Source organism: Phyllobates terribilis, unplaced genomic scaffold (assembly GCF_046119375.1).
Source record: "Phyllobates terribilis strain yellow unplaced genomic scaffold, ASM4611937v1 Scaffold_1__5_contigs__length_1240528914, whole genome shotgun sequence".
NCBI classification, from domain to species: Eukaryota; Metazoa; Chordata; class Amphibia; order Anura; family Dendrobatidae; genus Phyllobates; species Phyllobates terribilis.
Genome location: NW_027362761.1, coordinates 468,623,885 through 468,768,063, shown reverse-complemented (window position 1 = coordinate 468,768,063; position 144,179 = coordinate 468,623,885). Strand labels below are relative to the sequence as shown.

The 144,179-nt window shown below is 44.5% G+C and overlaps 1 long non-coding RNA gene across 1 annotated transcript; it reads left to right on the top strand.

The window, feature by feature from the left end:
* Positions 1 to 71,743: 71,743 nt before the first annotated feature.
* On the top strand, positions 71,744 to 72,302 carry LOC141167854 (uncharacterized). The gene is made up of 3 exons (XR_012251645.1): positions 71,744 to 71,866; positions 71,941 to 72,047; positions 72,167 to 72,302. It is a non-coding gene; the product is annotated as an uncharacterized lncRNA (long non-coding RNA).
* Positions 72,303 to 144,179: the final 71,877 nt, after the last annotated feature.

The window sequence follows — 144,179 nt, the reverse complement described above, 5'->3', positions numbered from 1 at the left end:
AAAAAACAATCCAGAGTACACCATTTTTCTGCTCCATTTGCTTGTTCTCACTGCAGAATAAAGCTAGATCTGTTCCATTTTTCAGCTATAAAAATCCATAAATTTGAAATGAACGTGGAAATTATTGGCCTTCTTTTCCATTCTGTTGCAGTGTGTTGGTCAAGCTATTCACACTAGGTCTCTGTGAAGAATAGTATTAGTAAATTGCAGGCCTGCTATTTAAAATCGTGGTTCTCTATCAGACACATCACCTATAAGAGTGTTCCAAAATCAGCCATTTCTTCCATTTTCATTCCGTTTCAGTGTGTCGGTCAAGCTATTCACACTAGATCTTTGTGTAGAATAATATTGGCAAATTACAGGCCTGTTATTTAAAACAGTGGTTCTCTGTCAGACGAATCACCGATAAGATTGTTCCAAAATCAGCCATTTCTTCCATTTTCATTTTGTTGCAGTGTGTCGGTGAAGTTATTCACACTAGGTCTCTGTGTAGAAAAATATTAGTAAATTACAGGCCTGCTATTTAAAACCGTGGTTCTCTGTCAGACGTATCACATATAACTGTGGTTCAAATCCAGCCATTTGTAGTGAACGTGGTGTAAATACTTGCCAAAAATGACAAAAGTTTTCTCGGTGTGATTAGTGTTGAGCCACCCCCGTAGTGTTCGAGTTCGGTTCGGTTCGTCGAACACCCGTGTGTTCGCCGAACTGTTCGTCGAACTGTTCGTCGAACACCTTCGAACACCGTTAAAACCAATGGCAGGCAAACAAAAACACATAGAAACACATAGAAAACACCTTCAAAGGTGTCCAAAAGCTGACAAACTGCTCAGAAGACACAACTAACACATGGAAAAGTGACAAGTACATATAGTCATGCGAAAAGAAAAGAGGTGGAGGAGTTAAAGGAGGGGGAGACACAGATATAGGCATGTCATGCCCTTCTAAAATCCAAAAAGTGAGAAGCCGACACGTTCAGTCCGCTCCTGCCCGTGCCACCTCCGCGTCGCCGGGTTTGTGCCAGAGCCGCGGTGAACCCTGACGGCCAGCCCCCCTCTCCCAATACTGGTGCCTGTCCGCTGGTGGGTTGAGCGAGCCCCCCTGTGGTGGAGGCAGCTCTAAGCTTTTTAGTTTAAATTGTCTCTCTAATTTGAATGAATACACTTTAAATCCATTTACAAGGATCTATTGGAGGGCAAGTCTCATGCCAGCAGTCGCGTAATTCCAGCTCCAGTAGCGTCCACTAAAGCTGCTGCAGTTAAAAAGCTTTTATAAGGATCGAGCTTGGCTGTCCACCGCAAGGCATCCTACTGCCAGTCCCAGCCCCTATGCCTTGGGGTGCCTCCTGATGCTCTTCACTGAGTATCCCGTGGTCCCGAAGCATTTCCTTTGAAAAAATTAAGTGTCCAAACTACAGGTGGTGTAGCTTGCTTAACAGACGGGATAATCCGCTGACTAGCAGACACTGCTACTAGGCACAAAGTATTTCCTGGGCTAGATGCAGTTAAAAATTTGTAATTAGATACTCTCGTTGGATGCTGAGAAAGCATTCCATAGAGTCTCCTGGCACGCCATATATGATTCTCTTAAAAAGCTTGGGGTAGGGGTCTAGGGGACCCTTTTATAGCCAAAATCACGGCCCTGTATCGCAATACGTCACCTAGGCTGAAGATAAATGGAACTGTAGCACCCTGAGGGCTCGGTTGCTACAGAGGTATTGCACCTCACCCAGAGGTGTGATATCTCACTCTCAGGTAAGGATGTAGTGTGGATCAGGACCCGACACCTGCATGCATTACACCACATTGCTGTGGGGCAGGGCGACCAATATGCCCCTGAGATGGGCACGACAGTCCCTGTCCCTGGCTGGAGTGGGGGGAGGGAACACTGAGGAAGGGGAACCCTGTAGTGCAGTAGCAGGGAGGAAGCAGTTCCTGGGTGCATTGAGAAGGGAGTATAAAAGGTGGGCACCATCTTAGTTCAGTGCAGAGAAGTCTGAGCAGAAGTGGCAGGGAGCAGGGGCTCTGCATGAGCTCTGCTCCGGAGGCGGGCCTAGTAACAGAGGCCCAGGCCTGGAAGAGGGAGAAGGAAGGAAGAGGAGCGGAGAAGGCTCCAGGAACGAGGAACGAAGGGATCCCAGGGGTGCGGACGGGCGAGTCGCCACCGCACGCCCTAATCCACCTGCGTGGAGGGGTCAGGCCAAAGGGGGAGACCGGTCCCCGAAACTAGTGGAGGCAGGAAACGACTCTCAGCTAGAAACAGGAGGCTGTGACATTTTATGTGGCGCAGCCCCTCGCTACACCCGCTAGGAAGGCACCACATAGGGTCAGGGAAACTGGCGCCAAGTTTACCAAGAGGAGGCCCGAGGCAGCCGGACAGAAGGGTTAGTAAGAAAGGCCAGACAAAGGACACACAAAGGGGGTCCTGTGAAGCGCTCCAAAGTTATCTGGGAGTTGTCTGAGCCCCTCACCTGGTGAGCACAGTACGACGTGGGCAGCCGTTACCTGCAGACGTGGTCTGGATAATAAGAACTGTGAGTAAAGGCCCTGGACTGCATCACTGACTCCGTGTCTTTACTGCTGCTGCCCTGCACCATCACCCCCATCCTCCGCATACACTGCCCTGAGGCTATACTCCTCCCGTGGGGAGTTATGCTACGCTCTGCTGCACCCACAACACCAGCCTCAGCTGTCTGCCCTGGAGCGGCGGTTCACTCTGACCGCAATCCACGGGTGGCGTAGTCGGACATTTAAACATCATAACCACATAAATAGTTCCGCCACTGGTTTGACAGTCCTGAGCCACGGAACCGGCTCGCCGCCACGGAGACTACAACCACCAGCATCCACCAAAAAGGGTCCGGCTCCGGGTGTCCCAAGGCCCAGGGGGCGCGTCAGAACATTTTCATCACCTTTCACAATCACCAATGGGACAAGGCAGGGATGTTCTCTGTCCCCTCTCTTATACATCCTAGTGACGGAGCACCTGCTCTCATCAATTCGCCATAACCCCAATATTAGGTGGATTGAGGTGGGAGGCACCGAGTACAAGTGCTCTCTATTTGCTGATGATGTCCTAGTATATATCACTCAATCACATATATCCATCCATGCTGTTATGGCTGAAATAGATCACTTTGTTACATGGTCAAATTTTAAAATCAATGCAGCGAAGTCTGAGGCCCTCGATGTCTCCCTCCCCAAATCCATATAGGATTCCATCCAGTCCAACTTTCCCTTTGCCTGGCCCTCACAGGGTATCAAATACTTAGGAATTCCTATTCATAGAGACCTCTCCCATCTATGTTATCTTAATTTTGGGCCCTTTATTGAACAACTCCATACAGACCACGGTTGGCAAGTTAGAACTGTAAGATTCACTACGTGAACCACTGGTGTTTTGTGGAAAAGCACATGTACACTGTGTTCCAAATTATTATGCAAAAAGTGTTTAGGAGTGATAAGGGAAGAATTTGTTTGTTTGTCAGTTAAACTCATTGATGGTGATGTGTGTCAGGGCTCTTTATATCACTGTAAGCAATTGCAGACACCTGTGCTAATTAGTTTGGCAGGTGTGTCCAATGAATGGCAAGACTACTTAAGAAGGCTGTCTCACATTATTAAGCAGCCTACATTTTCTGCCAAAATGGGAAAGAAAAAGGATGTGTCGGCTGCTGAGAAGCAACAAATTGTGGAGTGTTTAGGTCAAGGCATGACTACAATCAACATTGTGCGATGATCAGGATGAAGTGTCTTGGCAATCAAGAAGTATGTAGCTGATTCACAGTACACACGTGTGCGTGCTGATAAGGGCAAATTGAGGACTCTTTCCTACAGGCAATTACGTCAGGTTGAAAGAGCAGCGGCAAAAAAGCCTTGTCATAGCAGCAGACAAGTTTTTGAAGCTGCTGGTTAGTGTTGAGCCACCCCCGTAGTGTTCGGGTTCGGTTCGGTTCGTCGAACACCGGGATGTTCGAGGAACTGTTCGTCGAACTGTTCGTCGAACACCTTAGAACACCGTCGAACACCGTTAAAACCAATGGCAGGCAAACAAAAACACATAGAAACACATAGAAAACACCTGCAAAGGTATCCAAAAGCTGACAAACTGCTCAGAAGACACTCTCTTTAAAAAAGCCGGCCGGCAAATTCAGCAGCGGCATACACCGGTACCCGACAATTTAGACAAGAAGGAATAGAGCATCACACATAGATTAGATAGATAGAAACATATCAGTCACACATATAAGAAGCACAGTGACAGTGTTGGTTACTGCACTTGTCATTTAGTGTAAAGGATTTATTAAAAAAAATATTAGTGTTTTCATGCACCGTCTCTTTAAAAAAGCCGGCCGGCAATTCAGCATCTGTACCCGACAATTTAGAACAGAAAGAATAGAGCTTCACACATAGATTAGATAGATAGAAACATGTCAGTCACATATATAATAAGTACAGTGATAGTGTTGCTTACTATACTTGTCATTTAGTGTAAAGGATTTATTTAAAAAAATAATAGTGTTTTCATGCACTGTCTCTTTAAAAAAGCCGGCCGGCAATTCAGCAGCGGTACCCGACAATTTAGAACAGAAAGATAGAGCATCACACATAGATTAGATAGATAGAAACATGTCAGTCACATATATATGAAGTACAGTGATAGTGTTGGTTACTGTACTTGTCATTTAGTATTAAAATAAAGGATTTATTATTAAAAAAATTGGCGTGGGGTTCCCCTTAATTTTAGGCTCTAGCGGAGGTTAAGCAGACGGCTGGGGCAGATGTTTGAAGCCTGGGAAGGGGGTAATACCCACGGAGCTTCCCAGGCTACTAATATCAGCCCCCAGCTGAATACATAGCCTTTACTAGCTATTAAAATGGGGGACCCCCCCAAAAAAATGACGTGGGGTCCCCCCTAATTTAATAGCTAGCAAAGGCTAGGCAGACAGCTGGGGGCTGATATTAATAGCCCAGGAAGGGAGCCATGAATATTGGCCCCCTCCCAGGCTAGAAACACCAGCCGTCAGCCGCCCCAGAAATGGCGCATTCATAGGATGCGCCAATTCTGGCACTTAGCCTCGCTCTTCCACGTTGCCCTGGTGCGGTGGCAGGGGGTAATAGGGTTGGGGTTGATGTCAGCTTATAATGCCAGCTGACATCAAGCCCAGGTTAGTAATGGAGAGGCGTCTATAAGACACCCCCATTACTAACCCCATAGTCAAAGTTAAAAAAGACACAAACACCCAGAATAAAGTCCTTTAATTGAAATAAAGACACAATCCTTTATTGTTCTAAATTAAACTCTACTTACCATCACACCCATTCCAGCTGAAGCCAACGATCTCCTGCAATAAAAGAAAAATAATAAAGCAACCTCATCCTTACCTTTCCAAGGTTCCCACGACAGCTTCAGCTCTGCTACATCGAGATGACAGGCTGGACCGCAGCAGAACGCTGCCATCCAGCCTGTCATCCCGCAGACACTGAGAAGCGCAGGCTTGCTTGCGCTGCTCAGCGTCTCTCTGTGACGACATCCAGATGAGCCGAGTTCATGTCCAATGAACTCGGCTCACTTCATGCACGTCACTGACAGCGTGGGAAAATTCTCATGCTGAAGCGCTGATTGCAGGAGAATTTTCCCACGCTGTCAGTGACGTGCAGGAGGTGAGCTGAGTTCATTGGACATGAGCTCACCTCATGAACATCACTGACAGCGTGGGAGAATTCTCCTGCACTCAGCACTTCAGCGTGAGAATTTTCCCACGCTGTCAGTGACGTGCATGAGGTGAGCCGAGTTCATTGGACATGACCTCGGCTCATCTGGATGCCGTCACAGCGAGACAGTGAGGAGCGCAAGCATGCCTGCGCTTCTCAGTGTCTGCGGGATGACAGACTGGATGGCAGCGTTCTGCTGCGGTCCAGCCAGTCATCTCGATGTAGCAGAGCTGAAGCTGTCGTGGGAACCATGGAAAGGTAAGGATGAGGTTGGTTTATTATTTTTCTTTTATTGCAGGAGATCGTTGGCTTCAGCTGGAATGGGTGTGATGGTAAGTATGGTTTAATTTAGAACAATAAAGAATTGTGTCTTTATTTCAATTAAAGGACTTTATTCTGGGTGTTGTGTTTTTTTTAAATACTTTACTAGAAATTCATGGCGGTCATGTCTAATACTGGCGTGACCCCATGAATTTTGGGCTTGGGGCCAGCTGATAATACCAAGCTGGCCCTAACCCCTTTATTACCCAGTGAGCCACCGCACCAGGGCCCTGGATGAGTTGGGTACAGCGCCAGAAGATGGCGCTTCTATGAACGCGCCATTTTCCGGGGTGGCTGCGGACTGCAATTTGTAGCGGGGGGGGGGCCCAGAAAGCTTGGGCCTCCCTGCGCTGCAGATTCCAGCCCCCAGCTGCCTAGTTGTACCTGGCTGGACACAAAAATAGGGCGAAGCCCCACGTACTTTTTTTTTAATTATTTCATGAAATTCATGAAATAATTAAGAAAAAAAGGCCTTCCCTATATTGTTGTGTCCGGCCAGGTACAAATAGGCAGCTGGTGGATGGGGGCAGCCCGTTCCTGCCTGCTGTACCTGGCTGGACACAAATATAGTGCGAAGCCCCACTTCAATTTTTTTAAATTATTTCAGGAAATTCATGAAATAATTTAAAAAAAATTGACGTGGGGCTTCGCACTATATTTGTGTCCAGCCACGTACAGCAGGCAGGAACGGGCTGCCCTCAACCACCAGCTGCCTATTTGTACCTGGCCGGACACAACAATATAGGGAAGCCCTTTTTTTCTTAATTATTTCATGAAATAATTTAAAGAAAATTGACGTGGGGCTTCGCCCTGTTTTTGTGTCCAGCCAGGTACAACTAGACAGCTGGGGGCTGGAATCCGCAGCGCAGGGAGGCCCAAGCTTTCTGGGCCACCCCCGCTGCAAATTGCAGTCCGCAGCCACCCCGGAAAATGGCGCGTTCATAGAAGCGCCATCTTCTGGCGCTGTACCCAACTCATCCAGGGCCCTGATGCGGTGGCTCACTGGGTAATAAAGGGGTTAGGGCCAGCTTGGCATTATCAGCTGGCCCTAAGCCCGAAATTCATGGGGTCACGCCAATATTAGACATGACCACCATGAATTTCTAGTAAAGTATTTAAAAAAAACACAACACCCAGAAAAAAGTCCTTTAATTGAAATAAACACACAATTCTTTATTGTTCTAAATTAAACCATACTTACCATCACGCCCATTCCAGCTGAAGCCAACGATCTCCTGAAATAAAAGAAAAATAATAAAGCAACATCATCCTTACCTTTCCATGGTTCCCATGACAGCTTCAGCTCTGCTACATCGAGATGACAGGCTGGACCGCAGCAGAACGCTGCCATCCAGCCTGTCATCCCGCAGACACTGAGAAGCGCAGGCTTGCTTGCGCTCCACAGTGTCTCTCTGTGAGGGCATCCAGATGAGCCGAGTTAATGTCCAATGAACTCGGCTCACCTCATGCACGTCACTGACAGCGTGGGAAAATTCTCCTGCACTCAGCGCTTCAGCGTGGGAGAATTCTCACACTGAAGCGCTGAGTGCAGGAGAATTCTCCCACGCTGTCAGTGACGTGCAGGAGGTGAGCTGAGTTCATTGGACATGAGCTCACCTTATGCACGTCACTGACAGCGTGGGAAAATTCTCCTGCACTCAGCGCTTCAGCGTGGGAGAATTCTCACGCTGAAGCGCTGAGTGCAGGAGAATTCTCCCACGCTGTCAGTGACGTGCAGGAGGTGAGCTGAGTTCATTGGACATGAGCTCACCTTATGCACGTCACTGACAGCGTGGGAGAATTCTCCTGCACTCACCGCTTCAGCGTGAGAATTTTCCCACGCTGTCAGTGACGTGCATGAGGTGAGCCGAGTTCATTGGACATGAACTCGGCTCATCTGGATGTCGTCACGGAGAGACGTTGAGCAGCGCAAGCAAGCCTGCGCTTCTCAGTGTCTGCGGGATGAGAGGCTGGATGGCAGCGTTCTGCTGCGGTCCAGCCTGTCATCTCGATGTAGCAGAGCTGAAGCTGTCGTGGGAACCATGGAAAGGTAAGGATGAGGTTGCTTTATTATTTTTCTTTTATTGCAGGAGATCGTTGGCTTCAGCTGGAATGGGCGTGACGGTAAGTATGGTTTAATTTAGAACAATAAAGGATTGTGTCTTTATTTCAATTAAAGGACTTTATTCTGGGTGTTTGTGTTTTTTTTAACTTTGACTATGGGGTTAGTAATGGGGGTGTCTTATAGACGCCTCTCCATTACTAACCTGGGCTTGATGTCAGCTGGCATTATAAGCTGACATCAACCCCAACCCTATTACCCCCTGCCACCGCACCAGGGCAGCGTGGAAGAGCGAGGCTAAGTGCCAGAATTGGCGCATCCTATGAATGCGCCATTTCTGGGGCGGCTGACGGCTGGTGTTTCTAGCCTGGGAGGGGGCCAATATTCATGGCTCCCTTCCTGGGCTATTAATATCAGCCCCCAGCTGTCTGCCTAGCCTTTGCTAGCTATTAAATTAGGGGGGACCCACGTCATTTTTTTGGGGGGGTCCCCCATTTTAATAGCTAGTAAAGGCTATGTATTCAGCTGGGGGCTGATATTAGTAGCCTGGGAAGCTCCGTGGGTATTACCCCCTTCCCAGGCTTCAAACATCTGCCCCAGCCGTCTGCTTAACCTCCGCTAGAGACTAAAATTAAGGGGAACCCCACGCCAATTTTTTTAATAATAAATCCTTTATTTTAATACTAAATGACAAGTACAGTAACCAACACTATCACTGTACTTCATATATATGTGACTGACATGTTTCTATCTATCTAATCTATGTGTGAAGCTCTATTCTGTCTGTTATAAATTGTCGGGTACCGCTGCTGAATTGCCGGCCGGCTTTCTTAAAGAGACGGTGCATGAAAACACTATTATTTTTTTTGATAAATCCTTTACGCTAAATGACAAGTACAGTAAGCAACACTGTCACTGTACTTCGTATATATGTGGCTGACATGTTTCTATCTATCTAATCTATGTGTGAAGCTCTATTCTGTCTGTTATAAATTGTCGGGTACCGCTGCTGAATTGCCGGCCGGCTTTCTTAAAGAGACGGTGCATGAAAACACTATTATTTTTTTTGATAAATCCTTTACGCTAAATGACAAGTACAGTAAGCAACACTGTCACTGTACTTCATATATATGTGACTGACATGTTTCTATCTATCTAATCTATGTGTGAAGCTCTATTCTGTCTGTTATAAATTGTCGGGTACCGCTGCTGAATTGCCGGCCGGCTTTTTTAAAGAGATGGTGCATGAAAACACTATTATTTTTTTTGATAAATCCTTTACACTAAATGACAAGTACAGTAAGCAGCACTTTCACTGTACTTCGTATATATGTGGCTGACATGTTTATATCTATCTAATCTATGTGTGAAGCTCTATTCTTTCGGTTCTAAATTGTCGGGTACAGGTGTATGCCGCTGCTGAATTGCCGGCTTTTCATGTTTCACTGTTGGCACTGTTCCCATCGATTTGGGCAATCACTGTAATGCCACAACCACCATGGCTGTGGCATTACAGTGAGTGGCAGACAATCCCTGCATGATTGGTGCTCTAAATAGCACCAGACATGCAGGACACGCTTTTGGTGTACGAACAGTTATCGAACATAACCTCGAACAGCTGAATTTTTTGCAAATCGTTCGGGTTCGTCGAACAACTCGAACACCGCCCAAAACAGCTCGAATTTGAGATTGGCGAACAGTTCTAGTCGAACACCGCTCATCTCTACTGCTGGTGCCTCCAACGTCCCCCGAACAACAAGATGCAGGGTCCTTCAGAGGTTTGCAGCTGTGCATACCCCATCCTGTCGACCTTCTCTATCCACTTCACACAAGCAGAAACGGCTCCAGTGGGCCAAACATTACATGAAGACTGATTTCAAAACTGTTTTATTCACGGATGAGTGCCGTGCAGCGCTCGATGGTCCAGATGGATGGAGTGGAGGATGGCTGGTTGATTGACACCCCACGCAAACACGGCTACAGCGCCAACAAGGAGGAGGTGGAGTAATGTTTTGGGCTGGAATCATGGGGAGAGAGATTGTCGGCCCCTTTAGGATCCCTGAAGGCGCTAAAGATGAACTCCATAATGTATGTGGATTTTCTCAAACAGCACTTCCTGCCATGGTTCAAGAAGAAGAACTGTGTATTTCACAGCAAGATCATTTTTTTGCATGATAATGCACCATCTCATGCTGCACATAAAACATCTGCATCTCTGGCTGATATGAGCATAAAAGGGGACAAACTTATGGTGTGACCCCCATGCTCCCCTGACCTCTACCCCATTCAGAACCTTTGGAGCATCATTAAAAGGAGTGTCTATGATGGCGGGAGGCAGTTCACATCTAAGCAACTGCTCTGGGAGGGTATTCTGTCCTCATGCAAAACAATTGAAGCAGAAACCATCCAAAACCTGACAAATTCAATGGACGAGAGAGTTCAGAAGCTCCTTTCGAACAAGGGGTCCTATGTGAAAATGTAACATCACCTAGAATAAAGTTTTGAGTTGAAAACTGTTTGATTTCAGTTTCTAACAACCTGCTAATGCTTATAATTTCAAAAATGACCATTTTTTTGGTCTTTATTAAAATGAAAAGGTTGATCGAAAAGTTTGGGGGATCTAAGAGTGTGGCAACCCAGTAGTCATGATTACTTCAAATTCTGACAATATGAGGGTCATGCTGCAGGTAGTGCAGCAAGAAGGCACTTATGTGTCTTGCACATCTCGGAGCCCCAAAATTATTTTCCGGGCTAGATGCAGCTAAAAATTATTATTAATTTTAAATCTGGTGAAGCTTTAGTATAGATGGCCTAATAGGATCAGTGCTGCACACTGCTACAAAGCCCAAATTATTTTCCAGTCAAGATACAGATAAACATGATTAGTAATTTTAAATCTGGTGGAGCTTATTATAGATGGCCTAATAGAATCAGTGCTGCACACTGCTACAAAGCCCAAATTATTTTCCAGCCAAGATACAGATAAACATGATTTGTAATTTGAAAGCTTAAAACGGTTGGTAGTGTGATTTTAACCAATCATCAAGCTTTTACTCTCCCCAGGATGACACAGGGGTAGAAAAGTCGTTTCGGATCCATGATTTGTTCATCTTTATGAATGTGAGTCTGTCTACATTATCAGTGGAGAGCCGCGTGCGCTTATCTGTCAGCACACCACCAGCAGCGCTGAACACACGTTCAGACAGAACGCTGGCTGCAGGGCATGACAAGATCTCCAAGGCGTAAGTGGCTAGCTCCGGCCATTTATCCAGATTGGAAGCCCAAAAAGAGCAAGGATCTAGTGACACAGTCATGGCTTCAATGTTTACTTGGAGATACTCCTGTACCATCGTCTCTAGGCGTTGACTATGTGTCAGACTTCTTGTCTCCTGTGGCCTTGCAAAGGATGGGCTAAAAAAGTGGTGAAATGATTCCGCAAAATTGATGTTACCAGCAGATACTGTGGTTCTGTTACGGTTTGAGTGCTGAACACTTGACGGTCCCACGGTTGGCAAGTTGGAACTGTGAGATTCACTACGTGCACCACTGGTATTTTGTGGAAAAGCACATGTAAGATTCTGCAACAGTCTCTGCTGATACTCCTGCATGCGTGCATCCCTTTCTATGGCAGGAATAATTTCTGCAAATTTACTTTTGTACCGGGGATCTAACAGTGTGGCAACCCAGTAGTCAGGATTATTTCTAATTCTCACAATTCGAGGGTCATGTTGCAGGTAGTGCAGCAAGAAGGCACTCATGTGTGTTGCGCATCCAGGAGCACCAAGTCCCTGTTGTGTTGGTGGCGAGGTAACAATCATGCTTCCTTCCTCTGTCCTCTCCCCCCAACCTCGCACAACAGAAATGTGATCAAGGTCTCCCCCATCTGATGAGTCTTCCATCAGTTCGTCCTCCACTTCTTCCTGGGCTCCTGCACCTTCCTCACTAGTTTGGCTGCTACCATGCGCCCTGGTAAAACCATCTCCCCCACCCTCACATGCCTGCCGCCTTGGTGCTGCCGACCGTCTGGACCTTGCAGATGTTAGCCCTTCCGCATACAACTCCTCCTCCTCTACTTCCTCCACCTCCTCTTCTGCCACCACCTGACTCCGAATTCTGTTTAACATGTGCTCCAGCATGTAAATCACCGGAATAGTCATGCTGATAATGGCATCGTCAGCACTAAACATCTTCGTCGCCATTTCAAAACTGTGCAGAAGGGTGCATAGGTCCCTGATCTGAGACCACTCCTCCAGCGTGATTTGCCCCACCTCTGGATCTCGTTGGCCCAGGCTATACGTCAGAACGTATTGCAACAGGGCTTGTCGGTGCTGCCACAGTCGCTGCAACATGTGCAGAGTTGAATTCCACCGGGTAAGCACATCGCATTTTAGCTGGTGAAGTGGCAGGCCCAACGACTTCTGTAGAGATGTAAGTCGCTGAGCTGCGGGATGCGAACGGCGGAAGTGAGCACACAGCGACCGTGCCCTCTGCAGAAGGCCATCTAGTCTGGGATAGTGGGCTAAAAATTTCTGGACAACCAGGTTCAACACGTGAGCCATACAAGGCACGTGTGTGACATTGCCCCGGCGAAGGGCCGCACCCAGGTTTGCAGCATTGTCGCACACGGCCTTCCCTGGTTTCAGGTCCAGTGGAGACAACCATTCATGAAATTGGTTCTCCAGAGCTGACCACAACTCCTCAGCTGTGTGACTCACATTTCCCAGACATTTCAATGTAAAAACCACCTGATGACGTTGAGCCCTACTGCCAGCATAGTAAGGAGGTGTGCAGGATCCCTTCTGCGCAGTTAGAAAGCTTGTTGCATGACCAGACAGGCTTTGGGTGCAGGTGGAAGACCGAGAGGAGGTTGAGGAGGCAGAAGCAGTGGAGGAACTTTGACATAAAGAGGATTGACGCACAACTCATGGGGACGGCAAGACTTGGACAGCAGCCCCTTGTCCTGCTGTCACCATAGTTACCCAGTGCCCAGTCAGCGACATGTAACGCCCCTGTCCATGCCTACTCGTCCAAGTGTCTGTGGTGAAATGCACCCTGTCACACACAGAGTTTCTCAAAGAAGCGGTGATGTTGTGTGCGACATGCTGGTGGAGGGCAGGCACACCTTTCTTTGAGAAGTAGTGCCGACTGGGCATCTGGTACTGGGGCACTGCGACGGACATAAGGTCTCGAAAATCCTCTGTGTCCACCAGGCGGAAAGGCAGCATTTCTGTAGCCAAGAGCTTGCAGATGGTGAAATTCAACCTCTTAGCTTTCTCATGGCTAGGAGGAAATGGTCTTTTACTTGTCCACATCTGAGGGACCGAGGGCTGGCTATTGTGCTTAGACGGGGTTGATAAGGGTGTCCCCGGCAAACTGCCGGTCTGTGAGGAAGATGCAGGCGGACATGTTAGGTTGCCTTGATCCAAAGGTGGTGCTATCGATGTCGGACAGCGCTCAACACCAGCTGGTGTTACCACCTCCAAAGAAAATGATGACCTGCCAATCATGCTGGCTGTTGCGGGTAAAGAGGTGGCAGGTCTGCGCCCCAAAACAGGTGTGACTGCTGTCCCCCCAGTCACAGAGGATGAAGAGGCCGCGGATGCACAAGATATGGCAGACGGTGATTGGCCCGGCCGGCTAGGCCGCATTGTAGCACACTGAGCTTCCCACTGCAACTTATGCTTCATGTCCATGTGCCGGTTCATGCATGAAGTACTCAAACTATGTATTTTTTGGCCTCTATTTAGCTTTTGCTGACAAATGTTACAGATAACACGAGTTGGGTCATCTTTATCGATCTGAAAAAATGCCCAGGCTATGCAAGGCTTAGCACCCATGCGACCTGAAGAGCCACCACGACTTGTGGTGAGAGGCAGAGTTGTGTTTGAGGATGCAGTTGTTGACGTGCTTCCAGTACTACGTCTCTGTCCAGGAAGGCGCAACCTGACCTCATCGTCACTAGCATCTTCCTCCACCTCCTCTGCTGACCTCATCTCTTGGCTGACTGTGGGTTGACAGTAAGTGGGATCTCCAACCTCATCATCATCACCCTGTGCGTTATCACACCCGTCGTCCTCAGAGCCAACCTGTTCCTGCCCTGACAAAAAACTAAAGTTGTCGCTCCAATCAGGTATTTGAATCTTATCATCGTCTTCCTCATTGTCTCCACCAACAGGAGTTACAGTTTGGGAATGAGGGTCTACATTATGGTCAGAACCTTCTGCGTCTGGTCCTGGATCCGACTCATAAAGATTCTGGGCATCAGTGCAGATCATTTCCTCGTCTGGATTCACAGAAGCGCTGGAGTCGACCTCTGATTCCCAGGCTATAGTATGAGTAAACAGCTCTGCAGACTCAATCATCTGTTCTACCTCATACTCAGACGGGCAGCTGGAGATTTGGGAGCTGTGAGGAAGCAAGTGCGATTGGGGTGACACCTTTGAGGACTGGAGTATTTGTGATGTTGAAGTTGATGTGGAGGAGAGCCCACTTAAAGGAGCACTTGATATCCGTTGAAGCACCTGCTGTTTTTGTGCCTCATCTGGAATTTGTAGCGATTGGCGTGGCCGTAAGAAAGGGATCTTATCACATTGTCCGCTAAAAGAAGTAGACATTTTAGTTTGGCTGGAAGATGGTCTTTCTTCTGCAGATGTTACTGTTGCTTTAACACCTACCCCACGGACACAACCTTTTTTCCCCTTCCCAACACACCTATTCCCCTTTCCACCAGCAGCAGGCCTTTTTCCACTCATTTTGGTGGTTAACTAAATCACAACTCTGGAGTTGTTTGCACAAAAAAACAATGGATGGGAACCGAGCAGAGCTGAGTGGCCAAACTGTGGTATTAGGCCAAAACTATTGGCTGGGTTAGATGCAGAAAAAAATTATATTCAATTTGCAACCTGATGGAGGTCAGTATAGATGGACTAATAGAACAAGTCCCACACACAGCTAGAAGCCCAAATATTTTTTCAGAGGTAGATGCAGAAAATTTTTTTATTCAGTTTGCAACCTGATGGAGGTTTGTATAGATGAATTAATAGAACAAGTCCCACACACAGCTACAAGCCCAATATTTTTTCAGAGGTAGATGCAGAAAAAAAATATATTCAGTTTGCAACCTGATGGAGGTCAGTATAGATGGACTAATAGAGAAAGTCCCAAACACTGCTAGAAGGCTAAATATTTTTTCAGAGCTAGATGCAGAAAAAAATTATTTTGAATTTGCAACCTGATGGAGGTCAGTATAGGTGGACTAATAGAACAAGTCCCACACACTGCTAGAAGGCCAAATATTTTTTCAGAGCTAGATGCAGAAAAAAATTATATTCAGTTTGCAACCTGATGGAGGTCTGTATAGATGGATTAATAGAACAAGTCCCACACACAGCTAGAAGACCAAATATTTTTTCAGAGGAAGATGCAGATAAAAATTATTTTTAATTTGCAACCTGATGGAGGTCAGTATAGATGGAATAAGAGAAAGTCCAACACACTGCTAGAAGGCCAAATATTTTTTCAGAGCTAGATGCAGGTAAAAATTATTTTTAATTTGCAACCTGATGGAGGTCAGTATAGATGGACTAATATAACAAGTCCCACACACAGCTAGAAGCCCAAATATTTTTTCAGAGGTACTGTAGATGCAGATAAAAATTATTTTTAATTTGCAACCTGATGGAGGTCAGTATAGATGGACTAATAGAGAAAGTCCCACACACTGCTAGAAGGCCAAATATTTTTTCAGAGCTAGATGCAGATAAAAATTATATTCAATTTGCAACCTGATGGAGGTCAGTATAGATGGACTAATAGAGAAAGTCCCACACACTGCTAGAAGGCCAAATATTTTTTCAGAGCTAGATGCAGATAAAAATTATATTCAATTTGCAACCTGATGGAGGTCAGTATAGATGGACTAATAGAACAAGTCCCACACACAGCTAGAAGCCCAAATATTTTTTCAGAGGTACTGTAGATTCAGATAAAAATTATTTTTAATTTGCAACCTGATGGAGGTCAGTATAGATGGACTAATACAACAAGTCCCACACACAGCTAGAAGCCCAATATTTTTTCAGAGGTAGATGCAGAAAAAAATATATTCAGTTTGCAACCTGATGGAGGTCAGTATAGATGGAGTAATAGAACAAGTCCCACACACAGCTAGAAGCCCAAATATTTTTTCAGAGGTAGATGCAGATAAAAATTATTTTTAATTTGCAACCTGATGGAGGTCAGTATAGATGGACTAATAGAGAAAGTCCCACACACTGCTAGAAGGCCAAATATTTTTTCAGAGCTAGATTCAGATAAAAATTATATTCAATTTGCAACCTGATGGAGGTCAGTATAGATGGACTAATAGAGAAAGTACCACACACGGCTAGAAGGCCAAATATTTTTTCAGAGCTAGATGCAGATAAAAATTATATTCAATTTGCAACCTGATGGAGGTCAGTATAGATGGACTAATAGAACAAGTCCCACACACAGCTAGAAGCCCAAATATTTTTTCAGAGGTACTGTAGATGCAGATAAAAACTATTTTTAATTTGCAACCTGATGGAGGTCAGTATAGATGGACTAATAGAGAAAGTCCCACACACTGCTAGAAGGCCAAATATTTTTTCAGAGCTAGATGCAGAAAAAAATTATATTCAGTTTGCAACCTGATGGAGGTCAGTATAGATGGACTAATAGAGAAAGTCCCACACACTGCTAGAAGGCCACATATTTTTTCAGAGGTAGATGCAGAAAAAAATATATTCAGTTTGCAACCTGATGGAGGTCTGTATAGATGGATTAATAGAACAAGTCCCACACACAGCTAGAAGCCCAATATTTTTCAGAGGTAGATGCTGAAAAAAATATATTCAGTTTGCAACCTGATGGAGGTCAGTATAGATGGACTAATACAACAAGTCCCACACACAGCCAGAAGCCCAATATTTTTTCAGAGGTAGATGCAGAAAAAAATATATTCAGTTTGCAACCTGATGGAGGTCTGTATAGATGGATTAATAGAACAAGTCCCACACACAGCTAGAAGCCCAATATTTTTTCAGAGGTAGATGCAGAAAAAAATATATTCAGTTTGCAACCTGATGGAGGTCAGTATAGATGGACTAATACAACAAGTCCCACACAAAGCTAGAAGCCCAATATTTTTTCAGAGGTAGATGCAGAAAAAAATATATTCAGTTTGCAACCTGATGGAGGTCAGTATAGATGGACTAATACAACAAGTCCCACACAAAGCTAGAAGCCCAATATTTTTTCAGAGGTAGATGCAGAAAAAAATATATTCAGTTTGCAACCTGATGGAGGTCTGTATAGATGGATTAATAGAACAAGTCCCACACACAGCTAGAAGCCCAATATTTTTTCAGAGGTAGGTGCAGAAAAAAATATATTCAGTTTGCAACCTGATGAAGGTCAGTATAGATGGACTAATACAACAAGTCCCACACACAGCTAGAGGCCCAATATTTTTTCAGAGCTAGATGCAGAAAAAAATTATATTCAATTTGCAACCTGATGGAGGTCAGTATAGATGGACTAATAGAATGATGCTATGCCCAAAAGATTTTACTTCACTAGGTGCAGTAAAAAAATTGGTATTCTATACACTGGTGGTATATCTTGCAACACAGATGGGCTACTCCACTGACTAACACACTCTGCAATAGGCCAAAAGGATTAGCTTTGCTAGATTCAGCCAAATGCTGTGAAAAAAACTTGCACAGCACTGGCACAGACCTGCCTGGCAAAAACTGATAGGAACTGATGTAACCTAGTCCTGAAAAGGACTCCAATTACAATTAGTCTTTACTCCCACAATCTATCTATTTAAGAGCACAGACCTGCCTGATAAAAGTCGTAGGAAATGCTGTAACCTAGTCCTTAAAAGGACTGCAATCACAACTATTCCCTACTCCCAAGCTATCTGTAGATTTGTGCAAAAATTGGCTTGAAATTAACAAGGTATAGCGCACACAGCAACAGCGGTGCCGTCTAACACGCAGCTGCAGCAGTGAGAAAATGGTGGCGACGGGGAAAATGGCTTGGTCTTATAGGGCAAGGAAATGTGACATACACTGCCAATGACACATGCCCTTGCTTGTGTGAAAAAAAGCACTTCGCTCCGTGTGTGCGCTGCTGATAGGCTGACAGATTGCACCTCCCCACTGTAAATGCGGGAAAGAGAAAAAAAAAATGGAGATCTTCATTGTTCCTGCAGAGATCCATCCCCTGCCCCTCCCCCCACCCCGCTGTACACTCAAACTGCGTATTAACATTAATTTTCATCATTACTGAGAAAAAATCCAGTTATGATTTTGGTGCACGAACAGTTATCGAACATAACCTCGAACAGCCGAATTTTTCTCAAATTGTTCGTGTTCGCCGAACGGCTCGAACACCGCCCAAAACAGCTCGAATTTGAGATTGGCGAACAGTTCGAGTAGAACAACGCTCATCTCTAGGTGTGATACCTTTATTGGCTTACCAGAAAAAAAAAATATATATGCAAACTTTCAGAGCACAGAGGCTCCTTCGTCAGGCAAGATTACAAATGAATTCATAAGACAAAAGGCACAACATTTGAGAGATGTTACAACAAGACATTTGTTCTTGAGGTGTAAGTTGTGATGCCTCCTACTGATAAGTCAGGGAGATCAAAATAGTTTTTTTGTTGCAAAATGAGAGGCCTTGGGAATGTTTAATTATCTGGAGCTGTGAATTATGTCCATGTAGAGAGTCATAAACCCAGGTGTTATATTTAGTCCTCTTGTCAGTGAATTGAACATCCTTATCAATTTGAATTCCCAATTTTTTCTTTCTCTGTTGCCCTTGAAGTGACCTTTTAGTATTAAAACTTTTAGATCTTTCATACTGTGTCCCCAGCCAGAGAAATGTTTTCCCACAGGTGTGTCCAGCTCATTCTTAATTGTGTGTCTGTGTAAATTCATTCTCGTTTGCAGTTTTTGCATCGTTTCTCCAATATAAACTCCTTCCGGCACCTTGTAAATTGTGTCATGTACACCACATTGGAAGATGTACATGAAAAGATATCCATGATTTTGTAGTCCTGATTTGTGTTAGGTATGCAGACTACATTTGGTGGTAATATGTAGGTACAAGTTTTTCATTTTTTGTTTTTACATGGGAATCAATGATGGTGATGAGAGGACACTTCTGACAATGAGATTCTTTAAGTTAGAGGGCTGTTTGTAGGAGAGAAGTGGTAGTTCTGGTAATATTTCTTTCAGTTTGTGGCCTCCATGGAATATGGGTTGGAGATCAGAACCACTTTTCCTTAGGATGTTCATGTGGGGTTGTATGTGATGACAATAGGTTCCCTGTTGTTGTCTTTCCTCTGTCTATAATCCAGGAGGCTGCTTCTTGGTATTCTTGTAGCTCTGTGAATCTGTTCATCTATTACCAGTGGATGGTATCCTTGTTGTAGGAATGTATTCCTCAGTGAGAGCAGCTGCAGTTTTCTGTCCTTGCTGTCTGAACAGATTTGAATGTACCGGAGAAATTGACTGTAGATGATGGATTTTTTTGTGTGTCTTGGATGAAAGCTGTTCCATCTAAGATATGCCGGACGTCCTGTTGGCTTATAGTAAATTGATGTTTGTATGGTGCTGTCTTTGATGTACATGGTCGTGTCCAGAAAATGTATTTGGGATTTTGTAGTTGAGGGTGAGCTTGATGGTTGGGTGGAACCTGTTGAAGTTATCGTGGAAGGTGAGCAGATCATCTTTTGAGCCTATCCAGATTATTAGCAGATCATCAATGTACCGGACGTATGCTAGGGGTTTAATAGAGCAAGATGACAAAAACTCCTCCTCTAGTTTAGACATAAATAAGTTAGCATATTGTGGGGACATTTTGCTTCCCATGGCACTGCCCAGACATTGTTGGTATAAATTGTACCCAAAGGAGAAACAATTGTTATGGAGCACAAACCTGATGAATTGCAGAGTTGTGCCTTTTGGCTTATGAATTAATTTGTAATCTTGCCTGAAGAAGGAGCCTCTGTGCTCTGAAAGCTTGCATATATATATATTTTTTTCTGGCTAGCCAATAAAGGTATCACTTCACGAATACCATTGTCATTTTTGGCATAAAAGTATTTACATCAAAGTAAAAAAATAAAGCACAGACTGGAAGTTAGAGTAGAGAGGGAAGACGAGGGAATTTGTAAATTAAGTACATTAGAAAAGTGGTTATATTAGTAATTAAAATAGGTAAACATATAGTAAGAAATTCATTATTAGTGCCGGACATCCCCTTTAAGGGGTTAAATAACAGAGATTGTAGAAAGCTCTGGTTGCTCCTGTTAGCCCCTGAGCCCACTCCTTAAACTGGTGATGTACAGGTATGTTACATGTCAAGAAAGGCTTTTTGCACATCCTACAACCCCTTTATTGTGCATCATAGTGTTTAAGTATCGTTCTGTAAAGGTCTTCACTGCATGCAAATCTGTGTCAAGTGGTCAGTTGAGTATCTCTGGACAACACTCAGCACCACCTCTCTGCCCACAGTTGTTTCTCTTTGCCTTAGTATGTTGTCTCTAACAGATGGTATTTAGACGTTATCTATGTCAATCAGAGGCAGAGGGGCAGTGTTTGAGAGCAGAGAGGTTACCAAGCATGGTCTAGAATCACCCTTATAAAACTATGTTTCAAAGGTATTCCTCACTACAGTTGGGATGAAAGGCGTTATAGGGACATAAATTAAAGAGAAACTGTCACCTGAAAAAATGCTGTTAACCTGCAGATATGGGGTTAATCTGCAGGTTAATAGAGTTGTGAACATGTATGGTGCCCGCTCTTGGACCCACGCTGCTGGGAGGAAATGAACCTTTTTCCTCCAGCAGCGTTCCAGTCAGGGATTCGGCACCGGCGCGGGTTCAGTCACCACTTAGTGTATAGAGCTGTAACCGCGTCTCCCACACTTACTGACAGACAAGTCTAATGCTGAGCTGCTGTTAGTCAGTGCGGTGGACACGGTTGCAGCTCTATACACTAAGTGGTGACTGAATTCACGCTGGCGCCAAACTCCTGACTGGAACCAAAATGCTGCCAAGGGGGAGTAAAGTTAATTTCCTACCGGCAGCAGGGGTTTAAGTGTCATGGCCGGACAGGTTCACAATGCTATTAACTTGCAGATTAATGCCATGTCTGCAGGTTAATAGCGTTTTTTTTTCAGATGACAAGTTCGCTTTAAGATGTATATAAATTGGTGGTAGCAGTGTATAAAGGAAAATCTGTTGATATGTTCCCTTTTAGGGTATAGGCACAAAATGTCTTTTAAGATCAAGGGAACTCATCAAGCTGGCCAGGTCACTTCTTTTAACTAATTCGCGTCTTTTAAATCCTGAGTATTTTTAGGGGTCTTTTTCAAGCGGGTTTTGAGCAGATCCACCTGAAAAAGTGTGTGCACATACCCAAAATGTATTTTTAATTTCACTTAAAAGGTGCCAGAATGAATTGGAAATTACTTTTATTTGTATCTGTGTGATTAATTAACAATGGACCCAAAGTAAAGGTTTCTACAACATTTAATTGGTATAAATCCTACATAAACAGGGAGTCATAGATCCGACAGATACAGTAAACAATGAGGTCTATTGGAAATTATAAAACATGGTGAAATACATAGCAAAAAGGTAACAAGAAAATCAGAGGTGAAGGCTCAAACATGGAAAGGGGCAAAGACTAACACATTACAAATTAGTAATTATATCTACTCTTCTATCAATCAGTCAATGAAGTTGACTCACCCCCTGGGCCAGTGCTGTAGTGCGGCGCGCGTGCGCGCGGGGAATACCCAGAGCCGGATCCGATGGGGGTAGTAGTCTTCGTGTGGCGGTGACCCGGTCCGTGCTCAGGGTGGTCAAACTAAGTGGCAGTTATTGGTATGATGGTATTAGTGTCCGACTACGCCACCCGTTGAATGCGGCTATGAAGCCGCCGCTGCAGGGCAGTCCGCTGAGGCCGGTGGTATAGGTGTGCAGCAATGTTGATATAACCCCCAACGGGAGAGGTATGGCCTCAGGGCAGCGGAGGTGGATGATGTTGGGAGTGATAGTGTGGATGTCCCAGCACTAACGGTGCGACAAGGAAGCACGGAAACGCGAGGGTACAGTTCAGGGTCTTTACTGATGGTACAAGGCAAATTCCCCCGGGAGTACTGGCTAGTAGTTGGGGCCTGGTTAGTCTGCGAGTAAGCCGGAGTTCCCCTGGCCAGGTGGAGTTGTAGGCCTTCCCGTTAGTCTGTACCCTTCCTGGCTACCCTGCTTTCGGCGGTTACAAGTAGCCCACGTCCCTGGGTATACCGTGTGGTGCTCACACGTATGGCTGGTGACCTGGGGCCTCCTGTTATCCTCCGCTCCGGGATGGCGGTGCTGGTCCCTTCGTTGTGACTGAGCCTCCGGGCTTTTATGGCCAGAGGACCTGGAATCCCCTGCCGGATGGATTCTGCTACTGGGTATATCTTAGTCCCCACAGCCTCGGACTCCTGTGTCTGGTTTTAGTACCTTCTCCCAGGGCGAGCTCTGCACAGCTCCAGCCCCTGGCGCTTCTCCTTGGCTCCTACAGAGCTCCTGAGGTCTATCTGTCCCTGTTTCTGCGTGTCCAGACCAGACTCCGTCTCTGTCTGGAACTCCTCTCTCCTAACCCTGCCTCAGCCCCAGTTTATGTAGGGGAAGTTCTACCCCTCCCAGGACTGGGCAGGAGGTGTGGCATGCTTAGGATTCCTGCCCAGGAGACCTCCCACCTGCTCACAGACGTAATATTGCTATTACTGTGGAAACCAGACCCCTGGGGTGCCACATTCCCCCCTAGTGAAATTTAGTACTCCCGGACTAAACATATATTTTTTCAAAAACATAACAGGGTATAAACAGTAGTGTTGAGCCACCCCCGTAGTGTTCGAGTTCGGTTCGGTTCGTCGAACACCCGTGTGTTCGCCGAACTGTTCGTCGAACTGTTCGTCGAACACCTTCGAACACCGTTAAAACCAATGGCAGGCAAACAAAAACACATAGAAACACATAGAAAACACCTTCAAAGGTGTCCAAAAGCTGACAAACTGCTCAGAAGACATAACTAACACATGGAAAAGTGACAAGTACATATAGTCATGCGAAAATAAAAGAGGTGGAGGAGTAAAAGGAGGGGGAGACACAGATATAGGCATGTCATGCCCTTCTAAAATCCAAAAAGTGAGAAGCCGACACGGCCAGTCCGCTCCTGCCCGTGCCACCTCCGTGTCGCCGGGTTTGTGCCAGAGCCGCGGTGAACCCTGACGGCCAGCCCCCGTCTCCCAATACTGGTGCCTGTCCGCTGGTGGGTCGAGCGAGCCCCCCTGTGGTGGAGGCAGCTCTAAGCTTTTTAATTTAAATTGTCTCTCTAATTTGAATGAATACACTTTAAATCCATTTACAAGGATCTATTGGAGGGCAAGTCTCATGCCAGCAGCCGCGGTAATTCCAGCTCCAGTAGCGTCCACTAAAGCTGCTGCAGTTAAAAAGCTTTTATAAGGATCGAGCTCGGCTGTCCACCGCAAGGCATCCTACTGCCAGTCCCAGCCCCTATGCCTTGGGGTGCCTCCTGATGCTCTTCACTAAGTATCCCATGGTCCCGAAGCATTTCCTTTGAAAAAATTAAGTGTCTAAACTACAGGTGGTGCAGCTTGCTTAACAGCCGGGATAATCCGCTCACTAGCAGACACTGCTACTAGGCACAAAGTATTTCCTGGGCTAGATGCAGTTAAAAATTTGTAATTAGATACTCTCGTTGGATGCTGAGAAAGCATTCCATAGAGTCTCCTGGCACGCCATATATGATTCTCTTAAAAAGCTTGGGGTAGGGGTCTAGGGGACCCTTTTATAGCCAAAATCACGGCCCTGTATCGCAATACGTCACCTAGGCTGAAGATAAATGGAACTGTAGCACCCTGAGGGCTCGGTTGCTACAGACGTATTGCACCTCACCCAGAGGTGTGATATCTCACTCTCAGGTAAGGATGGAGTGTGGATCAGGACCCGACACCTGCATGCATTACACCACATTGCCGTGGGGCAGGGCGACCAATATGCCCCTGAGATGGGCACGACAGTCCCTGTCCCTGGCTGGAGTGGGGGGAGGGAACACTGAGGAAGGGGAACCCTGTAGTGCAGGAGCAGGGAGGAAGCAGTTCCTGGGTGCATTGAGAAGGGAGTATAAAAGGTGGGCACCATCTTAGTTCAGTGCAGAGAAGTCTGAGCAGAAGTGGCAGGGAGCAGGGGCTCTGCATGAGCTCTGCTCCGGAGGCGGGCCTAGTAACAGAGGCCCAGGCCTGGAAGAGGGAGAAGGAAGGAAGAGGAGCGGAGAAGGCTCCAGGAACGAGGAATGAAGGGATCCCAGGGGTGCGGACGGGCGAGTCGCCACCGCACGCCCGAATCCACCTGCGTGGAGGGGTCAGGCCAAAGGGGGAGAACGGTCCCCGAACTAGTGGAGGCAGGAAACGACCCTCAGCTAGAAACCGGAGGCTCTGACATTTTATGTGGCGCAGCCCCTCGCTACACCCGCTAGGAAGGCACCACATAGGGTCAGGGAAACTGGCGCCAAGTTTACCAAGAGGAGGCCCGAGGCAGCCGGACAGATGTGTTGGTAAGAAAGGCCAGACAAAGGACACACAAAGGGGGTCCTGTGAAGTGCTCCAAAGTTATCTGGGAGTTGTCTGAGCCCCTCACCTGGTGAGCACAGTACGACGTGGGCAGCCGTTACCTGCAGACGTGGTCTGGATAATAAGAACTGTGAGTAAAGGCCCTGAACTGCATCACTGACTCCGTGTCGTTACTGCTGCTGCCCTGCACCATCACCCCCATCCTCCGCATACACTGCCCTGAGGCTATACTCCTCCCGTGGGGAGTTATGCTACGCTCTGCTGCACCCACAACACCAGCCTCAGTGGTCTGCCCTGTAGCGGCGGTTCACTCTGACCGCAATCCACGGGTGGCGTAGTTGGACATTTAAACATGAAAACCACATAAATAGTTCCGCCACTGGTTTGACCGCCCTGAGCCACGGAACTGGGTCGCCGCCACGAAGACTACAACCACCAGCATCCACCAAAAAGGGTCCGGCTCCGGGTGTCCCAAGGCCCAGGGGGTGCGTCAGAACATTTTCATCACCTTTCACAATCACCAATGGGACAAGGCAGTGATGTCCTCTGTCCCCTCTCTTATACATCCTAGTGACGGAGCACCTGCTCTCATCAATTCGCCATAACCCCAATATTAGGTGGATTGAAGTGGGAGGCACCGAGTACAAGTGCTCTCTATTTGCTGATGATGTCCTAGTATATATCACTCAATCACATATATCCATCCATGCTGTTATGGCTGAAATAGATCACTTTGTTACATGGTCAAATTTTAAAATCAATGCAGCGAAGTCTGAGGCCCTCGATGTCTCCCTACCCAAATCCATATAGGATTCCATCCAGTCCAACTTTCCCTTTGCCTGGCCCTCACAGGGTATCAAATACTTAGGAATTCCTATTCATAGAGACCTCTCCCATCTATGTTATCTTAATTTTGGGCCCTTTATTGAACAACTCCATACACACCACGGTTGGCAAGTTAGAACTGTAAGATTCACTACGTGAACCACTGGTGTTTTGTGGAAAAGCACATGTACACTGCGTTCCAAATTATTATACAAAAAGTGTTTAGGAGTGATAAGGGAAGAATTTGTTTGTTTGTCAGTTAAACTCATTGATGGTGATGTGTGTCAGGGCTCTTTATATCACTGTAAGCAATTGCAGACACCTGTGCTAATTAGTTTGGCAGGTGTGTCCAATGAAAGGCAAGACTACTTAAGAAGGCTCTCTCACATTATTAAGCAGCCTACATTTTCTGCCAAGATGGGAAAGAAAAAGGATGTGTCGGCTGCTGAGAAGCAACAAATTGTGGAGTGTTTAGGTCAAGGCATGACTACAATCAACATTGTGCGATGATCAGGATGAAGTGTCTTGGCAATCAAGAAGTATGTAGCTGATTCACAGTACACACGTGTGCGTGCTGATAAGGGCAAATTGAGGACTCTTTCCTACAGGCAATTATGTCAGGTTGAAAGAGCAGCGGCAAAAAAGCCTTGTCATAGCAGCAGACAAGTTTTTGAAGCTGCTTGTGCCTCCAACGTCCCCCGAACAACAAGATGCAGGGTCCTTCAGAGGTTTGCAGCTGTGCATGCGCCATCCTGTCGACCTCCTCTATCCGTTTCACACAAGCAGAAACGGCTCCAGTGGGCCAAACATTACATGAAGACTGATTTCAAAACTGTTTTGTTCACGGATGAGTGCCGTGCAGCGCTCGATGGTCCAGATGGATGGAGTGGAGGATGGCTGGTTGATGGACACCCCACGCAAACACGGCTACAGCGCCAACAAGGAGGAGGTGGAGTAATGTTTTGGGCTGGAATCATGGGGAGAGAGATTGTCGGCCCCTTTAGGATCCCTGAAGGCGCTAAAGATGAACTCCATAATGTATGTGGATTTTCTCAAACAGCACTTCCTGCCATGGTTCAAGAAGAAGAACCGTGTATTTCACAGCAAGATCATTTTTCTGCATGATAATGCACCATCTCATGCTGCACATAAAACATCTGCATCTCTGGCTGATATGGGCATAAAAGGGGACAAATTTATGGTGTGACCCCCATGCTCCCCTGACCTCTACCCCATTCAGAACCTTTGGAGCATCATTAAAAGGAGTGTCTATGATGGCGGGAGGCAGTTCACATCTAAGCAACAGCTCTGGGAGGGTATTCTGTCCTCATGCAAAACAATTGAAGCAGAAACCATCCAAAACCTGACAAATTCAATGGACGAGAGAGTTCAGAAGCTCCTTTCGAACAAGGGGTCCTATGTGAAAATGTAACATCACCTAGAATAAAGTTTTGAGTTGAAAACTGTTTGATTTCAGTTTCTAACAACCTGCTAATGCTTATAATTTCAAAAATGAACATTTTTTTGGTCTTTATTAAAATGAAAAGGTTGATCGAAAAGTTTGGGGGATCTAAGAGTGTGGCAACCCAGTAGTCATGATTACTTCGAATTCTGACAATATGAGGGTCATGCTGCAAGTAGTGCAGCAAGAAGGCACTTATGTGCCTTGCGCATCTCGGAGCCCCAAAATTATTTTCCGGGCTAGATGCAGCTAAAAATTATTTTTAATTTTAAATCTGGTGAAGCTTTAGTATAGATGGCCTAATAGGATCAGTGCTGCACACTGCTACAAAGCCCAAATTATTTTCCAGTCAAGATACAGATAAACATGATTAGTAATTTGAAAGCTTAAAACGGTTGGTAGGGTGATTTTAACCAATCATCAAGCTTTTACTCTCCCCAGGATGACACAGGGGTAGAAAAGTCGTTTCGGATCCATGATTTGTTCATCTTTATGAACGTGAGTCTGTCTACATTATCAGTGGAGAGCCGCGTGCGCTTATCTGTCAGCACACCACCAGCAGCGCTGAACACACGTTCAGACAGAACGTTGGCTGCGGGGCATGACAAGATCTCCAAGGCGTAAGTGGCTAGCTCCTGCCATTTATCCAGATTGGAAGCCCAAAAAGAGCAAGGGTCCAGTGACACAGTCGTGGCTTCAATGTTTACTTGGAGATACTCCTGTACCATCGTCTCTAGGCGTTGACTATGTGTCAGACTTCTTGTCTCCTGTGGCCTTGCAAAGGATGGGCTAAAAAAGTGGTGAAATGATTCCGCAAAATTGATGTTACCAGCAGATACTGTGGTTCTGTTACGGTTTGAGTGCTGAACACTTGACGGTCCCACGGTTGGCAAGTTGGAACTGTGAGATTCACTACGTGCACCACTGGTATTTTGTGGAAAAGCACATGTAAGATTCTGCAACAGTCTCTGCTGATACTCCTGCATGCGTGCATCCCTTTCTATGGCAGGAATAATTTCTGCAAATTTACTTTTGTACCGGGGATCTAACAGTGTGGCAACCCAGTAGTCAGGATTATTTCTAATTCTCACAATTCGAGGGTCATGTTGCAGGTAGTGCAGCAAGAAGGCACTCATGTGTGTTGCGCATCCAGGAGCACAAAGTCCCTGTTGTGTTGGTGGCGAGGTAACAATCATGCTTCCTTCCTCTGTCCTCTCCCCCCAACCTCGCACAACAGAAATGTGATCAAGGTCTCCCTCATCTGATGAGTCTTCCATCAGTTCGTCCTCCACTTCTTCCTGGGCTCCTGCACCTTCCTCACTAGTTTGGCTGCTACCATGCGCCCTTGTAAAACCATCTCCCCCACCCTCACATGCCTGCCGCCTTGGTGCTGCCGACCGTCTGGACCTTGCAGATGTTAGCCATTCCGCATACAACTCCTCCTCCTCTACTTCCTCCACCTCCTCTTGTGCCACCACCTGACTCCGAATTCTGTTTAACATGTGCTCCAGCATGTAAATCACCGGAATAGTCATGCTGATAATGGCATCGTCAGCACTAAACATCTTCGTCGCCATTTCAAAACTGTGCAGAAGGGTGCATAGGTCCCTGATCTGAGACCACTCCTCCAGCGTGATTTGCCCCACCTCTGAATCTCGTTGGCCCAGGCTATACGTCAAAACGTATTGCACCAGGGCTTGTCGGTGCTGCCACAGTCGCTGAAACATGTGCAGAGTTGAATTCCACCGGGTAGGCACATCGCATTTTAGCCGGTGAAGTGGCAGGCCCAACGACTTCTGTAGAGATGTAAGTCGCTGAGCTGCGTAATGCGAACGGCGGAAGTGAGCACACAGCGACCGTGCCCTCTGCAGAAGGCCATCTAGTCTGGGATAGTGGGCTAAAAATTTCTGGACAACCAGGTTCAACACGTGAGCCATACAAGGCACGTGTGTGACATTGCCCCGGCGAAGGGCCGCACCCAGGTTTGCAGCATTGTCGCACACGGCCTTCCCTGGTTTCAGGTCCAGTGGAGACAACCATTCATGAAATTGGTTCTCCAGAGCTGACCACAACTCCTCAGCTGTGTGACTCACATTTCCCAGACATTTCAATGTAAAAACCGCCTGATGACGTTGAGCCCTACTGCCAGCATAGTAAGGAGGTGTGCAGGATCCCTTCTGCGCAGTTAGAAAGCTTGTGGCATGACCAGACAGGCTTTGGGTGCAGGTGGAAGACCGAGAGGAGGTTGAGGAGGCAGAAGCAGTGGAGGAACTTTGACATAAAGAGGATTGACGCACAACTCGTGGGGACGGCAAGACTTGGACAGCAGCCCCTTGTCCTGCTGTCACCATAGTTACCCAGTGCCCAGTCAGTGACATGTAACGCCCCTGTCCATGCATACTCGTCCAAGTGTCTGTGGTGAAATGCACCCTGTCACACACAGAGTTTCCCAAAGAAGCGGTGATGTTGTGTGCGACATGCTGGTGGAGCGCAGGCACACCTTTCTTTGAGAAGTAGTGCCGACTGGGCATCTGGTACTGGGGCACTGCGACGGACATAAGGTCTCGAAAATCCTCTGTGTCCACCAGGCGGAAAGGCAGCATTTCTGTAGCCAAGAGCTTGCAGATGGTGAAATTCAACCTCTTAGCTTTCTCATGGCTAGGAGGAAATGGTCTTTTACTTGTCCACATCTGAGGGACCGAGGGCTGGCTATTGTGCTTAGACGGGGTTGATAAGGGTGTCCCCGGCAAACTGCCGGTCTGTGAGGAAGATGCAGGCGGACATGTTAGGTTGCCTTGATCCAAAGGTGGTGCTATCGATGTCGGACAGCGCTCAACACCAGCTGGTGTTACCACCTCCAAAGAAAATGATGACCTGCCAATCACGCTGGCTGTTGCGGGTAAAGAGGTGGCAGGTCTGCGCCCCAAAACAGGTGTGACTGCTGTCCCCCCAGTCACAGAGGATGAAGAGGCCGCGGATGCACAAGATATGGCAGACGGTGATTGGCCCGGCCGGCTAGGCCGCATTGTAGCACACTGAGCTTCCCACTGCAACTTATGCTTCATGTCCATGTGCCGGTTCATGCATGAAGTACTCAAACTATGTATTTTTTGGCCTCTACTTAGCTTTTGCTGACAAATGTTACAGATAACACGAGTTGGGTCATCTTTATCGATCTGAAAAAATGCCCAGGCTATGCAAGGCTTAGCACCCATGCGACCTGAAGAGCCACCACGACTTGTGGTGAGAGGCAGAGTTGTGTTTGAGGATGCAGTTGTTGACGTGCTTCCAGTACTACGTCTCTGTCCAGGATGGCGCAACCTGACCTCGTCGTCACTAGCATCTTCCTCCACCTCCTCTGCTGACCTCATCTCTTGGCTGACTGTGGGTTGACAGTAAGTGGGATCTCCGACCTCATCATCATCACCCTGTGCGTTATCACACCCGTCGTCCTCAGAGCCAACCTGTTCCTGCCCTGACAAAAAACTAAAGTTGTCACTCCAATCAGGTATTTGAGTCTTATCATCGTCTTCCTCATTGTCTCAACCAACAGGAGTTACAGTTTGGGAATGAGGGTCTACATTATGGTCAGAACCTTCTGCGTCTGGTCCTGGATCCGACTCATAAAGATTCTGGGCATCAGTGCAGATCATTTCCTCGTCTGGATTCACAGAAGCGCTGGAGTCGACCTCTGATTCCCAGGCTATAGTATGAGTAAACAGCTCTGCAGACTCAACCATCTGTTCTACCTCATACTCAGACGGGCAGCTGGAGATTTGGGAGCTGTGAGGAAGCAAGTGCGATTTGGGTGACACCTTTGAGGACTGGAGTATTTGTGATGTTGAAGTTGATGTGGAGGAGAGCCCACTTAAAGGAGCACTTGATATCCGTTGAAGCACCTGCTGTTTTTGTGCCTCATCTGGAATTTGTAGCGATTGGCGTGGCCGTAAGAAAGGGATCTTATCACATTGTCCGCTAAAAGAAGTAGACATTTTAGTTTGGCTGGAAGATGGTCTTTCTTCTGCAGATGTTACTGTTGCTTTAACACCTACCCCACGGACATAACCTTTTTTCCCCTTCCCAACACGCCTATTCCCCTTTCCACCAGCAGCAGGCCTTTTTCCACTCATTTTGGTGGTTAACTAATTCACAACTCTGGAGTTGTTTGCACAAAAAAACAATGGATGGTAACCGAGCAGAGCTGAGTGGCCAAACTGTGGTATTAGGCCAAAACTATTGGCTGGGTTAGATGCAGAAAAAAATTATTTTGAATTTGCAACCTGATGGAGGTCAGTATAGATGGACTAATACAAATAGTCCCACACACTGCTAGAAGCCCAAATATTTTTTCAGAGGTACTGTAGATGCAGATAAAAATTATTTTTAATTTGCAACCTGATGGAGGTCAGTATAGATGGACTAATAGACCAAGTCCCACACACTGCTAGAAGCCCAACTATTTTTTCAGAGATAGATGCAGAAAAAAATTATATTCAATTTGCAACCTGCTGGAGGTCAGTATAGAAGGACTAATATAACAAGTCCCACACACTGCTAGAAGCCCAAATATTTTTTCAGAGCTAAATGAAGAAAAAAATTATTTTTAATTTGCAACCTGATGGAGGTCAGTATAGATGGACTAATAGACCAAGTCCCACACACTGCTAGAAGCCCAAATATTTTTTCAGAGCTAGATGCAGAAAAAAATTATTTTTAATTTGCAACCTGATGGAGGTCAGTATAGATGGACTAATAGACCAAGTGCCACACACCGCTAGAAGCCCAAATATTTTTTCAGAGCTAGATGCAGAAAAAAATTATTTTTAATTTGCAACCTGATGGAGGTCAGTATAGATGGACTAATAGACCAAGTCCCACACACTGCTAGAAGCCCAAATATTTTTTCAGAGCTAGATGCAGAAAAAAATTATTTTTAATTTGCAACCTGATGGAGGTCAGTATAGATGGACTAATAGACCAAGTCCCACACACCGCTAGAAGCCCAAATATTTTTTCAGAGCTAGATGCAGAAAAAAATTATTTTTAATTTGCCACCTGATGGAGGTCAGTATAGATGGACTAATAGACCAAGTCCCACACACTGCTAGAAGCCCAAATATTTTTTCAGAGCTAGATGCAGAAAAAAAATATTTTTAATTTGCAACCTGATGGAGGTCAGTATAGATGGACTAATAGACCAAGTCCCACACACTGCTAGAAGCCCAAATATTTTTTCAGAGCTAGATGCAGAAAAAAATTATTTTTAATTTGCAACCTGATGGAGGTCAGTATAGATGGACTAATAGACCAAGTCCCACACACCGCTAGAAGCCCAACTATTTTTTCAGAGCTAGATGCAGAAAAAAATTATATTCAATTTGCAACCTGCTGGAGGTCAGTATAGAAGGACTAATAGAACAAGTCCCACACACTGCTAGAAGCCCAAATATTTTTTCAGAGCTAGATGCAGAAAAAAATTTTTTTTAATTTGCAACCTGATGGAGGTCAGTATAGATGGACTAATAGACCAAGTCCCACACACTGCTAGAAGCCCAAATATTTTTTCAGAGCTAGATGCAGAAAAAAATTATTTTTAATTTGCAACCTGATGGAGGTCAGTATAGATGGACTAATAGACCAAGTCCCACACACTGCTAGAAGCCCAAATATTTTTTCAGAGCTAGATGCAGAAAAAAGTTATTTTTAATTTGCAACCTGATGGAGGTCAGTATAGATGGACTAATAGACCAAGTCCCACACACCGCTAGAAGCCCAACTATTTTTTCAGAGCTAGATGCAGAAAAAAATTATATTCAATTTGCAACCTGCTGGAGGTCAGTATAGAAGGACTAATAGAACAAGTCCCACACACTGCTAGAAGCCCAAATATTTTTTCAGAGCTAAATGAAGAAAAAAATTATTTTTAATTTGCAACCTGATGGAGGTCAGTATAGATGGACTAATAGACCAAGTCCCACACACTGCTAGAAGGCCAAATATTTTTTCAGAGCTAGATGCAGAAAAAAATTAAATTCAGTTTGCAACCTGATGGAGGTCAGTATAGATGGACTAATAGAACAAGTCCCACACACTGCTAGAAGCCCAAATATTTTTTCAGAGCTAGATGCAGAAAAAAATTATATTCAATTTGCAACCTGATGGAGGTCAGTATAGATGTACTAATAGAATGATGTTATGCCCAAAAGATTTTACTTCACTAGGTGCAGTAAAAAAATTGGTATTCTATACACAGGTGGTATATCTTGCAACACAGATAGGCTACTCCACTGACTAACACACTCTGCAATAGGCCAAAAAGGATTAGCTTTGCTAGATTCAGCCAAATGCTGTGAAAAAAACTTGCACAGCACTGGCACAGACCTGCCTGGCAAAAACTGATAGGAACTGATGTAACCTAGTCCTGAAAAGGACTGCAATTACAATTAGTCTTTACTCCCACAATCTATCTATTTAAGAGCACATACCTGCCTGATAAAAGTCGTAGGAAATGCTGTAACCTAGTCCTTAAAAGGACTGCAATCACAACTATTCCCTACTCCCAAGCTATCTGTAGATTTGTGCGAAAATAGGCTTGAAATTAACAAGGTTTAGCGCACACAGCAACAGCGGTGCCGTCTAACACGCAGCTGCAGCAGTGAGAAAATGGTGGTGACGGGGAAAATGGCTTGGTCTTATAGGGCAAGGACATGTGACATACACTGCCAATGACACATGCCCTTGCTTGTGTGAAAAAAAGCACTTTGCTCCGTGTGTGCGCTGCTGATAGGCTGACAGATTGCACCTCCCCACTGTAAATGCGGGAAAGAGAAAAAAAAATGGAGATCTTCATTATTCCTGCAGAGATCCATCCCCAGCCCCTCCCCCCACCCCGCTGTACACTCAAACTGCGTATTAACATTAATTTTCATCATTACTGAGAAAAAATCCAGTTATGATTTTGGTGCACGAACAGTTATCGAACATAACCTCGAACAGCCGAATTTTTCTCAAATCGTTCGTGTTCGCCGAACGGCTCGAACACCGCCCAAAACAGCTCGAATTTGAGATTGGCGAACAGTTCGAGTCGAACAACGCTCATCTCTACTTATTTCTTCTAAAGACCATACTAAGGATCAGGGGGCACTCATTACGGGTGGAAGAAAGGTGATTCTGGCAGCTAAACAAGAAAGGGTTCTTTACAGTCAGAGCAGTCGGACTGTGGAATGCCAACCAGAAGAGGTAGTGATGGCAGACAATATCAAAAAGGGCTGAAAGTTAAAGCAGACAGCTGTGAGCTGATATTATCAGGCTTGGAAGGTTCCTGGTTATTGGGCCCTTTCCTGCCTATGATTACAATACAGTCCATTGCGCAGGGTAAAACTCTAAGGCCACGTTCATACATTCAGTATTTAGTTAGTATTTTACATCAGTATCTGTACGACAAATCCAGGAGCGGGCAAAAAGTGTAGAAGTGGTGACATGTTTCTATTATACTTTTCTTCTGACTGTTCCACTCCTGGTTTTGGCTTAAAAATACTGAAATAAAAATACTCATAAAATACTGATAGTGTGAACATGGCCTTATAAAATATTCAACATGTGCACGTTGTTATGATCTGCAACAAGTACTAAGGAAAGATAGGGAAAAGCTGTCCCTACAGTAAGACTAAGCTGAATCCCTACGATGTAGCGGGCTGCCTGTTCCTTGTGAACAGACCCGCCTTAGTCCTCGGCAAGTCTGAACGAAGACCTATAGAATTAAGGGAGGGGTCCCTAAAAGAACAAAGGACTGGGACAAAAATTGGACACCTCCTAAACAGAAATTGTTGCAGAACACAAAAAGACAAACTGACAAAAATGTACTAAAGGTCCAAGAGGACCAAGTGAACTTGACAGAGAAAGACACCAAAGCACCAGGCTAGAAAAACAGTCAAACACTGAAGTCCAGCACAGCCAGAAGGGCGGAGCTGGAATATAAAGGCAGATGGTCACGTGACCGCAAAACACAAGATAGAAAAAACAAACAGGAGGGTTCTAACACACGCAGCCTAAAGGGGTCGCTGTCTTATTAAAATAAACAGCACTTTTGGAGTGAAGTCACCCAAAGTCGCACATTTTTTGCACCTAACTTTGTGACTTTTAAAAGCTCTTTGGCCACAATTCTGGCATGAAAGCTTTGATGAATCGCCTTTTGTTTGTATCATGAAGGCACATTGCATCTCTTTTGATTACTTATTTTAAATTCCTCCCTGAAATCTTCTAGACTAAAATCCGCACTATAATTCATGCTACATTTTTGTGTACAAATTATTTTGATGCTAAAGTGTTATCCCTCAGGTATATTTTCCTACATATGGTGTGATAATAATAGTTATTATGTGGAGCCAACATCAGTTAGTCAGTATGAAAATCTGCAGTTGGCATCTTTTCTCAGTTATCCACATGAGATTTATGCACTCAATTATTGCAGATAATTGTATATTTAAGGACAAAACTCACTTATTGTATAAAAATACTCATTTAGTCCATTTATATTTTGAAAGATTATGGGACCATTTTACATCATGCCTAGAGATAAAGTTGGAATAAAACTTTTTTTTTATCAAATAGCTACTAGTGTTGAGCGAGTATGTTAACCCTTTCGCCGAGTATGCTCGGGCCGAGCTCCGAGTATTTATAGCTGCTCGGTGATATGGTTGAATCGCTCCCGTGTACATGATTTGCAACTGTTTGACAGTTTTATTACACGTGAGGAATGTCTATTTCTTACACATTCCTCACATGTAATAAAACTGTCAAACAGTTGCAAATCATGCACACGGGAGCGATTCAACCATATCACCGAGCAGCTATAAATACTCGGAGCTTGGCCGAGCATACTCGGACAGAACATACTCACTCAACACTAATAGCTACCATTAACCCTGTAAAATAATTCCATCTTGATTGTTGGAGTATGCGGCCCACAGTGAATTACAGACTGCGGAATTTTAACTTTGAGCATTCTGCACTAAAATCTTCAAATCTACACTATTAGAATATGTTCACACAGTAAATATTTGCAGCATTAACTTATCGACATAAAAAACGCATAGTGTTGGCAAGTTGTGAAGTTTTTACACATTTTCATGCATTTATTTGCATTTCTAGTACATCTTTTATTAAATCAATTCAAGGAGTAAAGTAAATGCCGAAAGAATTGACATGCTGCAATTTTAATAAACTGTACCACAGCTCAAAAGATGCAAGGAAAAGAAGTGATTTTACAAATGCTGGTACTGTAAAACATTGTGTTTTTATGCACAAAAAATCACATAGGAAAAAAACTGTAAAAATGTTACTTGTGAACAAGCCATTAGGTTTAATGAGACAAGCCTTTTAATTTGCAGAACAGGAGTGGCTAAACCTGCTTTGGCCATGTTTCAGCTGATAAATCATAGGGACATATGAAACACCCTACAACAGTGTTTTTTTGTGTAATTTTTATTGATTTTGTGCAAGCTTACAGTTTTTGCAGTTTTTTAAAGCACAGCATGTTCTGGGTTTTGAGCTTTTTTGCCAGATTTTGTATGTAGATTTATCTACAGGAAAAGAAGGCCAGAAAAAATAACTGTAAAAAATGAATGAACATAACAAGTTTGTGAAATCCATGCTCACTGGTTATGCTGATGTAGAAGACATCATCAGAAGCCTACACCATTTTTTTCTCTATAGGATTTCTACCAAACTGAATGTTTTAGGATCATGAAAAAAAATATTCTGCAGACTAACAAACATTGAAGACAATAGTAGTGGTCGAGTCTGCTTAAATTAAACTTTGGTACATTTGATCAAAGGAGACAGGGCAATTCGAATTGCATTCCAATTATTCTGTGCAAATCAAATATGCTTTATTATGCTCTATAGTCTTACCAAATCCCAAAGCATAATAAAAAAATAAAAACATTATTTGTACTCACCTCATCCTTGCTGTACCACTGCACAGCCCTGTTCCAGTCTTGTCTTCAGGGCTCGCTCACACAACTGTAGACTCTCTCATGAGAGAGAATTGGAATGATAATGGTAATGACACTCCATTCAAACTCTGATCCAAGTTTGCTCAGAGTGTCAGCTTAGCGTGTTGTGATTCTCTTGGATGAAAAAATTGTAGCACAGGTGTGGAGAAGATGGTGAGCAAAATTTCTCCATCTTGTTTGTGGTGTGACTCCACGGAAATCAGACTGCACTCATATGTCAACAGAGTGCAGTCCGATGTGTTCCACTCACCTATACACTTTCATGGGTGAGTGACTTCCGACTTTGGAGTGAAATTGCAGCATGCTGCAATTTTCTTTCACAGACAGATTTAGTCAGTAAAAAAAAATCAATAATCAAACAATGCCCCATTAAATGACATTGGTCCGAGTGCTATCCGATAAACAATCGGAAAGCACTCGTACAATAAATATTGTGACATGAAACACCCCATGAGTCTGACTTTGACTCCATGCACCTTTGGCATTTCCTGCTTTGCAAAACCTCATAGACCATCAATGTGTGAGAGGCAAAGTCAGCACCAGGGGACTCAAAAATGACCAAGGACAGAATCTGGACCCAAGTGAGCTGCTTGGTGGAACAGGTGATGCCCATGGCTAAGCAAGTATAATTTTTTTAAGTCCCTTCCTGGACTTTTAGAATAGAGCAAAATGTCAACTGGCAGCCATTTCTTGGATTTGCACAAATTGAATATTTTTTTTTTTAAATCCAAAACTAATTCCATTTGTCTTGAATTGATTCCCTCATCTCTGAAGGACAACATTTTTTTTTATTTATTTTAATCCTGGCTTTAGTGTTTCTTTAAGGGTGAAACATTTTACATTTTTAGTGAATATAATATTAAAGAAGCAAATAAAACATTACTGTTGGAAAACATTATGCTGCCTTATCTCACGTGCTAAGACATGATGCAATCCAAATATTCGATAGATCATAGTAGGACTAAGTGGGCTCTTTCTGTATTTGTATGTATTACGTAGAATTCTCTTTAAGCGACATTGTCACATTTTCTTTATACACTTTCCAATGTAAATCAGATTAATATCTTGTTAATATTCTCTCTGACAAGTTTTCATTTTGTATCTGTCTCTTATCATGACCTGAGAAATAACCCCAATTCCAGTGTGTCACTTTTCTGACCTACTAGTTATTTGCTTCTTGAGCGTTCATAATTAAGTTCTTTACAGATTAAGAAGACACAAGATATCTTCCTAAAATAATATTGAGTTTGTCTACTGATAGGTAAAATCTTGTAGTTATTTAGCATCTCTTCTTAGGAAAAATATTCGACAACATGGTTTCATCATTATTTTACTTTCAAGTTCTGAACATCATGCGAAGTTCTTAAATTAGCAGTTACTAAAACAGACAAAGTAAAAAAAATTGTAAAAATTAATGATTTGTGGTAAAAACAATGGAGTAGAGTGTGACAACCAAGAAGGAGTATTGTGTCAGTTATGGAAAACTAGCCAATACAATATAAGAATATATAAATGATTTTCAGCAATTATTTCCTGTTTTCTACAGTATTTTCACCTTTGTGTCATCTGTCACACATGGTCATACAAGAACAAGTTACATTTGCTATGAGCAGATTTTAGGTTCAGCAGTTGTCATCTTTCAAGCTCAATCAAACATTGCTCTGACAATGTAGGTCAAATAACGTTACTATATCAGTAAAAGCCAGTAATTTTGTACTGCATAAGCAAATTGGGGTAAAGTTACCACTTTAAGTAAACCAGTAATTTATGTATGTTCCTTTTATTTGTGCCACATTTATCAACTGGATGGGATTGTTGCATAAGGCCTCATTCAGACGTCTGTCTTGCACATACATGTTCTATCCGTGTTTTTCATGGATAGAATACGTACCTAATATATTCCTAAGGCTAAGTGCCCACGATGCAGAAATGCTGCTGATTTTTTCTGCATCAACCTGGCAGGAAAAACGGATGCGGTTTTTACATTCGTTTTTCCTGCCACGTAGAAGCGTTTATCAAGCGTTTTTGCATGCATTTCTGCATGCGGGTTATCAAGCGCTTTTCCAAGCGACTTTAGCATCACTTGGAAAAGTGCTTGACAACTTGGTCACACTATACAAATCCATGCAACCGGCATGGATTTATATAGTGTGACCAAGTTAATAGTTAAAAAAAAGAATAAAAATGGTAAAAAATAAAAAAAAAACATTATACTCACCTTCCGATGGCCCCCGGTCTCTTTCTCCGGTGAGTCCGGCGTCTTGGGCGGCTCGTGGTGGTGTAAAAGGACCTTCCATGACGTAATTTAGTCATGTGACAGGTCACGTGACCGCCGACGTCAGAGGATGCGTGACCTGTCACATGACTAAATGAAGTCATGGAAGGTCCTTTTATACCCTCGCGAGCCACCAGGGAGCTAAGACGCACCGGAGAGAAGACCACAGGCCATCAGAAGGTGAGTTTAATGTTTTTTTTTATTATTTTGAATTCAGTTTTTTTTACAGGTACTATGGTACCCAGGTCTGGATGAGAGTCTCCTCTTCTCCAGACCCGGGTACCCTTCGCACATTGAATCGCTTAATATCCGTATGTGTACATGTAGTCTTGCGGATATTACGCAATTCAATACAAGTCAATGGCAGCAATTAAGCCGCGTTTCAGCAAAAATAATGGACATGCACAACACATGCGGATTATCATTGGGGACCATGGGGCACCTATTACCAAGCATTTTTTAAGCGTTTTCGCTGCAGAAATTCCGCGGAAAAATGCTTGAAAAATGCATAGTGGGCACACAGCCTAATAGTTGTTCACATGTCCATGTGTTCTCATGGACTGTGTATGCATGAAAAAATCATGGTGGCATGTCCATTTTTTTCTGCTATCACAGAAGAAAAGTATTAATGCAAATCTATGTGTCTGTGGAAATCATGTACAGCACATGGATGGTCCATATTTAACATTACAATGTATAGGTGAAGCTTTCTAATTTATTTATTTATCTATCCATACATGAAATATACATGAGACAACACGATACACATGAGACAACTCTGACTATATATTTTTCGTGCCAGTATTTTTGCACACCTATTTTAGAGGACAAATTTGACATCAGTACATGTAAAATGGGACAGAGCGATAGTCGCGACTGAGCTGCTGTCCGGTTACGCTCTGGCACTTTACAGACGGGGTATCCCAGTCCCAGGGTGCTGTAGCGTGTGGGGAGCATCACACTCACATATGGGCTGCAGGTCTCTGTTTCCTACAGGCTTTTGTCCTCGGGAGATGCTGGACACAATGCATGGGACACCAGGTTCTTTGCAACATTCAAACTTTTACTAAACAGTCCAAGTTCATCAGGTGGGTACAGGTGGGATAGGGAACAGCAATACACAGTTTCAACCTCCTTAGCACAACTCCTCCTCTGTTATATCACATGCTCATTCTGAACTAACCCTAAGACCGCTGACTCAATCAGCCTCAAGGATTCACTGTCCATTCTGGCAGTACACCTGAAACTGGCCATCTGTCCCCCAAGTAATTCCACATCGACCGACCTCGAGATGTCAAACGACCAGGCCCGCTCCTTGGTATCTGGCCCGAGCCATATGCTCTAGACATTATAGGAATAACTGTTATAGATCTCAGCATTGCCTCCCACTACCTCGCTCGACAACCATATGCTGTTCTTAGCAGCTCACAGTATCTGAACTTGGACCTCACACTAACCACTTCACAACATCTGACTTAAATGAACTCTGACATCAGGGAAATTCCCTAAACACATGAATTAAGCCCCTCCCACACTGGAGCTATTCTTAAAAAAATTAATTGTGTCGTCACTGTCACTTCACACTTACTATCTCTATTGTGCCCACAACTTCACTATCTAAAGGTTTATCTTATACCTAATATTAATCCTATAACTATGTGTTAACTACTTATCGTTACACTATCCCTATCTAGTCATGTGATACAACACCATTGCCTGCCAATGTCAATAAAATACATTTAAATCATTCACAACATTAGTAACCATAAAACCTTGAACGCATTGCAACAAGAGCATACCTATTTCAGAAGGAAGGGACGAAGGGCATGAGTTACCCTGAACACACCATTACATACATACCAATGCAATACGGCAGTTCTTGTTCAGTCCTTGAATGAAGAAAAGTCTGTTTTTATAACCATGCATCTGATGTAAAAGCTTTGAAAAGTCGCAAAATGTTGTATCTTTTGGCGTTCTAACTCCAGTTTCTCCCATATCCGACAAAATGGATGGAACTTGGGTGGGACGAGGGTGTGGGGACCAGTGCTCATCAAATTCATGATGAGCAGCGGTCATTGCTACACCAGAAGTTTTACTCGATCAGAGAATGGAGTAGGATTTGTGACAGGGTGCACACAGAGGTGCACGCCGCTTGTCGATGGTTCTGACCCATGAGGTGTGCACCTCTTTATGAATCAGGAGCATCTGACACCAGCATGACCACTCATGAACACTGGCATGAACATCTTCTTGATGAATCAGAACCTATGGCTTCTTCTTTTCCTTTGAAAGTAGTATCCACCACGGGATACACCATGCCGGAACATCTGATTACAAAAGGAAAAGTAATAACATGGTGAGGTTCTTCACACATTCATATGCATTCTATTAATTGGCATTTAGGTGTGCAACTACATTTCTCAGTCTGCAGGCACCTGACATAAGGAAAAGAGAATAGTATCATACTTGTCTTTTCTGGGCAATTGGCAGTTTTGGAGTACTTTTGATTCTCAAAAAATCAATACACTGCAAATCAAATTTCCTGGGAAATTTCCACAAAGCTGGTAAATTAGAATTTTTGTTCATCTATGAGAAACAGTGTAATGCACACGCCCGGGCTAAGCGGCGTGTGCGTGTGATTCCACTGGACCGTGCCGGAGAGTGAATGCCTGGAGGGGCGTAACTAGGTATTCACCCGATCCGACCAGGGTCGCACGACGGCATACGATGCCAGTGCACCCAGGAGGAACCGAGCAGAGGGACCAGGTGCTACTCCAGGACAGACCCCGGACACGGCTGTTGACCCACACAGGGGAATACAGGAACAGACTGGTTAGGCTGGCACACAGACTGGTGGGAATAGGTAGGCACGACTGGTATGCGGGCAGGCGGGTATGCAGGCAGGGGGTTACAGGCAAGCACGGCTAGAGTGCAGACAGGAAGGCACTAGCAGGTAGGAACACAGGCGGGATAGGACCCAGTACACACTGGGACTCTGGAACAGAACCACAGATGTGGCAGACAAACACAGCAGAGTGAGGCCGCCCAGAGAGATGAGCGAGAGCAGGGCAGGACGAGACCGCCTGGAGCGGTGAGCAAGAGCAGAGCAGGACGAGACCGCCTGGAGCGGTGAGCAAGAGCAGAGCACGATGAGACTGCCTGGAGCGGTGAGCAAGAGCAGAGCAGGACGAGACCGCCTGGAGCGGTGAGCAAGAGCAGAGCAGGACGAGACCGCCTGGAGCGGTGAGCAAGAGCAGAGCAGGACGAGACCGCCTGGAGCGGTGAGCAAGAGCAGAGCAGGACGAGACCGCCTGGAGCGGTCAGCAAGAGCAGAACAGGACGAGACCACCTGGAGCGGTGAGCAAGAGCAGAGCAGGATGAGACCGCCTGGAGCGGTGAGCAAGAGCAGAGCAGGACGAGACCGCCTGGAGCGGTGAGCAAGAGCAGAGCAGGACGAGACCGCCTGGAGCGGTGAGCAAGAGCAGAGCAGGACGAGACCGCCTGGAGCGGTGAGCAAGAGCAGAGCAGGACGAGACCGCCTGGAGCGGTGAGCAAGAGCAGAGCAGGACGAGACCGCCTGGAGCAGTGAGCAAGAGCAGAGCAGGACGAGACCGCCTGGAGCGGTGAGCAAGAGCAGAGCAGGACGAGACCGCCTGGAGCGGTGAGCAAGAGCAGAGCAGGACGAGACCGCCTGGAGTGGTGAGCAAGAGCAGAGCAGGACGAGACCGCCTGGAGCGGTGAGCAAGAGCAGAGCAGGACGAGACCGCTTGGAGCGGTGAGCAAGAGCAGAGCAGGACGAGACCGCCTGGAGTGGTGAGCAAGTGCAGAGCAGGACGAGATCGCCTGGAGCGGTGAGCAAGAGCAGAGCAGGACGAGACCGCCTGGAGCGGTGAGCAAGAGCAGAGCAGGACGAGACCGCCAGGAGCGGTGAGCAAGAGCAGAGCAGGACGAGACTGCCGGAGCAGTGAGCAAAGGAGTCAGAGTGGAGCGAGACTGCCGGAGCAGTGAGCAAAGGAGTCAGAGCGGAGCGAGACTGAGCAGGGGGAACAGGGCTCTGTTCACACGGAACAGACAGAAAGGGAAAGGCAGAGCCAGATACCCACAAGGAACTTGCAGTGAAGTAGCGAGTGGACCACAAACACACAAACGGGAGTACAGAGACAACAAGCAGGAGTTAGGTACGAGTTCAGACTCTGCAGAAAAAGGAAAGGAACGGACATAGAGGCAAAACAGGTAAAGGATAGGAGAGAGTTCAGACTGGAACTGAGTGTACGGAAGAGACCGACACTGCAGCGGGATACAGGAGCGGGTCTGGGAATACGGCCCCCAGAGAGGCGGGACGAACAGGCAAGGAGCGTGTTCAGACAGGACAGACAAGATACAGGAGCGGGTCTAGGTAATCGGCCCCTAGAAGGCAGGAGGAACAGGCTAGGAGCGTGTTCAGACAGGCCTGGAAATACAGCCTCCAGGATAGGCAGACAAGAGAACACAGAACGGGACCTGGCACCTTCAGAGTGGAAGCACACACTGAATGAAACACTATGCTCAGGCAGGGATAGATGGAAGCAGCTGAGCTATATACCAGGTGACAGACAGCAATAGGCTGAGGACGCACAAGGGGTGTGACCCACAGCAGGTACAAAAAGCAGGAAGTGATCGGGCGCCGCCCTTAAGCAGCAGAAACAGACACAAACAGACAGCATGGAGGGAAGCCAGAGAGACATTCTGGACTGGAGATCAAGTGCGCGCTCTTGCACAGTGGGAGATGGACCACCATGCAAGTGCGCCGCCCGGTATGTTACAGTACCCCCCCCCTTACGCCCACTCTTCTTCAGGCCTGCCAGAATCTTCCGCAGGGAATTCGAGGGCCAATCCTTCACCTTAAGGAGATCACTCCCACTGTCCCCAGGAAAAACTGGTCTCATCTGGTTAGCTAGGATGCTACCTCCTATCCAGCCATCCTCAGCAACAGACGAAACGGGTGGAGTACCAGGAACAGCACACAAGGAAGTCTCTCCCCACATATTTTCAGGTGGCACCCCAGAGGGTACAGGAGACAACTGGAAGTCCTCCACCAGGTTGGAGGGGAGCAGAGACTTGGGGGTAAACTCTGCTTCGAGGTACATCTTGTCAAGCTCACAGGAAGAAATAGACGGGTTATCAGGTACAGGATGAGGAAAAATCACTGTCTCTTTGTTATCTGGTGGTACTCCGGAGGATTCAGGAAACAACTGGAGGTACTCCGCCGGGTCAGAAGAGTGCAGAGGCTCGGAGAAAACATCTGCTTCAGAGTACACTAGGTTGGACTCACTGGACGAAGCAGGCGAGGTATCGGGTACCGAGTATAGGAAAGTCTCTGTCCATTCACCACCAGGTGGCACCCCAAAGGGTTCTGGAGACAACTGGAGGTCCTCAGCCCGGTCGGAGGGGTGTAGAGACTTGGGAGTAACCTCTGCTTCGGAGTACACAAGGTTGGACTTACTGGACGAAGTGAGCGAGGTATCAGGTACAGAGTATAAGAGAGTCTCTGTCCTTTCACTACCAGGTAGCACCCCGAAGGGTTCTGGAGACAACTGGATGTCCTCCACCTGGTCAGAGGGGTGTAGAGACTCATGGGTAACCTCTGCTTCAGAGTACACTAGGTTGGACTCACTGGACGAAGACAGCAAGGTATCAGGTACAGAGTATAGGAGAGTCTCTGTCCTTTCGCTACCAGGTAGCACCCCAAAGGGTTCTGGAGACAACTGGAGGTCCTCCGCCTGGTCGGAGGGGTGTAGAGACTCGGGGGTAACTACCACTTTGGGGTACCCATTGTCAGGCTCACAGGACGGAGCGGACAAAGTATCGAGTACCAGGTGTAGAGAAGTCTCTCTCCATTTGTCATCGAGTAGTATCCCGGAGGATTCAGGAGGCAACTGGGGGTCCTCCGCCAGGTAGTAGAGGTGCACAGACTCTGAGGTAATCACTGCTTCGGAGCATCCTTGGACATGCACACTGGTTAAAGTGGGTGAAGCATCTGATGCCGGGTGCAGGAAGTTCTCCTTTGTGGAGTCTGGATGGACAGTAGTCTCTTCGGGCAGGAGAACTGGTGCACTACCCACGCACATTACCCGTTGGGGCTTCTCCGGGATACAGGGAGATGAAGCTTCAGTAGGGACTTCAAGGTTGAGGTCAGGAGGTCTCAGGGAGGACAGACCCTGGCGTGACGGCTTGCCTCTACGTTTAGCACGTCTGGACTGCCTCTTGAGGTTGGGAGAAGTATTCCGGAGAGTGTAGTCACACTGTGAGGATTCTGGGTGGACAGTAGTCTCATTGGGCTGGAGGACTATTGCGCTACCCACACACATTACCCATCGGGGCTGCTCTGGGATACTGGGAAGTGAAGCTTCAGCAGGCGCCTCCGGGTTAGGATCATCGAAGACCATTAGAAAGGCCACCAGGAAGGCCATTATGTCCAGGACGATAGGATCCTGTGCGTCCCATAGGGGGATGATCCAATTCAAGGCATCACCCGCTAGGTAAGACATCATGAATCCCACCTTAACCTGATCTGTGGGAAAACATAGAGGGTAGAACTTGAAGTGTAGCATGCATTGCTCCACAAATGCATGACTGTGTCTTGGATCCCCATAGTAACGTGGCGGATCCGCAGGAATGAGAGCTGATAGATCCATCTGGACGGGTGCGTAATTCACCTGGAACTCAGCTAAGGAAAAAAAAAATTATTTATTTATTTTTAATGCACGTATTCGCTGGAAAACGTCTCAGAGAGCGAAGGCCGTGGGGCTCAACGGGAACCATGGCCTGAGCATGCTGTAATGCACACGCCCGGGCTGAGCGGGTGTGCGTATGATTCCACTGGACCGTGCCGGAGAGTGAATGCCTGGAGGGGCGTAACTAGGTATTCACCTGATCCGACCAGGGTCGCACGATGGCATACGACGCCAGTGCACCCAGGAGGAACCGAGCAGAGGGACCAGGTGCTACTCCAGGACAGACCCTGGACACGGCTGTTGACCCACACAGGGGAATACAGGAACAGACTGGTTAGGCTGGCACACAGACTGGTGGGAATAGGCAGGCACGACTGGTATGCGGGCAGGCGGGTATGCAGGCAGGGGGGTACAGGCAAGCACGGCTAGAGTGCAGACAGGAAGGCAATAGGAGGTAGGAACACAGGCGGGATAGGACCCAGTACACACTGGGACTCTGGAACATAACCACAGATATGGCAGACAAACACAGCAGAGTGAGGCCGCCCAGAGAGATGAGCGAGAGCAGGGCAGGACGAGACCGCCTCGAGCGGTGAGCAAGAGCAGAGCAGGACGAGACCGCCTGGAGCGGTGAGCAAGAGCAGAGCAGGACGAGACCGCCTGGAGCGGTGAGCAAGAGCAGAGCAGGACGAGACTGCCTGGAGTGGTGAGCAAGAGCAGAGCAGGACGAGACCGCCTGGAGCGGTGAGCAAGAACAGAGCAGGACGAGACCGCCTGGAGCGGTGAGCAAGAGCAGAGCAGGACGAGGCAGCCTGGAGCGGTGAGCAAGAGCAGAGCAGGACGAGACCGCCTGGAGCGGTGAGCAAGAGCAGAGCAGGACGAGACCGCCTGGAGCGGTGAGCAAGAGCAGAGCAGGACGAGACCGCCTGGAGCGGTGAGCAAGAGCAAAGCAGGACGAGACCGCCTGGAGCGGTGACCAAGAGCAGAGCAGGACGAGACCGCCTGGAGCGGTGAGCAAGAGCAGAGCAGGACGAGACCGCCTGGAGCGGTGATCAAGAGCAGAGCAGGACGAGACCACCTGGAGCGGTGAGCAAGAGCAGAGCAGGACGAGACCGCCTGGAGCGGTGAGCAAGAGCAGAGCAGGACAAGACCGCCTGGAGCGGTGTGCAAGAGCAGAGCAGGACGAGACCGCCAGGAGCGGTGAGCAAGAGCAGAGCAGGATGAGACTGCCGGAGCAGTGAGCAAAGGAGTCAGAGCGGAGCGAGACTGCCGGAGCAGTGAGCAAAGGAGTAAGAGCGGAGCGAGACTGAGCAGGGGGAACAGGGCTCTGTTCACACGGAACCGACAGGAAGGGAAAGGCAGAGCCAGATACCCAGAAGGAACTTGCAGTGAAGTAGCAAGTGGACCACAAACACACAAACGGGAGTACAGAGACAACAAGCAGGAGTTAGGTACGAGTTCAGACTCTGCAGAAAAAGGAAAGGAATGGACATAGAGGCAAAACAGGTAAAGGATAGGAGAGAGTTCAGACTGGAACTGAGTGTACGGAAGAGACCGACACTGCAGCGGGATACAGGAGCAGGTCTGGGAATACGGCCCCCAGAGAGGCAGGACGAACAGGCAAGGAGCGTGTTCAGACAGGACAGACAAGATACAGGAGCGGGTCTAGGTAATCGGCCCCTAGAAGGCAGGAGGAACAGGCTAGGAGCGTGTTCAGACAGGCCTGGAAATACAGCCTCCAGGATAGGCAGACAAGAGAACACAGAACGGGACCTGGCACCTTCAGAGTGCAAGCACACACTGAATGAAACACAATGCTCAGGCAGGGATTGATTGGAGCAGCTGGGTTATATACCAGGTGACAGACAGCAATAGGCTGAGGACGCACAAGGGGTGTGACCCACAGCAGGTACAAAAAGCAGGAAGTGATCGGGCGCCACCCTTAAGCAGCAGAAACAGACACAAACAGACAGCATGGAGGGAAGCCAGAGAGACATTCTGGACTGGAGATCAAGTGCGCGCTCTTGCACAGTGGGAGATGGACCACCATGCAAGGGCGCCGCCAGGTATGTTACAAACAGCTTTAAATGGATATGGAAAACAGTAGCTATCTTCAGTTCTTTTCTGGTTTAAAAAGAGTTTAAATATGACAGTACAAATATGTTGTTCTTAACAATCCCTTAGACTACTAGTAATTATTAGTGATGACCAAGTACTAAAATGCTCGGGTACTCATTGTTCTAGTCGAGCAAATTGAAATGTTCAAGTACTCGGTCCGAATAAAGAGCCCAATGTACAGTACAGACCAAAAGTTTGGACACACCTCATTTAAAGATTTTTCTGTATTTTCATGACTTGAAAATTGTACATTCACACTGAAGGCATACTGAACCAGCATGGCTACTACAGCAACTTGCAGCGGCATGCTATTCCATCCGGTTTGCGTTTAGTTGGACCATCATTTATTTTTCAACAGGACAATGACCCCAAACACACCTCCAGGCTGTGTAAGGGCTATTTGACCAAGAAGGAGAGTAATGGGGTGCTATGCCAGATGACCTGGCCTCCACAGTCTCCAGACCTGAACCCAATCGAAATGGTTTGGGGTGAGCTGGACCACAGAGTGAAGGTAAAAGGGCCAACAAGTGCTAAGCATCTCTGGGAACTCCTTCAAGACTGTTGGAAGACCATTTCCGGTGACTACCTCTTGAAGTTCATCAAGAGAATGCCAAGAGTGTGCAAAGCAGTTATCAAAGCAAAAAGTGGCTACTTTGAAGAACCTAGAATATAAGACATATTTTCAGTTGTTTCACACTTTTTTGTTAAGTGATTAATTCCACATGTGTAAATTCATAGTTTTGATGCCTTCAGTGTGAATGTACAATTTTCATAGTCATGAAAATACAGAAAAATCTTTAAATGAGAAGGTGTGTCCAAACTTTTGGTCTGTACTGTATGTCGTGGAATACCTATACTAATTATAAAGTATCAAATCTTTCCCTGATGCAGCAGCACCTCTCCCTACTCTGCCTGATTCTGGGTTACACTGTGACGAGCATTGCGGCACCAAGTATTATATAGACCTGATGACACTGTGCGGCCAGCCAATCATAGAATCATAGAATGGTAGAGTTGGAAGGGTCCTCCTGGGTCATCTGGTCCAACCCCCTGCTCAAAGCAGGATTCACTAGATCATCTCAGACAGATGTCTGTCCAGCCTCTGTTTTAAGACGTCCATTGAAGGGGAACTCACCACCTCTCGTGGCAGCCTGTTCCACTCATTAATCACTCTAACAGTCAAAAAGTTTTTTCTAATATCTAATCTGTGTCTCCTCCCATTTAGTTTCATCCCATTGCTTCTAGTCTTTCCTTGTGCAAATGACCAGACAATGTGAACTGAGGTCTAAGATGGCAGACATACAAGAAACAGAGGCATGTTCACACTAGCAAAAAAGAAGCAAGACAAAAATATATCTCATACCCTACCATAATTATATATAAATGTAAAGCAAAGTTGCATAATAAAAATAGGGTACTTAGTGAACTATTTTTGATCAAAAAAAGTATACAAGCCGTCCCACCAGCGGCAAGGTGACCCTAAATTGGGACGGTACCTATACTGCCTATATTAAAAACCTTACTGTATATCAAAGTTGAAGTAATGCATATAAAAGGGTAGACAAATAGGACCGGGTCCCAACTCCAGACCACCTAGGCCCGTGGCAAGCTACATATATACCAATCAGCTCAACAAAGGGCATGCCACACCCTTAAATTGCACAGAATGCAAACAAGTCAAAAAACCAGACAATGTGAACTGAGGTCTAAGATGGCAGACATACAAGAAACAGAGGCATGTTCACACTAGCAAAAAAGAAGCAAGACAAAAATATATCTCATACCCTACCATAATTATATATAAATGTAAAGCAAAGTTGCATAATAAATATAGGGTACTTAGTGAACTATTTTTGATCAAAAAAAGTATACAAGCCGTCCCACCAGCGGCAAGGTGACCCTAAATTGGGATGGTACCTATACTGCCTATATTAAAAACCTTACTGTATATCAAAGTTGAAGTAATGCATATAAAAGGGTAGACAAATAGGACCGGGTCCCAACTCCAGACCACCTAGGCCCGTGGCAAGCTACATATATACCAATCAGCTCAACAAAGGGCATGCCACACCCTTAAATTGCACAGAATGCAAACAAGTCAAAAAACCAGACAATGTGAACTGAGGTCTAAGATGGCAGACATACAAGAAACAGAGGCATGTTCACACTAGCAAAAAAGAAGCAAGACAAAAATATATCTCATACCCTACCATAATTATATATAAATGTAAAGCAAAGTTGCATAATAAATATAGGGTACTTAGTGAACTATTTTTGATCAAAAAAAGTATACAAGCCGTCCCACCAGCGGCAAGGTGACCCTAAATTGGGACGGTACCTATACTGCCTATATTAAAAACCTTACTGTATATCAAAGTTGAAGTAATGCATATAAAAGGGTAGACAAATAGGACCGGGTCCCAACTCCAGACCACCTAGGCCCGTGGCAAGCTACATATATACCAATCAGCTCAACAAAGGGCATGCCACACCCTTAAATTGCACAGAATGCAAACAAGTCAAAAAACCAGACAATGTGAACTGAGGTCTAAGATGGCAGACATACAAGAAACAGAGGCATGTTCACACTAGCAAAAAAGAAGCAAGACAAAAATATATCTCATACCCTACCATAATTATATATAAATGTAAAGCAAAGTTGCATAATAAATATAGGGTACTTAGTGAACTATTTTTGATCAAAAAAAGTATACAAGCCGTCCCACCAGCGGCAAGGTGACCCTAAATTGGGACGGTACCTATACTGCCTATATTAAAAACCTTACTGTATATCAAAGTTGAAGTAATGCATATAAAAGGGTAGACAAATAGGACCGGGTCCCAACTCCAGACCACATTTATATATAATTATGGTTCACATTGTCTGGTTTTTTGACTTGTTTGCATCCTGTGCAATTTAAGGGTGTGGCATGCCCTTTGTTGAGCTGATTGGTATATATGTAGCTTGCCACGGGCCTAGGTGGTCTGGAGTTGGGACCCGGTCCTATTTGTCTACCCTTTTATATGCATTACTTCAACTTTGATATACAGTAAGGTTTTTAATATAGGCAGTATAGGTACCGTCCCAATTTAGGGTCACCTTGCCGCTGGTGGGACGGCTTGTATACTTTTTTTGATCAAAAATAGTTCACTAAGTACCCTATATTTATTATGCAACTTTGCTTTACATTTATATATAATTATGGTAGGGTATGAGATATATTTTTGTCTTGCTTCTTTTTTGCTAGTGTGAACATGCCTCTGTTTCTTGTATGTCTGCCATCTTAGACCTCAGTTCACATTGTCTGGTTTTTTGACTTGTTTGCATTCTGTGCAATTTAAGGGTGTGGCATGCCCTTTGTTGAGCTGATTGGTATATATGTAGCTTTCCACGGGCCTAGGTGGTCTGGAGTTGGGACCCGGTCCTATTTGTCTACCCTTTTATATGCATTACTTCAACTTTGATATACAGTAAGGTTTTTAATATAGGCAGTATAGGTACCGTCCCAATTTAGGGTCACCTTGCCGCTGGTGGGACGGCTTGTATACTTTTTTTGATCAAAAATAGTTCACTAAGTACCCTATATTTATTATGCAACTTTGCTTTACATTTATATATAATTATGGTAGGGTATGAGATATATTTTTGTCTTGCTTCTTTTTTGCTAGTGTGAACATGCCTCTGTTTCTTGTATGTCTGCCATCTTAGACCTCAGTTCACATTGTCTGGTTTTTTGACTTGTTTGCATTCTGTGCAATTTAAGGGTGTGGCATGCCCTTTGTTGAGCTGATTGGTATATATGTAGCTTGCCACGGGCCTAGGTGGTCTGGAGTTGGGACCCGGTCCTATTTGTCTACCCTTTTATATGCATTACTTCAACTTTGATATACAGTAAGGTTTTTAATATAGGCAGTATAGGTACCGTCCCAATTTAGGGTCACCTTGCCGCTGGTGGGACGGCTTGTATACTTTTTTTGATCAAAAATAGTTCACTAAGTACCCTATATTTATTATGCAACTTTGCTTTACATTTATATATAATTATGGTAGGGTATGAGATATATTTTTGTCTTGCTTCTTTTTTGCTAGTGTGAACATGCCTCTGTTTCTTGTATGTCTGCCATCTTAGACCTCAGTTCACATTGTCTGGTTTTTTGACTTGTTTGCATTCTGTGCAATTTAAGGGTGTGGCATGCCCTTTGTTGAGCTGATTGGTATATATGTAGCTTGCCACGGGCCTAGGTGGTCTGGAGTTGGGACCCGGTCCTATTTGTCTACCCTTTTATATGCATTACTTCAACTTTGATATACAGTAAGGTTTTTAATATAGGCAGTATAGGTACCGTCCCAATTTAGGGTCACCTTGCCGCTGGTGGGACGGCTTGTATACTTTTTTTGATCAAAAATAGTTCACTAAGTACCCTATATTTATTATGCAACTTTGCTTTACATTTATATATAATTATGGTAGGGTATGAGATATATTTTTGTCTTGCTTCTTTTTTGCTAGTGTGAACATGCCTCTGTTTCTTGTATGTCTGCCATCTTAGACCTCAGTTCACATTGTCTGGTTTTTTGACTTGTTTGCATTCTGTGCAATTTAAGGGTGTGGCATGCCCTTTGTTGAGCTGATTGGTATATAAGTAGCTTGCCACGGGCCTAGGTGGTCTGGAGTTGGGACCCGGTCCTATTTGTCTACCCTTTTATATGCATTACTTCAACTTTGATATACAGTAAGGTTTTTAATATAGGCAGTATAGGTACCGTCCTAATTTAGGGTCACCTTGCCGCTGGTGGGACGGCTTGTATACTTTTTTTGATCAAAAATAGTTCACTAAGTACCCTATATTTATTATGCAACTTTGCTTTACATTTATATATAATTATGGTAGGGTATGAGATATATTTTTGTCTTGCTTCTTTTTTGCTAGTGTGAACATGCCTCTGTTTCTTGTATGTCTGCCATCTTAGACCTCAGTTCACATTGTCTGGTTTTTTGACTTGTTTGCATTCTGTGCAATTTAAGGGTGTGGCATGCCCTTTGTTGAGCTGATTGGTATATATGTAGCTTGCCACGGGCCTAGGTGGTCTGGAGTTGGGACCGGGTCCTATTTGTCTACCCTTTTATATGCATTACTTCAACTTTGATATACAGTAAGGTTTTTAATATAGGCAGTATAGGTACCGTCCCAATTTAGGGTCACCTTGCCGCTGGTGGGACGGCTTGTATACTTTTTTTGATCAAAAATAGTTCACTAAGTACCCTATATTTATTATGCAACTTTGCTTTACATTTATATATAATTATGGTAGGGTATGAGATATATTTTTGTCTTGCTTCTTTTTTGCTAGTGTGAACATGCCTCTGTTTCTTGTATGTCTGCCATCTTAGACCTCAGTTCACATTGTCTGGTTTTTTGACTTGTTTGCATTCTGTGCAATTTAAGGGTGTGGCATGCCCTTTGTTGAGCTGATTGGTATATATGTAGCTTGCCACGGGCCTAGGTGGTCAGGAGTTGGGACCCGGTCCTATTTGTCTACCCTTTTATATGCATTACTTCAACTTTGATATACAGTAAGGTTTTTAATATAGGCAGTATAGGTACCGTCCCAATTTGGGGTCACCTTGCCGCTGGTGGGACGGCTTGTATACTTTTTTTGATCAAAAATAGTTCACTAAGTACCCTATATTTATTATGCAACTTTGCTTTACATTTATATATAATTATGGTAGGGTATGAGATATATTTTTGTCTTGCTTCTTTTTTGCTAGTGTGAACATGCCTCTGTTTCTTGTATGTCTGCCATCTTAGACCTCAGTTCACATTGTCTGGTTTTTTGACTTGTTTGCATTCTGTGCAATTTAAGGGTGTGGCATGCCCTTTGTTGAGCTGATTGGTATATATGTAGCTTGCCACGGGCCTAGGTGGTCAGGAGTTGGGACCCGGTCCTATTTGTCTACCCTTTTATATGCATTACTTCAACTTTGATATACAGTAAGGTTTTTAATATAGGCAGTATAGGTACCGTCCCAATTTGGGGTCACCTTGCCGCTGGTGGGACGGCTTGTATACTTTTTTTGATCAAAAATAGTTCACTAAGTACCCTATATTTATTATGCAACTTTGCTTTACATTTATATATAATTATGGTAGGGTATGAGATATATTTTTGTCTTGCTTCTTTTTTGCTAGTGTGAACATGCCTCTGTTTCTTGTATGTCTGCCATCTTAGACCTCAGTTCACATTGTCTGGTTTTTTGACTTGTTTGCATTCTGTGCAATTTAAGGGTGTGGCATGCCCTTTGTTGAGCTGATTGGTATATATGTAGCTTGCCACGGGCCTAGGTGGTCTGGAGTTGGGACCCGGTCCTATTTGTCTACCCTTTTATATGCATTACTTCAACTTTGATATACAGTAAGGTTTTTAATATAGGCAGTATAGGTACCGTCCCAATTTAGGGTCACCTTGCCGCTGGTGGGACGGCTTGTATACTTTTTTTGATCAAAAATAGTTCACTAAGTACCCTATATTTATTATGCAACTTTGCTTTACATTTATATATAATTATGGTAGGGTATGAGATATATTTTTGTCTTGCTTCTTTTTTGCTAGTGTGAACATGCCTCTGTTTCTTGTATGTCTGCCATCTTAGACCTCAGTTCACATTGTCTGGTTTTTTGACTTGTTTGCATTCTGTGCAATATAAGGGTGTGGCATGCCCTTTGTTGAGCTGATTGGTATATATGTAGCTTGCCACGGGCCTAGGTGGTCTGGAGTTGGGACCCGGTCCTATTTGTCTACCCTTTTATATGCATTACTTCAACTTTGATATACAGTAAGGTTTTTAATATAGGCAGTATAGGTACCGTCCCAATTTAGGGTCACCTTGCCGCTGGTGGGACGGCTTGTATACTTTTTTTGATCAAAAATAGTTCACTAAGTACCCTATATTTATTATGCAACTTTGCTTTACATTTATATATAATTATGGTAGGGTATGAGATATATTTTTGTCTTGCTTCTTTTTTGCTAGTGTGAACATGCCTCTGTTTCTTGTATGTCTGCCATCTTAGACCTCAGTTCACATTGTCTGGTTTTTTGACTTGTTTGCATTCTGTGCAATTTAAGGGTGTGGCATGCCCTTTGTTGAGCTGATTGGTATATATGTAGCTTGCCACGGGCCTAGGTGGTCTGGAGTTGGGACCCGGTCCTATTTGTCTACCCTTTTATATGCATTACTTCAACTTTGATATACAGTAAGGTTTTTAATATAGGCAGTATAGGTACCGTCCCAATTTAGGGTCACCTTGCCGCTGGTGGGACGGCTTGTATACTTTTTTTGATCAAAAATAGTTCACTAAGTACCCTATATTTATTATGCAACTTTGCTTTACATTTATATATAATTATGGTAGGGTATGAGATATATTTTTGTCTTGCTTCTTTTTTGCTAGTGTGAACATGCCTCTGTTTCTTGTATGTCTGCCATCTTAGACCTCAGTTCACATTGTCTGGTTTTTTGACTTGTTTGCATTCTGTGCAATTTAAGGGTGTGGCATGCCCTTTGTTGAGCTGATTGGTATATATGTAGCTTGCCACGGGCCTAGGTGGTCTGGAGTTGGGACCCGGTCCTATTTGTCTACCCTTTTATATGCATTACTTCAACTTTGATATACAGTAAGGTTTTTAATATAGGCAGTATAGGTACCGTCCCAATTTAGGGTCACCTTGCCGCTGGTGGGACGGCTTGTATACTTTTTTTGATCAAAAATAGTTCACTAAGTACCCTATATTTATTATGCAACTTTGCTTTACATTTATATATAATTATGGTAGGGTATGAGATATATTTTTGTCTTGCTTCTTTTTTGCTAGTGTGAACATGCCTCTGTTTCTTGTATGTCTGCCATCTTAGACCTCAGTTCACATTGTCTGGTTTTTTGACTTGTTTGCATTCTGTGCAATTTAAGGGTGTGGCATGCCCTTTGTTGAGCTGATTGGTATATATGTAGCTTGCCACGGGCCTAGGTGGTCTGGAGTTGGGACCCGGTCCTATTTGTCTACCCTTTTATATGCATTACTTCAACTTTGATATACAGTAAGGTTTTTAATATAGGCAGTATAGGTACCGTCCCAATTTAGGGTCACCTTGCCGCTGGTGGGACGGCTTGTATACTTTTTTTGATCAAAAATAGTTCACTAAGTACCCTATATTTATTATGCAACTTTGCTTTACATTTATATATAATTATGGTAGGGTATGAGATATATTTTTGTCTTGCTTCTTTTTTGCTAGTGTGAACATGCCTCTGTTTCTTGTATGTCTGCCATCTTAGACCTCAGTTCACATTGTCTGGTTTTTTGACTTGTTTGCATTCTGTGCAATTTAAGGGTGTGGCATGCCCTTTGTTGAGCTGATTGGTATATATGTAGCTTGCCACAGGCCTAGGTGGTCTGGAGTTGGGACCCGGTCCTATTTGTCTACCCTTTTATATGCATTACTTCAACTTTGATATACAGTAAGGTTTTTAATATAGGCAGTATAGGTACCGTCCCAATTTAGGGTCACCTTGCCGCTGGTGGGACGGCTTGTATACTTTTTTTGATCAAAAATAGTTCACTAAGTACCCTATATTTATTATGCAACTTTGCTTTACATTTATATATAATTATGGTAGGGTATGAGATATATTTTTGTCTTGCTTCTTTTTTGCTTGTGCAAATGAGAATAAAGATGATCCTTCTACAATGTGACAGCCCTTGACATATTTGTAGAAAGCTATTAAGTCTCCTCTCAGTCTTCTTTTTTGCAAGCTAAACATTCCCAAATCCTGCAACCGTTCCTCATAGGACATGGTTTGCAGACCAGTCACCATTCTGGTCTCTCTTCTCTGAACTTGCTCCAGTTTGTCTATGTCTTTTTTAAAATGTGGTGCCCAAAACTGTACACAGTATTCCAGATGAGGTCTGACCAAAGAGGAGTAAAGACCGATAATGACTTCACGTGATCTAGACTGTATGCTTCTGTTAATACATCCCAGAATTGTATTTGCCTTTTTTGCTGCTGCATCACACTGTTGACTCATGTTCAGTCTATGATCTATTAGTATACCTAAGTCTTTTTCACATGTACTGTTGCTTAGCTCTATTCCTCCCATTCTGTATATGCTTTTTTCATTTTTATTGCCCAGATGTAGTACTTTGCATTTTTCCCTGTTAAAAACCATTCTGTTGGTTGCTGCCCACTGCTCCAGTTTATTTAGGTCTTTTTGAATCCTCTCTCTCTCTTCTCTAGTATTAGCTATCCCTCTTAGCTTTGTATCATCAGCAAATTTAATCAGTTTACCCTCAATTCCTTCATCTAAATCATTGATAAAGATGTTGAACAATACAGGTCCCAGGACGGAGCCCTGTGGTACCCCACTTGAGACATTCATCCAGCTGGATGTGAAGCCATTTACAACCACCCTTTGAGTCCGATCACTAAGCCAGTTATGAATCCACCTAACAGTTGCCTGGTCCATTGCATACTTGGTCATTTTTTCAATAAGGATGGTGTGAGATACTTTGTCAAATGCTTTGCTGAAGTCAAGATATACTATATCTACAGTATTTCCCTGATCCACCCAGTCAGTGATTCTGTCATAGAAGGAAATTAAGTTAGTCTGACATGACTTGTTAGTTACAAACCCATGCTGACTCTGGTTAATCACTTCATTCTTATCCATGTACTTACATACATGTTGTTTAATAATTTGTTCAAAGATCTTTCCTGGTATAGAAGTCAGACTCACCGGCCTATAGTTCCCTGGGTCCACCTTCTTCCCCTTTTTGAAGATAGGAACAACATTTGCTCTTCTCCAGTCTTCTGGGACTTCTCCTGTTCTCCAAGAATTTTCAAAGATTATGGAGAGTGGTTCTAAAATTTCTTCTACGATCTCCTTCAGTACTCTGGGGTGTAATTCATCTGGACCTGGAGACTTGAACTCATTTATGTTAGCTAAATATTCGTCACAATCTTTCTGTTTAAAGATAACTTGGATTCCTCTATTCCTTTAAAAGGACAGTGAAGATCAGGTGATGTTACATTTTCTTTCTGAGAGAAAACAGATGCAAAATAGGAATTTAAAAGTTCGGCCTTCTCAACATCCTCTCTTACCATTTCTCCATTTTCATCCTGTAAAAATCCTATAGCATCTTTGACTTTTCTTTTACTTTTGACATACCCCCAAAATCCTTTTTTATTGCTTTTGACATCTCTTGCAAGCCTTAATTCATTGTCAGCTTTAGCTAACCTGATACGTGCCCTGCAGGATCTGCAGACTGCATTATAATCTTCTTTAGATATGCCTCCCTCTTTCCATTTAATAAACATTTCTTTCTTTCTTTTTAGCATGTGTTTAAGTTCTGTGTTCATCCATCCTGGTTTCCTTAAATGCTTCCCATTCTTCCTACTTTTCGGGATTGTTAACGATTGTGCTTTGAGAATCTCATTTTTAAAAATTTCCCATCCTTCCTGGACATTTTTGTCCTTAAGGACATCCAGCCATTGGATCCCTCCTATTCTCTTTCTGAGTCTCTTAAAATCTGCCTTTCTAAAATCTAACCTTGAAGTTTGAGTCTTCACATGTCTTCCTCCTCTAGTTATCCAAAATTCTATAATAGCATGATCGCTGCCTCCTAGGGTCCCAGCCACCTTTACCTCCTCAACCATTTCCTCCCTGTTTATAAGGATTAGATCCAAAGAAGCAGATCCCCTTGTTTTCTCCCCTACCTTTTGGAAGATAAAGTTGTCAGCAAGAGAGGATAAGAATTTGCTTGACCTGTTAGTTTTACTTGAGAGAGATTCCCAACAAATGTCTGGATAGTTGAAATCTCCCATATTTTTTGGAGAACTTGGTCATTTGATACATAAAGAGTTCATCCATATCTTCAGCTTGCCCAGGTGGCCTGTAGTAAATGCCTACAATGGTGTCCTTTCCGTTGTTCTCTCCTTGTATTCTTACCCAAACAGTTTCCACAGAACTCCCAGTCTCTGAAGCTTCAATCTCTGTGCAGATATACGCTTTTCTAACATACAATGCAACACCTCCTCCTCGTTTATCAAGTCTGTTTCTTGCAAATAAGTTGTATCCTTTTAGCCTTTTATTCCAATCATGTGTATCGTCCCACCAAGTTTCAGTGATTCCAATGACATCATATTCTTTTTCCTGCATTAGTAGTTCCAATTCTCCTTGTTTGTTGCCCATGCTTTGTGCATTTGTATAAAAACATTTTAGTTTGTGATTGGTTTCTCTTCCTCCCATATTTTTATTATTTAGATTTTTTTGTCTTTGTTCTTCTTTTCCACTTCCAGTAGCAGAGATCTCAATAGTATTTGTCAGCTGTATGACTTTTTCTGGCCTTTTGCTTCCCTTCCCACATTGTTCTAGTTTAAAGCTCTTCTGATGAGTGTAGCAAGGCGACTTCCAAATACATGTTTTCCAGTCTTCGTAAGGTGCACCCCATCTCTAGCAAGTAGTCCATCGTATAGGTAATTCATTCCGTGATCCAGAAATCCAAATCCTTGTTGACGGCACCATCGACGTAGCCAGTTGTTCACCTGTAGAATCTTATTCCACCTCATTATTCCATGACCATCCACTGGGAGGATGGATGAGAAGACCACCTGAACTCCCAATTCTTTCACTTTCTTGCCTAAGTCTTCAAAGTCACTGCAGATGGTTTCCAGGTCCTTTCTTGCGGTGTCATTTGTCCCCACATGTATTAGCAGGAATGGGTAGTGATCTGTAGGTCTGAAGAGTCTTGATATCCTGTCAGACACATCTTTAATTTTTGCTCCTGGAAGACAGCACATTTCTCTTGAGGTTATGTCTGGTCTGCAGATAGCGGCCTCTGTTCCTCTTAACAGGGAATCCCCCATGACCACCACTCTCCGTTTTTTCTTCACAACATTCTTCTTTCTCCATCCAGGAGGATTCTGAGGGCTTACAAGGTTATTCATTGCTGGCAAAGTCTTATTTTGCTGTATTTCTTCATGGTTCTCCTGCGTGAGAGCCTGGTACTGGTTCCTGAGCAGTATGGGTGCTGACTGCCTCTCGATCCTCCTGCTTCTGTGGGTCACATGCTTCCATTCCTCTGTTTCGTCAGGTGCAGTTCGAATTTCTTCTCTTTCTGAATCACGAAGAGATAATTCTGCTCTGTCTAAGAACTCTTCACCTTCCTTAATGATTTTCAAGGTAGTTAACCTCTCTTCTAGATTTCGCAACTTTTCCTCCAACAGGGACACAAGCTTGCATTTCAGGCATGTGAAGTTTGGCTTTTCCACTGGCAAGTCTGTGAACATGTAGCAGGATAGGCAGCTCACCAAATGGCTCCTGGACTCTTCCATGTTCTTATTGTTAATGTTCTGAAAACAGTGAAAAAAGTTTAAAAAAAAAGCTACCGATGTCCTCTTTTCAGCTCCAACAGCCAAAATCCAGTGTTCTTTGAGCTCGCGGAGACTCTTCACTTACCCCAAAATGCAGTGGGAATATGCAAATTATCTCCTCAGGACTCCTCCCCTGGTTTACCGATGTCCTCTTTTCAGCTCCAACAGCCAAAATCCAGTGTTCTTTGAGCTCGCGGAGACTCTTCACTTACCCCAAAATGCAGTGGGAATATGCAAATTATCTCCTCAGGACTCCTCCCCTGGTTTACTCACTGTAATGTCCACAACCAACATGACTTTGGCATTACAGTGTGTGGCAGGCAATCCGTGCATGTTCATTGGCTCTTCAAAGAGCACCAAACATGCAGGGATTGGACCCGAGTTCCCTCCCGAGCAACCCGGAAATACTCGCTGAGCAACGAGCTTGTCGAGCATTGTGATGCTCGAGAGAGTATGGAGTAGTGGCGAGCACATTCGCTCATTACTACTAATTATTAGCACTAAAATGCTCGGGTGCTCGAAGCTCAGACCGAGCTCACCGTGATACTCGGGTGCTCGACCCGAGCAACGAGCCTAATGTTAGTCTATGGAAAACCCGAGCATGTTTGCGGCTGCACCCCTGGCAGTCTGTAGAATGCCTAAAAAGTGGCCAAAACGATAGTGACATGGGGACAGCATGGGGATCGTCCCAGGAAGCATTTCTGACCCCCAGGTCACTGCTGTCAACAACGTGGTCAGAGGTATTAAGCCACTTTTACGGGCTCACAATAAAACGTTCAAAAACTAAACTGAAACTGTTCTCCTGTGAAATATGTTAAGGAACATCGTTTCCCAGGTAAAGACTTGTGTATAAGGTAAAATAAATAACCAAAAACAAAAATACTCCTCCACACCTTGGGCTATGTTCACAAGTAGCATTTTTTATACGTTTTTACACTTTTGTATTGCTTTCAACCGTGACAAATGCATTCACCGGGAAATGTAATTTTAACGTTTTACAACCTTATCTGGCCATGTGCTGTGTGACACATGCATACAGTGCTGAAAAGACATGGAAACAGCATGGGGAAGACCCGTGGAAGCATCTCTGACACCCAGGTCACTGCCTAAAAGTGTGTCCATCAGAAGTGATCCTTGCCGCATCAGAAGATGCAGACTTGCAACTATCCCCGTGCTAGTACTTGTCCCAGGGCAGTGTTCAATTGTACCTCCCCCATTCCTTGCAATGCAAGCGCAAATATGCAGCCAACCACTCACCCACCCGCAAGCTGCAATACCATACTGCTAGCTTTCACTTGAAATGGGGCCTTTTAGTTTGGAGGAGGCCGAAGCTGGCCACTACCCCATGGCTGCTTTGGCAGCGAGGTCTCCATACTCAGTCCCCAGCCGCCACTATTTGTCCCGGTAACCTTCCCCACACTTTTCTTAGCCTGGCCTGCTTTAGGGCAGCATTGGATGAGCCCACCAGACAACCAGACTACTCCGGTGGGCCCTGGCTTCTCCATCAGGGGAGTTGAGAGTGCCAAGGTGAGGAGCATGATGATGATGATAGAATTTAGCATTTGCTTTGTTTTCTTGGAGTGCAGCCTGCCACCCACCAACCCACAGGCTGCAATACCATACTGCTAGCTTGCTTGCACTTGAAATGAGGCCTTTTAGGCTTGTGGAGGCGGAATCTGGCCACCACGTCATGGATGCGTCGGCGGCCTGGTATCCATACTCAGTCCCCAGCTACCCAGCGGCCGGGTGTCCACGCTTGGTCCCAAGCCGACAGGGGGCAGCCGGGTGTCCATACTCGGCCCCCAGCCACCCTGCGGCTGGGTGCCCACACACGGTCCCCAGCCGCCTGCGGGCTGCCGGGTGTCTATAAACAGTCCCCAACCGTCCCTATTTGTCCCGGTGCGCCTTATACACAAGCACGCATTTCAAAACATTACCTGTGCCCTCCCCAGTGCATTTAGTGGGAAGGACGACCTAACCACAAACACGTGGATAAGTGAATGTGGCCAGCGATGGTCCCTCTCACTGACTCCTTCACACTGGGTTAATTTTGTGGAAGCCGGTACACAGTGGGACACTGGGATGCAACACGTGCTCCAGACATAGAGGATTGCGGGTCCTGGGTCAATCAGGCTTCAACAAAAAGTTCAGAAGGTAGACAGCAGCAGTGGTCGGCCTTCTACACAATGAGTAAATTATTCATGATCATGAGGCCATCCATCTCCTTAGCTTTCTGTTCCTTGGAATGCAAGTGCATGTATGTAGTAGCGGCTAGGCCTGAGGTGGTCAGTGTTTTGGTGCATATCCTACTTACTCCGAGGATTGCCGGATGTTTTCCTGCTACTATCCCAGTTCTATGACTCCCGTTAAAACAAAGCTTCAGCTGATGAATGATGGATGAGATGGTGGCAAAGGAGAAAGAGCAGGAGGAACAGGGACCATTCACATCAATATCAGGCCAGTCAACCACACATGTCTTGTAGGATATGTTTCTGTACAAAAAGGAGTGGTTCGGCTACACAGTTATAGGGCATACAGTGAGTGCAATGCCTACCAAAAATTTTTAGGCACTCCAATGCGCCTTGGAAATGACATGGAAGTCAGAGGGCCTTAACTAAATCGTTTTTTTCCATTTATAACAACTGGGTCTACTGTACACTGTTGGCCTAAGCAGTGAATGGAAGGCTTTCCAAAAATGATGAGGAACTGCAATGCCCCTTGAAACAGACGTGGATTAAAGCTTACTATAAACCTTCTACCCAATAGTGGGGAGTGGGTCTCCCTTAGTGTTCGCCTATGCATTGAAAAGCAAAAGCTGACTAAAATTAGGAGGAAATGCAATACCCATTGGAAGAGTCGTGGAGGTTAGAGTTAATTAAAAACAGCATTTCAATGCCCCTTGGAAGAGCTGTGGAGTTCAGCGTGGTTTAACAAGACGGTTTTAATGCCCCTTGGAAGAGACGTGGAGGTCTCAGTAGCTTAACAAGACAGTTTTAATGCCCCTTGGAAGAGACGTGGAGTTCAGAGTGGTTTAACAAGACTGTTTTAATGCCCCTTGGAAGAGACGTGAAGGTCCCAGTGGAATAAAAAGACAATATCAATGCCCCTTGGAAGAGTGGTGGAGGTCCAAGTGGAATAAAAAGACATTTCAATGTCCCTTGAAAGAGAGGTGGAGGTTGCAGTGGAATAAAAAGACAATATCAATGCCCCTTGGAAGAGTGGTGGAGGTCCCAGTGGAATAAAAAGACAATATCAATGAACCTTGGAAGAGACCCGGAGGTGACAGTAGCTTAACAAGATGATTTTAATGCCCCTTGGAAGAGACGTGGAGTTCAGAGTGGTTTAAAAAGATGGTTTTAATGCCCCTTGGAAGAGACGTGGAGGTGACAGTAGCTTAACCAGACGGTTTTAATGCCCCTTGGAAGAGACGTGGAGGTCACAGTGGAATAAAAAGACAATATCAATACCCCTTGGAAGAGACGTGGAGGTCCCAGTGGAATAATAAGACAAAATCAATGACCTTTGGAAGAGACGTGGAGGTCACAGTAGCTTAACAAGACAATTTTAATGCCCCCTACAAGAGCCATGCAGTACAGCATATTAAAAGCATTATTCCCATTATTGGGGAGTGGGTCTCCCATAGTCTTTGCCTATTCCTTCGAAGCAAAAGCTGCCCAAAATTAGGATGGAGGAACTTGCAATGCCCCTTACAAAAGCCATGCAGTAGAGCATATTAAAAACATTACACTGTGTGCAGAATTATTAGTCAAGTTGTATTTTAGAGGATTATTTTTATTATTGATCAACAACTATGTTCTCAATGAACCCAAAAGACTCATAAATATCCAATCTTAATATTTTTGGTAGTTGGAGTGTTTTTTTTTTAAATTTGTCTCTCTTAGGAGGATATCTGTTTGTGCAGGTAACTATTAATGTGCAGAATTATTAGGCAACTTAATTAAAACCAAATGTAATCCCACCTCACTTGTTTATTTTCACCAGGTAAACCAATATGAGTGCACAAAATGTAGAAATAAACATTTCTGACATGCAAAAATAAAAACCAAAAAAATTAGTGATCAATATAGCCACCTTTCTTTACGATGACACTCAACAGCCTTCCATCCATAGATTCTGCCAGTTTCTTCATCTGTTTTCGATCAACATTGCGTGCAGCAGTGACCACAGCCTTCCAGACACTGATCCGAGAGGTGTACTGTTTTCCCTCCCTGTGGATCTCACATTTTATGATGGACCACAGGTTCTCTATGGGGTTCAGATCAGATGAACAAGGGGGCCATGTCATTATTTTTTCTTTTTTTAGACCTTTACTGGCCAGCCACGCTGTGGAGTTGTTGGATGCATGTGATGGAGCATTGTCCTGCATTTGAATCATGTTTTTTTGAACGATACCGACTTCTTCCTGTACCACTGCTTGAAGAAGTTGTCTTCCAGAAAGTGTCAGTAGGTCAGGGAGTTGAGCTTCAATCCATCCTCAACCCGAAAAGTTCTCACAAGTTGATCTTTGATTATACCAGTATACCAGCCCATACCAGTACCCCACCTCCACCTTGCTGGCGTCTGAGTCGGAGTGGAGCTCTCTGCGCTTTACTGATCCAGCCTCTGGCCCATCCATCTGGCCCATCAAGAGTCACTCTCATTTCATCAGTCCATAAAACCTTTGAAAAATCAGTCTTAAGATATTTCTTGGCCCATTCTTGACATTTTATCTTATGTTTCTTGTTCAAAGGTGGTCGTTTTTCAGCTTTCCTTACCTTGGCCATGTCCATGAGTATTGCACACCTTGTGCTTTTTGATACTCCAGTAACGTTGCAGCTCTAAAATATGGCAAAGCTGGTGGCGAATGGCATCTTGGCAGCTTCACACTTGATTTTCCTCAATTCATGGGCAGTTATTTTGCGCCTTTTTGGTCAACACGCTTCTTGCGACCATGTTGGTTATTTGTCATGAAATGCTTGATTGTTCGGTGATCATTCTTCAAAAGTTTGGAAATTTCAAGACTGCTGCATCCTCCTGCAAGACATCTCACACTTTTGGACTTTTCAGAGCCCGTCAAATCTCTCTTCTGACCCATTTTGCCAAAGGAAAGGAAGTTGCCTAAAAAATAAGCACACCTTATATAGGGTGTTGATGTCATTAGTCAACACCTATCCTCATTACAGAGATGCACATCACCAGATTTACTTAATTGGTAGTTGGCTCTCAAGCCTATGCAGCTTGGAGTAGGACAACATGTATAAAAAGTATCATGTAGTCAAAATACTTATTTGCCTAATAATTCTGCACACAGTGTATTCCCATTTTTGGGGAGTGGGTCTCCCATAGTATTTGCCTATGCCTTCGAAGCAAAAGCTGCCAAAAATTAGGACGGAGGATCTTGAAATGCCCCTTACAAGAGCCATGCAGTACAGCATATTAAAAACATTATTCCCATTATTGGGGAGTGGGTCTCCCATAGTCTTTGCCTATGCCTTCCAAGCAAAAGCTGCCAGAAATTAGGATGGAGGAACTTGCAATGCTGGCAACATGGACCACGGTCACCCTGGTGGTATAGTGGTAGTGGAGGCTGAGGATAAGGAGAAGAGCAAAAAACAGCCGAAATGAGGAAGCGTGTACCCATGTGTGGGTGTGAAGCGATGCATGGGAATACACCTCCCAAAATAACACAGTGGATTTGACTTTATGATACTCTGCTGTCATTTTGTGGTGATGAGAAGTCTGGCCCAATCCAGCACTTGTTCATTTTGATAAGGGTCAGCTTGCAGGCATTGTAAGTTGACAGGCGACTGCACTTATCAGTTATAATTCCCCCAGCGGCACTAAAAGCACGCTCCGATAACATGCTTGCGACAGGGCAGGCCAGGACCTCCAAGGCGTACAGAGCGAATTCATTCCAATTGTCCAGCTTGGATACCCAATAATTATAAGGCACAGAGGAATCACGGAGGATGCTGGTACGGTCAGCAAGGTACTCCCTCACGATCTTTTGAAACTTTCCACTCCTTGTGAAAGTACCCTGCACCTTAGGGCCTGTAAGCTGAGCGGGTCTCAGAAAACTGTCCCAGAATGTTGACAGTGTTCCCCTGCCTCTGCTGGACTGGAGTTGTGTCTCTCTCGCCTGTACGCCTTGGTTGGGCATCGAACTGTGACCTCTGCCGCTAGCTTGTTCAGATAGGAAGTTTTTTAACAGTTCTGCAGCAAGGGCCTTCTGGTACTGCCGCATTTTTGTAGACCTCCCCACCTCAGGAATAAGAGAGTGAAAGTTCTCCTTGTAGCGGGGGTCTAAAAGTGTCACCAACCAGTAATGACTGTCACCCAACATTTTGACAACGCGAGGGTCACTGTTAAGGCAGCGTAACATAAAGTCAGCCATGCGTGCCAGACTGGTAATGGGCAAGACTTCCGTGTACTCACCAAGATGACGACTGACCATGCTCTCCTCCTCCTCCTCTTCTCCTCCCCCCTGTCCTCAGGCCACTCACGCTGAACTGACTGTATGATAGTTGTACAGGTACTACCGTCCACATGATAGCAGCTCCTGTTCTTCCTCTTCCTCCTCCTCCTCTCCCTCATTGTCCCCCAATGCACGTTGGGATGAGATGAGGCTGGGCTGTGTGTAATCACCCGCTACGGCTTCTTGATCCATCTCATCATACTCTGGCTGCAATGCCTCCTCTTTAATTCTATGCAGAGAGTGTTGCAAAAGACAGACAAGTGGGATGCTGACGCTAATGATGGCGTCATCATCACTCAACATCTTGGTGGACTCCTCAAAGTTTGTCAGGGTGGTACATATGTCAGACATCCAGGTCCACTCCTGAGGTCTTATGTGTGGAGTCTGACCTGAATATCGACGGCCTTGTTGATGCTGGTACTTCACAACTGCTCTATTCTGCTCACAAGTCCTTTGCAACATGTGTAGGGTAGAGTTCCAATGTGTGGGGACATCACACACCAGTCAGTGTGACAGAAGCTGCAAACACTGCTGCAACACAGCAAGGGCGGCCGACTTCCGAAAATGAACTGACAGGCTGTGTACTTTGACGAGCAGATCTGGCAATGATTTAAGAAACCACTGAACCACGAGGTTAAGCACATGAGTCAGGCATGGTACATGTGTGATCTCGCCTCGCCTCAGAACCGCCACCAGGTTACGGTCATTGTCACACTCGACCGTGCCTGGATGTAGGTTCAGCGGTCTCAGCCACAGATCTTCCTGCTCTTTCACAGCTGTCCACAACTCACAAGCAGTGTGAGGTTTATCACCTATACTTATGAGTTTCAGCACAGACTGTATCCGCTTGGCTGAGGCAGTACTGCAGTGCTTCTAGCTTTTTACTGATGTGGTGATATCTGAGATGGAGGCTGAACATGAGGAGGAGAAGGAGGATGATGCTCAGGAGCTGTACACTGTGGGGGCAACTCTGACTGACATAGGGCCGACTGGGTCCCGGCTTCCACTCTGTTTACCCAGTGTGCCGTCAGGGAGATGTACCATCCCTGGCCACAATGACTTGTCCACGTGTCCGTTGTCAGGTGGACTCTCCCAGTAACTGCGTTGTTGAGGGCACGACAGATGATTCGGGACACGTGCTTGTGTAGTGCGGGGATGGCACACCGGTCAAAATAGTGTCGGCTGGGGACCGAGTACCAAGGGACGGCCACCGCCATAAGGTTGTGGAAGGATTCTATCTCCACCAGCCTAAAAGGAAGCATTTCCAAAGCAAGCAGTCATGAAATGTGCGAATTTAGTACTGTGGCCTGTGGGGCATTGGCTGCGAATCTGTGCTTTCGTTCAAAGGTCTGGGATATGCACAATTGAACGCTGCGGTGGGACGTGGACATGGACATTGATGCTGTTTCTTGAGAAACTGCCATAACAAGTGAAGACTGAGAGGAGGGGGCATCTTTGCATGCAGTATGGACAGGGGATTGCTTTGCACGCACAACAGAGGGTTCTCTTACACGCACAACAGCAGTGACATCCGCTGACACTTGTCGTGTACCCTGGGGTTCGCCCATCAAAGTCGGGTGCTTTGCTGACATGTGCCTGATCATGCTGGTAGTGGTCAGGCTGGTAGTTTTGTCACCCCTGCTGATGCTGGCATGGCAGGTGGTACAAATGGCCTTTTTGGGGTTATCAGCAGAGTCTTTAAAAAAATTCCAGACTCTGGAAGGCCTACCGGTTGTACTGGCAACGTCCCTCGTGTTGGTGTTTCGGGGAACGGTTGCCTGCCTTCTGTCTGCGGCCACCACACTGCTTCTTCCTGCCTGTTGCGGTACTCTGCCTCCCTCCCCCTGTGTGCTGCTGGCCTCACTCTACATGTCCTCCTGCCACGTTGGGTCAGTTACTAGATCATCCACCACCTCCTCCTCTTCCACTTCCGCACCACGGTCCTCCTCCTCACTTCGTGGCAATTGTGTCTCATCATCGTTCACCTCTTGTGACAAATTGACAGCGTCGCCTTCCTGTGGCCGTGGCTGTTCAAATATTTGGCCATCGCTACATGGGAACTCCTTCTCCACCACTTCAAGTGGAGCAGGCGAGGGGCCCAAATATGGAAATGGACCAGTGAACTGCTCTTCAGAGTGTCCAACTGTGGGATCAGTTGCTTTCTGACGACACTCGGCATGGTGGGAGGAAGGAGCATCAGGGTGAGGAGGAGTATGCGGTCGAGACTCACGGCTACTAAGACTTGACCGTGTGGAAGACAGACCGAAGGTGGTGGTGCCCAGGTGACAGGAAGTATTATCTGCTATCCAATTAATAACCTGTTCACACTGATCAGTTCTCAATAGTGGTATTGTTGTGTGCTTCCCTAGTAATTCGGCCAAAAACTGGGAGCGAGAAGATGTGGCTGTTGGTTGTGGCACATTTTCACCTTGGCCATGGCCCCGTCCTCTGCACGCACCATCACCAGAACGTCCAGTTCCACGGCCCTTGCCATGCGGCTTGCCTATTGTAAATTAAGTAAAATAGCTTACACTCGCACTATCAATGGCAAAAGGGTATTAAAAAGGAGATTAGAACCGTGGAAGAGGAAAATCACAGTTGTAGTACTCTGGCCTACCCCAGAATATTTTAAACAGATATATTTGTGTCTGAACAGTCAGTGAGACACTCAAACAGTTTTTTTTTTATGGAAAAAAGGCAAAAAGGTGGATTATTCCCAGATTTGAACTGCGGAAGAGGAAAACCACAGTTCTATTTCTCTGGCCTACACCAGAATCTTTTAAACAGATATATTTGTATCTGAACAGTCAACGAGACACTGAAACTGTTTTTTTTTTTTTTAAAAAGGCAAAAAGGTGGATTACACTCATATTTGAACCGTGGAAGAGGAAAACCACAGTTCTATGTCTCTGGCCTACACCAGAATCTTTTAAACAGATATATTTGTGTCTGAACAGTCACCGAGACACTCAAACTGTTTTTTTTATGGAAAAAAGGCAAAAAGGTGGATAACACCCTGATTTGAACCGTGGAAGTGGAAAACCACAGTTCTAATTTCCTGGTGTATACCAGACTTTTTAAAATAGATATATTTGTGTCTGAACAGTCAGCGAGACACTCAAACTGTTTTTTTTATGGAAAAAAGGCATAAAGGTGGATAACACCCAGATTTGAACCGTGAAGAGGAAAACCACAGTTCTAATTTCCTGGCGTATACCAGACTTTTTTAAATAGATATATTTGTGTCTGAACAGGCAGCGAGACACTCAAACAGTTTTTTTTTATGGAAAAAAGGCAAAAAAGTGGATAATACAGAGATTTGAACCGTGAACTGCAAAACCACAGTTCTAGTTATCTGGCCGAAACCAGACTCTTTTAAACAGATATATTTGTGTCTGAACACTCACAGACACTCTCAATATTTTTTTTTTTGGGGGGGGGATACCAAAAGGTTAATAAGAGGGGTATTTGTACAGTCTGACTGAGGGAAAAAAAAAAGAGGATTTAGATGAAAAAAAAAGGATTTTTCCTGGACCCTGAGACCTGGGGCTAAGGCTGTGTGCCCACGTAGCGTTTTTCAAGCTTTTATGCTGCGGAATTTCCGCAGCATAAACGCTTGTGAAACGCTAGGTAATCCGCACCCCATGGTCCCCAAGGGGATTCCGCATGTTCTATGCACATGCTGCGGATTTTTCCGCAGCGTTTATGCTACGTACAAAAATCCGCAGCATGTCATTTAATTTTGCGGAAGCGCAGCGGAACTCCCGCCATTGACTTGCATTGAGACGCATAGAAACCGCGACTGTACATTTTTACAAGCGGCTTCTATGCGTCTCTATGTGCGGATGGTACCCAGTTCTGGAGGAGAGGAGACTCTCATCCAGACCTGGGTACCATTGTACCTGTAAAAAAAGAATAAAATAACAAATAAAGTTTATACTCACCTGTCCGGCGTCTTCTCTCTGAATGCCAGCAGCGCTGAAGGACCTTCGGTGACGTCACAGTCATGTGACCGCAGGCCCTTCACCGCTCTGTCTCGAGATATGCCGGCAGCCGGGAACCAGACAGGAACGAGCGCTGCAGCCACGCCGGGGCATCGGGGGTGAGTATAGCTTTATTTGTTTTAATTTTTACGGTTCACACTGTATAAATCCATGCTGTTTGCATGGATTTATACAGTGTGACCTAGTTGTCAAACACTTTCCAAGTGATGCTATCGCCTGGAAAGCGCTTGTCAATCTGCATGCGGAAACGCATGTGAACCCGCATGTGGATCCGCATGTATTCTGCAGGAAAAACGCATGCACAATCTGCATGCGTTTTTTTCTGCCAGGGAGATGCAGAAATGCTGCAGAAATTTTCTGCTTCATTTCTGCATCGTGGGCACATAGCCTAAGGCTATGTGCCCACGTTGCATTTATGAAGCAGAAAATTTCTGCAACATTTCTGCATGTCCCTTGCCAGAAAATCGCGTGCGTTTTTTGGTCGCGTTTTTGGTCGCGTTTTTGACGCGTTTTTGTATGCGGATTTTACATGCGTTTTTGTAAGCTTATTTCATGCGTTTTTGAGCACAAATAAAGTTATTGAAAAAAAAAAAAAAAAAAGATGGAAATCCTGATGTCATTTCCTAGTTCAACCCCTCTTCACCATTTTGTTTTTTGCAAAAGACAGTATGCCACAGGAATTGCAGCCCCTGCGGGTCAGCAGACCATGCCTAAACCTTCTGCTAATGACTTGCTTAAATCTCCTGCACTACAACGTTGAGCAGGTAATATAAACTAAGTTTTTTTGGGGTACATTATTTTTATGTAGTGTGTGTACTAACCTATTATTGTTCTTTAGGAGCGTTTAAGGAGGAGAAGACGACCAAAAAAAATTTGGGTGCACCCTATCTTGCAGGAGCGGACGGACAAGGGCCACTTTAATGTTCTCTACCAGGATTTAAGGAGGTAAGATATTTGTGAAGAAAGTATAATGTCATCCGTCTATGCTGTTTTTTTAAGGTTTTGTTTGTATACTATGTTACAAAATTATCTTTTAATATTTTTTTTTTCTCTGTTTACTATAGTTTTCCTGAAAAATTTAAACAGTTCTGCCGTCTGAACATTATTGCATTTGATCGGCTGCTGAGCCTTATGTCTCCTGACCTGGACTTCCAAGACACTGTAATGCGAAGGGCCATCTCTGCTGAGGAAAGGCTGCTCATCACCTTGCAGTAAGTTGAATGTTGATTTATATGTACCTGGTTTTGTTCGCCACCCTGCGGTGATGGCTGGTGTACCTGGTTTTGTTACCCTGTGGTGATGGCTCCACTGTGTCTGTCTTTGTGTACATATTTTTGGCTTGACCATGAGATCACCATGCACAGAGATCAGATTGAAAAGGTCACTGATGTGTAAACTCTAGAGCAAACATCGTAGGCAAACACAGACACAAAGTCAAAACACATTATAAATTGATATGTGTGAACTCAAGAGAAAACAAAAGATGACCAAAAAAGATTGAAAATGTGGAGCCCCCCCCCCCCCCAAAAAAAAAAACGCGCCCATTGTTGGAATAGTTTTTTGTAATAAAGACCTTCATTTTTTAAAAGATGAATTAATAATGGATAATTACTGTTGGCTTGTATTTCTTTTTATGGTTTTTCTAATTATCTATTTTTTCTTTTCAGATTTTTGGCCACAGGAGAGAGCTATACATCACTGCACCTCCAATTTAGGGTTGGTAAATCCACCATTTCCAGAATTGTGAGGTGCACATGTACCGTCATCTGGCAGAAGTTGCAGCCCATCGTGATGCCTTCTCCAACCGAGGAGACTTGGCTGCAGGTCGCAGCAGGCTTTCAAACTGTGGCCAATTTCCCAAACTGCATTGGTGCTGTCGATGGCAAACATGTGAGAGTTCAGCAGCCACCACGATCAGGATCACGCTTCTTTAATTATAACAAATTTTTTTCTGTGGTCCTGATGGCGGTTGCTGATGCACATTTCAAATTTGTTGCCATTGACGTTGGTGCTTATGGCAGTACTGGGGACTCTCGGGTGTTTACATCATCACAGATTGGGCTGCAAATTCTTCAAGATGGCGTAACGCTCCCAGCCCCAAGACCTTTGCCGGGTTCCACACATCCAGTTCCTTTTGTGATGGTATCGGATGAGGCATTTCCCTTACAGACCAACCTGCTGCGCCCATACCCACGAAGGGCACTGAATGCCCGGCGGAGGATTTTCAATTATCGGCTGAGTCGTGCACGCAGATATGTGAAATGCACCTTCGGAATCATGTGTAGTCAATGGAGGATCTTTCACACTGCCATCCAGTTGGATACGGAGATCGTTGACACTGTAATTAAGGCATGCTGTGTACTCCACAACTATGCTCGTGAGTACAGCACCGAGCAAGATGAGGAGTCACAGCTATCTGAATTAATTCCAGTTGTCAACTCCGGTCAGGGAAGGCCATCCAACTCTCGTGCCAGGGTGCGAGAAACCTTCACTGACTACTTCATGAGTCCTGAAGGTGCCGTGCACTGGCAATACTCCTGTGCTGGTGTTGAGCAGCCTGACCAGCAGAGAAGATCTGATGAACAATAAAAGAAGAACTTCCTCCTTTTTTTTTAAATAAAAATGTAAAAAAAAATGTTTTTAAAAAAAATAAATTTTGGTTAAACTTAAATTTGTCTAAAATATTTCTTGAATTGCAACCTTCTACATTTTGTTTTTCGACAATACGTCAACGCAAAAGTGAACAACCCACAAAGACCAGAGCCTGTAAATTGGCATTACTACCTAGAGCGCTATTCACAAGTACTGTCTGCTAAAGTCAACCCTCACCATTGTTATTTGCTTGCGCTAAGAACAGAACTAGCAAATAACAGTGTTGAGAGTAGTATTCATCCAAAAAATAGTTGTGGTCCAAAATATCAAAGTATATTTCTAATTTAAAAACCACTGTATACAGCCGACCACATACGTAGATTAGTTTGAACAAATTTCAAAAATGTAGAGTTCCTCTGACCTGCGCTATGGTGAGCGCAGATCAGGGGAACACTTTTTCATTACAACCCAATCCAACCACATATACACTTGAAAAGAAAAATTAACAGATAGTTTAAATAATTTTTTTAATACGTAATAAAGAATAACTGTAAAAAACTTTTTAAAAACACAAAACAACAAACTTCTAGAAAATTTAATCGGACAAACATTGCCCATAACTTGGGAAGAAATTACACACTGTGTACAGCACACCTGTCCTGTAATCATTTTTGGGCCCTAAAATACGGGCAGCACCTGTAGGTTGTTTAATTATATAAAAAGAAAGACCTTTTCTTACAGTCCCCTACGCCTGATGCCTGGTATAGGTGACCATAAGAAAAGGTCTTTGTTAATTGTCTGATTCTCTAAAACATCTATTGACCTACAGGTGCTGTCTGTATTTGCTAGGGTCCAAAAATGCTGACAGGGAGGGGTAAAATTTTTTAACTACAAGTTTTGAAGGTCTTCTTCAAAGCTGTACCCAGGAAACATTTCTTGAGAAAAAGTAGAGTTGGGGGATGGTCCTCTGACAAATGATGATGCACCATGAGCCATTTGCCGACCATAACTTGGTTGCATATCTTCTGGACGGTATGCTGCAGCAACCTGCCCAAAACGCTGGGTTGCAGCTGCTGGTCGTGGTGGAGGCACACTGGGTTTGAAACAATTAAATATTCCGCATACTACGGCTGGGGGCGAGGGCATAACTGCTGCCTCTTCAATTGCCATGACCATAGCGCCTGCTGCAGTCATGTACATGTTCTGCCTATCTCGTGGCAGAGATCTGATGCGGGCAGCTTGGGCTGAGCAAAATTTATCGATGGCATCTTCCTGGGATGCCCTTTCCACAAGGCTGAGGGTTCGATTTGTGAGTGCTTCAAGCACAATAGTCCCACCCCCGTGGCTTTTGGCCTTTTTTTTGCCCGCCCTTCTCGATGCCACGAGATGAGCAGAACCAGACCCCCTCCCAGTGGGCCTCAACACATCACCAGCAGAGCTTCCACCGTCACTTGGAGCAGGAGCAGGAGAATCAGTCACCAAACCCGTCCCGATGTCCGCTGGATTGGACAAAGAATGTGAGGGACAACCAGATGCTGAAGATGCCGAAGCAGATGGATCCGGTGAGGAAAGCTGGAAAAAGTCCTCGGATTCCTCCTCTGCTTGCTCTGTGTTTGTGTCCTCTTCTGCTGTTGGGGCCATGATGTTTCCTTCAGTTCTGTATATAATAAAAGGTAAATCCCAATGTAAATACAACATTTTTGGAAACATTTCAATTAATATGTTTTGGGAATTTACCTCCGCAAACTCCTACTGGTTAGTATGAAGGCCAGCTCGTTCGCAAAAGGAAATTTTCTTTTTTTGGGTGATGAGCCACTTTGCACCGACTGGTGATACTTCACCAGCCGGTCGGTGACCGTTCTCCACCAATTTTTAATATCATACACTGCAATGACACAACCAAAACAATTTATGAACTGCTTTCACACCAAAAAGTGCAATTATAAATAGATATAAAAATAAGTGTAAAAATCAAAACTTACTAATTTCCTCTTGGGCATCACGTTCCGCATTCACCCACTGGGGATACATTTGGCTCAACACAGAGGCCCAGGCGTCTTTTTTCTTCTGCTTGTCTTTGTAGTCAGGACTAGCTCGGTCCCATATTTCGGCATATTTTTCAATCTACAGTGAATAATAACGTGTGTGAATAATATTTTAAAAACAAAATGGAGGAATAAAAGATTAACCCCAAAAAAATAATTAAATAAACATATGGAGATATGTACGCACACACACCAACACTAACCCCTCACCTATATTTTACGGTTCTTTCACACGTCAATCTCCGGGACGAGTGTTGATGCCATTTTCCACACACAGCGGAGACCCACACACAGACCCATTGCAAAGCATGCTCGGTCACACTTATCTGTACTAACGTGGATATGTGGACGTGAGAAATCAACCTTACAGCGTATGCAGGAGCTTTCAGTGAATGAACCTACATACACTGTACAATAATCTTTCACTTTAATAAAATCTTTTAACCAAAAAAAATAAGTGGGCTCACGCATAGCTTTAATAAATAGCAAAGGGAAAGCAGACGGTTGTTGGCTGATGTTATAGTCTGTGAAGTAGCCAATAACCATGGACCCTTCCTTTGCTATTAATACCAGGCCGCAGCAGTTAGCTTAGCCTTTACTGGCTACTATATAGGAAGCCCCCCCCCCAAAAAAGTGACATGGGGTCCCCCTATAAATTGTAGCCAGCAAAGGCTAGCCGCTTTGCCTTTTCTGGCCACTATATAAGAAGACCCCCCCCCAAAAAAATGACATGGGGTCCCCCTATAAATTGTAGCCAGCAAAGGCTAGCCACTTTGCCTTTTCTGGCTACTATTTATGAAGACCCCCCCCAAAAAAATGACATGGGGTCCCCCTATAAATTGTAGCCAGCAAAGGCTAGCCACTTTGCCTTTTCTGGCTACTATTTATGAAGACCCCCCCAAAAAAATGACATGGGGTCCCCCTATAAATTGTAGCCAGCAAAGGCTAGCCGCTTTGCCTTTTCTGGCCACTATATAAGAAGACCCCCCCCAAAAAAATGACATGGGGTCCCCCTATAAATTGTAGCCAGCAAAGGCTAGCCGCTTTGCCTTTTCTGGCCACTATATAAGAAGACCCCCCCCAAAAAAATGACATGGGGTCCCCCTATAAATTGTAGCCAGCAAAGGCTAGCCGCTTTGCCTTTTCTGGCCACTATATAAGAAGACCCCCCCCAAAAAAATGACATGGGGTCCCCCTATAAATTGTAGCCAGCAAAGGCTAGCCGCTTTGCCTTTTCTGGCCACTATATAAGAAGACCCCCCCAAAAAAATGACATGGGGTCCCCCTATAAATTGTAGCCAGCAAAGGCTAGCCGCTTTGCCTTTTCTGGCCACTATATAAGAAGACCCCCCCAAAAAAATGACATGGGGTCCCCCTATAAATTGTAGCCAGCAAAGGCTAGCCGCTTTGCCTTTTCTGGCCACTATATAAGAAGACCCCCCCAAAAAAATGACATGGGGTCCCCCTATAAATTGTAGCCAGCAAAGGCTAGCCGCTTTGCCTTTTCTGGCCACTATATAAGAAGACCCCTTCCAAAAAAAATGACATGGGGTCCCCCTATAAATTGTAGCCAGCAAAGGCTAGCCACTTTGCCTTTTCTGGCAACTATTTATGAAAACCCCCCCAAAAAAAAGTGACATGGGGTCCCCCTATAAATTGTAGCCAGCAAAGGCTAGGAGGACAGCTGCGACCTGATATTAATAGCCTAGAAAGGGGCCATGGTTATAGGCCCCCTCCCAGGCTATAATATAAGCCCTCAGCTGCCCCAGATTTGGCGCATCATATTTGTGCGCCAAATCTGGCACTTAGCCTCGCTCTTCCACGCTGCCCTGGTGCGGTGGCAGGGGGTAATAGTGGTGGGGTTCATGTCAGCTGACATGAAGCCCAGGTTAGTAATGATGGGCGTCAATAAGACACCCCCATTACTAACCTACAAAGTGTTAAAAAGAAAAAAGACAAACACCCAGAAAAAAATAATTTATTTGAAATAAAACACAATTTTATTTAATTCTAATTTTACTAAAAAAAAAAAAATAGTTACCTGTCCACGTTCCTGCGCTGATCTGCCATGCACAGCTGTCACATCTGGAGATGTGACAGCTGTCAAGGCTGCTGTAAGCTCACACTGCCGGGAACACGTCCGCTCCCAGCAGCATGAGCCCCTGACTGAGGTCACCGGAGTGCATTCAGTCAGCGCTGCTCCGGTGACCTCCTTTACAGCCCTGTTGTACCGTGGGAATTTCTCACGATACAGCGGGGCCGTAAAGCAGATCACCGGAGCAGCGCTGCCTGAACTCCAGCGAACCCGTTCATTCTAGCGGCGGCAGCGGTTCAGAGCGGTCACATTCTATGTGGCTGCTCTGAACTGGAGATCTTCGTGGGACACTCGTGGACTACTACGGAGGGGTAAGGATAAGGTTGTGGTTTATTATTTTATATTTTATTACAGGAGATCGATGGCTTCGGGGAATTAGGTGTCTAGGTGAGTATAGGTGTATTTTTTTATTTTTTACTTTATTTTAGGTGGCGATCGGCGGGGACAGGTAATGTATGAGCTAATTTATTTTAGGTAACCACTGGCCACCAATGAAAAAAAAAGGGGGCAGTAGATTACATATTATTGGGGCCAATAACCAAAAAACTTTAATAATGATAGCACCCCCCCTCAAAAAAAAAAAAAATAGGGGGGGGGGATAGGGTCAATAATATATGGAGGCACATATGGGGCTATTAAATTTAATTTTGGGGCACATTTTACAGCAGGATCAGTCTGATGGGAACTACTGCTCCCATCGAGCTGATCCTGCTGGCAGGAGTGGACGGGGGACAGACATAGGCCGATGGGAGTAGTAGTGTCACATCGGCCTATGTCTGCCTGCTGACACCCGCGCACACAGACCGCACACAGACCCCACACAGACACATACAGACACATACAGACCCCACACAGACCCCACACAGACACATACAGACCACATACACACCACACAGACACATACAGACACTTACCACACTAATCATGAATCCCACGTTGATATTCATCCGCTTGTACCATCCCACGTTAGCAGCCATGATCCTGAGAGACGGGAATATTATGGGATTCTCGTCTTCCTGGATTATGGGATGCTCATGGGATGGATGGATGGAACGCCCAATTGTGACGTCACTTCCTATTTGCTGCGGTTTTGAGGTACAAGACCGCAGCAAATGCGCTTCACTTCCGCAATTATTTTTACATATTTGCGGATTTGAAGCGGCCCAATGCAAGTCAATGGCGGCGATTACGCCGCACTTCCGCAAAATTAAATGACATGCTGCGGATTTTTCCGCGGAGCATAAACGCAGCGGAAAAAACCGCAGCGTGGGCATTGACAGTGCGGCTTCTCATTGAGGACCATGGGGGGCGGATTACCAAGCGTTTTTGGAGCGTTTATGCTGCGGAAATTCCGCAGCATATACGCTTGAAAAATGCTACGTGGGCACACAGCCTAAGTCTAGCAATTTGAACAGCATCAGCACACAGGACTGTAATGCAGTGTTAGTATAAAACACTGCGTCTCTTCTTCAACTCCTGACCCAGCTGCTCCTGCCTCCATTGCTTTTGTAGTGCCGGCGTCCCTGCCCTCTGCTAGGCAGGGACGCTGCTCCTCTCACCGCTCTGCTCCGTGCCCGGCATCCTCCCCCCGCTCTGCTGTCAGCGCGCGCTCCGTCCCGGCGTCCTCCTCCTGCTCTGCTCTCAGCGCGCGCTCCTTCCCGGCCCCTGTGCTTAGGGCGCGCGCTCCCCTCCTCTTAAAGGGGCCGCGCGCGCCGCCCTAAAGAGTCCCCGGCCAATGGCCGGAGGACTTCATCATATATAAGGCACCTCCTCCAAAATGGAGGTGCCCGAGCAATGTTGTTTGCACCTGTGTCTCACCTGTGCTTCAGCCCTCAGGTCCCGTTGCCAGTTACCTGCCAGTTACCTGCCAGTTTCCTGCCAGTTTCCTGCTAGTTACCTGCCTGATTCCTGCCTGAATACTTGTTACCTGCCTGCCTGCCTGAGGTCCGACGGTCTGCCTTACAACTCCGGTCAGTCTGTCTAAGGACCAACTTGTCCGCTCACCTGGGAGCGCACATCAGCTACCTGCCTGCTTGCCTGAGGTCCGACGGTCTGCCTTACAACTCCGGTCAGTCTGTCTATGGACCAGCTTGCCCGCTCACCTGGGAGCGCTTCTCCGCTACCTGCCTGCTTGCCAGCCCGGAGGCTCCGTTGTCACGTGCTGTGACCACCAGCTATCTCAGAGACTCTTGCCCGCTCACCTGGGAGCGCATCTCCGTTACCTGCCTGCTTGCCAGCCCGGAGGTCCCGTTGTCACGTGCGGTGACCACCAGCTATTCCAGAGACTCTTGCCCGCTCACCTGGGAGCACTTCTCCGTTACCTACCTGCCTGCCAGCCCGGAGGTTCCGCCGTCACGTGCCGTGACCACCTGCTATTCCAGAGACTCTCGCTTGCTCACCTGGGAGCACACATCTACCATCTGCCTGCTAGCCTACCCGGAGGCTCTGCCATCACAGGTCGTATCTACCCCTTACCCAGAGACTGCCCTGATCACTTGCCGTAACTCCCTGTCCGTTCACCCAGAGACTGCCACCCGCTCCCTTACAAGGGCCGCCCCCTTGTATAGTAGCTCAGAGGTTCCGCCTCCCGGACCCGTTACAGTTTGCTCGGGCCATGGAACCCGGTGGCACCCAAGCTCCCTCGCTCTCGGACCTCTGTCTTGAACTGTCCCGTCAGAGGTCCCAACAGGAGGCCATCCTGGGTCACCTGCGGAATGTTAATACTCGCCTGAACACTCTGTCTGATCCACCAACAACCTCCGCCAGTGCCATATCTTGCAATCCGGCAGCTCCGCTGCCCACTAATACTATGGTATCCTACCCCGGACCCCGGCTCTCTGCACCTCCTCGCTTCGGAGGCGACCCCGTCCAGGCTCGGGGCTTCATAAATCAGTGCACCCTGCACTTTGAACTTTTGTCCCATCAGTTTAATTCCGACCGGGCCAAAATTGCCTTTATCATGTCCCATCTCACCGGGGAGGCCCTGGCCTGGCTAAATCCTCTATGGGAGAGAGGAGACCCCCTGGTGTCCAACTTGCCTGCTTTTCTCTCGGCTTTCCGGAAAGTCTTCGACGAACCCGGACGGAAGACCTCATCCGCATCCTCTCTGCTACGCCTCCGTCAGGAGGGTCTCACCGTGGGCCAATATGCCATACAGTTCCGCACCCTTGCCTCGGAGCTGGCCTGGGATAACGACGCTCTGGTATCCGTCTTCTGGGAGGGTCTGTCCGGTCGTATTAAAGATGAACTTGCTGGTCGGGACATTCCTACCTCTCTCGATGATCTAATAACCCTTGCCACCCGGATTGACCTACGGTTCCAAGAGCGTGCCAAAGAGGTCACCCGTGAGAGAAGGATTCCACGTTTAGCTCCTACTTTCCAGAAACCCGTCATTCCCTCCGTCTCTCCCCAGGTACACTCTCCTGAGCCTATGCAGGTCGACCAGACCAAGATGGTCAAAACCCGTCAGGACTCACGCCGTGCCGAGGGGAGCTGCTTCTACTGTGGCAGTAAGGAGCACCGGATCCGTGCCTGCCCGGAGAGGTCGGGAAACGCCTGTGTCTAGGTTCGCTCAGAGAGGTCCACCTAGACAAGAATAAATCCTCTCCATCCCTGCTGTTGTCTGTTTCGATCATCTACGGGGAGAACCGTTATTTCGAACTAGCCCAACTTGACTCTGGAGCAGCCGGGAACCTTATTTCACAGTCCCTGGTTGAGAAATACCGCATCCCCACCAAACCTCTGGCTGTACCCTTGTCTGTCGCTGCCGTGGATGGGGGCCTCTTACCTCGCCCCATTCAACTCATCACCGAATCCATTACCCTGCAGGTGGGAATGCTGCATTCTGAAAGTATCTCCTTTCATGTTCTGCCTGGACTCTCTCACGCCCTCTTGCTAGGTCTGCCCTGGCTCCAGAGACATGCACCCGTGCTAGACTGGCAAACCGGAGAGGTCCTTCGCTGGGGACAAGACTGTCATAAAACCTGCCTGGTTCCCGTCCATCCCGTCCGTCCTTCTCCTACCCCAGCTAATCTACCTGGACTTCCGATTCCTTATTGGTCTTATGCAGATGTCTTTAATAAAAAGGAGGCAGAGACATTACCACCACATAGACCATACGACTGTCCCATCGATCTGCTACCCGGTACTACTCCTCCCCGTGGGCGTATCTATCCTTTATCCGCTGCTGAGACCCGGTCAATGTCCGAATATATTGAGGAGAATCTGGCCAGAGGATTCATCCGGAAATCTACCTCCCCGGCGGGAGCAGGCTTCTTTTTCGTCAAAAAGAAGGACGGCTCTCTCCGTCCCTGTATAGACTATAGAGGCCTAAACCTGATCACGGTGAAGAATAAGTACCCCCTTCCGCTCATTCCAGAATTATTTGATCGTCTGAGGGGGGCTAGGATCTTCACCAAACTGGACCTTCGTGGGGCGTACAACCTGGTTCGTATTCGTCAGGGGGATGAATGGAAGACGGCATTCAACACCCGGGACGGCCACTATGAATACCTGGTAATGCCCTTTGGTCTCTGTAACGCTCCTGCCGTCTTTCAAGAGTTGGTCAATGACATCTTCCGGGACCTTCTCTACTCCTGCGTAGTGGTGTACCTGGACGACATCTTGGTCTTCTCTCCGGATCTCCAGACTCACCGGAGGGACGTTCGTCAGGTCCTGCTCAGGCTAAGGCAGAACCATCTCTACGCTAAATTTGAGAAGTGCCTCTTTGAGCAGACCTCGCTTCCGTTTCTGGGCTACATTATCTCTCAGACCGGCCTACAAATGGATCCTGAGAAACTGTCTGCCATCGAGAAATGGCCCCGACCGGAGGGGTTGAAGGCCATTCAGCGATTCCTGGGCTTCGCCAACTACTACCGCCTCTTCATACCACACTTCTCTTCCCGGACGGCCCCAATTTCTGCGCTCACCCGTAAAGGTACTAATCCCAAAGAGTGGCCACCCGAAGCAGAGGAGGCCTTTCTTTCCCTTAAACAGGCCTTCTCTTCCGCCCCGGTGCTGCATCGCCCAGATGGCAACAAGCAGTTCTTCCTGGAAGTTGACGCCTCCTCCTCTGGAGCCGGAGCAGTACTTACTCAAAAATCATCTTCCGGGAGGATGGTAACTTGTGGCTTCTTCTCAAAACTCTTCTCCTCCTCAGAGCGCAATTATTCCATAGGAGACCGAGAGTTATTGGCCATCAAACTGGCATTGGAGGAGTGGCGTTACCTGCTCGAGGGGGCTCTTCACCCGGTAATAATTTACACTGACCACAAGAACTTGGCTTACCTCCAGCATGCCCAGAGACTTAACCCGCGCCAAGCCCGGTGGTCCTTGTTTTTTGCTCGTTTTGATTTTGTCCTTCATTTTCGCCCGGCTGACAAAAACGTCAAGGCGGACGCCTTGTCTCGATCCTTTCTGGTGTCTGATCTCGAGGAGGATCCGAAACACATCATCGATCCCGCCAGAGTAATGCAGGTGGCTCCCGTGAGTCTAAATCGTCTTCCTCCTGGTAAGACGTTCGTACCAGTACCTGATCGGGAGAAGATCCTACACTGGGGTCATTCGTCTAAACTAGCTGGCCACGCCGGTCAGAAAAAGACCCTCCAGCTTATTACCCGGCACTACTGGTGGCCTAACCTGCACAAGGATGTAATTGACTTTGTTTCTGCCTGTGTGTCCTGCGCCCGCAACAAAGTTCCGAGACACCTGCCGGCCGGCCGCCTCCTACCTCTGCCAGTACCTGCTGCCCCCTGGCAGCATATAGCGATGGACTTCATAACTGATCTGCCCGTCTCTGCCGGTTGTACGGTCATTTGGGTGGTCGCTGACCGCTTTTCCAAGATGGCTCACTTCATTCCACTGCCAGGTCTTCCGTCTGCACCCGAGCTGGCTAAAGACTTTATCCGCCACATCTTCCGTCTTCATGGCCTGCCCCGTCACATCGTGTCGGATCGAGGAGTACAGTTCACTTCCCGTTTCTGGAGAGCCACTTGTAAATTGCTGGACGTCACCCTGGACTTCTCCTCCGCTTACCACCCACAGTCTAATGGTCAAGTGGAGCGGATCAATCAGAACCTGACCAGTTACCTTCGGCACTTCGTTAATGCCCACCATTCTGACTGGGTGGATCTCCTGCCATGGGCCGAATTCTCGTACAACAATCACGAGAGCGAGTCTTCCTCCAAATCCCCGTTTTTTGTAGTCTACGGTCAGCATCCTCGGATCCCGTTTCCCGTCTCCACCTCGGTGGACAATCCGGCTGCGGAATCTCTTGTTAACAAATTTTCCTCCATATGGGAGAGTACCCGGTCCGCACTCCTTCTGTCATCCGAGCGTATGAAAAGACACGCTGACAAAAAACGTCTGGACCCTCCTCAATTCCGCCCTGGGGATAAAGTCTGGCTCTCGTCCAAATATGTCCGGCTCAAGATCCCTTCCTATAAGTTAGGGCCTCGGTTCATCGGCCCACTGGAGGTCATCAGTCAGATCAACCCGGTGGCCTATAAATTGAAACTCCCGGCCAACTTACGGATCCCTAACTCCTTCCATGTGTCTCTCCTCAAACCTGTGGTGCTTAACTCTTTTTCCAAGTCTACAGGTACGCCTCCTGCTCCGGTTTCTGCTGAGGACGAGTTTGAGGTAGAGAACATTCTTGCCACCAAAAGGGTAAGAGGAAAGACCTTTTTTCTGGTAGATTGGAAGGGGTTTGGTCCTGAGGAGAGAACGTGGGAGCCCCGGGAGAACATCCATGCCCCTCTCATCCTAGCTAAATTTCTGTCTGGCCTAAAAAAGGGGGGGCCTAAAGGGGGGGGTACTGTAGTGCCGGCGTCCCTGCCCTCTGCTAGGCAGGGACGCTGCTCCTCTCACCGCTCTGCTCCGTGCCCGGCATCCTCCCCCCGCTCTGCTGTCAGCGCGCGCTCCGTCCCGGCGTCCTCCTCCTGCTCTGCTCTCAGCGCGCGCTCCTTCCCGGCCCCTGTGCTTAGGGCGCGCGCGCGCGCGCTCCCCTCCTCTTAAAGGGGCCGCGCGCGCCGCCCTAAAGAGTCCCCGGCCAATGGCCGGAGGACTTCATCATATATAAGGCACCTCCTCCAAAATGGAGGTGCCCGAGCAATGTTGTTTGCACCTGTGTCTCACCTGTGCTTCAGCCCTCAGGTCCCGTTGCCAGTTACCTGCCAGTTACCTGCCAGTTTCCTGCCAGTTTCCTGCTAGTTACCTGCCTGATTCCTGCCTGAATACTTGTTACCTGCCTGCCTGCCTGAGGTCCGACGGTCTGCCTTACAACTCCGGTCAGTCTGTCTAAGGACCAACTTGTCCGCTCACCTGGGAGCGCACATCAGCTACCTGCCTGCTTGCCTGAGGTCCGACGGTCTGCCTTACAACTCCGGTCAGTCTGTCTATGGACCAGCTTGCCCGCTCACCTGGGAGCGCTTCTCCGCTACCTGCCTGCTTGCCAGCCCGGAGGCTCCGTTGTCACGTGCTGTGACCACCAGCTATCTCAGAGACTCTTGCCCGCTCACCTGGGAGCGCATCTCCGTTACCTGCCTGCTTGCCAGCCCGGAGGTCCCGTTGTCACGTGCGGTGACCACCAGCTATTCCAGAGACTCTTGCCCGCTCACCTGGGAGCACTTCTCCGTTACCTACCTGCCTGCCAGCCCGGAGGTTCCGCCGTCACGTGCCGTGACCACCTGCTATTCCAGAGACTCTCGCTTGCTCACCTGGGAGCACACATCTACCATCTGCCTGCTAGCCTACCCGGAGGCTCTGCCATCACAGGTCGTATCTACCCCTTACCCAGAGACTGCCCTGATCACTTGCCGTAACTCCCTGTCCGTTCACCCAGAGACTGCCACCCGCTCCCTTACAAGGGCCGCCCCCTTGTATAGTAGCTCAGAGGTTCCGCCTCCCGGACCCGTTACAGCTTTTATCTCTTGTCCTTGTTTACTTTTGTCAGTGAGGTCAAATTGAGGTTCCAATGTTGACTTCTGCAGGGAAATGAGACTTCCTGTTTCTACATACAGCTTAGAATTCAGCTGGTCTGATTTTAATTCCATGATGTCATAGACCTAATATAAAAGAGAAGAATTAACTGGTTAGAAAGGCAAAATGAACAATTGTCAGTACACAGTGCTATATAATATGATGACTGCAACATATTAAGAGGATAAAAACTTTGATGGGAGGAGTGCTTCTTTAAGTAAGGAGTAGTTTAGAAATAAAGCATACTTGAGAAGGCTGACAGACTCTTCAATTCTTTTTAAGAGGTTGGAGTTCCCTCTTTAAGTGCTACAACTAGTGGTGCGCAAAGATTTGTGAGAATTGTTCTACAAATTCCTTTTCCACGATTGGTATGTAGTATAATATGATAACTACACTATGTTAAGTGGAAACAAACTTTGTTGGGAGTGCTTCTTTAAATTTCACAGCATCTAAGAAGCTTGAAAGATAGAGGGCTCTCTTTGTCAGCCTTTCAGCACCCATGGAAGGCTGATGGGTTCACTTTGCATCAGGGGACAGGACAAAGGACCCACTTGCTTTCCATAGGTGTGGTCTAATAGATTGTCCATTTTACACTGACAAATTCAGAGGCTTTAAAATACAAGGTATTCAAAAATTATGCAGCCATCAGTTGAATGCAACATTAAGGCTGTGTTCACACGATGCGTATTTCATGCGTTTCCGCAGCGTTTTTGCAGTTGCGGAAACGCCGCGGAAACGCATGAAAAACGCATGGTAGAAGGGCAGGAATGTTCCCCAATGGAAATCCGCATGTGCTGTGCCCATGATGCGGATTTTTCCGCAGCGTTAACGCTGCGGTCAAAAATCCGCAGCATGTCAATTAATTTTGCGGAAACGCGGCGATTTCGCCGCCATTGACTTGCATTAGAACGCGCCAATTCCGCAAGACAGCATTTATACTTGCGTAATTGGTGCGTTCTAATGTGCGGATGGTACCCGGGTGTGGAGGAGAGGAGAGTCTCATCCACACCCAGGTACCATTGAAAAAGCTGTAAAAAGAAGAATAAAATAAAAAATAAATGTATTCTTACCATCTGTCGGCCCGCGCTGCGCTCCCGCTTGGTTCCCGGCACTTGCAGTGAGTTGTAGGACCTGCGGTGACGTCAGAGTCATGTGACGGGTCACGTGACGCTGATGTCGGCAGGTCTTTCAATTCAAAGTTGCCGGCAGCCGGGAGAACGGAGTGAGCAGGACAGCGCGGGCCATCGGAGGTAAGTATATACACTCTCTCGGTTCACACTGTATAAATCCATGCTGTTTGCATGGATTTATACAGTGTGACCTAGTTATCAAGCACTTTCCAGGTGATGCTAACATCGCCTGGAAAGCGCTTGTCAATCTGCATGCGGAAACGCATGTGAATCTGCATGTGGATCCGCATGTATTCTGCAGGAAAAACGCATGCACAATCTGCATGCGTTTTTTCTGCCAGGGAGATGCAGAAATGATGCAGAAATTTTCTGCTTCATTTCTGCATCGTGTGCACATACCCTAAGTCCCATAGTGAGACAAAACATTATTTTTTGGGTAATTTCATACATATTTGCTGCAAATTTTATTGCAGAAATTTCTGCAACTGTCCTATTCATCTTTATTTTTTCCTTCTTAGACGCCACCCAAACTCCAAAGAGCAGCAACATTTTGGGTTATAAGTGATACACTCTTCATCTGCTTTCTATACTGCAATGGAAATTAATTTATACCAATATATCATGGTGATGGTGTGGGCTAATGGGCTGTGTCTGCACTATCAACACATTCTGGTACTTTAATTCTTTATAAGGAATCTAGTATAAAAAGCATGCATTTTCAATTATGTAATTGACATCCCTGCAATGCAATGCTATGTCATTTCAACTTTGGCCATAACAAACGTCCTTGCATTGGCAATTTTTAATTCTCTATCAGGCCTAATAGGTTTCCCATCATTAACACATTGACAGACAATAATAATGTATATCGCACAGGAAAAGTATTTTAGTGTAATGACTCATATATTTAACTGTACAGTTAAAATAATTGCCCTTCACAAAAAAATGGTAAAATACTTTTTTTCACCCTTTAAAAAAATAAAAATTAAGTCAGACAGCTGTATAAATCGGACTGAGATCGGACTGCAATGCACAGACTGGCTGGCGGTTCTCCCAACCTGAGCATGATAGCTTCATGTATTTCTATGTAGCTGTCATGCTCAGGATTGGAGACCCTCCGGCCAGTCTGTGCACTGCTTTCCAATTTCGCTTAGATTTATACAACCATCTGACTGCACCCTAAAGTTAAATATTAAAAAAATTATAACACTAAAAAATATAACTTAGTCAGTGAAAAACAAGCACTCATGTAGCTACATAATTATAAAAATGAAGGTTATGAGAAAAAAAAAGAAAATTATTCTATGAAAAATGTTTTTCAATATTTTAATACTTAAAAAAATGAGCTCTCATATGGTTTCATTGACCGAAAAATATAAAAGTAAAGTCTCTTTAAGTGCAGCCAAACAAAAATTAAACAAAATCTGCACAGTAAACCATCAAGTGATAAAAATGAAAACTATAATAAAGTGAGCAAAGCTAAACAATGATTTTGGCTGTGATAGCTATTGAGTCACAGACTGGAGAGTTTATGTCTTGTAATAATCAGTATTAGCGTTGTGCTCACGTTGAGCAGCTCATCAGTAGTTATGCAGAATCCTGTAATGAAGCTCCAATCATATCTGACGTGCTCATACAGAAATATAAGCATCGTTAACAAACACAATATCCTGGCAACAACCTTTATGGTTCATTATAAAGAACTGAATATTTTTGCTAGGTACTTTTCGTGCCACCATAAGAATTTTCAATATGTGATGACCGAATTCAACTATGTAGCATATCTACCCACAGTTTGCCAGTGATAATGAAAGGATTGGCACTAATCTGCATTAATTTATTTATTTGTAGAATTCACAATGTAGTAGCAGATGCTTTAACAGATTTCTACTTCTTTTGCAACATCAGCCCCAATGTGTTTGATTCCTTGGCTTGTTTGTGAAAAATAAAAAATACCAGCTGTTTCACATTGAGGAAACACGACATTCTTTGTTCCATGGTCCCACTTCTGTGCTCACCATAAAGCCCTAGAATAAATGTTGGACATGAAACCTCTCAGCCCACGCAAAGTTAGAACTTTTAGGATGGCAGCATTCAGTGCCATTCATAGCATTCTAAATGGCGTTGTCGGCATCTGCTACTTTTTTAGCTGAATGAAGTGGAGAAACAATAATAATTGAAATTATTCAGCACATCATATTGTGGCTATACAACTAGATTAGACGTAGTGAAATTAAAGTACCTTGGGATATAGAAATACAAAGTAAAGTAGCTTTGTTCTTTTTCAAAAAACATGGCTGGGGTTCAGCTTCGTTCCAAATCAATGCCCGAAGTACAGAATGCATTTATATTGTTGCTTTGAATATTAACACATTCAAGCAGCAGAAAGATTGAACACAACAGTGTTTATATCACTTTGCCCTGAGACTAGATTTATATTATGCTCTAGGAATAGCTTATTTGTATCAGAAGGCATAAAGGCAAAATAGCGCAAGATACTGCAAATTGACTACAAATATTTGGCAACCATTTTAGATTTTCTATTTCTGTATTATTCTTACCGGGGATAGCGGAAATTAGAAACATTTATTTTTATCAACGACAATGTAAAATAATATATGAGAGCTCAAATATTTTATATTATTACATATTATATATTATTATATATACTTGTTTTATATTATTCAGACTAGCAGTAGGGCTCATCAGATGTTCAAACCACTGTGTAGAGGTGCAAATATCACCAGTAGTGATGAGCGAGCACTAAAATGCTCGGGTGCTCGAAGCTCGGGTTGAGCACATTGGAATACTCGGGTACTCGACCCGAGCAACAAGCCCAATGTAAGTCTATGGGAAACTCGAGCATTTTTCTGGCAGTCCCCCCCAGCGGTCTGCAGAAGGTCAAAAATTGCCCAAATCGATGGGAACAGTGCTCAATTAAACGTCAGGCAGGCAGAATATATAGATGAATGATCCAGCACAATATTGTATCAGAATATCTAGATTTTATTACATGATAACAAAATAAGTGGATAAACATACATAGAAAACACAGAGTGTATTTAAAATAGCCTGCACAGTGGAAACAGTCACTCGGCAGTTAAGGGAAAAAATTCATTGAAACTCCAAAGGGTAAGTATCTAAAGTATGGTAAATATAATCACATTAGATATCGCCACCATGACAGGTACATAACTGATAACTGCTTCACCTATTACCCTTATATCAGAAATATCTAAAACATAGTCTACATATCAATGGATAGATTTCCCTTCAGTCACTGCCACGTGCGCGCCAGTGACTCCTTCAGAGACATTGCCTGCGCTCCTCAGTGTCTCTGAAGTATGTCATGCTGGATGGCAGCGTTCTGCTACCATCCAGCCAGCCATTTCAATGCCATCCCAGCGTGGGAGAATTCTCCTGCTCAAGCGGTGACATCATTTTCCGGCACCGCATGCGCAGAAGAATTCTCCCACGCTGTCAGTGACGTGTATGAGGTGAGCTGAGATCATTTGACATGAACTCGGCTCATCTGGATGCCGTCACAGCCAGACACTGAGGAGCTTCACTGAGGAGCTTCTCAGATTCTGCGGAATGGCAAGCTGGATGGCAGCATTCTGCTGCGATCTAGCCTGTCATGTCAATGTAGCGGAGCTGAAGCCCTCCTGGGAATCATTGAAAGGTAAGGATGAGGTTGGTTTATTATTTTACTTTTATTGCAGGAGATTGTTGGCTTCAGCTGGAATGGGCGATACAGTAAGTAGAGTTTAATTTAGAACATTATAAAGTATTGTGTCTTTATTTCAATTAAAGGACTTTATTATGGGTGTTTGTGTTTTTCTAACTTTCACTATGGGGTTAGTAATGGGGGCGTCTTATAGACGCCTCTCCATTAGAAACTTGGGCTTGATGTCAGCTGGCATTATAAGCTGACATCAACCCCTGCCCTATTTCCCCACTGCCACCGCTACAGGGCGTTGGGAAGAGCGAGGCTAAGTGCCAGATTTGGCGCATCCTATGGATGCACCATTTCTGAGGTGGCTGACAGCTGGTGTTTCTAGCCTGGGAGGGGGCCAATATTCATGGCACCCTTCCTGGGCTATTAATATCAGCCCCCAGCTGTCTGCCTAGCCTTTGCTAGCTATTAAAATAGGGGGGACCCCACGTCATTTTTTTTTGGGGTCCCCCATTTTAATAGCTAGTAAAGGCTAGGTATTCAGCTGGGGGCTGATATTAGTAGCCTGGGAAGCTCCGTGGGTATTACCCCCTTCCCAGGCTTCAAACATCTGCCCCAGCTGTCTGCTTAACCTCTGCTAGAGAATAAAATTACGGGGAACCCCACGTCAATTTTTTTTTTAATAAATCCTTTATTTTAACACTAAATGACAAGTACAGTAACCAACACTACCACTGTACTTATTATATATGTGACTGACATGTTTCTATCTATCTAATGTATGTGTGATGCTCTCTTTTTTCTGTTCTAAATTGTCGGGTACCAATGTATGTCGCTGATGAATTGCCTGCCGGCTTTTTTAAAGAGACAGGTGCATGAAAACACTATTATTTTTTTTTAATAAATCCTTTATTTTAACACTAAATAACAAGTACAGTAACCAACACTGTCACTGTACTTATTATATATGTGACTGACATATTTCTATCTATCTAATCTATGTGTGATGCTCTATTCTTTCTGTTCTAAATTGTCGGGTACCGGTGTATGCCGCTGCTGAATTGCCGGCTTTTCATGTTTCACTGTGAGCACTTTTCCCATCGATTTGGGCAATCACTGTAACGTCACAACCAACATGGCTGTGACATTACAATGAGTGGCAGACAATTCCTGCATGATTGGTGCTCTAAATAGCGCCAAGCATGCAGGACAGGGACCCGAGCTCTCTCCCGAGCATCTCGAAAGTTCTCGGCGAGCACCGAGCATCTCGAGTACTGAGATGCTCGGGCGAGTAACGAGCAGTGGCGAGCATGCTCGCTCATCACTAATCACCAGACAAAAGTACACAGGTACTTTATGTCCCGGATACATCAGTGTACGGATATTTAGGGCCAGATTCATCAAAGCTTTCACGTCAGAATTCTGGAGTAAAAGCTTCAAAGTTGAAAAACTTAGACGCAACTCAGAGTTTTGCCAAAATGTTGCCACTTTTGGTGTTTCAACACCAGTTTCTCACAGCTCTGCCTTAATGGAGAGACCTGGAGCAGGACTGGGCACAGCAGGGGAGTGATGCCATCGCTCTTCTAATTCATAACAAGCTGTGGAATTCCTTACAAAAGAAATCTCACTACATTACTTGACTAGAGGACAATTTCCAGTGTGGCACCTCTTCATGAATGAGGAGCGTTTGATTCCACCATGCCGCCTCATCGAGACCGGCAAGAAAATTGCTGGTCTTGATGAATAGAGGCTAAAGACTTTCTGTAAGTAAGCAAAAGCTAAATGCCTCTTCCTTGTGGCTTGAGTGACACATCCCCCCCCTCATAGAACTAGAGGTTGTTTAACTTGGTGGTTATGATGTGAGGGATTTGATAATATTTCCTGATATTATGTTGAATTTGTGTCCTGAGACAATGGATTCCAAGTTCACAGAAAATTAAAGATGTTCTTCACTTCAGGACAACCCCTCTGGGATGCCCCAACTGTGCTGAATAATATAAGAAAAAAAACATACTTACCTGCTGGACCATAAATGCTTGTAATACTGTTATGGGTCCGGGTGGTGGAACATCTGTGCTTTGGTGCAAGGAGGGACCAGAGGGGCGTTACTAAGTGCATACTCGGACCGACCAAGGTCACATGGCGGCTTATTCGACTACTTAAACCAGGGAGGGACCGGGCAGGTGGACCAGGTGCCACTCTGGGACCGACCCTGTGTGAGAGCAGGTGACTCCCACGGGTTAGATGGCAGGAACTGACCGGTACAGCAGATGAACACGGCAGGAAGGCTGACGGGTGGTCTGGGTGGATAAGCAGGCTGATTCGGCAGATAGCCCGACGGGTGTTCCAGGTAGGCAGGCTGGTGGGCACGGCAGGCTAAAGGCAGGTGCTCCCGGTAGGCTTGCTGGCGGGCAAGGCAGGTTACAGGCAGGTGCTCCAGGTAGGCTGGCGGGCGGGCACGGCAGGTTACAGGCAGGTGCTCCAGGTACGCTGGCTGGCGGGCACAACTGTAGACAGACTGGAGGACAGAACTGTTAGACAGGGCTGGACTGACAGACAGACTGGCAGGCAGGACTGACAGGCAGTGGGACCTGAGGGCTGGAGCAAGTGTTAGCACACGGAACAACAACCTTGCACAGGCATCTCCATTTTGGAGGAGGAGCCTTATATAGGGGAAGTCCATTGGCCGAGGACTCTATAGGATGGCGCATGCGGCCCCTTTAAAAGGGAGGGAGCTTGCACACGTGCCCTAAGCACAGTGTCCGGGAAGCTGCGCGCGGTGCATGCCACAGCAGCGGGGAAACGGGAAGACGCCGGACCTGGACCGCGGCGGTGAGGGGAGCGGCGTCTCTGCCCGGCAGGAAGCAGAGACGCCGATGCTACAAATGCACAGTAAAAGCTATTAAATAAGTTCCACATATTTTTCCATTCCCATCAAAAAGAAATAATGAATGATTTTAAACACATTGCTGGACATATATTCTAAAATAGTGACATTAAAAACTAAACTTATCCACATCGCCTCATATAGCTTGATAACTTTAGGAGCACAGTAATTAACCCTAGAACGCATACCTGGGGCCTCGCAGGCCCGCCCTGTTAATTGTTTTCTATTTTCTGCAAGATTACTTAAGTTAAAATTTTGAAACTCTAGGTATTCCTCAGGTATATAGTTGTTTGTCATTTCCAGTTGTTCATTTATTTTTATGTTACAGGCATTTCAGTATAACAACTCTTATGTGAAAGTGTAGATTTTTATGGTCATGCGTTCTAGGGTTAAAGACAATTAATACTGTATATTCAAAGCTTCAAAAAGCTGTGATGTGAAGGACCTGCATATCTAAAAGTTAAAGTACAGGACTATAATATTGATGACCTACCCCAAGGATAGGTCAACAATGTCATATTAGTGGGAGTCCATCAACTGGCAATCAGTTGTCCGCATGTCCCAGCTGAGCTGCAGTACTTGTAAACGGCCACTGTGCAGTATATGGAGCAGTGATATTCCCATTTCATTTTTTGAGGACTTGTAAGGGAATAGACTCTCCAATGGTTTCTTCCGTGTCCCTATACACCCTGCTGTGGTACCCCTAAGTGTGCGTGTGCTTTTTGGAGATTTGTTACTTGCCGTTTTTTGGGCCACAAGTGATACAATGAGGAACTTAAAATCAAGAGATAAATCAAGGAGGTCAACAACTTTTTTAAAAAAGTTAAAAACAGCTTTACTTGAATTCTTCAGTGTGGCCTTGGTAACAGGCATGCATTCTCTTGAATATTTCTTCCGCATAAGGTAGAGGCACCTATCTTGTTTCATGGTAAATGGCATACCAAGATGTTCAGTACAGTATCAAAGTGACAGAGTCTTTCTTCTACCATCAGTATCCTCCATTATGGTGCTGCACACCTTGCTCCGTCCGGGTCAGAGTAAGATTCTACTTAGTCCTCAAGGACCAATTTGACATGTTGCCTTGTAGCTCACTCCTTGCTAGCTGCCTACTGGAATCACGCTTCTGCCATCTTTATTTATGTAACAGCATAATGGGAAGAATCTTTCTTAGTATAAGGCTGGATTCACATGTATAAAAAATCGCTCCGAAGTTTATCCAGAAAAATAAGACAAGCGTCATGCGAGTACAATGTGATTTTTCTCACCTTGTATTTGTATGACATCCATATGACATGCGTATGCAATCCGTATGGAATGCGTTTTTAACATCATCTTTTATATTCTGCAATTATCTATGTAATTTAAAGCTAGTTTACAAACTAATAAAGCAATCTTATATACAGATAAAGATAGATAGATAGAATATATAAATATCTTGTAGTCTTATAATTTCACAAGCCTCCTACATATAATAAACGTGCAACCTTCAGTACCTTTCATGTGGCTCTTAAGGGTGTTTTGCCTTATTTAACCTTTTAAATAAATAAATAATGTAAAACATTTTTTGATAAACAGCCAAGGTAAAACAGACAGCTACGGGCTTATATCATCAAGCTGGGAAGGTTCCTGGTTATTGTGCCCTTCCCAGGCTAAAAATACCCGCAGCCACCCCAGAATTGGCACATCATATGAGATGGCTCTTTGTCCGGCTCTTACCGATTGCCCTGATGCAGTGCCAATCAGGGTAAAGGTAGTTGGAGTTGATGACAGCTGTGATTTGTGAAAAATTACAGCTGCCATCAGCCCCTGGGGATAGTAATAGAGAGGTGCTTATCAGACACTACCATTACTATCCCAGTATTTAAAAATAAAAAGACAGACACAGAAAAAAAGTGTAATTGAATAAACACTCCACTACACATTCGCTGGTTCACCAATTTATTAAAAAAAAAAAAAAGCCATGAAGGTCCACCATAATCCAGGGAATCCGCTGTAGTCCAACGTATCCGCCGTAGTCCACAAATGGATACCTGAAAGACATAAAAAGCGAGAAAAATAAACAATACTCTCTCCTTCATTCACAAATTTATTCCCAAAAATGTTGCCACACAAATCTGACATAGTCCAGGGTTCCTTGGATTTGGTGCCGACGACTGTGAATAGCAGGAATGATACTGCTCTCCACGAGACTAGTGGTGATGTCAGTAAGTACACCACTCATCAGAGTCACCGAGTCTCATAGAGAACAGCATGACATGGTGACTCTGATGAGCGGTATAGTTACAAATGTCACAGCTGTTCTGAGCTGCAGGGTCTCGCGGGGGTTGGCAATTCTCTATTCTTTATATCTATCTATTCAATTTATTCCATGTATTCAATTCTATATATCTATTCTATATATAAATTGTATATATTCTAGTCTGATGGTTTGGGCGGTGGATTAGCTGACTGCTAATGAATTGTTGGGTTTCCTTTGAAAAGTGTGTGTAAAAATCGAGTGGCACACGAACTGTGTGCTGTCTGATTTTTTTCTTGCACTTATTGACTTGCATTGGCTAGCACAATCCGCTTCACGTATCCACTCGCAGCATGCTGTGATTTTTTTCCTCAGTCCAATTAGTGCTGAAGAAAAATGGGCACTGATTCATTAAATAACATTAGCCAGAGTGCAATGCAATGTTTTCTCCCATTGCACTCATCCGATTTCTACACTCATGCGAGCAAGCGCTAAAAGCCACATGGCTCAATGTGTGTCGCTATGACTACCTTTCTTTTTCCGCACTCTGGCCTGCAGATGGTAGTAGTCTTCTATCGCACTGTTCTGAACTTTAATCTGTGATTCCTAGTCACTGCACACTTCCCACTTGTGTCCAACTAACAGCAGTGCTGATCTCCATCAAGATCCATCCATTACTAACTTCTAACCAGGAACTAATTTCCTGCAAAATGCTAACAACTGCTGCAGAATACAAATGAGCAAACGTTTTGATGTTTGCGTTCGTCGTCTAAACCCGAATATGAAAAAAAGGTATGTGATCGGGCACCAGAGCCCCAACACAAACCCGAACAATGCCCCGAACATCAGTATTCTCAGATGCCATGAAAGAGCGGAAATCTGAGGTTTTGATCTGCGATAACATTGTTGCCGCCGATCACAGCGCTGAGGGATCACACTGTCAGATCTCAGCGTGATCCCACAGCTGTGACCGTGACTCATGGTAAAAAGCTTACTGTGGGTCACAGGCACCGACTGATGAGACTACTAGAGATGAGCGGTGTTCGACTAGAACTGTTCGCCAATCTCAAATTCGAGCTGTTTTGGGCGGTGTTCGAGTTGTTCGACGAACGCGAACGATTTGCAAAAAATTCGGCTGTTCGAGGTTATGTTCGATAACTGTTCGTGCACCAAAAGCTTGTCCTGCATGTCTGGCGCTATTTAGAGCACCAATCATGCAGGGATTGTCTGCCACTCACTGTAATGCCACAGCCATGGTGGTTGTGGCATTACAGTGATTGCCCAAATCGATGGGAACAGTGTCAACAGTGAAACATGAAAAGCCGGCAATTCAGCAGCGGCATACACCGGTACCCGACAATTTAGAACCGAAAGAATAGAGCATCACACATAGATTAGATAGATATAAACATGTCAGCCACATATATACGAAGTACAGTGACAGTGCTGCTTACTGTACTTGTCATTTAGTGTAAAGGATTTATCAAAAAAAATAATAGTGTTTTCATGCACCGTCTCTTTAAAAAAGCCGGCCGGCAATTCAGCAGCGGTACCCGACAATTTATAACAGACAGAATAGAGCTTCACACATAGATTAGATAGATAGAAACATGTCAGTCACATATATATGAAGTACAGTGATAGTGTTGGTTACTGTACTTGTCATTTAGTATTAAAATAAAGGATTTATTATTAAAAAAAATGGCGTGGGGTTCCCCTTAATTTTAGGCTCTAGCGGAGGTTAAGCAGACGGTTGGGGCAGATGTTTGAAGCCTGGGAAGGGGGTAATACCCACGGAGCTTCCCAGGCTACTAATATCAGCCCCCAGCTGAATACCTAGCCTTTACTAGCTATTAAAAATGGAGGACCCCCCCAAAAAAATGACGTGGGGTCCCCCCTAATTTAATAGCTAGCAAAGGCTAGGCAGACAGCTGGGGGCTGATATTAGTAGCCCAGGAAGGGAGCCATGAATATTGGCCCCCTCCCAGGCTAGAAACACAAGCCGTCAGCCGCCCCAGAAATGGCGCATCCATAGGATGCGCCAATTCTGGCACTTAGCCTCGCTCTTCCACGCTGCCCTGGTGCGGTGGCAGGGGGTAATAGGGTTGGGGTTGATGTCAGCTTATAATGCCAGCTGACATCAAGCCCAGGTTAGTAATGGAGAGGCGTCTATAAGACACCCCCATTACTAACCCCATAGTCAAAGTTAAAAAAAACACAAACACCCAGAATAAAGTCCTTTAATTGAAATAAAGACACAATCCTTTATTGTTCTAAATTAAACCATACTTACCATCACGCCCATTCCAGCTGAAGCCAACGATCTCCTGCAATAAAAGAAAAATAATAAAGCAACCTCATCCTTACCTTTCCATGGTTCCCACGACAGCTTCAGCTCTGCTACATCGAGATGACAGGCTGGACCGCAGCAGAACGCTGCCATCCAGCCTCTCATCCCGCAGACACTGAGAAGCGCAGGCTTACTTGCGCTGCTCAGCGTCTCTCTGTGACGACATCCAGATGAGCCGAGTTCATGTCCAATGAACTCGGCTCACCTCATGCACGTCACTGACAGCGTGGGAAAATTCTCACGCTGAAGCGGTGAGTGCAGGAGAATTCTCCCACGCTGTCAGTGACGTGCATAAGGTGAGCTCATGTCCAATGAACTCAGCTCACCTCCTGCACGTCACTGACAGCGTGGGAGAATTCTCCTGCACTCAGCGCTTCAGCGTGAGAATTCTCCCGCTGAAGCGCTGAGTGCAGGAGAATTTTCCCACGCTGTCAGTGACGTGCATAAGGTGAGCTCATGTCCAATGAACTCAGCTCACCTCCTGCACGTCACTGACAGCGTGGGAGAATTCTCCTGCACTCAGCGCTTCAGTGTGAGAATTCTCCCACGCTGAAGCGGTGAGTGCAGGAGAATTTTCCCACGCTGTCAGTGACGTGCATGAGGTGAGCCGAGTTCATTGGACATTAACTCGGCTCATCTGGATGCCCTCACAGAGAGACACTGTGGAGCGCAAGCAAGCCTGCGCTTCTCAGTGTCTGCGGGATGACAGGCAGGATGGCAGCGTTGTGCTGCGGTCCAGCCTGTCATCTCGATGTAGCAGAGCTGAAGCTGTCATGGGAACCATGGAAAGGTAAGGATGATGTTGCTTTATTATTTTTCTTTTATTTCAGGAGATCGTTGGCTTCAGCTGGAATGGGCGTGATGGTAAGTATGGTTTAATTTAGAACAATAAAGAATTGTGTGTTTATTTCAATTAAAGGACTTTTTTCTGGGTGTTTGTGTTTTTTTTAAATACTTTACTAGAAATTCATGGTGGTCATGTCTAATATTGGCGTGACCCCATGAATTTCGGGCTTAGGGTCAGCTGATAATGCCAAGCTGGCCCTAACCCCTTTATTACCCAGTGAGCCACCGCATCAGGGCCCTGGATGAGTTGGGTACAGCGCCAGAAGATGGCGCTTCTATGAACGCGCCATTTTCCGGGGTGGCTGCGGACTGCAATTTGCAGCGGGGGTGGCCCAGAAAGCTTGGGCCTCCCTGCGCTGCGGATTCCAGCCCCCAGCTGCCTAGTTGTACCTGGCTGGACACAAAAACAGGGCGAAGCCCCACGTCAATTTTCTTTAAATTATTTCATGAAATAATTAAGAAAAAAAGGGCTTCCCTATATTGTTGTGTCCGGCCAGGTACAAATAGGCAGCTGGTGGTTGGGGGCAGCCCGTTCCTGCCTGCTGTACCTGACTGGACACAAATATAGTGCGAAGCCCCACGTCAATTTTTTTAAAATTATTTCATGAATTTCCTGAAATAATTTAAAAAAATTGAAGTGTGGCTTCGCACTATATTTGTGTCCAGCCAGGTACAGCAGGCAGGAACGGGCTGCCCCCATCCACCAGCTGCCTATTTGTACCTGGCCGGACACAACAATATAGGGAAGCCCTTTTTTTCTTAATTATTTCATGAATTTCATGAAATAATTAAAAAAAATTGAAGTGGGGCTTCGCACTATATTTGTGTCCAGCCAGGTACAGCAGGCAGGAACGGGCTGCCCCCATCCACCAGCTGCCTATTTGCACCTGGCCGGACACAACAATATAGGGAAGCCCTTTTTTTCTTAATTATTTCATGAATTTCATGAAATAATTAAAAAAAATTGAAGTGGGGCTTCGCACTATATTTGTGTCCAGCCAGGTACAGCAGGCAGGAACGGGCTGCCCCCAACCACCAGCTGCCTATTTGTACCTGGCCGGACACAACAATATAGGGAAGGCCTTTTTTTCTTAATTATTTCATGAATTTCATGAAATAATTAAAAAAAAAGTACGTGGGGCTTCGCCCTATTTTTGTGTCCAGCCAGGTACAACTAGGCAGCTGGGGGCTGGAATCTGCAGCGCAGGGAGGCCCAAGCTTTCTGGGCCCCCCCCCCGCTACAAATTGCAGTCCGCAGCCACCCCGGAAAATGGCGCGTTCATAGAAGCGCCATCTTCTGGCGCTGTACCCAACTCATCCAGGGCCCTGGTGCGGTGGCTCACTGGGTAATAAAGGGGTTAGGGCCAGCTTGGTATTATCAGCTGGCCCCAAGCCCAAAATTCATGGGGTCACGCCAGTATTAGACATGACCGCCATGAATTTCTAGTAAAGTATTTAAAAAAAACACAACACCCAGAATAAAGTCCTTTAATTGAAATAAAGAGACAATTCTTTATTGTTCTAAATTAAACCATACTTACCATCACACCCATTCCAGCTGAAGCCAACGATCTCCTGCAATAAAAGAAAAATAATAAACCAACCTCATCCTTACCTTTCCATGGTTCCCACGACAGCTTCAGCTCTGCTACATCGAGATGACTGGCTGGACCGCAGCAGAACGCTGCCATCCAGTCTGTCATCCCGCAGACACTGAGAAGAGCAGGCTTGCTTGCGCTCCTCACTGTCTCGCTGTGACGGCATCCAGATGAGCCGAGGTCATGTCCAATGAACTCGGCTCACCTCATGCACGTCACTGACAGCGTGGGAAAATTCTCACGCTGAAGTGCTGAGTGCAGGAGAATACTCCCACGCTGTCAGTGATGTGCATGAGGTGAGCTCATGTCCAATGAACTCAGCTCACCTCCTGCACGTCACTGACAGCGTGGGAAAATTCTCCTGCAATCAGCGCTTCAGCGTGAGAATTTTCCCACGCTGTCAGTGACGTGCATGAGGTGAGCCGAGTTCATTGGACATGAACTCGGCTCATCTGGATGTCGTCACAGAGAGACGCTGAGCAGCGCAAGCAAGCCTGCGCTTCTCAGTGTCTGCGGGATGACAGGCTGGATGGCAGCGTTCTGCTGCGGTCCAGCCTGTCATCTCGATGTAGCAGAGCTGAAGCTGTCGTGGGAACCATGGAAAGGTAAGGATGAGGTTGCTTTATTATTTTTCTTTTATTGCAGGAGATCGTTGGCTTCAGCTGGAATGGGCGTGATGGTAAGTATGGTTTAATTTAGAACAATAAAGGATTGTGTCTTTATTTCAATTAAAGGACTTTATTCTGGGTGTTTGTGTTTTTTTTAACTTTGACTATGGGGTTAGTAATGGGGGTGTCTTATAGACGCCTCTCCATTACTAACCTGGGCTTGATGTCAGCTGGCATTATAAGCTGACATCAACCCCAACCCTATTACCCCCTGCCACCGCACCAGGGCAGCGTGGAAGAGCGAGGCTAAGTGCCAGAATTGGCGCATCCTATGAATGCGCCATTTCTGGGGCGGCTGACGGCTGGTGTTTCTAGCCTGGGAGGGGGCCAATATTCATGGCTCCCTTCCTGGGCTATTAATATCAGCCCCCAGCTGTCTGCCTAGCCTTTGCTAGCTATTAAATTAGGGGGGACCCCACGTCATTTTTTTGGGGGGGTCCCCCAATTTAATAGCTAGTAAAGGCTATGTATTCAGCTGGAGGCTGATATTAGTAGCCTGGGAAGCTCCGTGGGTATTACCCCCTTCCCAGGCTTCAAACATCTGCCCCAACCGTCTGCTTAACCTCCGCTAGAGCCTAAAATTAAGGGGAACCCCACGCCAATTTTTTTAATAATAAATCCTTTATTTTAATACTAAATGACAAGTACAGTAACCAACACTATCACTGTACTTCATATATATGTGACTGACATGTTTCTATCTATCTAATCTATGTGTGATGCTCTATCTTTCTGTTCTAAATTGTCGGGTACCGCTGATGAATTGCCGGCCGGCTTTTTTAAAGAGACAGTGCATGAAAACACTATTATTTTTTTAAATAAATCCTTTACACTAAATGACAAGTACAGTAAGCAACACTATCACTGTACTTATTATATATGTGACTGACATGTTTCTATCTATCTAATCTATGTGTGAAGCTCTATTCTTTCTGTTCTAAATTGTCGGGTACAGATGCTGAATTGCCGGCCGGCTTTTTTAAAGAGACGGTGCATGAAAACACTAATATTTTTTTTAATAAATCCTTTACACTAAATGACAAGTGCAGTAACCAACACTGTCACTGTGCTTCTTATATGTGTGACTGACATGTTTCTATCTATCTAATCTATGTGTGATGCTCTATTCCTTCTTGTCTAAATTGTCGGGTACCGGTGTATGCCGCTGCTGAATTTGCCGGCCGGCTTTTTTAAAGAGAGTGTCTTCTGAGCAGTTTGTCAGCTTTTGGACACCTTTGCAGGTGTTTTCTATGTGTTTCTATGTGTTTTTGTTTGCCTGCCATTGGTTTTAACGGTGTTCGACGGTGTTCTAAGGTGTTCGACGAACAGTTCGACGAACAGTTCCTCGAACATCCCGGTGTTCGACGAACCGAACCGAACCCGAACACTACGGGGGTGGCTCAACACTAGAGACTACATCTCCCAGTTAACAGCAAGAGCAAGCACCGCAGATGAAAGGAGTAGTCTCTAATCAGCCAGCGCCTGTGCTGTGAAAGTAAAAAAAAAGTTAAAATAATAAATAAATAAAAATACCATATAATCAGCTTAACACCTAATCCCTGATGTTCATGTCACCTGTAATAAAGAAAAAATAATAAACCACCATAATCCTCACCTATCTGTCCCACGATGATCAGATCATTGAGAGAACAGGCACATCCGGAGATTTGACTGCTCTATCTTGCAGCCGGCGATACACTGATTGGACACTCCCGCAGTGTATTGCGATGAGCTTCCGTGAGAGAGGTCACATGAGTTCATCCACCGCTGTGTGAGAAAATTCTCACTCAGCGGTGGTGCCATAAGTGATGTTACAAGAGTTCATCAGTAGATGAACTTAAGTGACCTCTCTCCCGGGAGCACAGTGCTATACACTGCAGGAGGGATGACATTCCTGTCAGTATATCACTGGCTGCCAGATAGAGCAGTCACATCTCCGGATGTGACTATTCTATCAATGATCCGATAGCCGTGGGACAATCTGAATTATTTTATTATGTCAGACAGGTGAGGGGGATATGGTTATTTTTGGTACAGGAGACATGGGCTTCAGTGGATTGGGCGTTAGGTAAGTATAATTGTTTTTGATAAATTAAGAACCATAAATAAAGGAGTCTGTGTTATTATTTCAAATAAAGTACTTTATTCTGGGTCTTTGCTTTTTTTTCTTACAATTTTACTATGGGGATAGTAATGGGGGTGTCTTATAGATGCAGGTGTCACTGGTGTCACGAAGGTGACAGCGTGGAAAAACAGGGATGTTCAGGTTTGGATCGACTTTTGCCGATTTTTGTACAAAATGCTTGGTAATCTGAACAAGAATCAGAATGAGCAATGCTCATGCTGAATTTGAGGTTGACAAACATTTTCCGAACATGTTCGCTCACCTCTACTGCAAAACACTAAGCAAGTGAAAATCACATTTAAACAGAAAATGCATTACATTAAAATACATGTTTTACAGTATATCTTCAGATGGGTTGTCAATACTTCTTCCACTCCTTTACATACTAGCAGTGGAGACATAGCTGTTAATTACAGATTTCTGGGGGTAATGGGTGTTGAACCCCCACTATTCTGCTCTTAATAACCTAACATTAGGAAAGGGCATCAAGATTGTAGTCCTTGAAAACTTCTTTAATTTGGGGAAAAGTCTCTACTAGTGATGGGCTTTGAAACAACTTCCTCTGTATTTGCCTTCTGCTAGGACCTTGGTGCTCTCTTATTGTGGAGACTGCAGTTATATCAGAACTGATAAGTAATAACTTGAAAATCCTTTACTCCATAACTGCATTTCTTACAAAAGAATGAACAGAAAGAAAAGCATTGTTTGAGGAAAAGTGACAGGTAATAGACCCAAATCATTATTTTTATTTCTCCAAAGAATCCTATTGGAATACTAATAACCATTACTAATTTCTTTGTAGTAAAATATGCAGGATGTTATATATGTATTTACTTCAAAGAATGACATTAACAGCCTATCCAAATATTGTACAGTGAAAAAATGTCAAGAATCTACAGACATGTTTGCAAATTGCCTAATAAATCATAAGGAATGCTTTGTATGCTGTAAACTAAATACTCTTTTTAAACCTTTTCAACAAAGTAACTTTAATATTTTGTATTCAGCCTTAAAAAGATTGTCCGATACCTATAATATCTATCTTTAAGCCATAACTACTTTTGTAATTTGCTTTTTTATAAAATTCTCCACCATTCTCCCTATACAGCTGATCCTTATATCTGGGTTTTTACTCTACTTTCTGTGACATTTAATTTGAAGGGTGTCTTCTACAGTCACTTCTCTGCAGCTTCTACCACCCCACATCCCCCCCGAAACAGGATCTCATCAGGGGTTGAAGATGTGGTTACTTGCTGCTGCTGTCCTCTGTTGATGATGTCCTGTTTCATCCGGATAATGGAGAAGTGACTGCAGCATCACTGGCTGCCAACACACTTCGTATGTGTCCAATGCCATCATATTCAATGGCCTCTGGTATAGTCCTTGCTTCTATCACCACCATTTCTTCCCCTGAAACGAGAAGTCTTTTGGGGTCAATGATAAAAGCAGGGTCAGTTAAAGGAGCGCCGTCCCACAGCTTCTATCACCACCCTCAAATGAATATTCATCAGAGGGCAGAGCTGCTGCCATTCACCCTGCTTCTGACTTTGTTGTCTCTTTCTCTGCAATGAGACTTCATAGCAGCAGGGTGATTGAAACCAGAACTGCCTCTAAAGGCGGTGCTAGAACTCTGTGTGGCATTGACCTGGTCTCTAATCTGAGCTGCTGTTAACCTCCGATTTCTAAGGCTGGTGACTCGGATAAACTTATCCTCTGAAGCAGAGGTGACTCTTCGTCTTCCTTTCCTGGGGCGGTCCTCATGTGAGCCAGTTTCTTTGTAGCGCTTGATGGTTTTTGCAACTGCACTTGGGGACACTTTCAAAGTTTTCCCAATTTTTCAGACTGACTGACCTTCATTTTTTAAATAATGATGGCCACTCGTTTTTCTTTACTTAGCTGCGTTTTTCTTAGCTGCGTTTTTCTTTCCATAATACAAATTCTAACAGTCTATTCAGTAGGACTATCAGCTGTGTATCCACCAGACTTCTGCACAACACAACTGATGGCCCCAACCCCATTTATAAGGCAAGAAATCCCACTTATTAAACCTGACAGGGCACACCTATGAAGTGAAGACCATTTCCGGTGACTACCTCTTGAAGCTCATCAAGAGAATGCCAAGAGTGTGCAAAGCAGTCATCAAAGCAATAGGTGGCTACTTTGAAGAACCTAGAATATAAGACATATTTTAAGTTGTTTGGCACTTTTTTGTAACGTATAGAACTCCACATGTGTTAATTCATAGTTTTGATGCCTTCAGTGTGAATGTACAATTTTCATAGTCAGGAAAATACAGAAAAATCTTTAAATGAGAATGTGTGTCCAAACTTTTGGTCTGTACTGTATGTGCATGCCTTTTTTTAATTCTCATTTATGCTAATTAAATCTGCATCACATAAAAAAGAGGCCATACTTATCAATAAATGGTTTTAAAGCAATATACTATGGGTTTCTTACAGGCCACAGTTGTATTTGTTGGAGGTAGCACAGGTAAAAAAATTACTAATGAACAACTTCCATACCTGTCATCCATGGGGGAAATGGTTGCTTAGTATCATAAATGCACACAGATATTGCTTGCACAAGAGATGAGCAGATTAATCCAAGGAGGATCAAGTTTGCATCCAATTTTTTAAAATTCGCTGAAATTTTAAGATCTGTGGTTCACAAAAAAAACAACTTGTCTGCACCATTTTCCACACTGCTGAAGCACCAGAGAGTAGACAAATGTCATTTTGCTTTGCCGTGTGGGCCTCCACATAATGCCCTGCAGCTATTACATTCTACTGATTAACATTACTTGTATAGGGGAAGGGGGGGGGGGGTCAGTACCTGGGTCATCAGAAATCACTGGTCCCAGCAGAGCGCAGTTTGTATGGCAGAGTCATTTTCCATCTCCAGAGTCACTGAGTAAGTTTCTCTCTTCTCTAGAGTGTAAGCTTTTATGGTTAGTGTGGTCCTCTTTCTCTCCTGTAGAGTGTAAGCTCTTATAGCTAGTGGAGTTCTCTCTCTCTTGTAGAGTGTAAGCTCTTTTGGTGAACGGGGTCCTCTTTCTCTCCTATAGAATATAAGTTCTTATGCTCAGTGGGGTCCTCTTTCTCTCCTGTAAAGTATAAGCTCTTATGATCAGTAGTGTCCTCTCTCTTGCAGAGTGTAAACTATTCTGGTCAGCGGGGGTCTTCTCTCCCATTCTCTCACCTGTAAATTATAAGGTACTGTCTTTCTCATTTGCAAAATGAAAGCTCTTTTGGACAGCGAGGTTCTCTCTTTCTCACTCCTGTCATTCATATTTATTTTCTGCGCACTTACAAGCTTTCCAGCATTGAAATTTCAAGACTTGCTCATCTCTACTAGTGTTGAGCCACCCCCGTAGTGTTCGGGTTCGGTTCGGTTCGTCGAACACCGGGATGTTCGAGGAACTGTTCGTCGAACTGTTCGTCGAACACCTTAGAACACCGTCGAACACCGTTAAAACCAATGGCAGGCAAACAAAAACACATAGAAACACATAGAAAACACCTGCAAAGGTGTCCAAAAGCTGAAAAACTGCTCAGAAGACACTCTCTTTAAAAAAGCCGGCCGGCAAATTCAGCAGCGGCATACACCGGTACCCGACAATTTAGACAAGAAGGAATAGAGCATCACACATAGATTAGATAGATAGAAACATGTCAGTCACACATATAAGAAGCACAGTGACAGTGTTGGTTACTGCACTTGTCATTTAGTGTAAAGGATTTATTAAAAAAAATATTAGTGTTTTCATGCACCGTCTCTTTAAAAAAGCCGGCCGGCAATTCAGCATCTGTACCCGACAATTTAGAACAGAAAGAATAGAGCTTCACACATAGATTAGATAGATAGAAACATGTCAGTCACATATATAATAAGTACAGTGATAGTGTTGCTTACTGTACTTGTCATTTAGTGTAAAGGATTTATTTAAAAAAATAATAGTGTTTTCATGCACTGTCTCTTTAAAAAAGCCGGCCGGCAATTCAGCAGCGGTACCCAACAATTTAGAACAGAAAGATAGAGCATCACACATAGATTAGATAGATAGAAACATGTCAGTCACATATATATGAAGTACAGTGATAGTGTTGGTTACTGTACTTGTCATTTAGTATTAAAATAAAGGATTTATTATTAAAAAAATTGGCGTGGGGTTCCCCTTAATTTTAGGCTCTAGCGGAGGTTAAGCAGACGGCTGGGGCAGATGTTTGAAGCCTGGGAAGGGGGTAATACCCACGGAGCTTCCCAGGCTACTAATATCAGCCCCCAGCTGAATACATAGCCTTTACTAGCTATTAAAATGGGGGACCCCCCCAAAAAAATGACGTGGGGTCCCCCCTAATTTAATAGCTAGCAAAGGCTAGACAGACAGCTGGGGGCTGATATTAATAGCCCAGGAAGGGAGCCATGAATATTGGCCCCCTCCCAGGCTAGAAACACCAGCCGTCAGCCGCCCCAGAAATGGCGCATTCATAGGATGCGCCAATTCTGGCACTTAGCCTCGCTCTTCCACGCTGCCCTGGTGCGGTGGGAGGGGGTAATAGGGTTGGGGTTGATGTCAGCTTATAATGCCAGCTGACATCAAGCCCAGGTTAGTAATGGAGAGGCGTCTATAAGACACCCCCATTACTAACCCCATAGTCAAAGTTAAAAAAAACACAAACACCCAGAATAAAGTCCTTTAATTGAAATAAAGACACAATCCTTTATTGTTCTAAATTAAACCATACTTACCATCACGCCCATTCCAGCTGAAGCCAACGATCTCCTGCAATAAAAGAAAAATAATAAAGCAACCTCATCCTTACCTTTCCATGGTTCCCACGACAGCTTCAGCTCTGCTACATCGAGATGACAGGCTGGACCGCAGCAGAACGCTGCCATCCAGCCTGTCATCCCGCAGACACTGAGAAGCGCAGGCTTGCTTGCGCTGCTCAGCGTCTCTCTGTGACGACATCCAGATGAGCCGAGTTCATGTCCAATGAACTCGGCTCACCTCATGCACGTCACTGACAGCGTGGGAAAATTCTCACGCTGAAGCGCTGATTGCAGGAGAATTTTCCCACGCTGTCAGTGACGTGCAGGAGGTGAGCTGAGTTCATTGGACATGAGCTCACCTCATGCACATCACTGACAGCGTGGGAGAATTCTCCTGCACTCAGCACTTCAGCGTGAGAATTTTCCCACGCTGTCAGTGACGTGCATGAGGTGAGCCGAGTTCATTGGACATGACCTCGGCTCATCTGGATGCCGTCACAGCGAGACAGTGAGGAGCGCAAGCATGCCTGCGCTTCTCAGTGTCTGCGGGATGACAGACTGGATGGCAGCGTTCTGCTGCGGTCCAGCCAGTCATCTCGATGTAGCAGAGCTGAAGCTGTCGTGGGAACCATGGAAAGGTAAGGATGAGGTTGGTCTATTATTTTTCTTTTATTGCAGGAGATCGTTGGCTTCAGCTGGAATGGGTGTGATGGTAAGTATGGTTTAATTTAGAACAATAAAGAATTGTGTCTTTATTTCAATTAAAGGACTTTATTCTGGGTGTTGTGTTTTTTTTTAAATACTTTACTAGAAATTCATGGCGGTCATGTCTAATACTGGCGTGACCCCATGAATTTTGGGCTTGGGGCCAGCTGATAATACCAAGCTGGCCCTAACCCCTTTATTACCCAGTGAGCCACCGCACCAGGGCCCTGGATGAGTTGGGTACAGCGCCAGAAGATGGCGCTTCTATGAACGCGCCATTTTCCGGGGTGGCTGCGGACTGCAATTTGTAGCGGGGGGGGGCCCAGAAAGCTTGGGCCTCCCTGCGCTGCAGATTCCAGCCCCCAGCTGCCTAGTTGTACCTGGCTGGACACAAAAATAGGGCGAAGCCCCACGTACTTTTTTTTTAATTATTTCATGAAATTCATGAAATAATTAAGAAAAAAAGGGCTTCCCTATATTGTTGTGTCCGGCCAGGTACAAATAGGCAGCTGGTGGATGGGGGCAGCCCGTTCCTGCCTGCTGTACCTGGCTGGACACAAATATAGTGCGAAGCCCCACTTCAATTTTTTTAAATTATTTCAGGAAATTCATGAAATAATTTAAAAAAAATTGACGTGGGGCTTCGCACTATATTTGTGTCCAGCCAGGTACAGCAGGCAGGAACGGGCTGCCCCCAACCACCAGCTGCCTATTTGTACCTGGCCGGACACAACAATATAGGGAAGCCCTTTTTTTCTTAATTATTTCATGAAATAATTTAAAGAAAATTGACGTGGGGCTTCGCCCTGTTTTTGTGTCCAGCCAGGTACAACTAGGCAGCTGGGGGCTGGAATCCGCAGCGCAGGGAGGCCCAAGCTTTCTGGGCCACCCCCGCTGCAAATTGCAGTCCGCAGCCACCCCGGAAAATGGCGCGTTCATAGAAGCGCCATCTTCTGGCGCTGTACCCAACTCATCCAGGGCCCTGATGCGGTGGCTCACTGGGTAATAAAGGGGTTAGGGCCAGCTTGGCATTATCAGCTAGCCCTAAGCCCGAAATTCATGGGGTCACGCCAATATTAGACATGACCACCATGAATTTCAAGTAAAGTATTTAAAAAAAACACAACACCCAGAAAAAAGTCCTTTAATTGAAATAAACACACAATTCTTTATTGTTCTAAATTAAACCATACTTACCATCACGCCCATTCCAGCTGAAGCCAACGATCTCCTGAAATAAAAGAAAAATAATAAAGCAACATCATCCTTACCTTTCCATGGTTCCCATGACAGCTTCAGCTCTGCTACATCGAGATGACAGGCTGGACCGCAGCAGAACGCTGCCATCCAGCCTGTCATCCCGCAGACACTGAGAAGCGCAGGCTTGCTTGCGCTCCACAGTGTCTCTCTGTGAGGGCATCCAGATGAGCCGAGTTAATGTCCAATGAACTCGGCTCACCTCATGCACGTCACTGACAGCGTGGGAAAATTCTCCTGCACTCAGCACTTCAGCGTGGGAGAATTCTCACACTGAAGCGCTGAGTGCAGGAGAATTCTCCCACGCTGTCATGACGTGCAGGAGGTGAGCTGAGTTCATTGGACATGAGCTCACCTTATGCACATCACTGACAGCGTGGGAAAATTCTCCTGCACTCAGCGCTTCAGCGTGGGAGAATTCTCACGCTGAAGCGCTGAGTGCAGGAGAATTCTCCCACGCTGTCAGTGACGTGCAGGAGGTGAGCTGAGTTCATTGGACATGAGCTCACCTTATGCACGTCACTAACAGCGTGGGAGAATTCTCCTGCACTCACCGCTTCAGCGTGAGAATTTTCCCACGCTGTCAGTGACGTGCATGAGGTGAGCCGAGTTCATTGGACATGAACTCGGCTCATCTGGATGTCGTCACAGAGAGACGCTGAGCAGCGCAAGCAAGCCTGCGCTTCTCAGTGTCTGCGGGATGACAGGCTGGATGGCAGCGTTCTGCTGCGGTCCAGCCTGTCATCTCGATGTAGCAGAGCTGAAGCTGTCGTGGGAACCATGGAAAGGTAAGGATGAGGTTGCTTTATTATTTTTCTTTTATTGCAGGAGATCGTTGGCTTCAGCTGGAATGGGCGTGACGGTAAGTATGGTTTAATTTAGAACAATAAAGGATTGTGTCTTTATTTCAATTAAAGGACTTTATTCTGGGTGTTTGTGTTTTTTTTAACTTTGACTATGGGGTTAGTAATGGGGGTGTCTTATAGACGCCTCTCCATTACTAACCTGGGCTTGATGTCAGCTGGCATTATAAGCTGACATCAACCCCAACCCTATTACCCCTGCCACCGCACCAGGGCAGCGTGGAAGAGCGAGGCTAAGTGCCAGAATTGGTGCATCCGCTGAATGCGCCATTTCTGGGGCGGCTGACGGCTGGTGTTTCTAGCCTGGGAGGGGGCCAATATTCATGGCTCCCTTCCTGGGCTATTAATATCAGCCCCCAGCTGTCTGCCTAGCCTTTGCTAGCTATTAAATTAGGGGGGACCCCACGTCATTTTTTTTGGGGGGTCCCCCATTTTAATAGCTAGTAAAGGCTATGTATTCAGCTGGGGGCTGATATTAGTAGCCTGGGAAGCTCCGTGGGTATTACCACCTTCCCAGGCTTCAAACATCTGCCCCAGCCGTCTGCTTAACCTCCGCTAGAGCCTAAAATTAAGGGGAACCCCACGCCAATTTTTTTAATAATAAATCCTTTATTTTAATACTAAATGACAAGTACAGTAACCAACACTATCACTGTACTTCATATATATGTGACTGACATGTTTCTATCTATCTAATCTATGTGTGAAGCTCTATTCTGTCTGTTATAAATTGTCGGGTACAGATGCTGAATTGCCGGCCGGCTTTTTTAAAGAGACAGTGCATGAAAACACTATTATTTTTTTTGATAAATCCTTTACGCTAAATGACAAGTACAGTAAGCAACACTGTCACTGTACTTCGTATATATGTGGCTGACATGTTTCTATCTATCTAATCTATGTGTGAAGCTCTATTCTGTCTGTTATAAATTGTCGGGTACCGCTGCTGAATTGCCGGCCGGCTTTTTTAAAGAGACGGTGCATGAAAACACTATTATTTTTTTTGATAAATCCTTTACGCTAAATGACAAGTACAGTAAGCAGCACTTTCACTGTACTTCGTATATATGTGGCTGACATGTTTATATCTATCTAATCTATGTGTGAAGCTCTATTCTTTCGGTTCTAAATTGTCGGGTACCGGTGTATGCCGCTGCTGAATTGCCGGCTTTTCATGTTTCACTGTTGGCACTGTTCCCATCGATTTGGGCAATCACTGTAATGCCACAACCACCATGGCTGTGGCATTACAGTGAGTGGCAGACAATCCCTGCATGATTGGTGCTCTAAATAGCGCCAGACATGCAGGACACGCTTTTGGTGCACGAACAGTTATCGAACATAACCTCGAACAGCCGAATTTTTTGCAAATCGTTCGGGTTCGTCGAACAACTCGAACACAGCCCAAAGCAGCTCGAATTTGAGATTGGCGAACAGTTCTAGTCGAACACCGCTCATCTCTAATCTCTACTGCCAATCATATGGTTACATGTAGTGCACCATCCTGGCTAACAGCCTATTGGCTATACTATAAGATCAAATGGGCTGCCGGCATTATATAAGTGCACCCTTCAGGAACAAACACCCTATTTTCTTTTAATATTTATCAAGTAAAGAGAAGAAAGAGTTTATTAAATGAAGTACAGAGCATAGAGATGTTGGATCATATTGTGTAGGCTGATAACAGATACACTATAATCACAAAGCAGCTGTTTTTATTCAAACTTTTAGGGTATGTTCACATGTTAAGTATTTGGTGCAGAAATTTCTGCACCATTTCTGCATCTCTTGGCTGGGAAAACTAAGCGGCAAAAACATATTTTTGCTCCGTTTTTGCTGCGTTTTTTACTTGCATTTTTGCAAACGCTGATTCACATGCTGCAAATTTAAATCTGAACCAAAACTGCAAGTCACAAATAAGCAGCGTGTGCAACGACACTTCAAGAGTCTCATTTAATTTGCTGCCATCAGGAAACCCTTCAGGTTTTGAGACAAATCTGCACTGAAAAAAAAAAGCAAAAACGCAATGTTTGCATACACCTTTAGTTGATACGCTACTCTGAGTTGACTAGAAAACTTTGCTTAAACATATAAATAGTTTGGATTTTGTGGAATCAAAATATGTACTCTAGAATTTTCACAAATGAGATGGTTTCTTTCAGGAAGTTTCTTTTTAGAAGATACTGAGGTCATACTCCTTAACAAATCAATAATACACATGCAATACAAAGGTACATATATATTTCACATAGACTCATTATATTAAACATTCCTATTTATGTATAAGATATGTGCAACAGAATCAGAGCTTTGTGACAGCTCATTTGTCTAGCTGGGGTATAAATGGAAGTGTGAAGGTTTAATGGGCTGCTTTCAGCATGATATATTTTTGAAAAGAAGCTGTGATTCCAAATAGAAACAGCTTTGGAACAAAGCAGTGGTGCAGCGGGAGGCTTCATAATTAATAAGGGGCAGCAACTGCGGTGATGTTTAATGTAACATGACAACTCTGAGCTTTGCCTAGTAAACAGCATGGGACTACATTTTCAGTGACAGACTTCGCCATTAATTCTAACTTGAAAATGAGATACTATTAGGTTGTTCAGTACCTATGCCGGATTCTCTGTGTAACACAAAACATTCCATCAGTCGCTCGAAGCACTCAGTACAGATGGGGTAAGATGGGGAATGATTTGTGTCTGTCTTGTCTTCTTGTCCTTGTAATAATGGTTTCTTTTTTTCTGCAAATGAAATATTGAACTTGCTAAGGGTATTGCATATTTTCCTCTTGAGTAAGCAGTTGATCTGGATATGTTGAAATTTTTCAGTACAATAAACAACAGTAAACAATGGTCATATACTATAATTAAAGGAAATACACTTAATAAAGTAATAAATGTATTTCAATAGATAAATACTAATAATATTAAATATATATATTATAAACTGCGAACATAACTCCTAAGGGCTCGCTCACACAAGCAAATAAATCGGACTAGTGCAATCCGATAAAAAATCGGATTACACTCAGCCCAGTGTAACACTAGGGGGCAGTGCGCATCTGCAAACATTTTCTCATGCTGATTCGGCATGCGAAAACAATCACAGCATGCTGCAAATGGCTGCGAGGAATCGGATCGCACGCACCCATATAAGTGTATGGGTGCGAGTGAATCATCAAACTGCACTTGAATGTCACCCGAGTGCAGTGCGACGCCGGCAATGGAGGAGATGGAGAAATTACTTTTTCCACTTCCTCTGCACCTGTGCTGTGATTCTCTCATGCACGAGGATCAGAGCACAAAGCACTGACACTCGACTCACGCTTGCTGCAGAGCAGGAGCCGAGGGTCATTAGCATCTCGCATCGAATGTTATTCGCTAGTGTGCCACGCTGCGGTCACGGTACTGGTGCACGATGGTCCGAGTGCTTGTATGGTCCGACTGGGAGCGCACGCCAGTCTTTATCAATTGTGGGGCTTAATAATAAAATAATAAAAAGGATTTGTGACGCCAGTTGGGATGTTCGGCCTGGTATAGCAAGGCACTGATGAAGGCCCCTGGGAGTTAGGTGGTGATGAGCAGTGCCAGATGATTAACCCTTCCCAACCAGGGCTGGCTCCCAGGGGAGTTGGAGTAGGAATGGCGCAGCAGGGAATAATGTGACAGGGTAATAACCATTTTGTACCTTTTACTGAAGTTCTGCGAACAGTTCCAGAAGCTTCTATACAGTTCACATACAGAGTTTTGGACAGACCTGCACGGTGGCGGTTCAGATTCTCTGCTGTGAGGTTGTGTAGCCTTCTTTCTGCTTATTATACCTCTGGTAGATGATTCCTTGGATCCCCAGGGGTCCAAGGTAAACAGTTACTGGATCCGTGAACCCTTACAGCGAGCAGGCAGCTTGAATACTGTGGAAAACACCATCTTTCCCTTGTAGTAGTGTTCCTGATTCTATGCACCGCTGAGCCCCTAGGAAAAAGCACTCTTCTGCCAGTCATAAATACTGAGCAGTCTTTCAGTTGAGCATGAACCCTGGAAGTCTCTGTGCTCTCAGGACTGAGACCTGGCCTTGTGTGTAACATCCCTGGCAGCGTGCTGGCATGGCTTACCATCTCCCACCATGCAAGACTGCCATCTTACCTATCAGTCCTGGCTGCACACTTTGCTCCAGTATCTGCTGTGTGCATGTCTCTTGTCTGATTGCTTAGGGTGGCAGCGCGGTTACTGTCTGATTCTTATAGTTACTGTGTGCGCACTCCAAATGCGTCCCCAGCCTATTGTTTTGAGTCACTGGATACTTTAACCCGACCCAGTAGGAGGTGCCTGAGCAACACTTTCTTTCAGTGTGTTCTGTACAACTGAGTTGCCAGGTCCTGTCCTGTATCTTGTCTGTTTCCGCCACCCTGGGGGCTGAGTACCCAGGCCTGTTACCTGTATCTGTGACTTCTAGTCTGTTCTGCCACCCTGTGGGCTGTATACCCAGGCCCGTTACCTGTATCTGTGACTTGTAGTCTGTTTCCGCCACCCTGGGGGCTGAGTTCCCAGGCTCGTTCCTGTATCTTGTTCTTGGTTCAGTTCCTGTCTGAACAGTGTCCTAGCCCGTTACTTGTTTGTCTCTATGTTCGTATCTTCCCTTTTCCTGCAGTGTCTGAACCTGCACCTAACTCCAATTCGTTGTCTCTGTTCTTCTGTTTGTGAGTTTAGTGTTCACTCGCTACTTCATTGTAAGTACCTAGTGTGTATCTGCTTGTCTACCGCACCTGCGGATTTTGCTTTGCTCTGCTTGTCTACCGCACATGCGGTTTTGCTCTGCTCTGCTTGTCTACCGCACCTGCGGGATTTGCTCTGCTCTCCTTTTCTACCGCACTTGCGGGTTTTGCTCTGCTCTGCTTGTCTACCGCACCTGCGGGATTTGCTCTGCTCTCCTTTTCTACCGCACTTGCGGGTTTTGCTCTGCTCTGCTTGTCTACCGCACCTGCGGGTTTTGCTCTGCTCTGCTGGTCTGCCGCACCTGCAGGTTTTGCTCTGCTCTGCTTGTCTACCACACCTGCAGGTTTTGCTCTGCTCTGCTTGTTTTACCGCATCTGTGGGTTTTGCTCTGCTCTGCTTGTCTACCGCACCTGCGGGTTTTGCTCTGCTTGTCTACCGCACATGCGGATTTTGCTCTGCTCTGCTTGTCTACTGCACCTGCGGGTTTTGCTCTACTTTGCTTGTCTACCGCACCAGCGGGTTTTGCTCTGCTCTGCTTGTCCACCGCATCTGCGGGTTTTGCTCTGCTCTGCTTGTCTACCACACCTGCGGGTTTTGCTCTGCTTTGCTTGTCTGCCGCACCTGTGGATTTTGCTCTGCTCTGCTTGTCTACCGCACCTGCGGGTTTTGCTCTGCTTTGCTTGTCTACCGCATCTATGGGTTTTGCTCTGCTCTGCTTGCCTACCGCACCTGCGGGTTTTGCTCTGCTCTGCTTGTCTACCGCACATGTGGGTTTTGCTCTGCTTTGCTTGTCTATCACACCTGCGGATTTTGCTCTGCTCTGCTTGTCTACTGCACCTGCGGGTTTTGCTCTGCTTTGCTTGTCTACCGCACCTGCGGGTTTTGCTCTGCTCTGCTTGTCCAACGAATCTACGGGTTTTGCTCTGCTCTGCTTGTCTACCACACCTGCGGGTTTTGCTCTGCTTTGCTTGTCTACCGCACCGGTGGGTTTTGATCTGCTCTGCTTGTCTACCGCATCTATGGGTTTTGCTCTGCTCTGCTTGTCTACCGCATCTCCAGGTTTTGCTCTGCTCTGCTCGTTTACCGCACCTGCGGGTTTTGCTCTGCTCTGCTTGTGTGCTGCACCTGCTTCTCTGTTCCTGTATCCCAGTCTGCACTGGTCCCTATCATGCCTGCATTCCTACCTGCCAGTACCCTCCTGTCTGCATACCAGCCGTGCCTGTCAGTACCCACCTGTCAGCATGCCAGCCTAACTTGCCTGTTCCCTTATTCCCCGGTGTGGTTCAACAGCTGTGACCGGGGTCTGACCTGGAGTAGCACCTGGTCCCTCTGCTCGGTTACTCCTTGGTTCACGGAGTCGACTGAGCCACCGTGCGACCTTGGTCAGACCGAGTTGATACTTAGTCACGCCCCTCCAGGCACTCCTCGGTTCATGGTCCAGTGGGATCACTAACCATGCTCACGTCAGTCAGTCCGTGCATTTGCGTAACATTGTGTAGCTTGTCCATGCAGAGAGAGCACGCTTCTCCCACTTGCACTAGGACCCTCCATGATGCTACATCTTTCCTCACCAAAACTACAACTTCCATGACTAAAGCACCTCCTCCCCTCTCTGAGGGATTGTGCACAACTTCCTGGTTTGGCAAAAGTGCACAATCCTCCAGTAAGGGATCGGGTAACAATGTGTTTATGTAATGAAAACAGCACAGAACTTACCCTCACCATAACTGGCAATACATATGAACCACATTACACATGCAGACATGGGCGCCACACTAGTGTGACTCTGGCCTAATAGGAAAATCACATCTGTCAGCAGAAAGTTGCTGATGATTTCCACGTATCAAATTAATCTTTGTTTTACTCAGCAAAGGAGAAAAAGAGAATGTACTGAATGTTATGGGAATGATAGATTTTACTGATAGCACATTAATACAGATAGATAATGAATTCTGCGTAATGAATTAAATTCAGTAGGGACATTCAACGGGTGGAATAAGTATTGAACACGTCACCAATTTTTTAAGTAAATATATTTCTAAAGGTGATATTGGCATGAAATTTTCACCAAATGTCAGTAACAACCCATCCAATCCACACAGGCAAATACATCAAACCATAGATCTCCATAAATATAGTTATGTGTAATAATGAGAAATGACACAGGGAAAAAGTATTGAACGCATGAAGAAACAGAGGTGCAAAAAGCTATGGACAGTCATGACACCAGCTGAAATCTATGAGTAATTAGAGACCAATCCTGCTACTTAGTGAAAAATAATATCAGCTGATTCAACTAATGGCCTATAAAAAGATGTCTCATTACCAATGTGCCACACAAGAAATATCTCATGATTGTTTAAATAAGTGAGCTTTCTCAAGACCTTCGCAACTTATTTGTTGCAAAACATACTGATGGCATTGGTTGCAGAAGAACTTTGGTGACGTGTTCAATACTTATTTCACCCACCCTACAGTAAGTATATAGTTGTGGTGCATATTGTATAGTGTAGTAATGTTGGAACCAGTGAAAAAAATATTGCTTAACTGATACATTCATATCTCCAGAATAATTTATAATCTTAAAATAGGCATGAAAAATGTTATTTATACTAAGAAATCAGAGATTGTTACAGCTATTGAATGGTTCTCACATTGCTTAAGGCCTCCTTCCAGTCCAAATTGTAGCTTTTTGTCACTTTTTATAAGAGTCAGGCTGCATTTGGACAGCTTAATTGTAGAAATTAAATGACTCCCGTTTGGCTACATGTACATGTATAGGAATATACATGCCATTAATACCCAGAAACTTATGAAGAATCTGCAGTTATCATTGGCCCAATCTCCTCCCTCTCATGTCCTGACTCTACTTTGAAACATTATAATGAAACACTGCAAAGTGCTCTGGATGAATCTGCACTTCCTACACATAGAACAACTTGGGGAAGATGGCGGCAACCCTGGAACACGCTGCAATTACGTCTTCTATAGCAGTGCTCCTGGTGCGCCGAACGCCTGTGGAGAAAATCCAATTTGGCTGAAGATTTTATCCATTACATGAAGTCTAAGCTTAAAACATACAACTCTGCGCTTCATCTCTTCAAACAAACCAACTTCACTGCACTCATCACCTTCCTCTTCAACAATCCTAAACAATTCTTTAACACTTTTCATTCCCTCCTCAGTCCAAGAGTGCAGGCCCCCACCACCAACCTCAGCGCTGACCATCTGGCCAATTAATTCAAAGAAAAAATGTATTATATCAGACAGGAAATTTTCTCCCAATCCTCTAATATCATGTATTCTCTTCCCTCCTGCAATTTATCTAGCTCACTTTCTGTCTTTGAACTGGTCACAAAAGAAGAGGTTAGCAGGCTCCTCATATCTTCTCACCCTACTACCTGCACCATTGACCCTATTCCCTCATATTTCCTTTAGTCCCTTTCCCCGACATTCACCACTCACCTAAAAAATATTTAATCTCTCATCTGGTATCTTTCCTTCCTCCTTTAAACTTGCCAACTTACACTCATTACCTGAAAAAATATCCGCCAACCAGAACTGAGCTGCTAATTACAGACCTATCTCTAATCTTCCTTTCATCTCTAAACTCCTGGAAAGTTTGCTCCACTACAATCTAATCCTCTATCTCTCAGATAACTCTCTTCTTGACCCTTTTCAATCTAGTTTCTGCTCTTTACACTCTGCTGAAACTGCCCTTACTAAAGTGTTTAACGATCTAAGAACAGCTAAGTCTAATGGTCACTGCTCCCTGCTGGTTCTCCTGGATCTCTCTGCAGCATTTGAAGCTGTGGATCATCAGCTCCTCCTCACTATGCTCCGCTCTATAGGCCTCAAGGAAACTGCTTTCTCCTGCTTCTCCTTCTACCTTTCTGACCACTCCTTCATTGTATTTTTTTCTGTCTCCTCTTCCTCTTACTTTCAGGCTTTCTCAAAGCTCAATTCTAGATCCTCTCCTCTTCTCCTTATGTATTTCTCCTGTTGGGCAAACCATCAGTAGATTCAGTTTTCAGTACCATCTCTATGCCAATGACACCCAATTATACATATTGTCTCCTGACATCACCCCTGCATTACTTCAAAATACAAGTGATTGTCTTTCCACTGTCTCTAACATTAGATCCTCTTTCTATCTAAAACTAAATCTGTCAAAAACTGGACTCCTTGTGTTTCTTCTCACTAATACCCTACCTATACCCAATATTGCCATTTCCGTGTGTCGTTCTACCATTACTCCCCAGCAACATACCTGCTGTCTTGGGGTCATATTTGATTCAGATCTTTCATTCACCCCCTACATCCAATTACTCACTTGTTCATGTCATCTTCACCTCATAAACATCTCTAGAATTCGACCTTTTCTTACCTTTGACTCTGTAAAAACTCTTACCGTTGCTCTTATTCATTCTCGTCTGGACTACAGCAACTCTCTACTAATTGGTCTCCCTCTTACTAAACTCTCCCCTCTCCAATCTAACCTTACTGCAGAAGCCTGGATCATATTCCTCTCCAACCGCTACACCGATGCCTGTACCCTGTGACAGTAATTGCACTGGTTTCACATCCGCCACAGGGTCAAATATAAACGTATCACTCTCACCCACAAAGCGCTCCACTGTTCAGCACCAGCCGACATCTCCTCATTCATCTCTGTCTATCATCCTAACCATGCACTCTGTTCCGCTAATGACCTAAGGCTAACATTCTCAATAATCTGAACCTTACACTCTCGTCTCAAGACTTCTCGCATTCTGCTCCAATTCTATGAAATGCACTACCCGGGACAATTCGATTAATTCCCAGTACCAACAGTTTTAAATGTGGCCTAGAAATGCGTTTCTGTCAAGGTACCTATCGCCTCACCTCACTTGTATAACTATTCCCGTTTTGCCCTTACAAAATGTTCTTACAAATCAGGTCCCTCGTAGTTTACTGACCTGCCATGCACACTTAGTAACCCTCTATGTCTGGACTTGTACAAATACTGGCTGGTGATCGGTTCATGTAGCGGTATGTGAATACCCTATCTATTATATTAATGGCGGGAGCATTCAATACAAGCACTTTTTACCATACACCTTTTGTGTCTCCCCTATTTCCCCATAGATAGTGAGCAGGACCCTCACTCCACTGGGTATCTGTTGAATTATGTGTTACTCTGTAATGTATTTATACAAGTCTCATCAGAAATGAAAAGTGCTGCGGAATATGTTGGCGCTGTAAAAATAAAAATTATTATTACTATATTATAACAAAAAGAATTTATGTAAAGTTGTTTTTATATGAATGCATAGGGCTACGTGTTTTGATACTCAACAGTGCCTTCATACCATGTCAAATACCAAATATGGTCTTAGGATAGCACTGATTTAGTGCTGAAATTCATAGCCCTATGCATTTATAAATAAATTATTCATTTACTTGTATTTAGCCCCATTACTATTTTAATTATTTTTGAGCAGCAGCATTTTTTTCATTTTCCAATTTTCATATTTTTTACTTGATTTAGACAGGTTTACTCAATTTATGGGGAAATTTCAATTCACATACAATTAACATATTCACCTCTCTTTGGCCCTCGCTGTATTAATCATAATGCTGTCAGTCCTTTAATCAGCTCTTCTGTCTTCTATCTTCTGCCTTCATTCCAGGCCTCTACCAACTTATAACTAGGTCTTCCATTCACTAGACCTTGCGACGTTATGTGTGGTGCGATGCGCATCATTGATGTAAATGATGTGCTGTGCTGCATGCGGACACATGGGTCACGACGTGCACAAAACACCACGTGAAACGAAGTTTAGACTGGAAGTGGATGGAGGTCCTGAATGAAGATAGAAGATGAAAGATAGAAGTCAGAAGAATCATTTGGAGGGCTGTCAGCAGTAAGACAAGTATGTGAAGTGCCCAGGAGAGGTGAGAGGTAAGATTTTTTTTAAACTCCTTCCTGGTCCTCTATAATCCAGTAAAAGCCAGATGGCCCTTATTTTGTTTGATTCTCTTGCAGCAAATAAAGAAATATTGGCGTTACCAATTTTTTTGTAAAATTCAATGCAAATTTTATTAGCTTCAAATCATTTTGTTCATCTTTCTCTTAAATCCCTCTATCAATGCACCTGTAATTTTAACACATAGAATACAAAAACATAGTCCCTTACATGTCATCTAAATGCTATGTTTACAATCAACGGATATGTGAACAGCACCCAAAATACCAAAAGTGGGAATGTTAGCATTACACAAAATAAGCAATTTTAAAAATAATACCAAAATAATAATAATACCAAAAAAAGATTATATGCAAAGCGAGTCCCACATCCAAAATACTAGAATACAACTTTATTATTATATGAATATAAACAGAGCAACACATCAAGCAGAGATTAAAAAAAAAATAAAAACACTGGTGTCTACAGCAAACTTGCTCTTGTTATCCATATAATAATAAATATTGTATTCTTGTATTTTGGGTGTGCAGTTTGTATACACTCTTTTTTTGTCTTTTATTCTTACATGCTATGGACCTGTCTAATAAAAATGTTTTCTTCAGAATTCTGGTGTAAAACATTTTAAACTGTCACAACATTTTTGCGCAACTCAAAGTTGGCAAGAAAATTGCAACTTTTGGTGTTTTCATGCCAGTCGTGGCCAGCTCGCTGGGTAAATTCATCATAATTTATGCCCCATTAGTAACATAAATTATGCCAGAAAAGTATTCCAGCCCCTGGCTAGAGTTATATTTCTGTGGGAGGCGCAAGACAGTTGTAAGATGTGCAAAATTCATTAAGAGGTATCTAAAATGCCAGTCTTTATGAATTGGGCCCTATGTTTCCTTTTTCTCAGTGGAGTTTTTTCTCAAGCAGTGTTTCATTTCAAATGTCTGTGTATTTATTCATCATAGACAATTACAAACTGTAAGATTCAGTTATGCAGCTATTAGCAATGAAAGTGTAAACTTCATTGTTTGTGTGGCACCCCAGAGGGTCTGTTTGCCACAGTGGTAGTAATACCATGTCAAGGAGCAAAGCAGGAGTTTCCTGGTCAGGGAACCCACTACAGCAACACCTGCTGCTCCAGACCAGAAAAGGGGAGGATCCTGCCCTATATAACTGGATCTGGAGGCGGGGTTAGTCAGTCTAAGTCTAAGTTTAGTCTGAGTTCAGTGTCAGGAGTCTGATAGGACACAAAGGAGCAAGGAGCTGAGGACTGGAGCTGGAAGAGCTCGTCCTAGCCAGAGTACACACCGAGAACCGGACACCGGAGTCCGAGGCTGTGGGACCCTTCAAGCCCAGCAGCAGAAACCGCACTGCAGGAGATTGTAGGTCTCCTGGCCAACAGAAGCCCGGAGGCTCAGCCACACGAAAGGACCAGTACTGCCACAGAGGAGCGAGGAATACACGGGATTCGAGTCGCCAGCCATACGGGTGAGCAGCACGTTACACTCAGGGACGTGGGCTACAACATGACTATAAGCGGGATAGCCAAAGAGTACAGTCAGAACGGCAGGCCTACAACTCCACCTGGCCAGGGGAATTCTAGGATTGATCCCAGACTGACCAGGCCCTCATCCCTAGCAAGTACTCCTGTTCGGGCCTATATAATTGCCACCAGTAAAAACCCTGGGACTGCACTGCAATGACTCCATGTTGTTATTACTGATCCTGGCACTATCACCACCATCATCCATACACGCTGCCCTGAAGCTCCACTCTTCCTGTGGGGAGTCACATCACCTTGCTGCACACACCATCAGCTTCAGTGACTGCTCCGCAGCGGCGGTTCCCAATAACCGCATCCCACAGGAGGCGTAGTCGGGCAATACATAAACTACCCTGGTTTGACCGCTCTGGGTCACGGACCGGGTCACCACCACGGTGACTACAACCCCCAGCATCTACAAGGCCCGGCTCCGGGTATCCCCATGGCCCAGGGGGCGCGTAATTTGTGTGTCAAAAATTAATAAAATTATATATCCTACAGTATCGTTAGTTACAATACATTTATGCAAACTGTGAAGCAATATTGCACATATCACAGACAGTGATAACATACCACTGTGTATCATCATAAAAGAGTCAAAATAGAATTATACAATAGCCCTCAAATACACATGTAGATTAATACTGGATGTATTATAAAAATGTTAGGTTTCACCATAATTATTACTATAGAGATTCACTCTCAGCAATAGGCTGTATTCACACAGACACTGGAATCTTGTTTCAAAGCAATATAATGTTTATTTCCACAGGTTGCACAGTACAGAAAACAAAACTATAAACACAAAATTGATAGCCGTGTCAGGCACTAACTAAACAAAATAGACCATGGCTACTCATACACGCCTAAGCTAGTCCCAGTTCGGTCAAACAAAACGGCTTTTGACCACAGCAACCACTGATACTTGCAGTTTGGTGCACATGGCCTGTGCAGTATCTTCTTAGAGAGAGATTCTGTCTTGTCTCTCTCTTTAACTCCAACAAAACTTCAGTCTGGTCAGCTTCCTCCAACTGACTGACTAAGGTGAACACCTAACTTGGTTATATGCAGAGCCAGCCAGATACACCTATTCATTTCCTGTCTAGTCTACCTGGCTTTGCTATACTATTTACCACATGGGGAACTCACTATAGCAAAAAATTGGTTTCAGTAAGCTGAATTGCACTTGTGCTTGTATGGTAGGTCAGGAAATCAGCCTTGTAATGTGAGGCACCTGCACACCAGGGAAGAGATTAGAAGCAGCCATGTTGCTAAAGGTCATGCCTATATATTAGCTGTATAAGTAAAGTATTATTTGTGGAGAATATTGGGTGCTGTATGTAAGGTGCCCCAGCGAGGTAGTCGTGGGCGAGCTGTGGGCCCTGCTCGTTCTGGCAACCTACAGACAATATGTGTCCTCCCTCTGATGTGTGGCCGTGTATGTGGTGCTCTCCACATACTTCAGACCATCCGATCGCGACTGTCTCCAGGCATTCCTCTTCTGGGACCAGGGCAGCAATAAATTCAGAGAATACGAGGTTCTTAACCATAACTGGGACTTTACTTGGGGAAGAGGAATATGTACAATATTTACAGGCAGATATAATGGATAAGGCCCGACAGATTATCATCTCCCTCACAGGTGCTGTCACCATCTTCCGCCCTGGTTCCCTCTTTAAGTGAAGCATCTCTGTGACTCTAATCTCTAGCCCAAGAGAATCTTCCTGACCAGCGACAGTATATCCAGATCCTATATCTCACCCACGCATTAGCCTGGAGTCCTATCTTCCTCCTTTCCTGCCTGCAGACTGAAAGTGCCCTGGGTCCTCAATACCTCCGTTGAGTTTCTCCAGCCGGCTAACAGGACTCTTGTGTAGGGACATCTTTACACTCGTGATCCTACTGTCTGGGGTACGGAGCTCCCATCTACCCTAACAGCCATCATATAATTAGGCTGCCCGTACAGTTCTCTGTCCAAAGTCTCACTGACTGTTTCTGGCAACTCACCACAGGTTTCCTAGAGTGCCCACCCTCTATGGGCTGTCCTTTTACTCAATTAACTCCTCACTATCAACCTGCTAGCAGACACTTACTAACAGCTGTACCTGACAGTGGAATCTTGTGGCTGGTTACAAGTACTGCAGCCTACAAGGAATTGTGTTAACGTAAGCTCTAGACATACTCAATACTAACCATGGCACCAAGTTCCCCCTCTACTCTACGGACTGGACCACTGCAGCTAACCCCTTATCTTGGCCTAACAACAGTTCAGAGAGGTCTTACTACGGGAATATTTTCTTTAACTACTTCAGTACCAAAGGAGGTTACATCCTTCCTCACTATTACATTGTATACACATTCACACCATTATACAAAAAAGTAAAACCAATAACACACAGAATATAGATTCAGCAGAAAGACACTTTAAAACATAACCTTTAATGGTCTCTTATTAAAACACACTTGTCAGTAAAAATATCATAAAAGATCTAAAAAATGATGATTAAGGATGAAAATACAAACCATGTAAGGCTGAGATTCATGTGTGAAACTGACCTATAGAAATTGGCATTTCTAGATGTCTGAATCTCTAGGATAGTTACTGGCTCAGACAAAGATATACAGGAAGCGTACAGTCACTAATTCCTTTTTGAGATGGGAGATTAGTCCCACACACTTCTTTATCAGGAGAACTTCAATAGTTCATTTGTTTTGGTTCTCCTGATGAAGAAGTGTGGTAACATAGAAATACGTTAAGATTATAACCGCATAGATGATCTGAAAAAATGCATGTGGAATTTTTATTGTGAATACAGAACCAACTTATTTCCTCCACTTGAAATGTATTAGGAGGCATGTGCTTCTTCATAGGCTTGGCACATCTTACTCCAGTCTGTTTATGGTTCAAGACTGGAAAATGAATGTCATTCTTCTCAAATTCCCCACTATTTGTTAGACATTCTTATTTGGGGGGTTTTGAGTGTGACATTAATTTTGGAGACATTCAATGCAATAATATTATTTTGAGGGACTGAGGGGTTTTTTTTAGGTGGGGGTTACTACATGTGTGACACCATCTTTTTTGATGTCTTAAATATTTTAATATTTTTGTGATTGTGAATATGGCATTATTTTGTTTCTGAGTCACTGGTGTGGTATATATGGGTTTCTGTGCCCTATATTCAGAAATTTAAAGTCTGAAATGTTAAGCCTTATTATAGACAAAATGTATTATATACTATAATTAGAAAATGAAATATGAAAATGACTGCACATGAGATGAAGCAAAAAAATGCTTGCCAGTCAAATGTAACGACACCTTTGATATAACTAAATTTGATACATTTTGATTACGCTTTAAATTCATTAAGTGATTTTCAGTCACTGCAAATTAATGCAATTTTCTACTGTCGCTTTTTCTAAATATTCAACTAATTATTTAACTTGAAATTTTCTGTCAGGTATCAATTATCGTTAGAAAGTTTAAAAGTGTGACAAATCATGCTCATCATGATTCATATTCACATTCTATTTTCCAAACTATGACGAACGAAGAATTGGGTAATTTATTGGAAGTTAATTCCTAAATATTTTTTGTATTTTGCTATTTTTGATTATTATCTTTGGCTTGAAAGTTATTTCTAAATTCTGCAATTAAGTATTTCTGATACCTTTATTAAATACCTTGTTTAATCAGCATTTGAAGTTTTCCTCTAATGAGATTTCTGTGCACAATTACTTTCTGGAACCTGCCTCCTTTTGCGCTGCTCATGCTAAAGAAGATATAATTGAGTCAAGATCTCGACATGCTCATACGCCGCCTCTGGCTCCATTTTCTTGAGGACCAGAAAACCAGTCAAGAAATCAAACTCTGCACATATCGTCAATGATGGTGTAAAATTTAAAGCAGGAGACAGGTCACTGACTTTTCAGTGACCTATCATTGATACACGAGAGGAAGGTCGAGGGCAGAAGCAGTAGGAAAAGATGCTACAGTCCCACCCTTGTACACAGAAATATCATTAGAAGAAAACTTCAAATGCTGATTAAACAAGGATAACAGTGGATTTCTTTACCAAAGGTATAGCAGCACAATTATGGCCATGTCTTAACCTTACAATGCAAAATCCTTCTGACAGGTTCTCTTTAACCTCTTTACCTCCCAGCCTGTTTTCACTTTCCTGACCAGGCCAATTTTTTCAATTCTGACCAGTTTCACTTTATGAAAATTAAAATTTTACTTTTTCCCAGAAAAATATTGCTTTAGTCCCAAATTTTGCATTTTCAAAAGAGTAACAAAAGAAAATAGACAGTAAAATTTGTTGTGCGATTTCTCCTATGTTCACCGATACCCCATATGTGGTGCAAAACTATCATTTGGGCACTTGGCAGGGCTTGAAAGGGAAGGAGTGCCATTCAACTTTTGAAGTGAAAAATTGTCTGGAATATATAGCAGTTGCTATGTCACATTTACAGACTCCCTGATGTGCCTAAACAGTGGACAATTGACCCCATTTTGGAAAATACACATCACAAGGAATTTATCAAGAGGTGTGGCAAGTACCTTGAACCCACAGGTGCTTCAGAGAATTTTATAACGTTGAAAATAAAAAATCAAATTTTTCCCACAAAAATGTTCTTTTAGCACCAAATTTTTAATTTTCATATGGCTAACTGGTGAAAATGGACCATATCATTTATTGTGCAATTTATCCTGACTACGCCGATACCCCATATGTGGTGGAAAACTATTGTTTGGGTGCACGACAAAGCAGGGCTTGGTAGGGAACGTGCACCATTTGAATTTTGGCTTGCAAAATTGTCTGCAATAGATAGCGGACGCCATGTCACATTTGCAAAGCCCCTGATATGCCTAAACAGTAGAAACCCCCAACAAGTGACCCTATTTTAGAAACTACACCCCTCAAGGAACTTATCCATAAGTGTAGTGAGCACCTTAAATCTGCAGGTGTTTCACAGAATTTTATAACGTTGAGCCGTGAAAATGAAAAAATATTTTTTTTCCCTTAAAAATGTTGCTTCAGACCCAAATTTTTCATTTCCAGGAGGGTAACAGGAGGAAATGGACCATACACTTTGTTGTGCAGTTTCTCTTGAGTACACCGATTCTCCATATGTAGTGGAAAACTACTGTTTGGGCACATGACAGGGCTCAGAAGGGAAGGAACGCTAATTGAGTTCTGGAACGCTATTTTGGCTGGAATAAATTGGGGATTCTAGTCACATTTGAAGAGCTCCTGACATACCAAAACAGCAGAACTGACCCCATTTTGGAAATTACACTTCTTGAGAAATTCATCTAAGGGTGTAGGGAGCATTTTTAACCCTCAGGCGATTCACAGAATTGTATAACATTGGACTGAGTCATTGGAAAATTACCACTTTTTCCAATGATGTACAATACAAAATTATATTGTGGTATACACTGCTTTGAACTTTTTGATCCACAAAAAGCATCTTCAGTGTATTACATTGCTAGAAAGAGGACGATGTTTCCTATATGAGACCAATTTTAAAATGAAAGAGTTAAGACAACATAATAATAAGATCAATAAGTCTAGTTACTGAAATACTTGCCTATAAAGGGTGGAGGGCACAGTAGAGAATGGGTTATAGATGTATTTTTTGTTTATTTTGAAAGGAATGTAATCTTTTTCTTATCGAATGTATAAGATAGACCCATCATAGAGCTGTGTGCATGAATCCTAAGGGATGCTCATAATTCATCTCTATTTGCTGTTCATGACTTCCCTGATTTAGAAGCAAACTTTTTTTCTTACCTATTATGTGTATTATTACCTGGTTGGTCTATTGTCATCCCGCTGCTTCAAATTTACCTAAGTTTGTCATGTAGGAAAAAGCAATGCACATCAAAGAAGACAAAATGTGGAACCTTGAAGTGCTTCTTCCCTAATTATATCCTGATTACTTATCCAAGGCAATTAAAGCTCTATTATGTACATCAGACTAACCATTAGCCTATATGTGCATAAAATAATTGCTTCAAAATCATGGTAAAACTGACAACCTTAGTTCAGCAAAACGGTTTTGATTAAAAGACCAGATTCATATTAAATATACTTCTATTGTATCTGCAATCAGGCTTGCGACACTTCAGCTGTTTGAGAAGAGCTTGCTAAGCTCGTCAAATACATTTTGCTGCTGATGAACACCTGGTTTATTATTCTGTTCAGCAAATAATTTATTTTCTTAACTTACATGCCACATTCCAGAATTCAACAGAATTTTCCTCGTCAGAATCGAAGACAGTCTTATTTGCTGTTGTCTAGTTTTTTTTTCTTCAAGCTGCAGATAATGAGCGCTAGAGCTACTCAAATACCAAATGAATGCATAAAATTGTCTCGCTAGTAATAAATAGTTTGTTCGCACAAAAATGTTTAATGTTATAAAGGTATCTGGGATGGAAAAAAGGAAAAGCTTGATTTTCATTTCATACTGTATAATGAAAATGAAAGAGTGCCCATCACAAAAAAAACATTAAACAAAACTTTTTTCTAGACCTTTTCTGACTGGGTTGACAACTCATTTTAAATGCCTTATTAGAGTTATTCTGAGTTAGAAATGTAAATTCTATAAACTAAGAAAGGGAATGGGTTTTTTTAACTTGTACTGAATAATTAAAATATTTTAAAAGCTCAAACTTTAAAATATAATGGTGCACCTCACCATAAAACAAATTGTCAGTTTATTCAACAAAATATACGTTTTCTATAGTTTTGGGGTTGACTTAGTGAACTCATTTTAAAATACTCTTTTAAGGAAATCTGTATCTCATTTTAAAATTCTGTCCTTTATTTAATATTTCTATCAAATAGCAAAAGAAAAGAGCTGTACAAAGAGAATCCTTGGATAAGTCAACTTGTGTTTCACAGAAAGTTAATTCAATTTAAAAAGTATTATAAAATGCTTAAGGAGGTTGTCCTGCCCTAAGGATACAACCCCTGGCAAAAAATGTGGAATCACCAGGCTCGGAGGATGTCCATTCAGTTGTTTAATGTTGTTGAAATAAAGCAGATCACAGACATGGCACAAAACTAATGTAATTTCAAATGGCAACTTTAGGGCTTTGAGAAACACTAAAAGAAATCAAGATTAAAAATGTGGTACTCAGTAACGGTAATTTTTTTCAGATAAAGCAGAGGGAAAAAATTACGGAATCACTCAATTCTGAGGAAAAAATTCTAGAATCTCGCTGTAAATTTTCATTTCCAAAACTAACACCTGCATCAAATTAGATCTGCTCGTTAGTCTGCATCTAAAGAGTAGTGATCACACCTTGGAGAGCTGTTGCACCAAATGGACTGACATGAATCATGGCTCCAACACGAGAGATGTCAATTGAAACAAAGGAGAGGATTATCAAACTCTTAAAAGAAGGTAAATCATCATATAATGTTGCAAAAGATGTTGGTTGTTCACAGTCAGCTGTGTCTAAAATCTGGACCAAATAAAAACAACATGGGAAGGTTGTTAAAGGCAAACATAATGGTCGACCAAGGAAAACATCAAAGCGTCAAGACCGGAAACTTAAAGCAATGTGTCTCCAAAACAGGAAATGCACAACAAAACAAATGAGGAACGAATGGGAGGAAACTGGAGTCAATGTCTGTGACCGAACTGTAAGAAACCGCCTAAAGGAAATGGGATACAGAAAAGCTAAACATAAGCCATCATTAACACCTAAACAGAAAAAAACGAGGCTACAAGGGGCTAAGGAAAAGCAATCGTGGACTGAGGATGACTGGATGAAAGTCATATTCAGTGATGAATCGCAAATCTGCTTTGGGCAAGGTGATGATGCTGGAACATTTGTTTAGAAGGGAAGGAACACTAATTGAATTCTGGAACGCTATTTTGGCTGGAAAAAATTTTGGATTCTAGTTAAATTTGAAGAGTTCCTGACATGCCAAAACAGCAGAACTGACCCTATTTTGGAAACTATACTTCTTGAGATATTCATCTAAGGGTGTAGGGAGCATTTTTAACCCTCAGGCGATTCACAGAATTGTATAACATTGGACTGAGTCATTGGAAAATTACCACTTTTTCCAATGATGTACAATACAAAATTATATTGTGGTATACACCGCTTTGAACTTTTTGATCCACAAAAAGCATCTTCAGTGTATTACATTGCTAGAAATACAATGGTGCAGTTCCAATGAGATTTATAAAGATGACTGCATGAAGAGAACATGTAAATTTCCACAGTCATTGATGATATGGGGCTGCATGTCTGGTAAAGGCACTGGGGAGATGGCTGTCATTACATCTTCAATAAATGCCCAAGTTTACATTGATATTTTAGACAGGTTTCTTATCCCATCAGTTGAAAGGATGTTTGGGGATGATGACATCATTTTTTAACATGATAATGCATCCTGTCATAGAGCAAAAACTGTGAAAACATTCCATGAAAGAAGACACATAAGGTCAATGTCATGGCATGCAAATAATCCGGATCTCAATCCAATTGAAAATCTTTGGTGGAAGTTGAAGAAAATGGTCCATGACTAGGCTCCAACCTGCAAAGCTGATCTGGCAACAGCAATCAGAGAAAGTTGGAGGCAGACTGATGAAGAGTACTGTTTGTCACTCATTAAGTCCATGCCTCAGAGACTGCAAGCTGTTATTAAAGCCAGAGGTGGTGCAATATAATACTAGTGATGCATGGGAGTGTTCTTTTGTGTGTTTGTTTTTCATGATTCCATATTTTTTTCCTCAGAATAGAGTGATTCCATTTTTTTTACCCTTTGCTTCCTCTGAAAAAAATTACCCTTACTGAGTACCACATTTTTAATCTTCATTTCTTTTAGTGTTTCTTAAAGCCCTAAATTTGCCATTTGAAATGACTTCAGTTTTGTGCCATGTCGGTGATCTGCATTTTTTCAACAGCAGTAAACAACTGAATGAACATCCTCCGAGCCCGGGGATTCCATAATTTTTGCCAGGGGTTGTAGATCATTAATAAGGATGAGCAAATCTTTTGAAATTCCTATTTGATTAATTTTCCCCAAAAATTTATTTGATGGCAAATAAATTTAAATTCTTAAAAGTTTGTAATTATTTGAAAATACACATGATGGAAAGGAGAGAGAGACAACCTCGCTAACCATAAGAGCTTACACTTCACAGGCGAGAAATCAAGGACCTCACTGACCATAAGAACTTACACTCTACAGATGAGAGAGAGGATCATGCAGACCATAAAAGCTTACACTCTACAGGAGAGAAAGAGGACTCTGATGACCATAGGAGCTTACATTTTACAAGCGAGAGAGGGAGAGGACCCTGCTGACCCTAAAAACATACACACTACAGGAGAGAAAGAGGTCTCCGCTGGCCATAAGATCTTACACTCTACTGAAGAAAGAAATTTACCCAGGCACTTTATAAAAGGAAAATGACTCTGCTGTAAAAACTGTGCTCCAGTGGGGACCGCTGATCTGTGACTGCCTCGGTACTGACCATTACTGTACAAGGTATGACAATTCATAAGATGTCATAGCAGCAGGACATTACGGAGAGCTCCACACGGTAATGTAAACTGACGTTTACATGCTCTCTGATGCTTCAGCAGTCTGGGAAATGGTGCCAGGTGAGTATGTTTTTTTGAATCGCGAATCGAATCTCAAAAAGTAAAAACTGTTCAAATTAATTTGAAAAAGCGAATTTCTGGTAATTCGATTTGAACTCAATCCTCCTCAAATCGATACACTCATCTCTAGTCTTGAGAATTAGATAGCAGGAGTCTGACACCTAGTACCCCCACCAATAAACTATTATAAGCCCCAGCCAGATGTAAACACATTAAACAGTTGCATTGTGCTGCTCCATTCAATGTGTAGGGGCTGTTCCATTCAATGTGTAGGAGCCATTGCTAGTAGTGATGAGCGAGCATGCTCGCTACTGCTCGGTACTTGCCCGAGCATTTCACTGCTCGAGAGGATCGGCGCTCGCTGAGTATTTCCGGGGTTGCTCGGTGAGAGCTCGGGTCCCCTCTTTGCATGTTTGGCGCTCTTTAGAAAGCCAATGAACATGCAGGGATTGTCTGCCACACACTGTAATGCCGCAGCCATGTTGGTTGTGGCATTACAGTGAACGGCCGGCCGCACAGCGTCATCAGGTCTATATCAGACTTGGTGCTGCCATGCTTGCCACAGTCTACTCCAGAATCAGGCAGTGTAGGGAGAGGTGCTGCTGAGGTAGGGAGAGATTTGCTTATTTCTTTGTTAGTGTAGGTATACCACAATATATTATACAAATATCCATCTCAACTAACAGTCCTGAGAAACGTAATCCATCTGAATAGATATCAGTGCTAGGCAGGCAGGCAGTGTACAGTTGTGCTCAAAAGTTTACATACCCCGGCAGAATTTTTCATTTCTTGGCCTTGTTTCATAGAAAATGAATGATAACAAAAAACCTTTTTCTCCACTCATGGAACATGTCCTCCCGACACTGAGGATTGCAGGCCCTTGGTCAATCAGGGTTGCCCCCACATTCTAAAGCTCCTGCACCTCCTTCTCCTCTTCAGCATCCATCTCCAAAATTAACACATCAGTCGCAAGGTGGAAACACTGCTGCACTGCCTCGGTCAAGAGGCAACAGGCTGTTTCTAATATGCTTAGGTGACAAACCACACAATGCTAAAGACTTGTGGACAGCTCTGAAAAAGCAGGCAGATCTGTGGCTGACACTGCTGAACCTACAGCCCGGCATGGTAGTGTGTGACAATGGCCGGAACCTGGTGGCAGCTCTGAGGCGAGGCGAGCTCACACATGTACCATGCCTGGTCCATGTGCTTAACCTCATGGTTCAGTGGTTCTCAAAACCTACCCGAAGCTGCCAGATCTGCTTGTCAAAGTATGCCACCTGTGTGCCCATTTTAGAAAGTCACCTACAGCTTCTGCCACCCTTTCCGTGTTTCAGCAGCGTTTGCAGCTTCCGGCTCACCGACTGGTGTGTTATGTCCCCACGTGTTGGAACTCTAGATTGCAGATGTTGGGAAGGATTTGTGAGCAGAAGAGGACAGTTGTTGAGTACCAGCATCAACAAGGCCATTGGTATTCAGTTCAGACTCCACACATAAGACCTAAGAAGTGGACATGGTTGTCAGACATTTGTACCATCTTCCAAAACTTTGAGGACTCCACCAAGTTGGTGAGCGGCGATGATGCCATAATTAGCGAGACCATCCCGCTTCTCTGTCTTCTGAAACGCTTTCTGCTCACAATCAAAGAGGATGCATTGCAGGCAGAGCATGATGAGATGGAGCAAGGAACCATACAGGGTGATTACACACAGCCCAGCCTCATCCCAACGTGGATTGGGTGACAAAGAGGAAGAGGAGGAGCTAGTTTCATGCGTTATAGATGGTACTACCTGCACAACTGTCATACCGTCTGTTCAGCGTGAATGGCCTGAGGACAGGAAGAGGGAGGAGGAGGAGAGCATGGTCCATCGTCCTCTTGGTGAGGACACAGAAGTCTTGCCTGTTATCAGTCTGGCACGCATGGCTGAGTTTGTTACGCTGCCTTTCCCGTGATCCTCCCATTCTCCAAATTTTGGGTGACAGTCATTACTGGTTGGTGACACTTCTAGACCCATGCTACAAGGAGAACTTTCTATCTCTTATTCCTGAGGCGGACAGGTCTACTAAATTGGGGCAGTACCAGAAGGCCCTTGTTGCGGAATTATTAAAAAAATTCCCATTTGAAAACAGTGGTTGCAGAGGTCACAATTCGTTGGACAACCAAGAAGTACAGGCGAAAAAGACACAAATGCAATCCAGCAGAGGCATGGGAACACTGTCAAAGTTCTGGGACAGTTTTCTCAAACCCTCCCATTTTACAGGCCCTGAGGCGCGGGGTACACTCAGAAGGAGTGCAAAGTTTGGGAAGATGGTGAGGGAGTACCGTGCCGACCGTACCAACGTTCTCCGTGATTCCTCTGTGCCTTATAATTATTGGGTATCCAAGCTGGACACGTGGCATCAACTGGCTCTCTATGCCTTGGAGGTCCTGGCATGCCCTGCCTCTAGTGTTTGGTCAGAGCGGGTATTTAGTGCCGCTGGTTGAATTGTAACTGATAAGCACATCTGCCTGTCAACTGAAAATGCTGACAGGCTGACTCTTATAAAAATGAACAAGGGCTGGATTGGGCCAGACTTCTCAACACCACCGAATGATAGCAGCATAACATAAACTCAAATCCAGTGTCTTTTTTTGGGAGGTGTATTCCCATGCACCTCTTCCCACCTACACATGGGTATACGCTACCTGATTTTGTCTATTTGCTCTTGTCCTCCTCCTTCTCCTCATCCTCCATTCACCACCATGTCTACCATATCACCTCCTCTACGTCTCGTCCAAAGCGAATTGGAGTTCCTCCAAATTTTTGGCAGCTTTTGCATTGACTGCATAAGCAAACACTATGGGAGACCCACTTCCTAATAATGGGAACATTGTTTTTAGGAGGCTCTCTGATCACTACGTGACTTGCAAGGGGTATTGGAGTTCCTCCAAATTTTGGCAGCTTTTGCTTTCACTGCATAGGCAAACACTATGGGAGACCCACTTCCTAATAATGGGAACATTTTTTCATGAGGCTCACTACGTCTCCTGCAAGGCGCATTGGAGTGCCTCCAAATTTTTGACAGCTTTTGCATTGACTGCATAGGCAAACACTATGGGAGACCCACTTCCTAGTAATGGTAACAATGTTTTTAGGAGGCTCTCTGACCTCTACGTCTCTTGCAAGGGGCATTGGAGTTTCTCCAAATTTTTGGCAGCTTTTGCATTCACTGCATAGGCAAACACAATGGGAGACCCACTTCCTAATAATGGGAACATTTTTTCATGAGGCCCTCTACGTCTCTTTCAAGGGGCATTGGAGTACCTCCAAATTTTTGGCAGCTTTTGCATTCACTGCATAGGCAAACACTATGGGAGACCAACTTCCTAATAATGTGAACATTGTTTTTAGGAGGCTCTCTGAACTCTAATTCTCTTGCAAGGGACATTGGAGTTCCTCCAAATTTTTGGCAGCTTTTTCTTTCACTGCATAGGCAAACACTATGGGAGACCCACTTCCTAATAATGGGAACATTGTTTTTAGGAGGCTCTCTGAACTCTATGTTTCTTGCAAGGGGCATTGGAATTCCTCCAAATTTTTGGCAGCTTTTGCTTTCACTGCATAGGCAAACACTATGGGAGACCCACTTCCTAATAATGGGAACATTTTTTTAGGAGGCTCTCTGACCTCTTGCAAGGGGCATTGGAATTCCTCCAAATTTTGGCAGCCCTTGCAGTCACTGCATATGCAATAACAGTATAGAAGACCCACTCGTTAATAATGGGAACAACAAAGCATAGCCGGCTGATGGCTCTCTAACAATAGCGAGAGCCTACTGGAGGCCCTTTAAGAATAGTAAGGGCCACCTGATGGCCCTATAAAATTAGGCTTTGTGACTTTCAGAGTCCCTCCATCATAAATGAAACAGGATGTGCTGATGTGTCACACACCACATGGCCAGATAAGGTTGTAAAATGTTAAAATGACATTTCCCGGTAAATGCATTTGTCTTGGTAGAAAGCAATGCAAAAGTGCAAATACGCATCAAAAACGCTACATGTGAACATAACCTAAGGTGTGGAGGAGCATTTTTGTTTTTGGTTATTTATTTTGCCTTATATACAAGTCATTACCCTGGAAAGTATGTTCCTTAACATATTTCCCAGGAAAATCCATTTTGGTTTTGTTTTTGTATGCTTTATTGTGAGTCCGTAAAAGTGGCGTAATACCTCTGACAACGTTGTTGACAGCAGTGACCTGGTAGTCAGAAATGCTTCCAGGGGTCTTCCCCATGCTGTTACCATGTCATTTGAGCACTATTTCAATGGATTCGGGCAATTTTTAGGCCCTCTGCAGACCACCGGGGGGAGTTGCCGGAAAAATGCTCAAGTTTCCCTTAGACTTACATTGGGCTCGATGCTCCGGTCGAGCATCAGAGCATTCCAATTTGCTTGACCCAAGTAATGAGCACCCGAGCATTTTAGTGCTTGCCCATCACTCATTGCCAGCTAATGCAGAGCATCTTCTATAAGAGCTGCTCTGCACTACCTGACAGCGACTGCTATATATTTTTTTCACTTACCGACCCTTATGAGATTTTAACAGAATTCTCCTTATTAAAATAACAATTTTTATTCTGACAACAGAATTCTGTTAAAATCTCAAATGAGAAAAACAGGTGTTCTACAGTACCCGACAGCGGCTGCTAACACTGCTATTCTGTTCATATTGGCTATAGTACTGTTCGGGTCAATATGACTCAACCTATTAAAGTCTGTTAATTTTGACATTTAACTACTCTAAACAGATTATTTGAATACCAGTTGCATTATTTAACTGTATGTGAACATGGTTGGTCGAAAACAAATGAAAATTAACAATCAAAACTTCAGTTTTCTAAAGAAAATAAAGCAAAGGGTTGTACAGGTTCATTTATTGCTATATTTAGATATTCTTAAATTCAGCACAGAAATAACTCACATGTGCTTTACATAAATATTTACTATGACTAGAACATGTAATATTTGTTTTAACACACTGTGACAGAGTCACTGGTTATGTATGTGAGGGGAGATATGTTTCACTGCGGCTACTAGCTTCAGTGAACTGAACCTTGAAATTTCTTCAGCATGTTAGGTGCTGAAGCGGTTAATCAGCCATTTTGGGTCTGTTTTTTTGTGAATGACTATAGAGCGGGAGGGAGGTCATTCACCATATCTCCACCACAAGGGTGTGGCTGGGAAAATTAAATGCTCATTCACTGTTTTTTTTTCTCTGGTGTGGTCTGGAGAAGGAAGTCTTCAGACTGTGTGTGTGGAAGCCAGAGAGCTCCACACAAGGACTTTTGTTTGGTGAAACTTCAATGTGCTACCCGGAGGGGGCGAAACCCCACCACCTTTGAACTGTTCTATACTTTATCTTTTTGTTTCCTGTTATCCCGCAGAGGCTGTATTTATTTTGTGGAGCCCTGCCGTGGTTTATGTCATATTTTAATAAACCAGCAGGAAGTTAACCCAAAAAGTGTTTCCTTTGCCTGCCTCTGTGAGTGCTGAGCAAGTCACTTTACCACAACACGAAGATGGACAATGCTGCATCTCTTCCTTTTTAGTCTTTTTCCAGGGCTGGTGGAGGCCGTGGTTTAACTTTGTTGAGCATGTTGCTGGATACGGTTTTCTGTGGCTGCTGCTCCTTCACATCAAGGTTTTACTTTTCTTCCTAAAATAGATGGCATAACAAGTAAATTTCCTAATTCTTCTAGAAAGACTCTTTGTCCTGAAAAAAAGATTGTGGCACAATAGGTTGATTTTTTTTAGAATAATAGCATCATTTTGAGGTCAGGTGTACTACTATTGCAATACATGATATTACAATTATTTGAATTGAGGGGTTTCATTGGGTTAAATGCTTTAAAAGGAGAATATGTGGCTAACAATGCATTTCGAGCATGCCATAATACAGTCATATATGTGTTTCAATGTTATTCTGGACATCCGTTTTAATTCTTTTTCACCTTTAGAAAATAATTGAAATGATAATATTGTCCCTCAATAATTTATTAAAAATGTATGTCATATTAAATACTATAGGATGTCAGGATCAAGACTCCCGCTTCTAAGAATTTGTCACGAACACCACTCACTCACCATACATGTGCCTCTGATGCTACTATAACAGGAAACTCTGCCTTCCATGCTCACTTGTCTACTCATCAATTTCAACAGGCTGATAATGAGCCAAGCGTACCCCACAGCCTTTTCCACACTCTTAGCTGTCACAGCTCGCCGTTTTGATAGGCCAGCGAGACGCTGGGTCACACAACAGCACTTAGCTTTCCCAAACACATGAAAAGTACTTTTCTTGCACGCTGGCATACATAGGGTAAAACAGTATAAAAAAAAGGGTAAAATACAGATAAGCCTTCAGGGAAACGTCGTAGAAAATAGATCTGCAATTCTTGTTTCTTCTCCTGGGGTCTAACACTGATATTAGGTAGATAACATATTATCAAGAGGTCTGGATGTCTAGCAGAGCTTTCCTTAACTGAGGTAAGAGAGGGACAGCTGATTATATTCAATTCTAATTCATATTTCTACTGTCGGACATATTTTTCCCTTTTAACTTCCTAGAGAAGCAATAAGGCCATCATCTTTCTGAACATCTTTTAAACATTCTATACATACCACACATGAGTATAATAAATACACAATTCAGGGAGATACTGTGTTCCTGTGGGTTGCCAGCTACCAAAACTTTACCCACTGATGCAAATACGCTACCTAATCATGAATATATTCATGGATTGTGTCAAATTCAGATTTTATAGATATGGCATGGAAAATATTGTATTTCCATTGCCATGTGAAGTATTTGTTATGTTGCTTACTGTCTGCCTTAGGGGAAGGTATTGTCACCTTGCATTGATTAGCACCTGTTTGGTAATGAGGATGTACACAATCAAAGTTTGCCCTTACAACAACAGTCAGTTACTTGGTAATTATACTGTATACACACTCCATGTCTGCTCTCCATCAGATTATCTGCTTCAATTACCTGTCCACAGTGGGGCCGTTCGGGCAGTGATCCAAAGCCCCCAACCTTTGATGTGTATAACTCATTACTCCATTTATGACATAGGTTTTTAACATTTTCTTTTATTTTCTGCTATCTACATTAGTAAACCTTTAAAGGAGATATCTGGGTCTTTAAAAAAAACAAGCAGGTAGTTGCCTCTCTTAGCAACTACATGCCTTTTTTTTTAAAACTGAAAAACATTCAAAATCGATGAGAAATTGTAGTGTACAGGAAAAATTTTTAAGAAATATTCTTTCCTATATAATGACTTGTATATAAAGCCAATATTTTTTATTAATTTTTATTACATTTTTATTATTTTTTCTAACAAAAAATTGAAATTGTCATTGTAATTTATGAATGAAGCAAGAACTGCCAAAAGTTAGATGGAAGAGGGTCTCAGATACACCCCGTATTAAACATAAAGGAGGGCCTCATACACATTGTGTTCAAATTGTCATGTTCTCCTAGACTCATAAAGGCTATGCACAAAGTTCAAAGCCTGCCAAAAATTACAAGCAGGGTCATTCATACACCCTTAAAGACACCAACTGTAGTGTCTCATTCAAATATTGTGAACAAAGTGTAATTGTGGTACTCCTTCACTCATAAAAGTGCTACACACCGTGCAAAGCCTACATTGAAAAGTCGGTGAGTTGGCACTTGCATGCGCTGCTGCAGCACTGACAGAGCATTGGAAGCTGTAGCCAACTTGCTGAAATGGGCACTGAACTACCAAGCTGAGAGCGTTGGCCAAGCATGGTTTGTGTGTGAGCTTGGTTGGTTGGAGGTACAGCGGTAAAAGCCACAGATTTATCCGCTCTGTTATTCCTTTAAGTAACTCTGCCACGGTGTGTGGTTTGTCTCCTAGATAAATAAGCGTCAGCAGAGCCTGTTGCCACCTTGCTGAGGCAGTGCTGCAGAACTTCCAGATTCTGGCTGATGAAGACATCATTCTCTGAGAAAACACATCAGAGATGGAGGATGAGGAGGTGCAGGAGGGCGTGCAGGAAATTATGTAGGAGGTGGAAGACACCTTGATAGAAGTAGGGCCAGCAATCCTTAGCGTAGGGAGCATATGTGCCGTGCTAGGGTGGGACTCAGTCCCAGCATCCACAAGGTTCACACAGTGTGCTATCAGGGAAATGTATCGTCCCTGGCCACAAACGCTTGTCAATGTCATTCGCTAAGTGGACAATCCCAGTAAGTGCGTTGGTAAGGGCACAGGTGATGTTCATGTACGCATGCTGGTACAAGGCAAGAATGGCACACCAGGAGAAAAAGTGGCAGCTGGAAGTGTGAACATTTAGCATTTGGGCCTGTGGGTGGCTTGAAACTTTCTCTTTCATCATTCCAAGGCTTGGGGTAGGAACAGCAGAACGCTGTGCTAGGACAATGATTTGGAAGTGCCTGATGATGGTGCGTCAGAATGTGCAAGGACGGAAGGCATCTGTGCCAGTGTCATGGATAGGGGATTGGGAAGCACCTAGCACAGGGGAAGAGTCAGTGGTGTGCTGCTGGCATCAATCGTGGATCCAGGCGTCTGGCCCACTGAGTCGAGTGCTTAGATGATATGTGCCTGATCATGCTGGTGGTGGTTACGCTCTTCGTTGTCAGGCCTCTGCTGATCTTGGCATGGCACAGGTTCAGGGACGGGCTGGGCTGGGGGGCAGGAAGGCAGATGCCCCCCAGGTCAGTCCACCAGCTGCTGTTTCAGGCCGCTGGCCATTTGAAGCTATAAAAGCCGGGTGTCGGCTCTGTACATTTGAATGCGTACAAGTCCCGGCAGCCGCATCCCATTGCAGACACGCCCTCTTTTACACTGTGTGCAGTGTCTGCTGAACTCACTTCACCAGCTCCGGGCTACTCCCACTGGCTTGAGATGAGCTGGTGAGCAAGATGGAGGTCAGTATAAGGCCGAGGAGAGGCAGGAGTGAAGAATGAGGAGGTGACAGGATGATGCTTATGCCACTATCTGCAGTTGCTATGTCTGTGGCTCAGGCTGATTTATTGCAGCAGCCTGGACCCTCACACAGATCAGGTCAGTGGGGTCATCGGCTCCAGCATTACCCGATCTGTATAGAAGGTTAGTCTGCAAGAATAACTCAGTGAGAGGCAGATAGAGACTGCAGGCCGTGTATACAGCACCCTGCACTAACTGATCATCAGCCTACAGGACACCATATAATATATACAGGACCACATATTATAACATGTGAGGTCCTGTAGGCTGAGGATGCGTCAGTGCATATTATATTGTTTATCTGTGCAGCACACCCAATTTTGTTATATGTCATCAGATGTCTGTAGCCACAGCATAGCATATACTAATCTGTATACTGGCTGTGCTGTACTGTGTGCACAGACATCAGATGGTCAAAGGCATAACTAGAGTGCTACGGGCCTCGCTGCAAAATTTGGACCAAGGCCCCCACCAGTATGTTGGTCAGATCTATGGGCCCCTGTAATAATCTCCACCATCCTGTAATAACGTCCCCAGTCCTGCAATAACGTTCCCTTCCAGTAATAATGTCTCCCGTCCTGCAATAACATTCCCCGTCCTGTAATAATGTTCCATGTCCTGTAATAACGTCCCCGTCCTGTAATAATGTTCCATGTCCTGCAACAATGTCTCTGTCCTGTAATAATGTCCCATCATGTAATAATGTTCCAGATCCTGTAATAATGTCCCCTGTCCTGCAATAATGTTCCATGTACTGTAATAACATTGCCCGTCCTGTAAAAATGTTCCATGTCCTGTAATAACGTCCCCGTCCTGTAATAATGTTCCATGTCCTGTAATAACGTCCCTGTCCTGTAATAACGTCCTGACATTTAATAATGTTCCCCATCCTGTAATAATGTCCCCCATCCTGTAATAGTGTTCCATGTCCTATAATAACATCCCCGGTCCTGTAATAACGTCCCCATCCTGTAATAACATCCCGTCATGTAATAATGTTCCCTGTCCTGTATTAATGTCCCCGTCCTGTAATAATGTCCCCCATCCTGTAACAATGTCCCCCGTCCTGTACTACCATCCACCGTCCTGTAATAACATCCCCGTCCTGTAATAATGTCCCCTGTCCTGTAATAACATCCCCGTCCAGCAATAATGTCCCCATCTGGCGCTCTCATCAAACAATTTAAATAGAAGAAAATAAAAGATTCCTTTCCCCTGTCCTCACTCCCATAGCGACCAATGTCCTCTTTCTTCTAGCCAGCGCAGGGCAGAGAACAGCACGTGGCAGTAATATCATGTGCCATTCATGTCTGGCACGCCAACGTCAGCTGTCAGTCTATGCTAGGCCGGCGGCCACTGTGGCTATTGCTGTGCAGGCAGCTGGTGCATTTCTGCCCCAACACATTTGAACAGAATGTACATCTGCGGCTGGACATTAGCTGCAGACAGGGCCGGCGGCCCTCTGACTCCATGGGCCTGATCACAGTCACACCCCCTGTGCGAGTGATTTTTACGCCCCTACAGATGTTATATACAGGATAATAACATCTGATGTCTGTTGTCACAATATATAATACACTGGTGATATATTACCTGTATACTGTATGTGGTATAATATGTGCACTGATATCATATGTTATATACAGAATAATATGCGGCTGGTATTATATCTGATGTGTGTATTCATGGGATGTATTATACTATCATATATTATCCTGTATATACTGTCTGATATCTGTAGTCACAGTATATCATGTATTCTCCTGTATATGCTGGACTATGTGCACAGATATCAGATGTTATATACAAGATAATATGTGGCTGGTGTACTGTCTGATGTCTCTACTCATAGTATAGTGTATAACAGTCATATTATCCTGTATATAACATCTATCTGTGCTCAGAGTACATTGCATAGGGAATATAGGAGAATACATGACCTTTATATGATATACTGTGACTACAGATATTGGACAGTATATACAGGATAATATGTGATGATATATTATACTATGTGCACAGATATCAGATGTTATGTACAGGGCACTAAGTGGCTGGTGTAATATCTGATGTCTGTACTCATAGTTAGTGTTGAGCCACCCCCGTAGTGTTCGAGTTCGGTTCGGTTCGTCGAACACCCGTGTGTTCGCCGAACTGTTCGTCGAACTGTTCGTCGAACACCTTCGAACACCGTTAAAACCAATGGCAGGCAAACAAAAACACATAGAAACACATAGAAAACACCTTCAAAGGTGTCCAAAGGCTGACAAACTGCTCAGAAGACATAACTAACACATGGAAAAGTGACAAGTACATATAGTCATGCGAAAAGAAAAGAGGTGGAGGAGTAAAAGGAGGGGGAGACACAGATATAAGCATGTCATGCCCTT